General features: G+C 36.3%; 1 protein-coding gene across 2 annotated transcripts; it reads right to left on the reverse strand.

Moving 5' to 3' along the window:
• Positions 1 to 22,471: 22,471 nt before the first annotated feature.
• Positions 22,472 to 120,132, reverse strand: LOC149786050 (organic cation transporter protein-like). 2 transcript variants are annotated; one of them, XM_089976338.1, is made up of 11 exons: positions 119,573 to 120,132; positions 102,030 to 102,224; positions 49,257 to 49,497; positions 33,380 to 33,483; positions 32,558 to 32,712; positions 32,019 to 32,187; positions 30,609 to 30,824; positions 29,178 to 29,404; positions 25,465 to 25,646; positions 24,514 to 24,665; positions 22,472 to 23,427 (listed from the first exon to the last, which is right to left on the reverse strand). In XM_089976338.1, the coding sequence occupies exons 2-11, from the start codon at positions 102,170 to 102,172 to the stop codon at positions 23,337 to 23,339; spliced, it is 1,680 nt and encodes a 559-aa protein (XP_089832464.1). In that variant the 5' UTR covers positions 102,173 to 102,224; positions 119,573 to 120,132; the 3' UTR covers positions 22,472 to 23,336. The 2 variants fall into 2 exon arrangements, with proteins under 2 accessions (XP_089832464.1, XP_089832466.1); XM_089976340.1 differs by lacking the exon at positions 119,573 to 120,132 and having other exon boundaries at positions 102,030 to 102,494.
• Positions 120,133 to 131,792: the final 11,660 nt, after the last annotated feature.

Genomic DNA, 131,792 nt, shown 5'->3' on the forward strand with positions numbered 1-131,792 from the left:
GAAAATAACAAACTGAGATCCAGAATGAAAACTCGCTCACATCTGTAACCGGTAACAAGTACATCGTGGGAACCGTTTTTAAAGTACACAGAATTTAAATATGACGTCTTTGAACAGGAACGGTTTGTCTGTTGTTATGTTGACACTTTCTGCTGAAGGTGTGGGTTGGTTACTTCAAAAGAAGTAGCTCTAACTTAAAGGAGACCAGAAACCAATGGAAATATAGAATAATAATAAAAGTACTATAGCAGAAAACCTTATTCTGAAGTATCATCTGCGACTGTAATGCCAATATTTAAATATTGGCCTATCTTCTAGGAGCTGAATTTCCGTGACCTCGTATGCAAAATTTCCGCGCCTATTCGGTTACTTTCGGGATGTGACGTCATAGTAGCGACTCCAGCAACCCAAGTGAGAGTTGCCAGAGTAAAAGACAATACCGTTTTGCGTTGCTTACGGGTGTAATAGAACATTAAGAAAAGCCTGTGAACATATTTTTTTTTTCTTTTCCGAAAGATAAAGGCATCATGAAAGAATGGGTACATTATTACAAACGAGTCGATTTCAAAGCAACACCATACAGCACTATGTGCTCGTTACATTTCTCAAAGGAATGTTACGAGAGGGATCATGAAAAAATAGCAGCTCAAAGATACGCAAATGCTAGGCCTAGACTAAAAGCTGGCGCTGTTCCAGACATACCTTTGAACATTTTAAATCCTGGGAAAAGAGTTAAACGTGTGAGTTACGAAAATGGGCAGAAGGACGAGTAAGTGACCACAAAATGCAACAATCAATCGACATATCTTTTATCTAAAACAGCAGTGCTAAAAACAAATCTGATAGCCCGACACCCTGGGCCCCTTCTGGTTTTAGATCCGGCCCATCCTGTATTCAAAGTGAGGTGCCCGTCAGGCTTGTCGAAACAAAAAGTGTTTGCCTGAGGAAACTTTGATCGCGCTGGTGAAATGAGTAAATGTATTTTCAAGATGTTGACATACATGCCTTAACACGGCACAATCTAAATCAAATCACCACTGTCGTAGGTGAAATTTAGATTTGATTTTAATCAAATCGAAGCTTTGCTAAAAATAAGATTCTGAACCTGTCGTGTTTCAAGAAAACACAATTTTCAGTAATCTTATAAAAATTAAATTTAAAAAAAAATGCATTGTATACATGTAGTATGCATAAACGGTAATCTGTATTAATTGGAACTGATATAAAACTATTCCTTGGGCAGTTTGAAAAGGAGCGATTAAAAAAAAAAGGTCAAAGTTTCACATTAACTGTCTGACAATAGAACGGGGGAGGGACTATTGACCCCCCCCCCCCTTGCCCCAATGTGCGACCGCCCATTTGACGTGCCTTTTCTCGCTGTGATACGCCTTATTATTCCCCCATGACAAGCCCCTTTTGCATATTCTGGTCAGTTCTGGCTAAATTGCAAACTAGCTAAAGTTTTGATTTAAGTACGCAAACAATAAAGCCTGTGTGACTAATGAACAGAATCCTTATCCTTACATTGATCTTGTGAAAAGGACTGCCCTTCGGACATACTTCCAAGAAACCATGTTCGACAGTGTGTGTATGTATAAGCACCAGCAATTGATTACCAAATAAACGATGCCTATTTTGTTTTTACTTACGATGCCATGGACTTCATTTTAACAGTTCAAATCTGCAGTCACAAGTTACCGTACATCTGGCAACTGTTTTTCTCAAGTTTTATGCCCCACCTTATTTTCTTAGGTTTAAGTCTTAATGCATGTAACACTGTTTGCTGATTAAAATATTTATTCAGAATTAGTTCTTTAGGGCCACATATACTGCATGGTATATTTTGTTTTATTCCTTGTAATTTAATCATGGTAATTAAACTTTTCATATACGGTAGAGGAATGTCAGGTGTTAACTGGCCGAGTTTCTTTGGCGGAAATGGAGATGCGATTTTGTTTGCAGAGAAAATTTCAACGTGATCATTCATTTAAGCTAATTGGTGACAATTTTATTCTTTTAATTATTTTTTTTTTACTATAGTACTGTTGTAGTTGTTTAAAAAATCTGAAATTTACTTGAATAATGTTTAATCTTCACGTTCTATTTACTGAAGAAGAAAAAAAGAAGAAAAAAACTGTTGTATGATATTAATTATTTCGTCCAGTGCCGGGTTTAGACGTGTGTGCGTGTGATTTGAATTTTTAACGTAGCTTTAACAATTTTTCAGTCATATCGCTACGATGTCAGCAGTGTGGCAGTTTAAACTGTGGATTGCATACGTTATATTTAAAAATGGTTTGGGATTGGGTTTTTTCTTCTGACAAATGAAAATTGACAGACATAATGTAATAATCGGGACTTTGCTGCGCAAAATTGAGAGATATTACGAGATCGGGATGTAGATGAGGAAATACCCCCAAAATCGGGAGGTTTTTCTCCCGGCTTGAGAGTTGACAGGTATGAACTGTCCGGGCTTGTGGAATTTCATTCAGGACTTTAGTTTATTTAAGTCACCAGCCCGGGGCCTGTGCCTAACAAATTTCTTTTAATACTTACCAGTACAGTACATAAACTATTATATCAGACTGCAGATTCAACTTTTGAATGTGCAACCCAAATGTGGTCTCCTGTCTGCCTCGCTCGCCAATGTTTATGTTTGTATTCGAGGACTCGCTAGTATAGCGTCACGGTACCACGTGATCTGTCGTCTCATTAAAACTCGGAAAAACTCGGCAATTTACGGAATCGTGGTATCTTCCACGCAATATAATCACTACCCGCTTACGATATTTCATTTATAAACATTGCAGTCGAATTAAAATCTGTAGAGAATTACATACGTAAAAGGAAAATTTTGATTTCTAGTCTCCTTTAAATACAAAAGCAGTGTATAATCTACCATATATTTTAGTAGAATACACTACATGAAAAAATTGAACAGTCAGGTCGAGTGGGCAGGGTCGAGTCTATCGTAGCACTTTTAACACGTAATTGAGCTAAGTGGCTTTCCTACGAACACACGGAGGCAGCCGTCTGTGGCTGAACTGGACGGGTATCGGACCCGAGATCTTTGGATTCCGAGACCGACACTCTACAAACTGATCTAGATTAAGAGTCAGATTTGTATTGCTGACTCGTGCGTTAATTTTGAATCCATTTTTTAAAAATTATTTCTGTTTTTAACTTAAATAGATCCAAGATCATTTGCATACAAATGCTGTGTAATTTCAAGTTCTGACCACTACTGCACATCTGCGCTCAAAGGATAGAGACACTTGCACCCACCACCACCACCTCGGATTTCGCCTCTACAATTATGTTGGCCTAGATCAGTACATCTGAATAGCTGACCACTACATGCTGGAACCCAACCCCCCAAAATATAATTATGCAGGCTCCCCTGCTACAGGCATACAGTTTATGATGGTACAATAAAGTTATTAGTCTGTGTAGAGTTGACCTTTCACTTGGGTATTTGAATCGTAACTATCTTTGATTATATATGTCTAACATCTTTGTCACTGATGGTGATGGAAAGAAAGAAAATGATTAAGACAGACAAACACAGACATAGATAATATATGAGTTAATTGATATATACAATATACACAAGACATCAACTTACCAAATGGACCCTAACATTACATGGTTATATCTTCAATGCGATTCAAATCGGATATCAACACAAACGAAATCTGGTACAATTCTTTTATTCCAATGCCTCGAGATTATTGCATAGTAACACAAATTTCAGCCTTCAAAAACCTAACTATATAAATAAATAAAGTTGTGTACGAAACACAAATAGTGGTATTCACTAAACTTATATCTACTATTCATCTACCAGGCCTGAGCAAACATATTTAAGATCCAAGAGACCTGATCGTAAGTCCTGCAGTTTATCTCTTGTCCATTGCTGTTCACTTTAAGATTCACATGTTTTAAATTTAAAGACCAATCTGAGGGAATTTAAGGAAATATATTTTATCCCTTTTCTCTATCTCTATTCCTTAAATACAAATAATAAATACAAAGCAGTATATAAATATATCAATCGATATTAGGAATAGAGATATTTAAGTTTTTACAAAAAGTAGTTATGCTAAGCAATAATTCCAACAAAATATCAATCTGTAGATCCAATATCCAAACACGTTCTTTATTTTGTAAAAACAGAAGCCCTAATGATATGATATCAAATATTAAAACAAACCAATTATTACGATGCTTAGATCAATTGCTGTAACTCATTGCAGCAAAAGTCAAACTGAACAGACTTTCTTCTCACTGTCAAAACTGTCAATTCTAATATCCACATGGTGTCTGAAGCATCTGGAAGTCAATGTTAATTTATCCATTCTACCTCAAACATTTCACCACGGTGTCCCAAATCATAATTGATCGTCCTGGAAAAATACAGTAATGATGTTATAATCCATCAATAATACAAATCAGATGGTGAATTACCAAAGGCCTTTTTTTTTAACAATCAAGCCCAAGAGTGACACACTACTAAGATGAGACTGGCGGTCCAGTCGTCCACGGGGAATCGCTGAAAATGTCGGTCTTTCGGGGTCTGATAAATCTCCCTGTATCCCTGTGGGCCAGTTCGACTCTCCCCAGTCCTTAGTAATGTAAGCTACAGTGTAACTAAAACTAACCAATATACATTTTATTTCTTAGCTTTTCTTTTCAGACACCATAAAAGGATTACGAAGAAAGCAAGTTATCAACAACATGTCTACAAAGATTAATACGAAAATGCTGACAATAAATGCAATTATGGGATATTATAACATTTAAAAGCCTCAAGAAATGTTATAAAAAAAAATAATTATACATTTAATTCACAAATCTAAGTTTGACCTAAACCAGGTTTGAAGATGCCATAACAATATTAATTTAACATGTTTTCACGCTCTTGCATACACAGAAATGTCATATCGCTCAAAGCACATACAAATTTGTGACGCTCACTCAGTTTGCAAATCTTAGATAAGTTGACTAAAGCTCGGTCGTCTTCAGGTTCAGTTAAGTTAAAGTAATCACACACAAGCTACATAAAATGTAACAAAATGATACGCATGCGCAGGATTCATCTTTTAACCAGAATAAAGTAAACTTAACTGCATAACATATTAGCTTGACCAATCAAATGGTAAAGTTTATGGTTCTGGAGGAAGAAATTAGCACATAATGGAGTGAATAAAGACACCTTTAATAAATTTAGCTTTCGTTTTTGTATACGAGGCCAATATCCACCATGTAAGTAAAAAATTTTTATTAAGGCATGTGCAAAAATACGCATATCCACCTCTTATATTAAACCTCCTTTGCACTCATTAACTTCCTTCGATCTTGCATCAACAAAATCTGACATGTTCAATTGTTTGCTGCGACAGAAAGGTGTGTGCACAATATGTAATATTCTGTTGATTCTTTCAAATTATAAAATTCTTATTCAGATTAAATTTGTACCCATTATCTGATAGCGTTTGGAATCAGGTGAAATTTAAATATCAATTACAGGTTCTTCAGAAACGGTTGGAAAAAAATGCTGTACATTTTTCATTGGAAATGCCATTACTAGGTAACGGTTGACTTGCTTATGTTTTGCAAAATTGAAGGTTTTACCGGTAGATTTGTTTTCTGCCATGTCATTTTGTTGGTACATGGGTAATGCCAAGTAAGAGAGGGCTATGTTAACTGGAAGCGTTTGTTTTTCTTTTACATATTTTACTATTCATGGAAGAGTTTATCCCCAAGATTCGAGCATACCCAGATTTTTCTAAGTAGTCAAACAAAGTTTGGATTACTCATTAGCAATACAGTATGACATTCGGCCAGCTGACGGAAATCCTATGGTTAAAAAGGTCTGCGGGTTACAGGGTCAATCTGGAAACAAACATTAGGCCGCCATCTTTGGGAAATTTAACATTGTAACATAACGAGTCCTTTTGCAGGGAAATTTAAAATTGTAGCCTTATGGGTCTGTTTCGCCTCTAATTGAAATCGTATGAGGGTCTGCGGATTATAGGGCTACGGGAACTTAAATTTGGCCGCCACTACAGAAATGACACTTGGGTGACGAAAAGGAATTAACAATATTCCGTAGGTTTAACATACGTGGACCTGTTTAGGATCTAACAGGAAATGTAGCCAAAAATATTGATAGCTTTAAAGTACACATTGTCTAAGCAAAACACAGTTACCTACTATCCATAACCCCCTCCCATCGCTACTATCTAATAATCGTGCAACTACAGCACACATCAGTATTTGACTGAACAGTACTCGTTTTTACTTATCAAAATAAGACAGGATTAGGATGTATGAAAATGGGATATAGAAATAGAATTCAAAATCTTTATGAACAAAAAAAAATTAATCTCTCCAACCCTTGCTTACCTACCATACCCTTATAATGAAAGTTAAATCCCTATAAAACTTCCCAATAATCCCATATTTACATAAAACTACTATTCACATACAATAATCATACTCCTATCAATGTATGTGTGTGTGTGTGTGTGTGGGGGGGGGTTAACATGTGTTTGGCCTGTCTGGGGCACAAGGGAAATTCAGGCCAATCTTTATTTGGGGATTTGGGACAACGAGAAATCCTATGTTAAAAAGTGTATAGGTTTAACGTATACCACGACTGACATGACCATGTGACCCAGTGACCCACTATTCAATACACACCAGACCTACCAAGTGTGGGCCTGTAAGGAGTCTAAGGACATTAAGCAATATGCCACGTATCATTCATACGTGGGACATTACGGGGATTTAAGATGGCAGGGCTGTATACTATGTCTTGTTTTGACTTTCTTGGCAGCTCTTCCATCTTCACAGCATGAGTCTAGACGGGGTCTATGAGAGGACATACGCAGTAGCATGGACAGTCTTATAACGTGTTTGCATAAGAGTCTTGTCACAACATATGAAATAAATACTTTCTGTATTCAGGGTTATTCAGTATCTGTATTTTGGAGCATTAGGAAATGGTTCAGAGAGAGAGAGAGAGAGAGAGACTGACTTAGGGTAGTTTTGAACGACTGCTTGGAGACGTCTGAGCAGTAGTGTCATCTCTTATGCCTCTACCTATAATGTCTTACTGAATTTTTTGTTTCTGTCGCACTGATGTTAGGCAGCGGCTAACATAAATCAATTCTTTTCTCGCTGTGCTGCAAGCATGTGGATCATTTTACACTAGAATATGACAAGAATATATTATCAAGTCTTCACCTGAAAACAATAATCAAGAAATGTTCAACAAAAGCATGATATATGGGTCACAGAGACCTCTTTTGTAAGAATGGTATAGCACAGAGACCTGTTTTGTAATAAAGGTATAGTGTTTATCCAACTAAAGACCCTCTGCATGTTTCATGGTTCTATGTAAGATAAAATGCATATTTACCCCCCCCCCCCTTCCGAATAAAACAAAGAACGGAAAAGACCATTCAGCAAGGACCATCATGTTCCTGTTTAGCTATGACTTCCACCTGAGATTTGTCTCTCGGATTTAAAAACAGGGACATACAATGTGACTGATGGTACGATACGCTTTGCTTTGTTTAAATACACGTTCAAAAATATAAATAACGCTGGTATTACGATCAGTTTCTTTTCGTGTAAACCAGTTTTGAAATGCTTCTTCGACATTTCCTGCTTTGAGCTTATTGTATTTTTTCTGCTGGTGGTGATTTTCATTTGTAATCTGAAAATAATATATTGTAGGAAATATTACAATAGTTTCCCTGCTCGTCTCTTGGATTTTAGAGAATTTCTTATAGAAAAGATTTCAAACGAGATAAACTAGAAAAATTATAAAATAAACTATGTATTCAACTTATTACTTTTATTGGGTTTACGAAATTTTCGGTGTTATAATTTCAGAGATTTACAAATAGAGCTTTCTTATTTCTAATTTGAAATATGCTGAAACACCTTAAAGGATTTTTAAAATAATGATGTGCTAAATATTTTTCATTAAAATTGATCTGATGAACATTTTACAAGTATCTGTAATTGTTTTTCCTATGGACATATTGATAAAGCTACATATAATATATCACTTATTGTAAAACTTATTTTTGTTAATCAAACCCAGCCAGAGAAAGGGGTCCTTTTGACTGCAGTTTTCCTGTAACCAGAAAATATGAAAAATAGTATGCAAACAGTAGTCAGACTTGTAAACTATTACTGCAGGGTTAATAAAGTAAATTACGAAAAAGATACAAATTTTATTTGATATATGTACTTAGGGTATATTCCACCTTATTTGCTAAAATGAACATTGTAACTGGTGTACCCAGGTCTAGGTGTATCCAGGTCTTGGTGTACCCAGGTCTAGGTGTACCCAGGTCTTGGTGTACCCAGGTCTAGGTGTACCCAGGTCTTGGTGCAAAAGAGAACAAAAAGATATATTACTTGGAATGAATTGTCGTTTCACACTTGCTGGAATTCAATTTGATTTTGAGCATGGGCAATATCACTGTAGAAAATTATAGTGAGAAAATTTAATCAATTAAAAAATACTCGCTAATTGGTTCTTTAGAAACCTGTCCACGTTTGGAAAAATCATAGTAATTAAACCTTTATCTTAGCATAGGCTTGTTCGCTATTTTATAGTACTTCAGGACTCATCAAAAGGAAATCGTGCAAAATTCTCCAGAACAGTCTCTTTTAACTAACCCGTTGAGTGGAAAAGGCAACACAATCAAAAAGAACATTCAAATCAATAACTATTAAGTTGGTCGGATGAGGGTGCCACACATTCATACATTTAGTCACGCACTTAAGATCACGTATACAAAAAAATAAAATAAAAATGAATTGAACCACTCAGTCATCCATCGTGGAAATATCGTCTTACAGATATACTTGAATAGCTTGGAGTGGACAAAACTCTTAAAGAAAGAAGGCCTCCAAACGGTTTCTTAGAAGTTCAAATATTATTATTTTTATACATAGAAAAACGTGTTTTTTGCATTGTCAGAACCCCGCCTCAATCCCCGAAGAAATTTATCTGTGCCACTCTGGTATATATATATATATATATATATATATATATATATATATATATATATATATATATATATATATATATATATATATATATATTTATTTATATATTGATAGATCATCAATACAGAAATGTCTGTTATACGTTTTTCCTTGAAAATCTAAAATCATAAGTTAGTTTCTTTGCTATTTTTTTTTCAAGGAGTGAGGATGGGGGCAGGGTTATAAATGACATCTGAATTTCCGATCTGAACTTTCTATAAATGTGGAAGACGACAAGTTCGTCTTATTCTACCTCAGGCTACTTTAGATGCAAAAACAAAGTGGCTTACTGTATACGGATGTGAGATAACGCCCTTTAAAAAGAATTTACTTCAAACGTTCGTTTCTGTTTTCCAATGTTTCTGCTTGTATCTTAACTTCTTAAAATATAAACTTTTGCACCGTATTGATCTTAGTTTTTATGATCTCAGGTATAACTACCACAGAAGGCCTATGGAGGTGTATCATCATGAGTATGGTATAAGTTTCAGATTATTATCCAGATAGACTGGGTAAAGACGCATACTTATAATCACAACAAAATATTTGGCTAATCATCGTTACTTCGTGAGACCCATTCTATTAAAATTTAAGATAGCTTTAAACAATATTAGTATTTTAGCCATGCCCTACTTCCTGAAAATATCAGCTTTCAGAATATTCCTCTAGCAGAATAGGAGTTGTGGAAACTAGTTCCTATGTAGTTGAAGACAAACAAACCTTTTTTAAAATGCATTTTATATTTTTCATTGTGAATTAATTATTTTATAATCCGTTGCTGTGGGGACTAATATACAAAAATGCACTGAACATAACTATTGTAAGAAGACAAAATTCTGAAATTAATGAATTAAAAAAATATGAAATAGATAAATCCAGTAAGTTATCTGCACCATGTCTTTAAAATAATAATATGAATGGAACGTTGGCATTAAAACTATATAGTTGTGAAAACTGTTAGGTTAAAAATATTTTGTTTAGGGTTGAAATGCAGAATCGATGAACATAGGAAATTTACGTAAGACGATATTGCATTTGGACTGAATCACTGTACAGGATTGAAATTAATGTACATTTCTAAACAAAAACTTAAAGGGTAGAACTAAAGATGTCATCTTTTATTTTGTTTTGTTTTGTATGGGCGTAGATAGTAGAGCATCTGTTAAAAAATGTGAGTTCAACTTATGCATTTCTTTAAATATTTATCTGACAGAAGATAAAATCCGGTTGCTTTTGTTGTTATATTGTGTTCTATGCTATTTCTTATGTTTGGATTTGAGTAAATACCTTGAGGATTATAAAGTTGCAAAGTATTACATTTTGATGTATACCTTCTTGTTCCGACAAATTACGCGTCTTAAAAATAAGCTTTACTAAATGTATAGCTTCAGTGAGACGATACGTTCACTTCACAAGAAACACACGAATTTGGTCAAAAACTCTATTTAGACTGTAATATTTGCCAGTAATTTAAATAGTGCATTCTTTATCACTTGCAAATGTATTTATCCAAAGATGAATATAATTTATATGTATTTTCTTGATTAAAAAGAGAAATGATCTAAAGTACTGTAAAAGAAAATTTAAATCATTTAAATTTAGTATTCATAATCTGTGATGTCGTTACGAACAGGAAAATGTAATAAGTTTGTGATGAGTTGTCTCCCCGTAACACTCTTTAAATTCTCGTAACTTCACATCTAATTGGCAGATTTTGATCACAGTTTCACACTTGTTCATGAATAGATGTACTCTGTAGTTTTAAAAGGGTTAAATCTAGTCACACTCGTCAATACGCTAAATGATTTGTATTGTAGTCGCGCCAGGGGGAGACAAAACTTAAGCAGTAGTACAAAATGGCCTACAGTGACCTTTGAGATGCTGCCCAAGCAGAACAAATAAAACAAAATAAAACAATATTTATTTCTTGCAACAGAATTATGAAATGTAAAGATCTTGGCTGTCTGACTAGATCATTGTTGACGATCAAACATCAAAGTCGACTGATGAAACAATATTTAAATACGCTGATATTTTTTCTATATAGTCAACGAATTGTAGTTGGAGGTGGTCCGTGAACCCGAATGGGACAAATGGAAGGGGGGGGGGGGAACGAGTGGGTTTTAGTTACACATAACAATTATCTGATATAAAAACAAACGTTAATATTTTAAAAACTGTTTTAGCAACCACTAAGGCCATAAAAATCGATTTTCGAGAGTTTTTAAAGTTTAACTGAGTTGTGTAAAAATCGATTCGCTTAAAATCGTCGGAGAAAATGAGAAAATACAATTATGGTAGTTTAGCCAGAGGTCGTTCCCGTTACAGGGCATTGATGTCGCTGCACGGTAATTGTGGAGCGGATATTAAGTAATATAATTATTACGTTTCCTTGAGTTAACCCGTTACAGAATACAAGTACTGAGAACGAGTTAATTAGTTTATCGTGGTATATGATACACGCAATATGCACATGATTAATATCCGCGCTCTGTTCCTTTAATGCTAAATACGTCATTCCAATTTGGGGTTTCAAGGTAGAGAGTGAACGTTCTTGAGTTCATTGGTATCTACCTAAAATGAACCGGATGACAAAACTTGATTTTGGGAAAGGCGATTTTTATTTTGGTTGTGAATCTATACTGAACAACGTAATATTTTGTTTTCTATAACTGAAACGTGCTTGGATGTGAGGGACACACACACACACACACACAAACACACACACACACAAAACGGTGGTTGAGACGATGATGTGAATGATGTGATATTGAATAAGCAAGGATGAAGTAGTGCAAGCCACACTGATAAAGCAACAACATTTCGTCCGCAGATCGCCGAATAGGATACTTCCGATTTAAGGATTTCAATACCTCTTCTTTATTTGTCTCTATATTGATCTTAAAAGATCTTCGAATTAGACCTAGACCCTGTCAACCACTCCGACCACCAACAGTCGGCAACTCAAACCACGACCCAGTCGAGGACTCAGACCATGGTCAGTCAACTACTCTTAATACAATCCATGTTAGCGACTCAGAATATGTCCCAGTCTGTGACTCACAGAACGATGTATTTATTCGGCGACTGGAGCGAACCGGTTGGCGACATTAAGAACGACCTGTTTGCCTCCCAAGCGGTGAGTTGAGGCTGGGAATACGACAAATCCCGCAGGCGCAGAGATAAGTCAAATTCTTGAGCGCCAGAGCTTAGACGGATTCAGTGGGGTTTCAACCCATACCTATCAAAATAGCATATGAAGGTAAGACTTGCAGTAGCATTGCCGAGTCATCTCCTAGAAAAGTGGTGGCAGCGATGGGGCAAGTCGTGATTTAACATATAGAATCAAGATAGCTTTACCCTATCCGTCGCACATGACCTTTTGGGCGCACACGACGTAAATCCAAGTAATCAATAAAAAGAAATCGGCAGGGCCATCATTTGACGACAATTTAAGGGGAGTAGGTGATGACTCTCGAAGCGGAAACAAGCGACTCTATTTGACAAAAATATTCGTCGCTTAACAAAGGAATCCTGGGACTTGCAGGAAAGACTAACTGCAAGGAAGGGAACTACGGAAAGGAGCACAGGGACAACCATAAAACCAAGGTGTTGTTGACAAAGGATTTATCTTCCCGATGTAAGATTTACTTCTGTGGATAAGTTAAGTCGACAAATTCAGAATCGCCAAAGGAATGAGCATAGCTAAAATCACGTATATAATGGATGATAAAATGACAACTCTTTTCACAGCACTGCAGGCAGCGTTCACAGACAGATTGCGGTTTGGCAGCGAAGAAGACGTTTTAGGAAGAAGTGGTGCGGCGATTGATCTTCCTTGGAGAATCTTGAAGAGACCGGTTGCTACCCCAGTGCCGTACGATAGGACCTCAGCATTTATGGATTTTATCGTTCCCTTTAAATGTGTTCAAAGCTTAATTCCTATACATAAGAAGCAAAGAAACTGTATTTAGGTGTTGCATTAAGGGGTCAAGCACAGCAGCTGCTGTCAGAACCTGAATTGGTTGAGGCCATGAAACAGATGTGCGCATACCCAAACAGAGCCAGTTATACCGAATTCGGCCGAGAAGTAGGAATGGAGAACCTTTACAAGAGCTTACGCAATTAACACGGCTGTTTGGGACTCTAGCTTACCCATGGCGAGATAGTTTGAGCTACACGCTCGCGAAGGAACAGTTCATCGATTCAAAGGATGATTCTGAGATACGCCTGAAGGTGCAACAGGCGAGACACTCTACGCTGATTTATACCAAAAAAGGAACCTTTTACATGTATGATATTTTTTAATGAAAAAATGTTGTCTATAGGTGAAACTTTTTTTAAAAAATTCTGCCTTTAGAGAAAATCCCAGTGCCCACCCCAACCTCTCTTTCGACAAAATTAAATTGTTGGTCACCAAATGGTTACTTGCGCCAAATAATGTTTGGACCTTACATGAACTCACAAGGCACAAACTCACGCTAACTTAGTATGCAAACAAGACAGTTCTTCCAAAGTATGCTCATCGTTGTGATTACCACACTCAAGCAATCATATGACGATGCGAATTCCCTACTTCTATATAACTGCATGAGATTGTTGACTAATTCGTCGCCTAAAGCTGGAGAGCTTAAGGCAATACAATGTACCCTACCGTTTTCAAATGGCGGTACAATCAGGATTTAAAAACATTTCTTCCGAAAAATGTCACTTAACCCAAGATAAATATTGTTCCACAGTTATGGTACATTGGTTTAGTTCTTTCTTGCCCTACAAATTAGGGCAAGAATATTTTTTTAGCCGTAAGAAAGGATAAAAACGTATAAACGCATTATCGGACTATTACGTTCTTTCACAACGGAGATACATTATCCATTTCTAAAAGACTTCCCTACACTGGAAGGAGTAAGAATTTCTGTATGAAAGTACACTTCTTCAACGTTTATGAGAAATGTCTGTGTGCTATTCACATACTGTATATTCACTGCTAACGAGGGGCCCCGAGTGGCCGAGTGGTCTAAAGAGCTCACCGTTACTGATCACTGCCATCTCACCTCTGCGTAGATCCGGGTCTCGGGCTCGGCCGTTTCGGGTACGTGAGAAAGCTTGCTAGTAACTTCTCGTGGGTCAGTGGTTCTTTCCGGGGTTTTCCAGGGTTCTTCCTCCACCATTTATGCTGGTCCCCCAATGTTTATCCTATCTGGTGCTGAAAATGGCGTTAAATCCTACCTATAACAACTACAACAAAAACTGCCAACGGAGTCTCAACAATTTGAAGAGTCGACGTAACGGGGTCACAACTGCTGAGGCTTCGATTTTACCTTTACATTGAGTTGCTCCCCTTGTAGCACGAATTCACCTATATCCAAATGTTTTACATCCAATGATCTGAATCCAAAACGTTATCTTGTCTGCAATATCAATGAATCAAATGCAGACTGGTATATTCGAATAATCTTGTAAAAAAGGAAATTGCCATACGGAAGGGATATTATAGCAACATTCCATTGGGCAAACCCAGATCCAGGTTCTCTCTCTTTCTCTCTCTCTCTCTCTCTCTCACACACACACACACCGCTACTTAGGGATTATTGTCAGCTCATTGAAAGAGATTCTGGATCATATTAGGAGGATAGTCCAGGAACTGATTTTTTTTTTTAAAAAAAATGTCGGGGATATTAAAAATTTCCCTTTAAAATTTACTTTCTTGACTTTGTATCGGAAATTTTCTTTGGCCCATATAAAGATTTTAATTTACACTTTTGATAAATATAGTATAAACCCAGAAAGCTATCAAAGTGTCATCTAAGTTTGTTTTAAATCCAGGAAGGGTTAGAGACAATGAAAAAGGACGAGTTGTTGAGCTTGCCACACGTTATGGTCTTTCTGAAGTGAAAGAATCTCTAGCAAAGAGAAAAAGAATACATTGATTCAGTATCTGGCGGGAAATGAAATTCTCAAGTAAAATGTTTTGGGTTTGATTATGAAATTTGTCTTTGGCTTTGATGAGAAATTCAAGGAATCACAGTTAAAACGTCAGGAGAATTGAAATTAACAAAGCTTGATTTTCAGTAAGCAATGATTGAAATGGAAATGCACAAAGAAGAAAAGGAAAGGCAAATGCAACACAGAGAAAGAGGAAGAAGAGAGAGGGTTAGAAATATATTTGCAGAAAAAAGGAGAGACATGCAAATACAGTGTGTGTGTGTGTGAGTGTGTGTGTGTGTGTGTGAGAGAGAGAGAGAGAGAGAGAGAGAGATACAATACAGATTAAAAGAATTAGAACTTGTAGCCCTCCTCCGTTACACTCAAGTTCAAATTTTGATGTAACCAGAAATATTATGTTAGTACCCCCTTTAATAGAAAAAGAAGTAGATGAATTGTTACGACTCTCTGGTCTTGAACTACGTGACGTGTGTGGGTTTGTGATTTGGACTTTTAACGTAGCTTTAACAATTTTTCAGTCATATTGCTACGGTGTCTGCAGTGTGTCAGTTTATAAATATGTCAAGCACTGGGTCATCATGCCGCAGACATGTAGCATGACATCCCACCCAGTCACATTATCCTGAAACCAGGCCGACCAGTCCTAACACTAACCTCTTAATGCTGAGCGCCAAGCGAAGCAGCTGTAAGTACCATTTTTATAAGTCTTTGGTATGACTCGGCAGGGGAGCGAACCCACGATCTCACGCATCCAAGGCGGACGCTCTAACCACTAACCACTAACCACCGGAGTGGTTTGAACTAAGCGACATAAAGAAGCCAAACCAATACATATATTAAAACCAGCAAATGAACTTTTTTAAGTTACAAAGTGAACATTTACGAGGAACCTACATTATTGTGAATTAAAGCCCAAATAATCCAAAAATCTATCACAAGTCCAAAAGTATAGTGTTCCGAATAAATTCCTGTATTGCATGTGCTGATGTACCAATAGTCTTGAATAAGCTGATGTGCAAACAGTATTGATATAAAACAATGATATAGTCCAGGCTGTTTTTGAATAAATTTCCAATAATCCCAAAATAGAGTTTGCCCAAAATGCAATTGGTAATTCTTAAATAAATGATTTCTTCCAAATTATATTTGAACACAACAGCAAATAATTCCACATACTGAACTTAAAGGAGGAAAGAAATAATTTTGTTTTCTTCAACTCTATACAAAAACATAAGACATAATATGAGTCAAAGTTCTCTTCCAGTCTGTAAATAGGGCTAGACCTTGAAGTCAAACATACGTAAACAACCTTTAAAAATATGATAAACCGCAGGTAGACCATTGCTACTTTACTTCATACACGGACTAAAGTCAAGAACACAAAAAATATATATAACACTTCTCGTGTAAATTTTAATCTTTCGAACTGTTATTAGCATCAACATGAATAGAGAGTTTGAATCTTGTCAATGCTCGTGAAATCTTGTTGAAATCGCATTATCCATCTATCTGATTCAATCTCATGGTCCTTATTTCCTTCCGACACTTGTAAAGACAATAGAATTGGTAAATTCTGAGAAACATTGCCGACGATATTTTGTTAGGATGCAAAAAAAAAACAAATAGAATCGGAAAAGTGGGCTTTATACAGTTATTGAGCTGCGTTACACGAAAATAGGCGTTTAGAGGACTTAAGACCTCAAGATAACCTGTTTGTATATGAAAGATCCTTGTCTGATCTCTGCGTTCTCGCGTCTGTATACCTCAAATGGCATTTCGTATAATTATAAGTGTAGCTTCTAAGTGACAATGCAAAATTGACAAGCACTTGCGGTCTCGGTGAACTAGCTTTCTTTGCAGCAACTGCATGCTTTGCTTTAAAGAGAAAATGTCGACAAATTGTGCCGTCTCTTGGAAACTGCTCTGCACTGAGTCTGAGATCAATATGAGAAATAAACTCATAGATTTTTCGGCAGATCAAATGTTGTCAAACGTACTTCTGTGGCTAGCGATTAACTCAATGAAGTCATCTTAATTATGAGTTTGGTTAGGACAACATTGCCGTACACACTTCCCAAGAATAACCTTACGAGATCTGAATATGTGTTTGAGTGGAATTTTACAGGAAAATCTCCGCGAACTTTAATCTGCAAAACCAGATATGAAGTCAGGATTGTCTCCAAATTTGTCAGCGGCGGAAATTTGTTATCGACATGATGAGGATAGGATGCCCGCTTGTGATCGTGATAAACATAATACATGAGCCAACAGACCTTACGTAATCACCATAATAGGCAAGTTCCCAAAATCTTTGTGGCTAAGTCTATACTTTCCAAAGGCGATTCGATTTCCTTTCCATCGATGAGATAACGTTCTCTGTTAACCACGCCATAATGCCGTTGTTGTCAAATGAAACCTTATCATAGGCGCAGTATGCTGTATTGTTGTGGGCACGTAAAAGTTTTCCTTGGACATCCTAGAATGCTTCGAGCGGAAGAAAATATAGCTCGTCTGGCATCCTAGCCTCGCACGAGTAGTATTGGTAATCTCGACTCTTCGATCTCGCAAAACAGTCGTGTTCATTTTTTTTTTAAAGCGGGAACGGATACATCTTTGAATCAAGCCATTTGTTTTTTTACAATATCGGCGTTGCAACCATTGAATTGGTATTGGCAAATACCGGTTCGGTTAGACGTTCATCAACAGCTTCAGTGATAACGTGACTAACCGGCACTGACATTGTTGCTGTGTAAGGTAGTGACTCTCCGCTTGCCACGCTAATCTTCGTAGTCGACCTTGAATTTATTGAATCGCTCGTACGCTAGATTGTTTACCAACCCACGACAGCGATTTTGTTGCTATCAGCGACTCGTACTGCAACTTGTTTATTGATCGGTACAGCTCGCGAATCCGCACCCATTGGCTCCCATAGCGCTTCTGTGTAGAAACCCCTGACAACATCGCCAAGACCATTTCCGTAATATGTCAGGTAAACGTTTTTTCTCTCTCGCCTTGATGACATTAATTGATGTTACATGTGCGCGTACGACAGTCACTGTATACATTAAAAGTCGATATCTAATGCACAGTTGTAACGTCAGAGGGTCCTCGCGGTAGTACAATAAGTTTCCATCCTGGTCAACTAGAAATAAACGAACGTATGTCATGGAAGATACACAGGCGACAACAAAGTAATTTAGAGCAGATCACCCGAGTCAGATTAGAGGAGAACCAAAACAGTTTGTAACCCTGTGACACAATACTTTATGAACCTGAACGGTAACTGCCGGTGAAAGAGTTACATGATAGATTAACATGAATCGTAGAGGTGATCCTGACAATGTCTGGCACGATATGGTATAGTGCACACAGAATTCTTTCGCGTTCGGGAATATCATTAATATCTTCTGACCATACCGAGAACCGTTCTCGGCGACAACTGTGCAAAGTCAACCGCGTACTGTGGAGGTCCGATTGTGATGACAGAGTTGAGTATGTGCTGGTCGACGCGTATAGAAAGTTTAGCGTCTCTGTCAGATCTCATCTTTGCTCGATTCAATCTCGTACGTGGAAAGTCCAACAACAATTCTGGGTTGCGCCACCGTCCGATGAGGGTACAAGCGAGTTATTCACGTCGCGACCTACAAGCGGTGATGATCGAATATTAGGTCGATTGTGAAAAGTGTCTACGATGCTAGTGGGATCTCAAGTACGCGACCTTTTGACGCGGTAATTTATGTCGAAAACCCAGAATGATGGCTTGTATGCATCACACCATTGATTTAGAGTAAAATGCGAAGGGTCTCACCAGGAACGCTCGAAACTCCTCATGTTATGAATACCATCTACGTATTCAATGAGTTCATGCATCAATAGGCAAGATGTTTTTGGGTCCATGATGTTGTCGATGACAACCTCTGACAAATAGACGTGATCTGATTGATGATTTTCTGAGCATTATTACGAACGCGAATCGACCCCAAGAGCGTTTCAAATCGGTCCACAAGTTTGTGGACATGTTTTCTGGCCTACGGACACTCGTTTGTATCCCTTTTTCCGTAAGTTCCTTTTCCTATGGAAACTTAATTTCTCGTTGTGTGCTTCGAAGTAAGTTCAAATTCATTTCCTTTCTTAGAGCAAACGTAGCGAAGAATATAACTTTTCTGAATATATTCGTTTGAGCAATGTATCAGTAAACTCTTTCAACATTTGAATGCCACGATCAGTGTTTCCGGTTTAAAATTCTTTAACGGCAGCTTAAAATTCTTTCCCGTTGTTCCCGACTGTTCTTTTCTTTTCAGTGAACTCACTGAATACCCATTTGGCTTTTCCCGTGCTGTCTGTCCTAAAACATATCTTTGAGAAGCTCGCGGCCACTTATGTAATCGCAGAGAAGTTCCAGTTTCTCTTGGGCAGCTTTGCGGCTACGTTTGTCCCCCTGTACTATAACGTCGCTGACAGATTTGATGATCACAGGTTGATCTGGTTTCATTATTCTATGTATTTATCGTGGTCTTAAAATTGCATCACATGTTAGAGTCTACGCCCGCACAAGACTTAAGTTATCCGTATGAAATTATATGTATCTTGCGTAACTTTTATAAGCATACTCCCAAAACTCACCCCACAAGTAATCGATAGTACACAAAGGCCATGCGCGTAAACCCCACGAGCCTCATGAAATATCATCCATATTTTGCAGCTGTCCCATATCACCTTAGGCACGTGTGTGTATCGTTGGATGAAACAGATCAGGTTTATGTTGTTGTGCCTACCCCGAGGAAACAAACACACGGGTCTTCTTGGTGGTCGAGCATCACATCATCGTACAATATTATGATTTTCCATGTCAAGGTCGTCAATGATAGGAGTTTCATCCATCATGGAAAAGAACGTATGAACTTTCTGCTCGCGAAAGACGAAAATATCTTCCACAACGCGAGATTTTTGTGCTCAATATAACATGGTTAAATGTCTGCGGTAAATGCAATCAACTACAAGTGATCCCACTCTAAACATCGCATAACCAGTTTCAGCAATAGTAGAGTTTTTCCCGATCCGGCTTGACCAATGATCAGCCCTTGAACCAAGTTCGGAAACAATTAGCTGTGCTTCAATGTCTGGGGCTTCACCCACGCAGAAAAGCTTTTTCTCGTTCGCGTCGATTACATCTGATGTTAATTGTCGTAAAACATTTTAATTTGCCGAAAATCCAACTCTAGCTGTGACCCGTAATGGCAGACCTGGAATCACTGAAACTTGTTACAGGTATGAAGTAATTAAGATTTGTGGGATCAAAATCGTTGCCACGCATCAAATAGATCTAATAAAAGCTTTGAGGCGACATCGCTATTGCGTTAACAGAACTATCTGCGATACCGTGGAGTAAATATCCTAGGGAAAACATATAATTGGATACAATTACTGCGGGTCTGGAACATGACGGTATTCCAGTAACCGGCCAAAGTCCCGAGAGGAATCAATAAAACGCGACTATGCTGCATGTTACTAATATGATCTTTTTGATAAAGCCTCAAAAGAAATTCGTAACAGTCAAAATTCCAAATATGGAACTCAGAGAAAGAATTGCCAGTTGGACTCTCAAGAAGGCATGAAAAAAAACCTCCATGTCCCAAACTCTCCATAGTAGTCTCAGCTGGTAACGGAAGGGCAAAAAGGCCGTTAGAAAGTTAGCAATATCATCGTCAGAGCTTAGCTTGTCACACCAGATTGTTTTTCTTTGACGTGGAAAATTTCATGTAAATTCTTTGATGATGCGACACCAAACGAAGTTCACCAGGCTGATATTTTATTTCAACCACATCATAAGATGCGAGCTGACGATGCTGTAGACGTTGGCGACAAGGTCGTGCTTGTAAGTACAAATATATTGTAACCGTAGAAGATATTGCCAGCCATACCTCTGACGTCTAAATATTCAACAAGCGTCGCAAACGATTTTAAATGCATCGACGTAGGTGGGCTAACATGGATTCTGCAGGTGGAGCTGGGCAAAGGATTTCTAGGAGCTGTTGCTGCGTTGTTGGCGGATACGTGTTCAACGTGTCCATGCCAGCGTTCATCGCGATCAAGATATCATATGACGATTAACCGTATATATTCATAATGATCGTTTGGACTTCATTATGCTCAGGAATTGTTGATTCACGATTGATATCATGTGTTGGTGACTCACCTTTGCCGTTAGATATTATCAAAAACAAGCTCGTTTGTCGTTAAATCTGTGCACGCGGAAGTTGGAAGGCGGACAGTGTCGTGCTACTGACTTGGTTTTTTGGTACGCTGGTGCATTTATTATATCGCTATTGAATTTCTTTTCCCAGACAGCCAATGCGTTAACATCTGGAGCCAGCGGTAATGAGCGGAATTCGTCCACCAAGTAGGGCATTTGTGCGAGAGGAATTTGAAGACATCACTGCGAATACAGAATTACGCCAAGGTCTATTTGGCGACAAAGTTGCGGACGCCCTGTACGTCAGTCCCGTGATGTCCTTACGTATTAGTGGTTATTACACCAGGGATAACTTACCGCTTGGTGTCCAGCCGGGACAAACTTACACTGATGTAAGGATATTGCCAAGGCGATGTTTCTTGGACCGAATACGATTTTTCTCAGTCACTCCAGGTACAAGTTGTCATTGAAACCTTTCCCGACCCCAACTAAATAAATTCATTTTGCATTCTTGGTGTTCTTAAAGTTTTCAGATCTTACAGCAAGACTGTCACCAGGGAGACATGAACCAACCACGATCGAGTGTATTGTAGTGATCAGTCACTCGAAACCCTTAATAGGCTTTCATGCGCACCCGTCTATTAATTATTCCACGACTTTCTTATTGGTGTTGCTAAGCAGCGGATGCTCATTTAGGGCTCTCCGGAGTGAAATTCGTCTACTAATAGACTCATGTGCCCTTAGACATCTTTGCTCACGATGTGTATTGCTAACGATTCTGTATCCGTTTTAGGCATCTGAATGTTTTCACGGCGCCGTGGCTTCATCTTGTCACAGTATAACTTGTACACGATCTTTGACAGACCCAACACTGACGCACCAACATAAGTGCGTTTTCCCAATTTCAGCTCGGATCTCTTATCTTGTACTGTCCCAAGTCCGCCATAAGATCACTCACATTAGTTGTGTGAGATAATATTCTCACAGAAAAGAAACAGTCTCCGCCCATGTTGTTCTTGTCGATAGTATTGCTTTGGGAATTAAATGTACGCTGGTATATTAAGCTGCTGCACATACGTTCGTAGTCAACAGATCAATTTTGGTCAGTTATAGTTATGGCGTTTTAAATTTGCAACTAGAAATGGGTTCCTAGGATGTCAAACGACATCTTAGAAAGAATAAAGGTTGTTTCAAACCAGACTACCACTCGAAGATATATGTGTATCCCATAGTGTAAATAACACTGAAAATTCACTGTCAGATTTAAATTTCGTACTTTATTTGTCACTGAACAAAGAAAGATAATACAAATATAAAAAATGACGAACTTTCAACGACGTTATTGCAACTAGAAAAATGTCTCGGTTGAGTATGATGCTCCAAACGATTAGGCCACTCCTTATCTCTTGTACATGGAGGCAATTAACTAGTTTATAGATATTTAACAGAGTTGGTGAAAAATAAGTAATGCATCTCATCACTTATGACAATGTTAAAATGAATCCGTAACAATTCATTAACACGTCCACCGACAATAATTCGATTTATTTTTACATCTGAGATGACTGTTGTGGGCATCTCTATTCCTCTTTGGGAGTTTCACGGCACGCACAATTTCCATTTCCTAGATTAAATTGCTCTATACACTATATATTAAGATTGTGGGCCAGCAGTATTATTATATGAATTATCAATATTGCAGTCAGTTCAGTGATCAATATAGCAGCGAAACCCTCCAGGGAGGATGGCTTTTGGTTACTGATCGACAATTGGTGTAGCCACGTTTTCCGCGGAGGTAAAGTTATGCGGTATAAAAGGGGTGAACCCTGATCAGTAACAAAAAAATCTCAAAACCTTATAATTTTACCGCTGTATCATGTGAATTATGCAGGAATAATTTGTTAGATTAATGAACCGGGTACATCAGTTAACCTTGTGACATTATATCTAAATTTCTATGTTCTCTATTGAGCACATAATATTTTGCCTCAACCTATAACGTCGGAAATATCATCAGGAATCACAAATTTTACGTTTATGGTTATGGCACACTCGTCTTTTCCTCCGCATTCACGGGCGTTTCTTCTAACATTGCGTGAAGTAAGAGTTTGATTCTAAAAGTTCAGAGCCTCGTTTCGCTGTGAGATGGATATTCTGCGCCATAGTAACCAGCGTTGTTATACACGTCTTTGTCATTATCTCTTCGGTTCGATCTAAAATAAAAAGGTGAAATTTCTTCCACTTCTGGAAATGTTTGAAAATCAAATCCCAAACTCCTAATTCACATCTCAAAGCAAATGTATGAATTTAAGTCTTATTACATGATAGTTATATGTTATAAAGTTTCTTTTTATATTCAGCAATCATTTCTTGAGTTAGGGATACATTATCAGCACAATATAATTAGGTTGAAGAAATATATATTTAGTCCCTTATATCAGAAGTGCTCTCGTTTTGTGCAAACGTTAAATTCCTTTCGGATATACACTGCTTCAGTACTATCATAGAAAAACGAAACAAAATAAAGCTTTTGAGAATAACGGATAACTTTGTGTAAAATATTAGATGTAATATGTCAAGGACTCATCATATTTCTTTTGTTGAATTGAAAACAAAACAGACAAAGCTCTCTATTCTCCCACTACTCCATTCCAAAAAACAAGTCAGCGATGTACGATGTGTTTATTTCGTGTTAGAAATTCGTAATTACTATTATGAAATTTAAAACAATTAAATATAAAATTAAAACTTAAAAAAGAAAGTAAGCGAAAATAGTATTATTGAAAATATACTAAATTTAAATTCTTACATTGAGTTTTCATCTGAATGTTAGTCTAAAGTTGTGTTTCATGCTCTGATTGTAAAATTAAGTGGTGATACATTTTTTATTTCTTAAATCAAGATATTTTACCACAGAAATAGAAAATATCTTGAAATATATTTAATAGGAATCTATGATTCAGAAATAAAAACGGACATTATGAACTATCATGCCGATTAGAAAAATTCTGTTTTACTTCAGCTTCCCAGCAAGATATGCTGAAATTGTTACGCAGCCTTGACAGAGACTTTTCTTACATCGTTGTATTTTACTTGAGCTTCCAGCAAGATAAGGTATAATTTGTATACAGCATTAAGAGAGACATTTCATTTATTGTTCCAATTTTATGATGTAAATTATCCCAACAATTGCTTGGCATTTTAAAGTATGTGAAAAGATATAGTATTTCTAAAACGAAACAACACACTCTGTAAAACTACAAAATTAAAGAACTTAATTTTTAGGTCTTGAGTCTTACTTTCCAAACTGTTTCCAGTCCTCGAGTGTTTCTGGAAGATGCCTGTTTAATGTTTCTGGGAGGAATAAAGAAAGCAGACCCGCGGCTACACAAGCAATTCCAGAAATCATCAAGGGGAGTCCTCGACCAAAACCACCTCCAACAAGTTTTCCCTGCAAGAAAGAGTTAATGATTTAAAACCAAAATGCATGTTGTTGTTCCTGTGGTCGTCTACATGACTTTTCCTCAGCTTCAATAGTGTTTTATCATTCACTATTGAAGTATTAAGCTCCATTGTACAGGACGAAATATTTACATGGCATATGAGATCAATCCATGTCGAATTAGACAAATAATAATCATACCTAATGCAATATGTTTACATGATTACTCTGATAGGATGATAAATTGGTATAGCCTTGTTGTCTTACTGACATATTGACGCACTTAATCATACCTGCGACAGCAATCTCTCATCTTGTTGATAGCATGTTGAATACTTTGATAATTTACAGTGCATATATGATACACAAAAGTTTTATGGTCAACACATAGCGTATGAAGCGTTAACATTGTTCTGGTATGAAGCGTTAACATTGTTCTGGTATGAAGCGTTAACTTTGTTCTGGTATGAAGCGTTAACATTGTTCTGGTATGAAGCGTTAACATTGTTCTGGTATGAAGCGTTAACATTGTTCTGGTACTATAGCTTTCTGTATTGACGTCGTGAGCGAGATCTTATTACCAGGCAACGTTTAAATATACTTTTTGGTTACTGCTCTTTTAGACCCTTGAGTGTCTGATGTCATTGCTTATTAGGAGACTAAATAAATACTTCTGACAAAATCACTACATGTCTCTTCAGGAGAATTAGTTGTTGAATGAAATTTCTTTAAAAAAAAGCGAAATGTAAAGAAACATAGAGATTGAGGTGAATGTCTGTTTGTTGGTTAGTGTTTAGTTTGGTCTTACGAGGTCAGTTGCATATGGAGCTACCATTCCACCGATACGGGAAAAGGAGGAGCTAGCTCCCAGGAGTGAGTTTCGCAAAGATGTTGGGTAAAGTTCAGCCGAAAATATGTGAATGACCGCAAAAGCTGCAGCCACTCCTGTCTTTCCTATCATCGCTAAAGTCACTGTACAAGGTTGTAATTCTGAAATAAAAAGAGTTGCATAATTGACGCATATAATTGTAAAATACTTCATGCATTGCACTCTATAATTTTAACAGAGGACAGATCATTGGAAAATATTGTGCTGTCGAAGGTAATTTTAAAACGATACCACAAAATCTTTTTAAAATATTCTTATATGAAGCATGATACCTTATTTCAAGTACTATTAACTTGCAGTTCAGATTTTATTTTTCAGACTTATGTTTTGTTTTCTTTTTCTGCAGTCTTGTTGTATATTCCTAGTTAGAGGCATCTAAATCAATCAATACATATTGTATTAGGATGAAACTTGGTCATTCGAAAGGTTAAGCTAAATTTTGCTTTCAAGTGTGTGTGTGTGTGTGTGTGTGTGTGTGTGCTGTACTGACTAAAGAACTTGTGTGTTCCAAGCCGGTGCAAAGTAATTCTAACAACGTTTCGTAGAATATTGTCGATGAAATTTTTCAAAAAGGGCTCAAATCCTGTGAATGGTTATAAACGATGAATACATTCTATGACACCGTAAAAAGGTTTATGATGGACATAACGAACTGTTCGTTGTTTTCTTTTCGTTCTATACAGGACACCGAAAGATAACGGCGGCAATACAAGACACTAACGGCACAACCATTTTGAATAGTTAGGTATACCGTTTTCATATACTTTGCTCTACTTAAAAAACAAATCCATAAAGAACAAGGTAAGTGAAATGAGCCTCGCTCGCCATAGACTATTTTCAAAGATTTCCACCTATATAAAATATTCATTTGGTCAGTTCGTAACTTTCATGTCTGGAAAAGCATATAATTTTAAATAACTTAATCGACAACAGACGCAGTTATCATGATGAGAGAAACTAGTCGCTAAAAATAAACATTTTTTTACATAATGTAGAACAAAGGGATTCCAGCGAACACGCACATGCCGTATTGCGACAAAATATCCATGACGTCATTCAGTACACATGTAAAAATTCACACAATTAAGTCAGCTATTCTCCTTCTTCATTGTCTCTTTCAGATTATAATTTTCCTTGTATTCGTATTTTATTAATCAAATTTGAGTCTGACGAATGTTTGCATTTAGTATTTCCAAAGATATTTGTAAACAAATAGGCATCCGATAACCATCAAAACTGCAAACATTTTGAACTGAATGTTAATATGAAAAATGCAAACTTTTTCACACAGTTTTGCTGTGGCGTTCTATGTACTGATTGAAACGTGCTTATCCAGTTGCTTTATTAATGGTAGCAGCGTATTTTTGGTTGAAATTCAGGGTAATAGAATAAATGATAATTTTTTTATATCCAGAATGACTTTCAGTTAAATATGAAAATTCATAATTTGTATTTACATAATGAATACTTTGACTATAAGAAGGTTGATCCTTGTGACATTGATTGAACAGTAATACGAATGACTATGAAGCTAACGACTGTGAATTAATTGATAGTAAAGACTGCGATTGCAATAGGATTGCATCTTTGATGATGACCGCGATTGCGATATTAGTGATGCTTGGATGATGACAGCGATTGCGATAGGATTGGTGGTTGGTACTTGACCGCGATTGCGATAGGATTGGTGGTTGGTACTTGACCGCGATTGCGATATGATTGGTGCATGGATGATGACAGCGATTGCGAAATGATTCGCGCTTGGATGATGACAGCGATTGCGAAAGGATTAGTGCTTGCACGATGACCGCAATTGTGATAAGATTAGTGCTTGGATGATGACCGCAATGCGATATAATTTGTGCTTGGATGATGCCATATGATTGGCGCGTGGATGATGGCCTTGACTGCGATACGGTTGGTGCATGGATTCATCATCTGTGATGTCCATAAAAAACATGTATAGTCAGGTTGTGGCCTTCATGACTTCAAAGTTTGAAAGGTTCAACTTTACAAGATCAGCGTGAATTAGCTTTATGTATGCTGCAATAGCGATAACGACTTGAATATTTTAAATGCATATTCTGCATATTATGCATCCATCCATCCATTCATCCATCTTATGTGAAGATTGAAATGATAGATAACAATGAGTGTCCTGTTCAACAACCCAGATATTTTAGTAAGGAAAAATCATTCCCGTGAATTTTATACGCCTTGTGGTGAAACATGTGTATACTTTGGTCGGTCTTAATGGAATTCAGTCACTATCAAAAGACATTTTTTCTCAAAGAAAAGAATTATCCAGAGCGTTCTCTTTTAAATTATCACCGCTTTACATCTACATTTTACCATAGATCAGTATTGTGGCCAGGCGTTCAGGCAAGTGTAAAAAATTGCTCCATATCATTTTCAAGACACGTCATGCAGGAAATGTAGCATTATCAACCAGCAGGGTGGCACAGACGCAGCTGTCAAGGCAAGGATTGGAAAGGCGAGAGCAGCTTTCATACACCTCAAGAACATCTGGAGCTCCAAAGAAATTTCCTTACCAACCAAAATCAGACTGTTCAACTCCAACGTGAAGTCAGTCCTCTGGAGCAGAGACCTGGAGAACCAGCAAGTCGACCGTAAAGAGAGTTCAGACCTTCATCAACAGCTGATTAAGAAGAATTCTCCAGATCCGCTGGCCAGACATCATCAGCAACACCAACCTGTGGCAGAGAACCTCCCAGATTCCAGTAGAGGACGAGATCAAGAAGAGAAAGTGGGGTTGGATAGGACACACCCTACGTAAGTCGCCAACCAACATTACCAGACAGGCATTGAAATGGAATCCTGAAGGCAAGCGGAGAAGGGGACGACCAAGACACACCTGGCGACGCAACCTAGAGGCGGACATCACTAAGATGGGTCACATCTGGAGTCAGCTTGAAGGGATGGCATAGGACAGAAACCTCTGGTGATCTTTTGTGGGCGACCTATACTCCGGCAGGGCTGACGGGCAAAACTAACTAACATGCAGGAAATGTGGAAATATGTACCCATATATCTGATTCGGTTTTAGCCAATGCATTCGCAGAACAGTTTTAACGGGTACGAGCTATATGTTCTTCTATTCAGAACGGGGTAGCTTTTATGCCTTTAATCCCTTTTTTAATATCATATCGCGTGTCACTCATCTGAGGTGACTTTATTGACAATGTAATCATTTTCACTGAATGTAACTCATGCGACAGTGTGCATATTTTTTGTTCATTGCCTTATTACAAATTATATCCCGACTTGCTCAAATTAAAACTATTGCCGGTTTAGTTAATGACTGACCCTTGTAAAAACATTACAGTATGGTTTATTTGAATAACCAAGGAGCAAACAAAATGGCTACGAATGCAATAATGATCAGTGTTGGTTGGAATTTGTTTGTTGTATCTTGTTTCCATGCATGATTGTACTAGTTGTGGTATGGGTCTCATTCGTAATTTAATATCAGTAATCAGATATCTTGTTGATGTTCATTCTGCTCATTCTGTAGTGAGACTACTGACCAGTATAGTAAGGAAAATGCGTTTCGTTCGTAAAACAACTTTGATAATCACGATTACTTTAAGAGTTCATATTAGAACACGTACCATCGCCTCCATATAGGACTGTGAAAATCGTGCTGAGACAAGCAATTCCTCCAAGTAACATCGAACCACAATACAATTTCTTCCTTCCCAGTCTGTTCAGAAGCAAAATACAGAGTGTGTAAGCCGGAAACTCTACCAGACCGGAAATGACGAAATTTAGGTAGAAATCACCGTCTAAGTTCCCGGTATTCATGGACAGTCCATAATACGCCATGCTAACAACCATCCTGTAGATTTAAGAGAAATAAATTCATTCGGTGTCCATCTTTTAATATTGCTATTCTTTCTGCACAAATTTATGATCCAATAACCAAGGGACGTTCTTTTAGCAGAGTTATCTTTTGCTGTAAGTTATTTGCTGTATTAACCTATTGCTTTCTTGCTTTTAATACCTTTTCGTCTTTCGGATATAGATAAATGACAAAACGATGTTCCGAATTTATGACACATTGTTTATGATCAGAAAATAAAATATTATCCATACAAATCCTATTTTCGCACATCAGCAGTATATGAGTGAGGAGTTCTAGCTGAGTCCTTATTGTTTTATAATGATTATAATATTTTTAAGCTCTCTAGAAACACAGGCTAAATACGAAAAGATTTGTGGAAGATTTGCTCAATTTCTACTCAAATGAAACAAAAAGAAAATCAATTTAAAACAATAGCGAACAACCAAGAACACGCCAGTCTATAACACTATGTTTACCTTTAAAATCACACTCAGAACATAGAATAAGAATGCTAAAGGCATTGCTGGCATACAAATTTATCTTTTGAACGAATTCACAATAATCACAAGATAGTGTTGTAGTCCAATAGTCAATGAGCACTGTGTAATTCCAATGAATAATTTAAATACTTGATTCCTCTCAAATTTTATATTAATACAACAGTAAACGATTCCACACTTATATTAAATAACGATACATAATTTTGTTTACTATGACAATATATAAAAATCCAAGGCACAATACAATGTCAATTGAGTGAATTACAAGTTCGCTTCCAGAACATTATAATTTTTGCATATAAGGCTAGACCTAATTTATAACTTACAAGCACGACAAAAATGAAGTAGAAGGAAACTCTACCATTCATCACGGGTGAGATAAGGCATAAAATATAAATTAGGTATGCATAACAATAGTGTTTTATTTATTTTGCTTTCTTTGCTTTCCTCAACTTATTCTTTAAAATCCACAGAGCGAAACAACCAGATTCATATTATGATAATAATAAATAAAGTCTTTCTGTAAAACTTTTACATTTAAGGGAATGGCTAACCTTTGTTTTCCATTAGTTTATAGCATTTTCATTCCTGTAAGACGCAAGCGTCGTAACGGTGAATATTAAAAACGGACGAAGTCGAAATATCGCTGTCTAGCATGTATATAAGCAGCAAAGAAAACCAGGAATCAAAATGCATACCAATTAAATAATATGACGAGGGTTCTCAGCAATGAAACTCTCGAAGAAAATAAATCCCACAGTTTTCCTTCCGCTACTTCGGTGTTCAGAGTATCTTTATCGAATAGATTTTCGGGTAGCGTGACTTTGTTCACCATGGCTGCCTTGTGAAGAATCGCCTCTGCCTCTTCTATACGGCCTTTGCTTAAAAGCCACCGTGGAGACTCTGGAATAAACCTGGTTTGAGAAAAAAATAACCTATCAACAAATGTCAATTGCTGATCGAAGCTTCCAGGGAACCGCTGACCAATTTAAATGCTATCATTGTTTAGTCAATATATAATCGCTATGTTTCGTTTTTTTTTCTTTTCTTCTTCTACTGTTTGTTTTGTTCTCTATGCGTTCGGTTTTATACATGCACGGGTCATTACAAAGAAGACTTGAACACCTAGGTATATATAAACATATAGCATTTGCATATGTTTATTGGTACAACTTGCTAATTGTAAAAAAATAAAATAAGAGGTGGTAATTATATCTTTGAATTCAGCAGACAATCTGTAATTTTTAAAAGAGTTTCTACGATTAGGAGAAACTCGTCGTTTATGACATTTAAGAATTGCCTATGTTTTCGTTGCTCAGGTATGGGCATTACTTCTTTGATATGCGCACAAAAGAGAAAAAAACAAACTTCGCTAAGATAATTGTAAAGCATACACTGGAGAAGGATTGTAGAACGTCTGAGATCATATAGATGGTCCTTGAAAGATCTGCTATCTTATACTCATCCCGCTCTTCTTGCATATATATATATATATATATATATATATATATATATATATATATATATATATATATATATATATATATATATATATATATATATAATTTATGTAGGTATGTATGTATGTATGTGTGTGTTTGTGTAATAGAGTGGATTTTGATTACGAATACACCTCAGGAAAAACATTAATACAGAAGTAGCATGCACAATCCCACTTTTTTTTGGAGGAAACATCCGCCTTGGATAATTTTGTTTTCTTTATTACTGTTGCATCAAATGTTAAGCGAACTTGAAAATATAATCTCACAAATCTAACCTTACAAAGAAATTACCCCTGCAATTAAACAATTGTCATAATAGACCTCGTGCAGATATTATAACGAGCGACGAAATAGGTTCGTTTCTCTGACTGCACGCTTCTTCTAAAAGTCTCTCATGGGTAACTATTTGAAATGGAGTATCTAAATTGTTTAAATATATTAACCAAGTTAGTCTCCCTTTTTGAAGGCGAATTTAACCCGTCAGTTCCACTTGTTTGTAATAAGTCGGACATAGTTCCGTCTTTCCTCTTGGTACCAGAGCCAATTAAAGTTGTTTTCTAATAGATGCTAACTAATTGCAAGAAAATGTATTGATACACAGCTCACCACCAGTAGAGAAGATATATTGCACAGGAGGCGCCTGTTATAAGCTCAACGTATTTCCAGTCTCGCACAGTGCAGGCAATGCCACCGAGAACAAGCTGACCAAGAGCAGAAAAATACTCGTTAACAATACCGGCCCACAGACGTTTTGATGGTCCTACGAATTCCATACCTGAAGAGAAAATCATTTAACTCGGGCTAAGACAACACGTCAGTCTACTTTACAATCCTTTGATTGTATTCCCTGATGTAAAAGGCTATAACTATTATAGGCTGTTCGAGAACAAAAAAAAAAGTGTTGATATGACTTTATGCTAGTGGCAGATTATATATATATATATTCATATATTCTTCCTGAAAAATATCAGCATGAATTTGTAAAATATTATGCAATGGTAAATTATAACATTTCCAATGCAATAAAAATTACTACACCTTTCTTGAAGTCATCAAACAAATTCAAAATATAATCTGCCAAGTTTTTCTTACATTGATTATAATCCGAATATTACCGCACATTACACCTAAACAGAGCAGTTTACCGATTACATAGGCCGTCATAAAAGTCCCAGCACTTGATGCACCAAGCAGGCATCTCAAACAGACGTATGTTGCGTAATTTTGGGCCCAGATTAGGGCCACCGCGGAAACCAACATCAGGATGAAAGAAAAGTATAGAGTCTTTTTTCGACCTAATCTGAAAATAAAAGTCCCCAAAGAATTTCAATTTTCAACATAAATAAAGTAAAACTAAAATTTTCCTGACTAATTCCAAAGAACAGTAAATTAAAGAATCACATTGGTATTATCCCATCAATTATTTCTCTATTTTTCTCGTATACAATATGTATATATATATATATATATATATATATATATATATATATATATATATATATATATATATATATATATATATATATATATATATTATTTAATTTTGTGTTGATTCATTTTATATTCAAACTTCTCTACATATGATATTATATGTTGTCCTCGTCATTTTAATGAATTATCTTTAATACAACAGTGAAGGTCGATGATTGTTTGATTCATTTTATCTTAGGTCCTCTGTTAACGTTGTTATGAAAATGTTCCTAATGTTTTTAAATAATAGGAGTTTAATTAAAGACCAAGCCCCCCATTTATGACATTCTCATTTGCACTGATCTGAATGATTTTATTAATTATTTTCTTATTTGTCTAGCCGGTCATCTGTCAATAATTCCAACAGACCGAAAAAATGTATCTTGGTGCAGTTTAATAAAAGGTCTACCATATTTTAATTAAGGATTATTTTTAATGAAACTTGAAGTAATCACGATATCTGATTGGATTGTCAAAATCAATGTCCACTGTCTTACGCATCAGAGAGGACACCAAACACGATGGCTCCAACAAATACGCCAGCGAAGAACACCATGTGGGCAACAGGTTGCAGAAAAGTATCATCGCAGACCAAATTAATCTGTAAATCAGAAGCAAATGAGAAAAGAACCATTAAAATGTCAAACCTCTTTTGTCTATCGTACGTTTAAATGACAGTTATCATTCTATTTTCGAAATAAATGAGGTCAATCATTTCAGATTCCCATCAGCTAATGTCCACATCATTCGCACCGAAGTTTCAAATTTCCAAAACAAATAGTTTTACTGAAAAAAATTTGGTTTGATGTTGGGAATGAATATTATTTTTTCTGAACATTTTTGTTTGCAAATAACGTTCTTAAAACATGTTGCCAAAATTTGTTATAAAAACTGCATTCCCTTAAATGTCCATGATATCAGTAATTTTTTTCTGCAGTTGATTATCAAAATACTTCTTTCTTACAAAGTGGAAGGGGACAAACTCGACATGACTGTGTTTCATAGTATGCACTCTGGATAAGTTTCATGCTTAAGGAGGTATACATTGCCCTGTATGCAGATATGACTAGGCAGACAACAGTATTTTTTCCAGATTGCATGAACACATCTATGTCTGTATTATATGATATACTGACTGGTTGTCAGATTGCAAATGAATCCGAAAAGATGATGAAATTTGTTTTTAAGAGGTTTCCGTGCAGCTTAAAACTATAACTATCCTATCCAACGCGCAAAGTACTGTTTCTGTTACTAATATACCGAAGCGCATACGTTCTGACATTCAGGCCTCCTGCATTTTGAATCCCTACCAACATCAACAGAAGGCGGTTTTACATTCCCCGGCCAAAGACACGTGTTCATTAATAACGATAATAACATATTAAACTGAAGAATCCACGGTAATTTCCATAGTCATCAAAACTGAATGTAGACTAAAATTTGAGTGGAAATGTCACATCGGACATATGATGCGTTAATTTTGGTTTGGCTGCGTATGCTAGATTTGGTCAAAACATGTTCGAAAGTATAATTGTAAATTAAATGTGTGTACAATTTGTATTTGATCATTCCCAGGGAGCCCAGGTGCAGAACATGTTAATAACCGTCCTTTTGCAGAGAGTCACAACTGGGGCAACATGATACCCCTTTCATCGGTTATCATGGCAAATCAAAAAGCTTTTAATTAATGTTTGGCACCCCGCCAACACCATTGACTCAGTACTTTGAAATCAAGGTTGTAACCCCAAACGCATTAAATATATGGGTTATTCTCCTCCTAAGACGTGCAAATTTGCTCAGCAAATATTTTTAAAAATGTTATTGCAATTACTAATTTTGCACGTCTAACATTTTACCCCTTCCTATTGACCCTGTGTGAGAAACTCAAACTCATTTTTTCAACGGGGTTCCAAATTCAATCTTACGCCGGCACTAAAATACAAGTATAAATGACTTACGAGACTATTTAGATGTGACATTAGACCGAAACCATCGGATCACAAGAACTCTTTTTCCCCCTTCCAGTCACACCCACACCCACCGACCTCACTACCACCAAACTAGAACAGCACACCACTCTGTAGTGAGTTCCGGGAGTGACTTCATCTTGATAGCTCGCTATAAAACTTTTTATGATATCAGACAGTTAATTTGTATAAAGCAGTCATCCTTTGTTATTATATGAAAACACGACTTGACAAGGTTGCAGATTTGAAATTTACCACTGTCATTATGCATGCTACAACGGCTTTCTTCATGCAACGCTTAATATTGTACGTAACAAACTTATTCATCTATAATACTGGTTATTTTATAAAAGTACTCTTTTTTTTTTGGCCGGCTGACTCATTTTGTTTCTTCATTATAATAGGAAAGTCAATTAAGATATAACGTATAAGTCATACAGGCTATGTAGGCGTACAGAATAAAATATTTCATTAACGAGTGCACTTGTTCTAGAATTTTGATTATAGATTCCTTTAATGATAATTATTCACTTTATTTGGATCCTAATACATCCATATTCGTTTAGAAGGTCATTATTTACAAGACCTGATAAGTACCCACAGCAATATCAATGCTAAGTCACGCGGACACTTGGACGAGATCCAGTACAAACCAGACTGAATTTCGCGCTAGTATGTCTCAATGAAATCAGCATGTATTGAAAACAAATTTGTTCTACCCTGTAATTTGTTATGATAGGTCCAACGTCCTGTTGACCCAGTGTATTATATGGCTAACATTGTAAACTTCAATGGCGATCAATAATTTTCGTGTAGAAATTTTTGATGACATTTAAAGCGCAGAGCATTCAACAACTAGGATCGAATAGACTTATGTTAATCCACCATAGTATTAAGTGTTTGATTAATAATTACTAATAAACTGATTTGCATACATAACAACATTAACATAGACTATAACACATAATCATCATAGGGATGAACATTATCGGATTTCAAATTTTCGTGTTTCCCACGAGGAGCAGCAGCAGAGAGAGAGAGAGAGAGAGAGAGAGAGAACATACCATTTGCTTGAAAGTCCAGTTACGAAAAATAAATCTTCCTACGAAAATGAAAATACAAGATCAATAAAGCCAAACCGAAGCCTCTAACTAAAAACAGAGTTTTTCTAATCGGATTAGCTCGTTTTGTTACTTTGTTTTTGTCGTTTGTTTTTAAATTTGTATGTGTGTTTGTCTACCCGCTGCACACTCATTTGTGGTCGCACCCCCGCAGCTGTTGTAGTGTGTGAGTAATTAAATCATTATTATATCAATAATGTAATCTCGCACAGCTAGATTATATCGAGAGCGACTAGAGTCATTTAAGAAATACATTGGGGTTATCCCGATACAGCGATGACTATTCACGATCTGCTGGTCCGTCAATGATGTTTGCAAAAGATACTGTTGATCACACAGATGGCAGACCTTAACCTTTCGGAGACCAAAAAATCACGCTGCAGTTGAACACGTCGACGTTGAAGATTTATTCTTTGCAAATGCAAAATTTAATCTGGGATTCGCAGCATGTAAAAATCAAAATTAATAATCAGGAAAGATTTAGTTGTGCAATACCACTGTCACTTATCTTTGATTTTTGCAGAAATGTTAGAAAATTTATCTTCGGGGCAAAACATACAGTTGTTCTCGTTCGAAAATCCACAGCTGACGATGCTATCTGGCACGCTGTAGGCAAAATGCGGGTGAAGCCGTGGCACTTCATGGAAATGTGACACTGACAAAACTTTCGTTGTGGATGCCAGTAATGTCAAAATCACTCGCTGAAGAACAACGGCTGCTATATTTTATGGACACAGGCGGAAAATCAACTTTATCGTGGCTGACGATGACTACAGACTCGATCACGAGCACAACTTTTGGCGCATTTGCATGGCAGAACGCATCACAACAAGGAGTTTAAGCACCATGACATGTATTTATAGCTTTTCAAGATATCCGACGACAGAATTCTCAAATACGAAATAATATTGTATTTGATAAGCTTGGTGTTATTGAGGTTTCTTTTAGAATAAATGATCATCAAGGACCGTCTGAAGAAGTGTTGCTGAATTTTGAAAATATCATCGTTTGATGACATCTGTGGGTCTTGATTAGAATGTTGATTCTGGTTTGCAAATATCTCAGCCGGATTTCTCAACGTTGTATCCGATCTATTACTTTTCGCTGTAACATCTACATTTGTCCAGACAGTCAGTCGTTCACGTACATTTATGAGCTCTAACAGGTGATCTACCAGCTGGTGTTACTGATTATAGAGCAATCGCGGTTATTCTTTCAGATAAAGCAATGTTATTTGATGGTATTGGTGGACGAATGAAAGTCATTGATGCTCCAGTAGAAAATATGCCATCAGATCACTCATGATATTATAATGTCATATCATTATGTTAGTGTTACTCTGACTCCTGGTCAAATTAAAAAGCTACAATCTGTATCAAAAAGGAATTGTGGAATAAAAGTATCACTAAGAAAAGAACAAATCGCAGGTGGTCAGAATAAACTATCATTGTCAGAACAGCAACTCAGGTACTTCAATAAGGCTAAACAATCAAAGACCGGTGTACGACTTACTCTTTCTGCTGGAGCTATCACAGACATCGCTAAGAAGGGTGGTATATTCCCACTTCTTGCAGCCATACCAGCGTTAATAGCCACTGAAGCCCTAGTTGTTGCAAAAGCAGCTGTACTCGGCGCTGTTGGAACCGATGCTTGGATGGGATTAAAGAAAGAAACAGGAAAAGGAATAAAAACTTCCTAAAAATAGGCGAGGTCTAGCACTAACAGGAACCCCTCTTTAGCACGGAAAGGGTTTAAGATTCCCTAGGACACTATAAAGATTCTGCTCCCAATGTCAAATTTTGATTTAATTGATGATACTAAAATATAACAAATTTCAGATGTGCTTCTATGCGTGACCAATTACCAAAACAACCAAACAATGTTGAAACAGGTATCATTATTCTCGATAACGTTCTCGTCCAGGTACTCATTGGGCTGCATACGAGATTGGTCAATGTGGGATTGTTTATTGTGATTCGTATGGATTGACGTCACCAAAAGTATGAAAAAAATATACCAGCAGAATACGAAGTATTCCTGCAGTCTGGTATTCAACATTACCAACATAGACAATAACCGATCCACCAATATGTGACCGTGAACTAATTGCTGTACTCGACGCTGTGCCATCATCAACAATGCCACCTCATAAAGTCGTGTACGAGTATACAAGTGGACGGTCCGTTGTTTTAAACAGATCTTAAAGTATAGTGGTAGATATTTATGGAAGATGTTCTGCACAAAAACAAAAAACTAACGGAATAACCCATGAAAATGTGAGTAAACAGATTAGCGATGATATATTTGAATTTTTAGATCTTACAAGTGTTGATTCAGACAAAGTGGTTGTATTTAAAGATAAGCAAGGAAAATTAAAAACAAGTAACATTTCCTTGCAAGATATTATTGTTAGAATTAATGGAGTAACTGAAAATAGCATAGCGGTGTTTGATAGTACTGGAAAAATTAAGCCTGGTGTTATTATGTTAACGATATCAGATAATATTCGTGGTCGAGTACAACAATCTAGTGATACAATGACTAGTTTTCTCAATATGTCTAATAATAAAATTACTGATCTTGGAGAACCATAATCTGACAATGACGCTGGAAGGAACAAGTTCACCCTTCCAAGGATGAACTCGTTAGTTTCAGTTAATGATGCAATGACCACATTTAGATCTGAGTATGATACTCATGTACGATAGTTTTTAAATCTTCGTAGTAACATAAATAGGTCCATTAATGAAGTTTTTGGAAGTCCACCAGTCATCGACATTAAACTCTCCAACATAAAGAAGACCGACAGTGTAGTATATACAGTAGCATCTGGACAAGTATTATGGTCACCACTCATAAATCCATTAAACATCGCGCTGAGATTATCGGTATTTACAGGCTCTCAGTACTTGACGAATTTACTACTTTCACTATCATTCTGTCACTGACAGCGCTTTCATTTTCACCATGGATCGTTTAACGATTTGCCATAATATTTCTCAATTGTCTTACACGCGTATTAATATTTTTTTTTGTCTTTCGTATTCGTGAGCTAATTCTGATCTGATCTATTTTTTCAATTGCGCGTGAGAGAGATACGAATTGTTCAACTTGTGTATCTTTGACTGTGGCCAAGGATTGTGACATAGATTGTTGACTTAGCTTAATAAATCTGTATTCTGCTTGTAGTGTATCTCTATCTTCCAATTTTCTTTGTTGTAATGATTCAAAATCACAAATAATTTTTTCAGGATTCGTTTCATTAGATACTTTTCTATACTATCATGTTTTAATTTTTTAATTGCAGAAATACTAGTATTAATAATTTCGTAATTCATTATATAATAAATATATATTTAAAATATAAAAATATCTACACAACACAACACCTATGTGAATTCTTAGATTACCAAATGATGTTTTAGCCAAGCTCAGAGGGTACAAAATATTTACAATATTAGATCTAAGGACGGCACAACACCCGTGTGAACTTCTAGATTACCAAATGATATTCTAGTAAGTTCAGAGGTGTACAAAATATAGACAGTAAATCTTAGATTTAAGTACGGCACAACTCCCATGTGAAATCCTAGATTACCAAACGATATTCTAGCAGGTTTAGAGGGAACGAAATACACTAACTTAATTAACTTAGTTCTATGGACTGCACATAACACAATCTTATAATCTTATCCAACTTAATTCTATGGACTGCACAATATACAATCGTATCTAACTTAATTCGATGGACAGCGCAAGATACAAACTTATCTAATTTAGTTATATGGACACTAACTTAATTCTGTAGAACTTAATTCTTTGGATTGCACAACACTAACTTAATTTTAAGGACGGAACAATGTATATACGTTCAATATTTCTGCACACCCTCCCCAAAACCCCAAATCAACCCCTGATGAGAGCAAAGAGAGTATCTACCACGTGGTGACATGGTGGGAGGGTGTGCTTGGCTGTTGAAGATCAAACATTTAAGAGAACTCCTGTTATACGATGGGTCCTATGCTATATAAGCTAACCAATATTTAGCTATCCAAAAGTATCTCACGCAATGGGCGTGGCTTCTTTACTATTTGGTTTTCTTAATTATTATCGATTACAAAATCTAGATGAAGCAAGAAACCTGACAGATTTAGAAACGTAAAAATAAAGTTTCTTATAAAAACAACCAAAAACATTATTCACCAGCAAATATAAATTATTTAAATGATTAAAGAGTCTACCTTTATCTGACAGAGTTATTCCCCTTGACTCTGTTAAGGATTATATCAGGGACTTAGTCATGGATCATGTCCTCGACGAAAAAGTTATAAAACGTTAAATAACTCTGTCTTATGATAGGAATGTTTCCTATTTTACTTCAGGAGTGATATACTGAAAATATTAGTTGTTCGAAACGCCGATTTGGTTTGTTGTACCGAAGGAGGAAAAGAACCAACCAGGAAAATATAATTGATTTATAAGAGAATATTGTAAAAATGCAAGGGTGGTTACTATTTAACCGTTCTGCGAATCCTTGACAGAGTTATTTCCCTTCACAATTCTTTGCTATATGCAATACTGAGATGTTATTTTTTGGTAATATTTCTTTGAAAACGCCAATCTGGTAATATTATCTGCGACATATTGTACATAATTTGGGTGAATATCAAAATATTTTCAAGTGCAGTCATTGATTGAAATATTATTTCTTCACCAGTCTCTGTATTTACCAATTTAATAACACTTCTGGAATTTTTAAAAAATCTCCCAGTATCTCTGAATTTGATATTCTGACTTTGTGTAACAGCTCGCATATTACCGAAGTAATTATCTAACTTCCTGTCGTTGATATGATCAATTACAAAACATTTTTCAATTACTCGTGGTCAAACTTGTGATAAAAATATATTTTTCTTCCAACATTAAATCTGAAAGAACCAGTATTATTAGCATTACCGACTGTTTTTTTAGTCGGCAGTTGCTGATAATACCATCACGAGATGCTTCATAATTATTGATGATAGGATGTTTTACAAACTCATTTTGCTCCATTTTGCATAATACTATTTTTGTCTAAATAATCATTTTGAAAATCAGGCGAGATAGTCTTCAGCTTTTTTTTATGACCTTGCCATTATTGTCGGTATTATTTTGTTATCATAATATCGTTTCAACCCTCTGTATCTTTTACCACCACACTGCACACCCTACTGCAGGGGTGGGCAATCTACAGCCCACGGGCAGCATGCGACCCGCCAAGGGCTTTTGTGCGGCCCGCCAAGGGTTTTCATGCGGCCTAGAAACAAGTCATCATTCGCACTGACTCTGTTTATGTTACTCTGTTTATCAAAAAAATGTGCTTCTTTTGAAGTTTAAGTTTAAGTTTTCATATATTAACAACATATTAACAATGAAAATGAATTAGATGTTATTTAGAATAACCTTTTGTTTTTGCTATTTCAAATATTAATTATTTTACTTAATGAACTATGCGGCCCGCGAGAAGGTGTAAATTTGTGTATGCGGCACTTGCACTGGAAAGTTTGCCCACCTCTGCCCTACTGCGTTTCTCCTCTAGCCCCAAAACAACACTTCAAACACGGTTTTGGTTTTAAACTCCGTCTTCGTACACTTTGCTGGTAAAGTCCACATAATTCATTTACGCAGGCTTTGTTACAGGGAGCTGTAGAACCTATCATTAGCCAGCTTTATTTATTCTTTGTTTGAATCATTATATATATAATTATATTTCAATTAAAAATATATTTGCCTTAATTATAATATGGAAGAGTTTCAGAGATTATCTACAATCGAACCTTCTAAAGCTAGATTCGATCTTGACAGAAAAAACCCTGACTTGCCGAGGAGAGCTATTGTTGATCTGACAAAAACTCTGATTAAAAGTATTCCTGACGCAAGGAAAGAATTTCGCGACGATGGTGCATATCATATGTGGTCAACATTCAGAATTATGCGTAACACGGAAGGTGCCGCTGAACGTGTAATCGATGCTACAATGAATGATCAACGTGCAGAAAAAATATCAATTATCTCGACGATATAACTAATGTTTTCAGAGTAAAAATGATTGCGGAACTAGACAATACTTTGATTATCCGTGAAAAAAAACATGACTCTGTCTGTGTTCGTACTGGAAATATTGTTACATTAAATAAAAATTCCACGGCAGGAATGTTGACTGGTATTGACAATCCATGTTATGAACGAGCGTATCCGTGAATGCTGTTATTTATGCAATATATCCGCTGAATGATAAACCCAGCGTTAATAATCTAAAAGCAATGAAAGTGTCGAAAATAAATCGAGTAGCCGAACGAGTAATATAGCATTCTACAAACGCGATAAATGAAAATAAACTAACGGATCTACGACGTGAAAAAATAAACAAATGGGCTGAGTCAGTCAAGGATAACGGAGCTACAATAAATGATGTTGCTGAACACAAACAAATCCCAATAATAGTGAAAATAATAATAGGAGAAGTATTTTACGAGCCAAAATACTTATTGAAAGGACCTCCGTTAAATATTATTGATCATAACGCGCATGCGTAGACATCTGCGGTGACAACATTTCCACGAAATCGAGCTGTTATGCTCTATAACAGTGATATGTTTGATTTTATCAGGAATATCAGTAAAAGCGATCCTGTATCCGTGTGGTTGTTTGAAAGTTCCGATGATGGTAATTATGATCAATTTGTACGACCTAATTGAGATATTTATTGTATAGAATCTCTATAAGAAGAAGTGAAAAATATTGCGCAGCGATATTCGACAAAATATACGTATGACGATACTAAACAATTAATGAGTAATTGTTTTACCATTTCATCGGTTACTGGTCATTTTGCTTAAAAGGAAAATTCATGGAAACCAACACTATTGGAATTTCTTGAAGAAATGCAAAGCATTTGTGTGGAATACGGACACGGTGGATTGTGGAATACCAGATACGATTATAAGGATGTTATCTCGGTTGATATGATTGCATGCTATCCTGGACGTTATCTGGGAATGGGAAAGTGTTTGAAATATTTTGAGCGATGTGGATATCCAAAACACGATATGACCAAAGTATAGATAAACGGACCATTACCAGATTTGGACTTGATTGGATTTGCACGAATGAAATCAGTTAAATTTGCAGAAGATCTCCATATGATTTGTTATGTCTGGTTTGGCAAGCACTTTTCAGAAGAAATGTGGGCACGAATAGTTTTATTAAGGTTTAAGTTAAATATAAAATTATTGATATCGTTGGTTGTAAGTGAAGCAAGTATTCATATCGTCCGCAGAAACAAGTTTGGTTACCACAACAAAAAAATATTCTGTTGATGAAAATCCTGATACGACTGCTTTTGAAAATAAAATCGCAAAAGATAATGTTAGAAACATAATTGGTAAATTTACTCAAGGAGGATCATATGATCATAAACGACATTGTGTAAGATTAATTATACATGATGCTGAATTAGATTTTATAATTGCTAATAAAACGAAGAAATATACGTTTATAAATCAAAGAAATGTTAATTTTTTGGACGAAACTAAATTAGGTACGATTGTGTTACACTGATGGTGAATCACTGCAATTTACTCATTTAAGATCTTCAGTGCTCGGGTACGTTTTGATAAATTTACTGTTGATGATAAACACATTTTTTTTATATGCTGCAATTAGATTATATATAAATACAAAACATACAGGATTGCTGCAACAACTACATATTGGCCCTGCGTCATCATCAGGTGAATGGAGAATAAAACAAGAAAAGATACTTAGTTATGCTGAATCAGCCGACGTTGAAATTAAGGATATTTATTACAAAAATGATCAAATATCAGGATCGTCTCTGCACAATCGGTACATGATCATGTGACCAGCCATAAGAAAGTTGATCTAAATGGATCAGGAGGATCAGAAAAGACAACACGTGTTCGAAGATCTCTGCTGATATGATCGTTTTAACACCTACACATAGACTCTTCAAAGAAATGACCGAACGAGGAGTAAAATCTCATACTTATCACAGCTTCTTTCGGTGGAAGGGAGATACATGGACTTCTGAACGAATGGGCCAGAAATATATTCCAAAGATTATTATCTGGGATGATATACGTACAGTTTCGCTAGAGACATTAATCATATTTCTTGATTGGTTGTTGACAAAACATACTGCTGTAATATTGTGCGGCAATCATGGGCAACCACCACCTTTTGTTGGATTATCTCCGCATGAATGGTTAAAAACATTTGTTGATTATTACGAAGAAATAAATGATGATCATACAGCGCTTGATGTATAATTAGGAGAACTAAAGAAATTAATCAAGCTACAACCAAAATAAAATTCAGTGTGAAATAATGCGTGAAATAATTTCAGAAACTCCTATTAGCAATGTTTGGAATTTATGGAGACCAGATGATTTGATAGTGATTGCAAGTAGAAAGATAGTTCGTGGTACACTTCAACAACAATTATTTATGTTACATAAAGAAGAAAATTCAAATCTACCTGTACCATTTTGTTATCAACCAGCAGATACGCGACAACAAAATATTGCAGTTTATATACCATTATCGTCAGAAAAACTAAAATCTTGTGTTAAATGATATTATTTTATTTCCTGTCAGTGTTGCTGACAGCGCGTTAACGATGGACAAAACTCCGTGGACTCTAGGATATGCTATAGCGATTCATTCATCTCAGGGATTAACTATTTCTGATATTAATAGTTGGAATTTTGATGATCTATCGAATGGTCAAATTTAGTTTATCTCGCAGTGTCTCGAGTTAGAAGAATATCTCAGCTGCGGAGATTTATTGATAATGAAGAGTAAAGAAAAAATTAATCTCGATGTTGAATTTATCATGACGCTAAAACAACAACAGAATAGTCATTGTGCAAGCTGTAACACAGTAATGTTGTGGCAAGATTGAAATAATAATCCAAGACAATTTACCGTAGAGAGAATTCATAGTAATTTTGGTCACACGCGCGAAAATGTGATGCTGACATGTTTTGAGTGTAATAGACGTCGATGTGCTAGTTTACAAAAATGAACGCGTTGGTAATTGAGTATCTTTAGAAATTACTTGTAATTGTTCACGTACAAATCCCCGTTGAAGAGCAGTTGAATCTAATCTGTAGATTGCAGGTCTACTCGTGGATCTTACCACGCTGAAAATTGTATGTGTCATCACACTAAAATAGGATGAGTCGCTCTTTATTTTACCACCTTCAAGTTCAACAAGTTTATACGAATATCTAACAGTCACATCACTTCGTACTGGTTGTTTTGAAAAGGAGTCATGTAGTTGTGTTGGTATATGTTTTTGCGATTGCATTGGTACGTTTAATAGAAATTGCACGAGTAATTTCATTATTTAACGCAGCTATCACACTTGGTAGTCTTGCAGGCCATTCAAGAGATCTCTTGTCTTTCTGAATTATTTCCTTCGCACAGTGGTATCCAAATATTCTCTCAGCAAGTGTTCGATTAAATCGTTCAACAATTGGCTGATCACAATGAGTGCAGCATGGCCTAGTCTGATTTTGACCGTATCATTTTTCATCAGAGATGATACTGCACCAAGAAATTCCTTGCCAGAATCAACCTGTAGTAAGTGTGGCCATCGTATACTACCACGTTGATAATTTCCATCAAATGCCGATGCAACTTCAGCTGCTGTTTTATTTGACACTGGTTCTGCTTCTCTATATATAATTGCAACGTCAACGACAGTCAACGCGTATTTGTATGTGCGCGATTGACGTCTACAAGTTTTAATGGTATCGTGTGGAAAAAACAAAATATCTGCTTGATGAACTTCACTGGGAGTGCTGACATCAAAATGTGCGTACTGAATTTGTTGAGGTGGTGGTAGGTAAATTTGCCATTTTGCCTGTCGTGCTAAAAATTTGCAGCAACAGAACGTGTGACATTTGCAGCATCAGCAAGTTTACTAATCGCTGCTCTACCTTTCCAGTATCCTCTTGGGCTATAATAAACCGAATCAATAATAATAATAATAATAATAATAATAATAATAATAATAATAATAATAATAATAATAATAATCGGTTGATTAATTACCGGCCCCTTACACTAGTTTACCTTTCATCGCAGATCTTACTAGGAAGCTAGCAAATTTTTCTCTTAGAGATTTATTCTTTATGGAATTTAACGAGTGAAGCAACTTCACATCTGGAATATGTCATTGTTGTAAATTCTTGTTTTTATATCTACATCATGAACGTGGTAAGCATGATCAACTGAGTTTATTGGATAATCTCCAGGTCTTGGTTAGTCTTGTTCGTTAAGTCGAATACCAAATCGAGTTCCAGAACCACTATAATTATATCCAGGAAGATGTTTTCTCCTGGATACTTAGCCCATCTAGCTCCTGGTAGTTGTCCTAATGAAGCAGCGATATCACCACATGTCTTCATATGAGACAAAATACATTTGTATTTTCTTGTACCACATTTCACATACTTACCTGTAAGTGCATACTTTTTATTTTTTGTTATTACTGTTGTTAATCCACTTGTGGGGGTGGATGCTCGACATCGAATACAATATAAATTCATATTATTTATTATGTTTGTACAAGATGGACGTCAGTGATTTTCCAGCGACACGAAATCAAGAGCCAGTCAAAAATATTTCAGCATTACCGAATTTCATCAGAGTAATACTAATAGGTCCATCAGGGTCGGGTAAAACACAATTACTGCTTAATTTGATAATGAGATGGCTCAAGTAAGATAAGTTGTACTTTGTAGCTCCATCCGTAAATGATTAAAGATGCTACGATGTGCTTAAAGATTTTAATGAAAATGTTGATTTTATCACCGATATTGATGAAGCCCCATCTGTTGACGACCTCGTTGGATTTATTAATAATCTAGTAGTATACGATGATGTGATCCTGGACAAACAATCAAATCAATCTAGAATATTTTCTCGAGACAGACATAAAAACACTTATGTGATTTATGTTACTATACATAAATATACACGAATACCAAACGTGATCAGAGATAACTGTAATATTTAAGTTGTATTTAATAGAGTTGATACATGGACATTGCGATACATTCATCAAATTTAGTGTAGTGGGGGCATGGATATGTTAAAATTTAGAACTTTATTTTCAAAAGAGCAAACTACTCCATACGGAATAATAACAACAAATGTATATGATCCTCGATCAAGTTATCGTAGAAGTCTTGATAACATATTTGGATAAAAGACAGCAACAAATGAGTGTCCAGCGGTTAAACAAATATATACAAATTTAAGAACAAACGACAAAGATAAAGCATCAAAATGAGCTAATTCGATTAGAGAAACTCTCGATGTTTAGTTGGAGGCTTCGGTTTGGCTTCATTGACCTTGTATTTTCGTTTTCGTAGAAAGCTTTATTGTTCGTAACTGGACTTCCCGCAAATGGCCTTTTCACACTCTCTGCTGCTCGAGGTCTGCGTCCAACAACAACAGTGATATTCTGCTATTTAATTGTACTTGAATGCCTCTGTAATTTGTGAAAATATTAAATTATTTGATGCACGTGGACAACTTTAAATTTGAAACAATAACACCAGATTCAGTACAGAAGGACTAATGAATGCATACATATGTCGTCATATTGAACGGTTTGTAAACATATATTATAAGTTTAAATATTTCCATAAACCTTTTGGTAGAGGTATTCTAGGTTCAAAGATAGTTTTGAAATTTGCCAGATTTTTTCAAAAATGACCGTTTCAGAATATCCTCCTCTTTAACAAGTATTTATATTGATTAATATCGCATCGTGCCAGGCAGAAAAAAAAGAAGTTATTATAGTACAAGTCACACGGGTCATATAGGCATTCAACTCCGACTATATCAGTAATGGTTGTTATTGTTTAGAATTTGATTATACATACCTTTAAGTGGCAAGTATTCACTTCATTTGGATTCGTATACATTCATATTCCTTTGGAAGGTCATTATTTAAACGTCCCGATAAGTGCATACAGAAAAAAATAAGTGTTAAAGTACGTAGACGAAATGAACCTAAAGGTGTGATCCAGTACAATCCGGAATGAAAGTCGCGCGTTGTGATATCACAATGAAAATTACGCATGTTGGTAAACAAATTTCCTACAAACACTCGATTGTTAAGATTCCACTCGACGTGCTCTTATTTTGACCCATGTTTAATACATGGCCACTATTGTAAAAGTCTATAGCGATAGATAATTTTTGTCTGGAAGTTTGTTCGTGACAGTTAAGGTGCAGAACATTCAATAAGCAGGACTGAATAGACTTAGGTTAAAGAAAATCGGGGTCAAAGTTTAAGAGAACAAGTTATATTTAATTTAAAATGAGTAAATGTGCATACATGACCCATCTGACTTGTTTTTTTTAGTTCGTAACACAAGGAAGGAACTAGTATATAACCCATATTTTGACTTGAACTATAGCTCTTGTTCATATTCCTTGAGATTCGTTATTATATTTACAACCATTATTAATTTTAAGAACTGGAGTTCATATTTTAGAGGATTAAGAATATCACGAAGTTTGATGATTGATGACAATTTATAAATAAAGAGCCTTGCTACAGCCGTTCATGCAGTGCGTAATCGATGTTTATCAATTCAAGAGTGCTGTAAAATATGAAGTTAAAGTCTTAACAACAACAGCATCAGGGATAAGGGCAGTTCAAAGTGATTACTATTTACATCTGAGGTTGTTTCAAGCATGCGATGCAAAAGGCTGAGTTCGTTTCGAGTGCAACCTGCATCACGGGCATCTGGATAGCTGGTGCAAAAAATAGGTCACAGAGTTTGAAAACATCAGCGCCATTTGGACATGAAAACCAGCAAAAAAAGTAGCCATTACTTTAGAATCTTTCGGTCTACATAGGTTTCTGACAAATTACTTACAGTAAAATTAGAGGCAAAGAGGCACCTCGAATATATAGATTTTTAAAAGATGGCTTTGTGCAGATAGAAGCATTTGTTCCTTAAGCCTTATTTTTCGAAAATAATGTTGCGTACCAAAGACACAAGAGTAGCTGCTATCTAGTTTACTTAGTTGTTTTCCTTGAGTAGCTTCCATTTCTACAAACACTTCGACAAACACTTGCCGACTACGTTCATATCAAACCACTATCCAAACGTCAGAAGTATTCCTCATATTTGTTACCTAAGATATTAAGATTGTAACCCACCGACTTGGCCTTGAAACATGCAATATCATACCTGAGTAACAAATGTTGCTTTAAAAATGGCGTCGTCGTATACCCACCGTTTGCAGTTCAAGGTTGGTGTGTCGTTGAGGGGATGACTGAACTCGTCATAGGTGGTGTTAGCAGCGAATAAATGACATTGGTCATACTTAAGTTTATTATCAGAAGATCTAGGTATCGTTTTATTCACCAACATTTGGTGGTATTCGCTCTGTATCCTGTAGGTATCATTGTCATAACCGGGGAGAGCACACCTAGTAGAAGAAAAAAAAGCATGTTAAGCAGTGAGATTCCATCATTGTCATGAAAAGGTTGTCTATTCGCCATTTAAATGTACTATGATTCAAGAATAATATTGTTACTTATCTCTTGCTTTTTATGTCATGAGGTTATTCCATATTTGTGGCTGGATTTAATTAAGGAAAGCATCATCTGAAACAGATAATAGTTATAAAATGCGGATAATCCCTTTTCTTTTTTTAAAAAGATATTTTATTATTGTAATTGCAGCACATGGGGTCGGCTACAAGTTATCAAAACTTGGCAACAGCCTTGCCCCCACAAGTAGGTACATGAAAAGTGGGAAGGACTAACATCACTTATGGATACTTATGCATAGATGAAAAAAATAGTGCATGAATACAATTGAATATAACAAATTTCATTATACTAACTAGAAACGGTAAATACAAAATTAGTGTATAACAACTCATTTAAAAAAGATAAAGTGTGGGAATGTGGGAGGGAAATAATAAAAGAGTTCCGTGGCGCGTTGAGGATGGAGATCATGCCAGTAGGCAATTTGTCTAAGACAATTATTATAATTTTTCAGTAATATAAGTCTTGAAGATTTCAAAGATAGAAGCGTTTTGGTCATGTAATAGCTCTTCTGATCCAAACAGCAAAACATTTGTACTAACAGGGATGAATACTTGGCCTTACGCAATGCATTAGTCTCAGTCCTCGTACTGTATCTTTCTTACAAGTAAAACAATAATGGAGTGCAGTCTCATCGTCCTCTCTATATGTACTATCAGCAAGACAATTTAACAAAAAATCATTATTTAATTCACTGAAGTTTTTAAAAAATCCTAATATGAATAACTGATGAGTTCCTTTTACCAGCATAATAATGTAGTGGGATATGATTTGTGTAGGTAAAATATTATATTTAAATATTAAAGAACCTCATGTTGTACTGGATCCCGCAGAATGTTCCAAATGTTTAATGTAGAAGATATATAAGAATTTCCAGAGATTTATAGTCGAGTATGCACTTGTTGAAAATTATTATTTAGTTCTCAAATTATATTGAGTTGCGTGTCCAACTAACTGTGGTACAAGATTTTCGAGGTTAGATGGAAAAGAACCATACACACTTTTGTGAAAGGTACAACGTTTATGAAATTTTCTTTTCGCCGTTAACGGCTGCCAATCGATTTCTCTGTAGATATTGTTAATAGAAGTGCTACAATTCGTCTAGCTTCAGTTAGCAGTCTGTAGAGTCTTAATAAGTCAACGGCTGTGTAATTATCCTATATTATAGCAGCATACTCTAGGAGAGGGCGTATTTGAGAGAGATAAATATTATCCTATGTTGTCTGACCTAAATTCGATTTAATTGACCTCAAAAAGTTAGCATTTTAGATGCATGCAAACAAATATTGTCGATGTGTTTCGAAAAGCTACCCGAGTAAGTCAATGTGAAACCGAATTCTTTATAATCCTCGACAAAATGTAGAATCTAATTTTCAAACTCACGCTCTGAAAAACTGGGTCTAATTTGCTTTGGAGATAAACACAAGCAGCAGGGAGGGCGAACAGCCTCTAATTGGGATACCCTGGAATTGTAAAAAAAAGAGATCGCGATGATTAGATGTCTATTTGGAGGCGCTTTTTTATGCTGCCGTTAAAAGAAGGAATTGACCTTTCCTGGAATTGTAAAAACAATTCTCCTAAAAATCGATCAGTGACTAATATCAAGTTGGAGACGCGCCCTCCCTGCTGCTATTAATTTATCCTAAAATTTTATCAAGCCCGATTCGATATCGTGCTCGAGGATCATGTAAATTTATTGTTATAAATGCATGTGAAGATAACTGAGCCTGACTGAATACATTTCTGAATTATTATATCCATGTCACCGCTACACCAGGTCTGATGAATATTTCTCAGCGTGTGTGTATCAACTCCGTTAAACACAGCGAGAATATTGCAATTATCCCTGATCACTTTCGAAATTTGTACATATCGTTGAGTAACATATATCACGTCAGTGTTTTGATGTCTTCCGCGTGGAAATATTCTAGCAGGATTTGATTGTTTGTTCAGCATCACTTCATCGTACACGACTAAATTATTAATAAATCCATCAATAGAATCAACAGACGGTGCTTCATTGATATCGGTGATAAATTCGATAACATCATCTCCGTTTAACAATTTTGCATTTTCGTTAAAATCCTTTAGTTCATCATAGCACCGCTGATCGTCAAGAGACGGAGCTACCAAATACAACTTATCCCATTTCAACCATCTCATTGTTAAATTAAGTAATAGTTGTGTCTTACCACTCCCAGATGGACCTAATATTATTATTCTAATGGAATTCGGTAACGCGGTATGATGTTTGACTGGTTCTCGTTTTCTTGTCGCGGAAAAAAATCAATTACATTCATGGTATATTTATATTCATGGATTTATATTGTGTGAAATGCAGGACACGTACTTCAACAATTGATCTAACCACGGTTACTACAAAAAATAACAGAACAGCTGTTTCGGGAAAATGTGAACGATGCGTTACAAAGAAATTTAAATTAATTCCCACTGACAAATCAGTACAATCAAAATTAAAAAAAAAACGAGGAGGTGATATTACAGCAAAATTAACAATATTACCAGGGATTTCTTTTGTTAATTACCCAGGAGAAAACATCGTCCAGGATATAATTAGTGTGGTCCTGGAACCCGACTTGATATCAGACTTGACAATCAAGACCAACCAAAACCACGCTAGGAACCAATAAACAATATTGACAGAGCATGTCTTGCTCATGATATCGCATATCGAAGTAATAATATACAAGACAGACATCTTGCTGATATAAAATTAATTCACGTGCTAAATTCCATTAAAAATCATTAAAGGAATCATTGGCTTATTGGTTAATAAGATCCACGATGAAAGGTAAATTAGCGCTAGGTGCTGGTAATATATAAAATGGAATCTATTAATTTTCCCCAATTGGATACTGGAGGGGTAAAACAGCGATTAATAAACTCGCTAAAGCAGCAGGTGTCGAACGTTCTACAGCCGCAAAATGGTTATCCAAACAGGCAATATGGCAAATTTATCTACCACCACCTAAGCAAATTCATTTTGCACATTTCGATGTTAGTGTTCCTAATGAAGTTCATCAGACTGATATATTATTTTTACCACATGATACCGTTAAAATTGGTCGACGTCAAATAACATACAAGTACGCGCTATCTGTAGTTGATGTTACAAGTAGATACAAAGAAGCAGAATCATTATCAGCAAAGACAGCAACTGAAGTAGCCAATGCGTTTGAAAGAATTTATCAACGAGGACTTGGACCACAAGGTGGTCTGCGATGGCCACAACTATTACAGGTTAATCCTGGCGATGAATTTCTGGGTGCATTAACATCGTTTATGAAGCGAGATAATGTCAATATACGACGAGGACATACTGCAATTCATCGTGATCAGGCAATTGTTGAACGATTTAACCGAACACTTGCTGAGCGGTTATTTGGATATCAATACGCTAAAGAGGTTATTCAGGATACGAGATCTTACGAATGGGTTAAAAGATTATCAAGTGTGATAGCTGCATTAAGTAATGAAATTACTCGAACAACCAACATGAAACCAATTAACGTAGTCACACAAATATATATACCAATACAACGACGTGAATTTTCAACACAGCCAGTATTAGGTAATACCACTGTGAGATATTTATATGAACCACGTGAACCTGAAGGCGGTAAAAAAAGAGCGACTGATCCTATTTGGAGCATCACGACGCACAAAATATCTAGCGTAACAAGATCCACTGGTAGACCTGCAATCTACAGACTGGATTGAACTGCTCCTCAACGTGGATTTACACGTGAACAATTACAAATAATTCCCAAGGACATACAATTACCACCCAAATCACTTAACTAGCACCCCTACTACGATTACACTCAAGACAGGTCAACATAGTATTTTCTCGTGTATGACCAAGACTGTTATTTTTTTTCTATCTACGGTAAATTGTCTTGGATCATTACTCGAGTACTTCCACAGCATTATACAATTACAACTTGCGCAATGATTATTCTGCTGTTGTTTCAGCGCATTAATAAATTCAACATCGAGATTAAAGTCGCGTTTATTTTTTCTGTCACTTTGTTTATAATTAGCCAATTGTTTTCTTATTATATCGTTATCAATATCATCACTGATGACTGACGAATCCATGACGATTCGCCGCAGTTGAGATATTCTTCTGACTCTCGACACTGCAAGATAAACTAAGTTCGACCATTCGATACGATCATCAACGATCCAAACAAGTGTATCAGTAACAGTTAATCCCTGAGACGAGTGAATCGTCATCGCGTATCCAAGCGTCCACGGGGATTTATCAGCGCGTAGAGCATCTTCAGCAACATTGACATCGACTGCGACAATATCATTCAACACAAGATTCTGTTTCCCCTGTCCTGGTATATCAATGTCAATATTTTGCCGTCGCGTACCTGCTGGTCGATAACATAACGGAACTGGCAACGTTGGAAACTTCTCTCGTTGTAACTGAAACAACTCCCGTTGAAGTGTAACATTTCTTTTTTTATTCTCCACGAACCCAGTGATTCTTCAGTGCTTGTGAAACGAGCCAGTAATTGTGAGTATTTTTTATCGATATAAAATGAATCCGTTGCAACTCTAACTGCGGTGTCAGGAAATCTATTTATCATCGATAATAGGTTTATAGAAACATAAGCCAGCATTGAGGATCTTAAATATGGATACTGAGGGGATACTCCATTAATGTAACTAACAATTGTGCCTAACTTTTTCCCGTCGGATAAGTAAATACTTTCCCGATTACAGAATATATTTATCGCAGCGGTATCAGCAATTATAAAATCCAATTCAACATCGTCCATAATCAATCGTGAGTGATGCCGTTTATAATCATATGCTCCACCTTGAGTAAATTTACCGATTATTTTTCTCTCGAGATCTTTTGCTGTTTTTTCATTGTTGCTGAGTTTAATCCTAAGAATATTAGGAGCATCATTAACGATTACATCAATAGGAGTATTTGGACATTCTCGGGCATATTCTTCAATAACCTCATCTATGTTGACACGCTCCGGTGTTGGTAACCAAAACCGAAGTTTGCGCATGATATGATATAATTGTTTCACTCAACGATATTAACATCGCATAATCAATCATATACCGCAATAACACTATTGGTGCCCAGCGTCGCTTCCAGAAATGTGTACCAAACCAAACATAACAACACGGATGAAGATTCCTAGCAAATTCAAACGACACTACACGAGCGAATCCTGTCAGGAGGAATCGGTTAATGGACCATTAATCGCTACTCGTGTCATTTCGTTTGTAGGATGTCCGAATTTTTAAAAGTATTCAGCACATTCACCCATTCCTAGAAAACTTCCTGGATAACACGCGACGATATCTATGGAAAGGACATCCTTGTGGTTATATTTGGTATTCCACAAACCACCGTGTCCGTATTCGATACAACTCGCTTGAATATCTTCGAGGAATTCAACACGTATTGGTTTCCATGAATTTTTCTCTCTCGCGGCGTGAGCAGCAACTGACGAAACTGTAAAACAATTGACCAATAATTGCTTAGTATTTTCTGAATATCTCTGCGCGAGTTTTTTCATTTCTTCATGTAGGGATTCTCTACGGTATAGATCAACGTTAGGTCTTACAAATTGATCATATTCCTCATCAGAGCTCTTAAACAACCATACTGATACAGGATCGTTTTTACTTATCTCGTAAATAAAATCAAACATATAATCAGAATAAAATCTCACAACACGATCTCGTGGAAATATTGTTACCGCAGAGGTCCACGCGTGAGCGTTATGATCAATAATTTCAATTGGTGTCATTTTTGATCTATTTACTGATTCGTATAAAATCTCTCCCGATAGTTTTTACTACCATTGGGAATTTTAATTTACTTGATAACCCAGCAAAATCTTTTATTGTCGCTCCGGTATCTTTGACCGATTCAGCCCACGTGGCTATTTTTTCACGTCGTAGATCTGTTAAGCCATTTCCACGCTTCGCATTTGTAAAATATTCCATTACTCGCTCGGCTACACAATTCAACGATAAAAATTTCATCGAGGCAAGATCAGTAATATTGGGTTTATCATTTAGTTGATAAATTCCATAAACAAACGGAGTCAGAGGATATGATCGTAATATCGTCTGTCAATGCCAGTCAACATTCCTGCTTTGGAATCTTTACTTAGAACGGTGTTTTTTCCCCAGCAATTACAGGATCACGTTTGTCACGAATAATCCACGTATCAGAATCTTTAGCTTGCATAATGAATTTTTCTCTAAAAATATATTTCTGTTTATCAAGATGATCGATAATCACTTTCGCTCGTGTATCTTTCATTGTAGCATCAATGATAGAGTCCTTGAGAGAGCTATCGTGTTTAATTTTGAATGTAGACCACACGTGAGATGCTTCATCATCACGAAATTCTTTTTTGGCATCCCTGGTGATATCAATCAGATGAGTCAGTGCTCGCCTCCGCGAGTCAGGTGTTAGTCTGTCAAGATCGAATCTAGAAGTTTTGCAAGGCCTGATTGCAGATAATCTCTCAAACTCATCCATATTATATTTTAGACAAATATCTAAATATATAATGAATCATTGTAAATGGTTGATGATCGGTTTATTAAATCCATGTGGCAAACCCTGTAAAAGGGAATTCTGCGGGCAACACTTGCAGTGTGTTCGTGGAGGTTGTTTAGGACCAATACCATGTCTGCGATGTGGTGTCATAGTCCGAGGAGAAACACAATTATGCGCAAAATGTGGTGGTAAACGATACAGAGAATTCAAAAGATACTATGACAAAAAATAATGACAATGACAGAATTATAAAATCCGAAAAGGATTATTTAGATAGGTTCTCAGACAAATTATAATTTAAACAAATAATATTGTTATAATGAACCAAGAGTTTGTGAAGCATCCTATAATAACGAACTACGAAACAAATCGTGATGGTGTAGTTAGACATTGCAAATCGAAAAAACCAGTTGGTGTTGTTAATAATACTGGATATCTAAGATTTGGTGTTTGGGGCAAGAAAAGATATTACCGTCATCGATTCACATACGAGTGTTTCTTTGGGGTGATCAAAGAGGGTTTTGTGATCGATCATATTGACGGAATTAAATTAAATGATAAGTTATCCAATCTAAGAGCTATCACACAAAGTAATAATTGTAGATTTGGAAACACTGGTTATAATGATAAAAGTGCCAAAGTAGTTGTATCCATAAATACAGAAACCAGCGAAGAAACAATATTTCAATCAATGAATTCGGCCAGTAAATATTTTGATACCTGCATGCCATCAGTACGAAAAGTTGCAGAAAAAAATATATAAATCCGCGTAATCAAAGTAATATAAACAGAAAATTATTTTCTATTATTGTTAGGGAGATAAACTATCATCTTTAGCAAGCAATTACCTCGAATTATATTTATTAACTATTTATTAATTTTGTTTAGGTCTGTATTGTACTCAGATACTACTTATTTTTTCGACTTGAGCGAAGGGAGATAATTCTGTAAACATATTTCTCCGTAGATTGTGATTTATATGGTCGTAATTAGTTAATTTACCATCTACGTCGTAATTAATATCAATAATGTAACAAGTAGAGGGATATTTATGGTTTCTAACTTACAAAATAGAAAAATAAACTTGGTTTCATCGTACATTATTGCAAGTCATTTTTAGATCTGTTCAGAACACGCTGTTTTAGTGCAGATATTTTACGATCTATTCAGAAACCGCTGTTTTAATACAGAAATATTTGCAATCTATTCAGAAACCGTTGTTTTAATGCAGAAATATTTACGATTTATTCAGAAACCGCTGTTTTGATGCAGAAATATGTATAATCTATTCAGAAACCGTAACTATAGGTAACTATATAATAATTTCTGAAACGTATATATATCAGATGCTTCAGTTGCTCATTGCTAGAGCGTCGAACGAGTTCCATGACTGACAACTGTCGGTGGTTACGCAAATTTACGATTTTTATAATTAATTGCGGGCTCCGCTAAAGCCTCGAAACTCAACAGAAAAAACACCCTCCCACCACGTCACCAATTGGTGGATGCATGTTTTGTATCACCCACAGGCCGATTACTAGGGGTGTGTGTGTCAAAATCTGTAATGTGTAGAGAAGGCCCCCTTATATGTTGTGCTGTCCTTACATGTAAATATTATAAATACTACATGCTTGTGCCGTCCTACTGTAAATATGTAAATACAATGCTGTAAATACTACGTGTTGTGCCGTCCTTAACTAAGATTTATTTGTTTGTACTGTGCTTAGAAATAAGTCGTATATTAATTAAGTTTGCATTTATTTCATGTGCCCTATAAACTTGCTAGAATTCGGTGGCAGGCTAGAAGTTTATATGAGGATTATATGTTGTATTGTCCTTATGTGTGTCCTCTAAACTTGCTAGAATGCGGTGGCGATCTAGGAGTTTACATGGGGATTATATATTGTGCTGTCTGTGTCGTCATGGGGATTGTGTCGTCACTCACCAAACGCACCCTCTTGAGCCTGCTAGACCGTTGTTTGACGGGTTAGAGGCTCTCATAGGGGGTTGTGTTTCGTGTACCCTCTAAACTTGCTAGAATGCTGTGGTAGGCTAGGAGTTTATATGAGGGTTGTATTGTCCTTATTTGTATCCTCTGAACTTGCTAGAATGCGGTGGAGTTTATATGGGATTTTTTTGTGCTGAAGAAACCATATATCGAACACTTCAGATTGTTAAAACCTTATTATATATATATATATATATATATATATATATATATATATATATATATATATATATATATATATATATATATATATATATATATATATATATATATATATAAGCCAAAATGCGACCTTAGGTCGACATACACGCAACCTTTAGGCGACCGCGGTCGCCTAAAGGATATATCTAGTGTCGCCCAAAAGTCAGACAGTATTTTCTACTGTTTCTGTTAAAATAAAACTGTATTGGTCACTTGATATATATAAATGAAATAGTAATAAGGTTAAAACTTATTTTTAAGTCAACTTTATTTAAAAGGATGCTTAGATATTTTAATTTTAAATTTTGTATATATATTCTACGTGCAACCTTTCGGCGACATCATGTATATTACGTATATCTTTGTTGGTAGCGTGTATGTTTATATTACTAAGATAGATTTTAAGTTTATTTTTGATCATCATCGTTTTACATATCGCACCGTTAGGATATATAATGAAATACCATAGACCCGCATATTATCTAAATATTTTGCCCACTTCTAGGTTTAACTTCGAAGTGATAACTTCGAGCGTAATGCGCATGCTTATATATTGGCCTTGTCAGCTTCCGGAAAAGCTGTCTCTAAATTTTCAAAAATAATCGCGGGTTCGGAGTTGCCTTACACAAAGCGCATTGTAATTACTGCAAATGTAATGCAGGGATTTGTAGATGTAACAGGGATCTAGCAGTGTAGCCAGTAGGAAGAATATTCCAAAGTATCGAAGAGGTTGGTTGATCATGTAATTTGACTGTATGTGACTGTTGCTTGTTTATTCCGTCAATAACTCCAGTTGCAAACTGGGCCAAAATACATCGCAGTGACTTGCATCATTCTTAGATATAGTGCATACTGTAGGTTAAGGATTGGCTTTTGATTTAATCTACATGCAGTTTAGGTGCTGGAAATACTACACAATGCCACACCATTATAGGGGTGGGGTGTGTGTCTCGTATCGTTGCTTAAGGTAGTTTACCTATAAATGACTGACTATTTGGAGTAACGTCGTTTTCGCCCGTCAGGACATGCACGACGATTACCTATAAAGAATATCGGGTACAGATAAAATAACCCCAGAACAAACACCCACCTCTCACCTCTTAAAAATAAGAGACAAGACATAATTCCCTCCCCCAGTACAAGTTATCCCCTTTTAAACTTTTTTTTTAAACCAACACAGTATATATACACTGCTATCGGGCATTTCTGTGCACCCTAGGTTTTTGTTTCCAATACTGAAGCAAAACGCATACCGAAATCGAACAACTGTCAAAAATAAAATGGGTTGTTTTCACGGTGCCTGGTCGTTCCGTACCCAAGTCGTTTCGTACCCAGTGGAAATTGGTCGTTTCGTACCCAAGGTGCTGGTCGTTTCGTACCCAAGCTCCTGGTCGCTTCGTACCCAAGCTCCTGGTCGTTTCGTACCCAAGGTGCTTGTCGTTTCGCACCAATTAATTTACAAGTGTACAAGTATTTTCATATTTACAGCTCCCTTTTCCTAACTTAAACAAAGCATATCCGGGCAAAAAATTTACCAAACACAGATAATTACAGTAATTGTATTGTTTTCACTGTATAATAGCATCTATGTATAAAACGGAATTAAAAAAGTATTCACATTGCCAGCAAGATAAAAAAAAACATTGGCCAGGTTTAAATAACTGAATAAGTCCATTATTTTTGTATAGTTCCAATTAACAATTACTTGTCATATTTCTTGGTATTATTTAGTAATGACTAACGTGTCCGATAAATTACAAATGGTTATCCCCTCAAAGCAACTATACATTTTGCGATCTTTTGATAATGGGGCTGAATGCAGATATAGTAGTTTCGTTTGTGTAAGTTTCTCTTCTCCAAGACCCAATACTGGTGTTAATTTCAATTTGTGTCGCCTGCTTTTAAAGGTGTTGAACGTGTTATATTATACGGGCAACCAGGCTGCTTTGGGGGGGGGGGGGGAGGGGGAGACAGCCGATCGCATTGGCATACTTGTGCACATTTTTGCTCACTTTTGTTATCCTCCACATAAATAAGAGAGAGAGAGAGAGAGAGAGATTTAATATGGCACTGCATTTTACATATATTTACTTTGTTGTTTAAAAACAGATTTAATTATTTAAATAATCGAAGATATGTATGCATGATTTGATTGAGCCAGTATTGAAACGTATTCAGTACAGCACCCTATGTAATATGGCATATATTTTTCCCAGATTAGAACAGTAAAAATTACCATCCAAAGAATGACTGAAGGAGATGTCTCAGTAAGACGAAAGAATAGCTCGGAAAGGTTTCTTAAATAACAAAAGACTAACAACATTATTCCGAAATGTACATTCTAGAGTTTTATTACATGCATACATGAAGAAAATACAATTACAATATGCATGGTATAATAATGCAATTAAATTGCCTTGTCATTCAGTTGTCGGGCCGTATATACTGCTGCAGCGTTTCAGTAATTTTGAGGAGGAGATGACGCCGTTCTGATACTCTTCCCACACCGAGAATATTCTCGCCTGCATTTGTTGATATTTGATAATTGATTCTTTTTGGCTTAATGATAAATTGAATTCATTGCATATAACTCCAAGTTTGCCATATGCTGTTTATACTAAAATATAAGTGCCTGAGTAAACCAATTTTAAATTCCGAAGATAAAGTTAATCCCCAGTAAACAAGGTAGGTAAATATAGTATTATTGTTAAAGAATTATTGACAGGGAATTTAGTAAAAATTCTCTGAATCTAAATACTGCTGAAAATTATAGACCTATTGAAATTATTTCAAAATAAAACAAAAACAAAAAATAATCAAACACGTGTGAAATTGAATTAAGCTTGAAAGTTTAAACTTACTAGATATCCGTGGATTTTAGCATTTGATAACATTTCAATTACACTGGACAACAAATTTTTACAAAAGTCATGTTACTGAAATAAAATTAGTCAATTCTTATCAATTTTTATGTGCTGAACACGAATATGACAGTCAAATTGCAAAATTGGCTCTAGTTTTTTTGTAATCTGCAAGAAATTAATGTTTACATAACGAAATGCATTCCAATAGTAAAAGGTCAACTGTAATAGCCTACCTATAAAAAATCAAGTCATTGACTACATCTTAGATTTCTTCGCCTGTCTCTTGTACAGCTGTTCGGGAGCATCTCTGAGGAGTGTCCAGCAGTAGTCAGCCAGCATTGTAGTGGACCATTTTCCCTGGTATCTTTGTTCCATTGTTGCGATATCTTGATGAAAACGTTCGCCGTGTTCATCACTAACAATACCACAGTTGCTAGGAAAGAAATCCAAATGGGAATGAAGGAAGTGAATCTTTAGAGACATATTGCAGCCAAGTTTCTTATACTTCATCAACATGTCTTCTACTAGTTCCTTATAGTTTTCTGCCCTAACATTTCCGAGGAAGTTTGTAGAAACTAGGCGAAAAGCATTCCATGCTTGTTTCGCGTCACCTTCCAGCAAGTTGTTGAACCGGTCATCTTTGAAAAGCTCTCGAATCTGAGGACCCACAAAAACTCCCTCTTTAATCTTTGCTTCGCTGAGTCGAGGGAATTTTTCATGCAGGTATCGGAATGCTGGCAAAGTCCGGTCAATGGCTTTCACGAAGTTCTTCATCAAACCTAGTTTGATGTGAAGGGGTGGTAGCAAGATTTTCTGAGCCTCAACCAGAGCTGGGTGTTGGATATTCTTCTCTCCAATGGCTACATTCTGCCTGTGAGTCCATTCCTTCCTCATGTAGTGCATTTCCCTTGCTCGGCTATCCCACTCGCATAAGAAACACATGTATTTTGTATATCCTTGCTGCAGTCCCATTAAAAGGGCAACTACCTTCAAATCACCACAGAGGTGCCAGCTGTACTTGTTATACTCAATGGAATTCAGTAGCTGCCTTAAGTTATCGTATGTCTCTTTCATGTGGACAGCATACGCTACTGGAATAGATGGAAGAATGTTTCCATTGTGCAAAAGCACAGCCTTGAGACTCAGTTTCGAAGAGTCCACAAATAGTCTCCATTCTTGTGGGTCATGAGTGATTTTTAAAGCATTCATGAGGCCCTCAATATCGGAACAGAATATCAGATTACTTTCCTTTCTGAAGAAAGGCTCCAATTGCTGGTGGCGCTTTCGATATGCAGTAATTGTGACATCTTCTTCTAGAAGATTCCATTGTTGGAGTCTTGATCCTAGCAATTCTGCCTTGTTCTTTGATAAGTCCAAATCACGAATCAGGTCATTTAGTTCTTCCTGTGTTATTCTGTGTGGGGTTGATGATGCACCACAGTGAAAATCTGGATCACTGCATGCTGATGGACCAGGAGAAGAACAGGTCGACTCACCTTTGTCTTCGTCAGATGAATCAAGAGAATATTCTGCTGGAGGTTCTGGAATAGGAAGTCCCTCACCATGTGGAACTGGTCTCAATGCAGACGGAATGTTTGGGTAGACTATTCTCGACTTCTTTCGCTTCGTTATTCCGCCGGAAAGAGGAGGAACCAAGCAGAAGTAACAGTCATTTAGGTGGTTGCTTGGCTCTCTCCACACCATTGGGACTGCAAACGGCATTGATGACCTTTTGCAATTCAACCACTGTGAAAGCTGTGTTGTACATGTAGCACAGCATATATGCGGAGCCCAAGGCTTGTCTTGGTCACCAACCTTGCATCCGAAGTAAAGATGATATGCCTTCTTCACTTGAGAATTGATACTTTTCTTCTGGTTGGCAAATGTCACTTCCCCACAAATATAGCAAAAATTGTCCGCGGTATTAACACACTTTCGAGGCATTACTGTTCTTTATTGTACGTAAATGGATAAAATAATAAGTTTTATGTAACAGTAGCTTGAACTGTCTCGCACAACGTCTAAAATATTTTAAATGCTGAACCTATCTGATTGGGCTTTATATAGTACACTGCTTACGTCAGCTTCAGCAGCCGCCTGGCATTAGTATAATAGGCCTACACATGTATAGTACACTGCTGACGTCAACTTACTTCAGCAGCCGCATGGCATTAGTATTGCATTGCATCAGAAAATGATGCAATCAACTGTGGATGATGTGAGCATGATGGTATTATGCAATGTTACATCATTATTCCGGATGTTGCTGCAGTCCTACTGGAGAAATTTACACAGTGAAACATAGAAAATGAGGTATATGAATATCTTCAAAACGAGAGCCAATACAAATTTTTCACGGTTATATTCGTGTTCGGCACACCAAAATACTACAGATTAGGGCCTTTTCAAGTCAGTAATGATTTCACTGTTGACCAGTGTTATGATTCCCGTTAAAGTATACAAAGTCATATTATTATTATTATTATTTATATGTATATCTATCACAAAGGAAAAAAAAGCAACATAGAAAATACGTATGAAATATCTTTTTATGATATTTGTGGTTACATTTGAAACGACTATATCACTGGGTACGAAACGACCAGCACCTTGGGTACGAAACGACTCATTTGGGTACGAAACGACCAGCACCATAGGTACGAAACGACCATTGTTTTGGGTACGAAACAACTCATTTGGGTACGAATTGACTTGGGTACGAAACGACTTGGGTACGGAACGACCATGAGCCGTTTTCACAGACATCACGATTGAGTACACACAAACCCACAATGCAACGTGTGTGCACCTTGCGCAGCCATTTTGAGTCCCTAACAAACCTTTGTCAACATTAGTCATCATGTATATTCAAGAGAATAATCTGATTTAACTGTCGATAAGGACATTTACTTCATCGAACTGATACAAAGATTATACTTGAAATTAAGTGCCCAATAGCACGAAAATAATAAAGATGGAAGTTCCCTTGCTTACATCGAAAGACAGAATAGTGAAGTTGAACCGTAATTGTGCATATTGCTATCAAATAGAAATGCAGTTATTTTTTATTTTTTTTACAAACAGACAATATTGACATTTTTAAAAAGTGTTTCGCATCATATCCCTAGGCTTGTCATCTTACAATAATGGTTGCGGACAATGATTTTCGGGAAACAATATCAGTTACGAATTAACATTTCGTAACATGTTTTATGTCAGAACTTTTATGCACAAATACTTTTCGCGACAACAGTGTTTGTGCCAAAGACATTTGACAAATCAATTTAATTAGTATAGTCAAATATTGTATTTGTGACGGAGATGTTGGACGTAGGATGATATTGAATGAAAGCAATAACCGTTCAAAGAAGTTTGATCTTCAGTGTATTCAAACGAAACACGTGCCAAACGGAACATGACTTGTGTCGAATGTCAAAAAGAAGCATTCCTGAAATGCTTTTAGAAACATGAAATTATATATTAACAATTAGCCTTTTAACTTGAACGATAACCAAATGATTGATTTCAGCCCATGACAATTAACAATCATTACATGTTTCTACTTGTTTGTGTCTCCATTTGTTTATGCGTTGGTTTATTGATCGATCTACTTTGTTTGCGAAAGAATAACAAGGATGGTTGAAATTTAAATGTTTTACTTGAAGAAAACAAGTAGAAAAGTCACGCATTCAGTCTCATGTGGTTGACATGCACAACAGAATGTGATGATGTATTGTTATAATCTTACGCACAAAATGAGACGTGTCTTCATATTCATGCAGGAAAAACAATGCTATTAGGTGCTGGTTTGCAGGGCTAGGGACTCAAAATGGCGGATATGGACGTACACAAGTTTTGTTACGTCACATGAAAACAACGGATACAGCAATGCTTACCATTTGAAAAGATGCAATTGTCACCAGAATATTCTGTTCAAAATAATATTAATTTTGGAGGCAGGGGATACCAACCCCCTGTTTTCCTGACTCGCGATATGTTGGCCTATTCTGCGCATAGCTTTGAAAAGATATAATGTTTATCCATATTGCTATAGAAATGAAATGTATTACTTTGGACTGTTTCTGTCAGCAATTTCAGTCGAGTAATTAGGTCAGGTTTATAGTGTGTTTTACAAAATTCAACGTAAAAATGCCAATAAATGACAAGAGATATTAAGCAGACTAAACTGATCTTGTAAAAAAGTTAGTAAAGTTCAACATTTTATGTTGTTGTCATAGGGTTTAACGCCATTTTTCAGCACACGATAGGCTACACATGGCGGCCAGTACTAATGGTGGAGGAAGAACCCTTGAAAACCCTGGAAAAACCACCGACCCACTGGAAGCTACTGACAAGCTTTCTCACATATCCACATTAGCCGAATCCGAGACTCGAACCAACGCAGACAGAGGTGAGATGGCAGTGATCCATAACAAAGAGCGCTTTAAACTACTCGGCCACTCAAGGCCCCCAACATTTTATGAAAAAAAAGCAATTAAGTGTAAGAGAAACAACAATAAATAGGATGTAATGTGTTTATGTCTTATTGATGGGGAAAAAATAATACATAATTTAGAAACAGACTATACGCCGGGGAATTTGTTGAGAATTTATGTTTTAACGGCAAGTAGACACGTTGGGTAGCAGATGATTTTGTACATCTGGGACAACTTCTTGCAAAATTGTAAACTTGGATAAAAATACAGTTTTGTTTTAAGGTACACATTTCCATCTTTTATATAATGTATTTTTTTATATGATTCTAAAAGATTCACAGTAAATCATTTTTTGGGGGTTACAGGTTCAAGAAGGTCATGAAGTGGGCCTTCACATTGCCATTTAGAAATCACATTTTGATGTGCATTTAGAGTCAAAATGTGGGATATTTTGTACACTTTATGAATATCACTTTTCTTAATTAATGTACAATTCTTCTTTCTGAATGCAAAATGGATTTTTGACCCAAAATAGCACATGATCAAATGTTTACTGAAATGACGGGTCGTTGCGCAGAATTACCCGACATGCAGAATAGGCCGGTATGGCGGTATACATCTTTTTGTGTCTCCATGGACCATTTGATTCTCAAGCTTAGTGTGGGCCTCCTTTGAGTAGATAAATTAAATTTTTTGTGCCCATTAGATGTTAGATAATAACTGTAATAGATAAGGAGATTAAGATGTCTAATGATATAATGACTTATTGCACACACTTTTGTTTATCACCTCACTTTTATGAGCATCATTACACACACTTTTAGTCCATTGCATTAAATCCTTTAGCTGTTCTTTAACACGTGCATTTTTAAAGTATACCATATCCATTGGAAATAGAGCATTCCTAGCATAGAGATAGACTAAGAATTGAGTGTACTGTATTTGACTATTATTTTGTGAATTACATAAAATCTGAGCCATAATAGTATTGTATTATCATGAAATTCCTTAATTAAATTAAATATTAATATTTCTGATTTCTTTTTTTCCCCCATCCCATTTTAAAATAGGCTAGTATTTCTGACGGTTTAAAAAGTTAAAACTTGTTCTGGTGGAGGGGATTATGTCCTATCCTTCATTTCTTTGTGTGGATTTTATCCTACACTCAATAACATGGGTTATTCAATATAATTTGTCGGTATATCGTAAGAAACAAATATGTGTCTATGGTGCCAGGAACGATAAGGTTTTTCACGCCTTGTGTTTACTTGTTGTTTTTTGATGGTGCGTTGAAGTGCTGTGTATATTTTGTATACATGAAACTATTCTTTTATGTAACTATGAAACTTTTTTTGTCATGTACCTAACTCGATACCTGATGCAAAATCTCTTAATGGAGGAAATACAGATCAATGAGCGAAAAAATAGTCTATACAAAAGTATTGTTAATGTCACCCGTGTTAGAAAGAAACATGTCGATACGACTATTATCTTCGGATGGTAGAGACAATATAATTTCCAAAATATCTTCCCTAGTGACCATATCCAATGGATATTATTTCTGTATAGAAGTACCTAGACATCCAGACAAACATTGCATATAATTTCATTACGTTTTGCCCAGATATATTTGACACTGGTGAAATGGCCATGTTTGTCTACTCCGGTTTGGTTGGGGTGTAGTGAAATGTGATTTGGTACGAGTAGGGATTGAGTTTAGGTATAATCGATTTTTATAATCACGCCCCTCCCCCCCCAACACAAAACCTTCCAACCCCATCACCTTCTATCCGAGTTTGAGTTGAATCTCTTTTGACGGAAGTCCATCCAGTTTACCCACTGGATTGTTTGTTGTAAAGTTTACATAGAACATATAATTCACCCACCCACCCCGACCTCCCCATTATATTTTGGTCATAGATTTAACATTGGTGTAGTGTATAACATGAGAAACACGTTGGCCAAGTGTGTAAATCAACAACATTCCTAACTTCAGAATGGTTGATAATTAGGAATTTACACACAATGAGGTTACCTCCATTGATGTCTATACTAGCTGAAGACCCTTCATAACAATTCTATATTTCTTCAAAGTTACAAATCGGAGATCACGTCTGAGTGTTATGGTATTCTGACGTAACAAAAGTTTCTCTCATACATAATGCAAGAGTCAATTAGGAAAGGAACCCCGATCATTAACGTATGTTAAAGTACTTTGTTTATTTGCTTGTTTTGTTGTTGTTGTTGTTATTGTTTATCTGATTCGACGCGTTGGCGGACTTAACGATGGATATGTTTTCTTAAATTCTAGCCCGAAATTAGAGTCACCCGAAGCGAGCGAGATGAGAATATTTTATGATTTTAAAGGCGAGCATCTTAGACCACTCGGGTACCTGAGCCATTGATTTTCCTTTTCTATTTGTTAAATTGTTTTTCAATATGTTTCTTTCCTCCCATTCCTGGCGGGGAAGCCGTGCAGTTCATATCTTAGAGCTCCTCTCTTCTACTGCAAGAGGTATGTGTGACTGCCCTTTCTGGAAATGCACCAACCCCTACCATCATTTCCCCCCCCCCCCCCGCCCTTCTGTGTTTCGGCGAATTTCTAATTTATTAGGTCAATTGCCCGTCCTTGGACGGGAATAAAAAAACGTAATTTATTTTGGGATCAGCGACTTTAAACAAAAAAAGTTTAAACATACAAATACAAATAAAGTTTTGAAAGAATTGTGATGCCGCCACTCGTTTCGAACTCGCGACCTCTTGTTTGGCAGCCTGGATTTCACAGCAAGACAAATGTGGGTGTTTTTATATGATATTTTGATTGCCCGTCCTAGGACGGGAATTAAAAAATAAAATAAATAAATAAATAAACTGGGGGAGAGAGTTTAAAAGAAGTTTGTTGATAAATATAAAAAGGTAATTAAAAAATATATTGCGAATGCCGCTACGAGTTTCAAACTCGTGACCTCTTGTTTGGCAGCCGGAACATATAGAAAGACAAATATGTTTTTTGTATGTATAAGATATACCAAGTTTTCTACAATGCCGTGTTGTTGTTTTTTTTTTCTTCTTTCTTTCAAATCGGAAAAGATGTTCTACCACATCTGATCAAGACATCTGTAATGCAATTTATTATTTCTTTGTATAGCTCTTTGCTATTTTTATCCGTTGTGTATACAGTAGTACGCTTTCTGTCTGAATGGTACGATGCTTAGTTTTTATTTTTGCAGTTAATTTCGTTCTCTCTTTATTTGTTTTTCAGTTCAATATCGAATGACTTTTTGGCGTATAAACTTTGTTTTACAAAAAGTGATATACGGGTAATTTTTTAAATATCTTCTAAATGATACATCTCCAGTTAGCCAAACAAATTTTTCTTCAGTCAATATTTTCTTGATCTGACTATATTTTTAAGAACTATAGTTTTTATATATCTCATTTTTGTTGGTGGTTCTTTTAATTTGGTTATATTATTGTTTCTGTATATCCCATGCATTTGTTTCAACGTATACACAAAGAAATATATATCTTTTACACAGACTCCCCTTTATCTAGTTTATTTTTTAATGCTTTTCAAATATTTTCCAATTTATAATGTCTAAGATGTTTAATTATTTAGTCATCCCTACTTTATGAGTTTCGCTGCGGAGGTAATGTAACCCCCCTCCCTATATGAACAGGATTCTTTCTTTGTCAAAGTTATCTATCATACTGTCCTTTAAATCTACCTAGTTAAACATATACCATATATTAATATACATATGTCTGAGCGACCTGCATTCGATCCATTATATTCAAATTTGCATGTGCCTACATTTGTAAGTTAGTTCGTAGTTTTTTCTCAATTGTGTTGAATTTGTATACTCTTATACCCCCCCCCCCGCACATACACACAAGTCACTCCTAAACCTATTACACGTGTCGTTACAAGTTCTGGTTCGAGTCCAGGGTTGTTCTCCCGCCAGTTACTTATTAACAATTTCATTTGTTTTGCATGATTAATTTTAGATTCTAATGCTTTCTCGAAGTCCATAAATTCCTTTTCTAAATGTTTGAAGGTGTAGGCATCGGATGTAAAATTTGTATTAGTCACGAACATGCTGTACCATTAATAGTTCCTTTTTGAAGTTTGGGAGTTAAATTTCCTTGATATTTGTATTGTTATGTATTTTTATTCGGAGGGCTTCTATTGCTATTACAAATAATATCGATAAGGAACAACCCCGTCTCGCGGAACGTTCTATATTAAATTTCATCGTGCATATATAAGAAACTATATCTATGTAACTATACTATATTCTGTCAAAAGCCTTTTCTTGATATATAAGATCAAGGCCCCTCCTCTCTTTAGTTTCCAAAAAATCAATCGCTGTTTTTAAGGTTACAATTTTGTTATGAATATAAGGTTAATTATGTTTCCGACACATGTTAGAAAGGATCTTACTATGTATTTTATAGTCTGTATTTAAAAACGATATCGATATCCAACTCGTTATGTCTTTTACATCTCCTTTCCCCTTATACATAAGTGTTTCTACCCCTTCTTTCATCGTGGACGTCATTTCATTATTTAATAGAATATTAACATATCATATCTTTAATATTGGAATTAAGAGATATTTTAAGGTAATATATAAATCTGTCGTTAAGCCACCAGAACCAATTGATTTTCCTTTATGGAGTTGCTTGAATGCTGCAATTATTTCATTTGATATTATACGTTTTTCGCATAGAGACCTAGAGTCCTGTGGGATTTGCGACAATTCTATATTCCCAGCGTATTCTTCTATCACCCCCCCCCCCCCGTGATATATTTGTGTAGCGTTTAGTTCATTTTAAAAGCTGTATATTTCTTCCATTATGTGTGTTGGTTTAGTTATGGTAACGTTATCTTTTTTTAGTTTTTCCATATGCCTGCTATTTCATTTTCTTATTTCTTCCATGATTTGCATCCTTTTTGCTTTTATATGTAAATTGGAGAATTCTCCTGCCATCATTTTGTGCCAGTTAATTTGTAATCTTATAAAGCTTCGTACTTTCATCACTTTTATTTTATCCTCTTCTTTTTGTATTTAAATATTTATTATTGTATTGCACTCTCTTTGTCTTCCCCGTCTTATGTTTTGTTTGACTTGACAATATGTTTTGGTTATTGATTTAATTTTCTTCTTAATTCCCCTCCCCAACTCTTCCATTAGGTTGTAATATTCCCTATTTAAAAAGGTTTCTAACAGTACTTTAAGTATGGCTTTGTATTCTTCGTCATTTACAACTGAGTAGTTTAATTGCTATAGGTTCTGACCCAATCCTGCCCAGCTTCACTTGGTAACAGGTAAATCGTAGATAAATTAACGGTCGAAGAATTCAGTTTTCTTGTATTTCTTTGCAGTTTTGACTGCATTATACGAATCTGTATTTCAGGATGCCTGAAACGGCTGCGATCAGTACACGTACTGATGAAAATAAAATTCAAACTTTCGCTTGCTATTATGGTGTATTTTTGTAACAGCTAGCAAAACTATATGAATTGGACGGTGACGACTACATTTGAAACTATCGAAGTCAGCCAAGTCTAAAACTTTCATCAAACGTTTTACAAACTCATTTTTTTATATCAGTAAATTGTTTAAAGATAGTATATATCCTTTGGGTTGTGCCCTTGCCACACAGCTTTGGAAATAGTTCAGAGAGCTTCTCCATTTACCATCATGGATATAAAATAAAGGTATGCTGTTTATCGATAGAGGTTATTTGCTTCTATCGAGTGAATAATGGATATATTTCAATTATTTAATTTTTTGGGAATGGAATATATCCGTTATTCACTCAATACTAGCCGGTTTTACTATATGTTCCGCTCGAACGTATTGGCTAGCAAAATGTATAATAAATTGAAGTAGAAGCTCTCTTACTGGATAATGTCAGCTGATCACCATTTATTTTCTGCTGTGTTTTTCATGATATTTGTATAGAAAATAGTAGTAGTAACAGAGCCTGCTTTCTTTTCGGCCAATTGGACCGATGAAGCCCAATTAGGCCCCGCATTCAAGGTGCCCCGCGCATTAGTAAATGTTAAAAATATATCTACAATATATCTACAGAGAGAAAGTAACTTCAGATCGATGGAAGAAATGTTAAGTTCGATATTGTATAAAATTTGTTTAAAAGATTATTTCCAAATGCAGTGCTTACAGGAGGCCCCTCGCGTAAATCCAGAGGTTCCGCCAAAGAATCCAAATCCAGCCACGCGTTTGCTGAGGCCGATGCTTAGTAATAACGTAGTTCTCTTTCATAACTCAACGTTGAATACACACAGTCAAAAAGAAAAACGAAAAGTAGGTTGCTGGATTCCAACCTGGTACACCTGCGTGATATGTGGATATGTTTACCATTAAACTAAGAATATTACGAAAATACTCTTCGATGTTCTTATTCATAACGTTATCAACGTCTATCGATTACATTAGGACAAAAACCAGTTTAATTTGATTGGTTGGTTGGTTGGTTGGTATGTGCACGTGTACGTGTATAACACCAATTTATGTGGCTCTACATGGCGGCCAGTATTTTTGGTGGAAAAAGAACCAGAGAGGAACCACTGACCCACATGAAGCTACTGGCAAGCTTTCTCGCATGCCCACGTAGGTAGAGTCAAGACTCGAACTCATGCGGACGGAGGGCAGTGACAGTGATATAATAAAGGTGAGCGCATTAGACCAATCGGCCACCCGTGACCCCATTCATAAATGACTCCAATGAATTATGAAAAAAATATTTTAAATGGAAAATCGGCTGATTCACAGACTAGCATATAACAAAAAAATACGTATAATCATCTGAAATTCATGTACATAATGATTGCTATATACAGTATAAAAAATATAAAGATTAAACAACAATCTCTCCCATAAAATATTTGCAAAATCGATCTATATCTAAATAACCACACCTATCTTTAAGATTAAAACTTTATACAGTCCGAATTAAAACGATTACGCTGTTCCGGATTACGGCCAGTTATTCCAGTCCCGTTTAATAAGTATACTAAAACAGTCTCCTGATTACGAGAAGTGATCACATAAGCCAATATTTTATGGATGCCGACAGCAGAACCCCGATATTCAGACCGTCCAACCCTTGCGATCACTTTATTGCCGTCTTGCTGGTAATCGTAATGGCTAAATACACTGTATATAATACTGTTAGGTGACACATATAAATTTTACATCAGCGAGATATATACTAAACCTTTTGGCGACACATGAACCATTCGGCGACCGGTCGCCCAAAGGTTGGTTTTAGGCATGAGCGTACATAGTTTTACCTTTCGGCGACAGTAAATGGGCGACAAAAAATGTATGTTTGTCATTTATTTTATTTTACCACTTTTTCGTGTGTTTTCATATTCCATTCAGTATTCTGTACAGTATTCACTATATAGGCACAATCATGACCCAAACATATTCAGTATATAACGATGTCGCCGAAAGGTTGCAATTTAGACGCTGTCGTCGAAAGGTCGGATTTGTGTGTGTATATATATATATATATATATATATATATATATATATATATATATATATATATATATATATATATATATACACACATATATATATATACTTAAAAATGAATCGCAAAAATATCAATGATGTAATTGTTGCTATTAAAAAATTAGAAAAAGACGGCATTAATATATCTGATGAACTTAATCTTGAGAAAATGATTTCTGATTTTGAAATTTTAGAAGAACGTAAAAATAATGGTGGTTATACACTGTTCCAGTCACTAGCTGCAGTAAAAGATGATCAGGTCAAGGAATTCGTCCCTCTCTCTGTCGCAGTAAAAAAATTAGATTGCAGTTATCTCGTGAATACGAGGCAAAGAAAACATATAATGCTCGTGTAAGACAATTAAGAAAAATTATGTCAGTAAGTAACTTCGTTACTGATGAAATGACCGAGCATGAGTATGTGTAATATTTTATTCATTCTGAATGTTTTATTTATTCTAAAATATTTTATTTATACTGAAATATTTTTTTATCATAAAATCTGATCGATTCGAATAATTTTGAGTACCTAAATACCCATCAGAATTAACAATCTGATCGATTTGTATAATTTTGAGTACCTAAATACCCATCAGAATTGACAAACCGATCGATTTGTATAATTTTGAGTACCTAAATACCCATCAATTTCAGAATAAATTAAATATTTCAGAATAATAAGATGTTTTTGTAGTATTTTTTGCAAAATTGATCGATTTATATGATTTAGGCTACCTAAATACCCTTTGAGAAATTCGATAGATTTTTCGGTAAAAAATTATTCTGAGTGTAAAAAAATATCCACCTTGACTGTCAGGAAAATTATTTTTCTTGAATCGTAGATTAACAGCTTCACGATGAAAATCTTAAGATTTTACAAGTAGATTAATATTTATCGTTTCGTTTCTCAAATCCAATAAGTGGCCTAATTGGTCTGTTAGTTTTGAAATTTATTCTTGATAATAGACGGTTATGATATCGTAGAGAGACCGGATTGATCGGTTCTTGTACAATCAAAAATGCAGGTGGATTTTGGTGTGAAAGAATAAAGAATAAATCCTTGCTGGGCTTGATTTGATATTGTTGTGTCAGTGTTGTAACTGCCGTCGATTACAGGACTCACAAGATTGACAGCGACCACATAAGTTATATTTACTATTTCCGGAGATACATGTCGTCCTTGTCCAGATTGATCATTATTGTGTCTGAGAACAGTTGCCGGTGGTAGTGTTCTTCTCCACGCTGCGAGTACTTCAGGGAATTTTTCGTTGATTAGATCATTGACAAATTTCATTAATTCGGGTGCGTTATACCCAGGGAATTTATAATTTACCAGTGTAGCTTCTGTTAACGAAAACGCGGTTAAAAATCGTTGTTTATGATTATTCTTATCGTTAGTGTAGGCAATTATTCCCTGAATTAATCGTTGGTTAATATATTCCATATCGGATACGAGCTGATTTAGTATTTGTTTGATGATTTCACTACGTGGTGATGATAAATCAAAAATATGTTCTTGGAAACTTTGCCGTAGCAGCTGTAGTTGTGTTTTATGTTCTTGAATAATTTCTTTAAAAGATCCAATAATTTGATTTAGGTAAATAGATATACAAATTTTCTTTCCCGGAAAAAGCTCCAAAAAAAATCCACTGAATAATGTTCTTGTTGACAAAGGCAAAATGATCGATAAACGTTGCAATTTTATATCAAGTAGGAGTTGTCTATATGATGGGGTAATTTCGTGGTATGATTGTTTGTCCGTGATATAGTCGGATATTTTGGTTCTGGTAACGGTGGTGGAGTCGGTGGTTGAATTTCAGGCCATCCTCACACCGTTCTGATCGAACTCTGATATATATCCACGGCGTAGTCGGGAGAATTATTCTTCATGACCCCAGACAGCGTTGGTTCATGAGCTGTTATTGCTATCTTGGATTCTTTCCCGCTGATATTTTTTATTCGACGTTGAAATTCCTCACTGATTTCATCGATTTGATAACTCCCGGTTGGTATTCCAACAGCGTTCCAGTCGGGTGTACCATCTTGTTTATTTTTGTACGCGAATACCAACGAATTATTTGCTGGTAATCCACAAAATGATTTTGATCTGATATTGGGCCAACTGTGATATACTCGCAACTGTGCTAGCGCGATCTCGCTTGCCGGAATCGCAGTTGGAAAATTAATATTGAATTCAAGATTAGTCGAGCTCATAGTTATCATCGTAGTCTTTGGAGGAGTTGTGTTTGTTACGATCTGTTAAAGTAGCTCTCCAGACGTTGTCAGTGATGTCATTATTTAATATATTTGTACCTTTAATACCAGCTTAGTTATATATTTTAATCATCTCTGAAAAGTCGAAATCAGATATAATTCCATCACTCAGACTTGCTGATAACAACGAGGATAATTTGGAGTATGCGGGCGTCGTTGTATGTAATTTTATCATGTAATCGGATAATTTTTCATTCGTGCAAGTACATATTTTTTTGCGACGATATTAAGAACACCTGCAATCGTTGTTGTAGCTGAAATACAGATTGTCACAGCTACTGGTGCCATCATTGTCATTGTTGATAATATCGCACCGGTTCCAGCAACAACAGCGGATGCTGAATAAACAATTACGTCATTGATAACTAGTGTCGTCGATATTTCTTTACTTTTATCGTGTATTTTTCGATGACATTTTCAGCGATGTTTGCCATTCACGTGCTTGATTGTTCCTGTATTGAGATACATCGTCGATTTGGGTACTTAATATTATTTTAAGCAGTAAATAATTGAGGTGTTTCAGCTACAAATTCCAAACACCACCAGTAAGATGTTGCGTTTAATGTCTTAGCAGCTGCTTCCAGAGTAAATATTTCTTCGGTTCCTTTATTTAATACAACAGTGACAAGCCCAGAAAACCTATGGGTGGAATGTCGCCAGGGATATGTTGTGAATATTTCAAATTTTGCAGCACTGAACACAGACAGCCTGTACACACCAGTAACTGTTGCGGTATATTTGATAGTTTTCTTTTGATGTGACCATGTTGCGAATCCAGATGATACCGTATATATTATGTTGGTAATATACGAGTTACTCCGGGCGGAATTTTAATCAGATTAATTTTATTAACGATTTCAGGAATTCCACCTACGACATTTTTGAGTGTTTCACTGATCGGGTCGATGTTAGTTTTGATATCAGAGAGTTTTGCGCCAACGGTGAGCGGAGTGCCGAAGAATTCCTTTGCGGTTTCACTAATGTTTCTAAAGTTTCTACGGAGATTTGTAAACACATTTACGTGAACGTCATACTCGGTCCGCAACGTGGATAATTTACCGTCAACGGTACTGTAGTTAACGTCTACATATTTTTTTGTTGCTGCGTCTTCGTCGGATGTTGGATCTCTTAACACTACTATTTTATTTCCGTTCATGTTGAGTTCACCTGTCATTGTGTCACTGGTATTTTTTAAGCGATTAGCAACACTTTTTGCAATTTCATCTCTGAGATTTGCAATCGATATACTTGAGTCTTTGATTTTTCGCTGTCAGTGAATACAGGAATGTTACCCGGAGTATCTCCAATAACCTTACGAATTATTTCATACCATCTGATATCGCTGGTTTTTAGTTTTCCGTATCGGTCTTGAAAAAACACAACTTCATCTGGGTCTATTCCGGAGAGGGTTAAAAGATTGTCGACGTCATCTTTGGTCGCATATTTTGATAAATCCACATCGTCGAGTTTTTTACCTTTTATTCGTGCTGAGAGAGATCTTCCGTAAATATCAACCATTATTCATTAGGAAGTATTTAATTTATCCGCGGTATATTCGTTAACGACTTTGTGAGGTGGTTTGGTTGATTTTGATAACGCGTCAAATTCATTAATTACTTCACGGCCACATATCGGAGGATCGGCTAATGTTTGTGTTGGTAGCGTTAAATACCAGACTGAAATTTGAGGAGTACTTCGTATTCTGTGTACGTATTTTAGGATTTCAACTGGCGGTGCTAACCCATACGAATCGAAATAAACAATTCCACCTGGATCAATCGCGTAAGCAACCCAATGAGTTCATATACCATCGCTGTTATCAAGATTAATAATTCCAGTTTCGCTGGTATTCGGTTGGCTCGGTAACTGATCTCGCATAAAAACACCTCTTAAATTTTTTATATTTAATTGTTTAGCAGCATCGAGCAAATCAAAATTTGACATCGGTACGAGACGCGCTGCGTCTGTTGTTAAAAACGTGTTGGATACCATGAAGGCGGAGTTCCTGGAACTCTTAGACCCGCTCCGTATTGTTCCACTGGTAATCTTAGACGACCCGACTGAGGCATATTTTATTTTTTTTGAAGCCTTGTTGGTTTTTGTGTCCGTGATGATATTTTTTTAAAGCTTTCCTTGTATAAAATTCCATTTCCAGTTGCTTTCTTTAATGTCATTCGAGCAGCGGTTCCAACAGCACCTAACGCGGCTGCTTTTGCGACAGTTAGTGCAGGAGCAGCTATCAGCGCTGGTATTGCTGCGAGAAGTGGAAATATACCACCGGTTTTAATCATGTCGCTGACAGCTCTTGGAGCGAGATCGAGTTGAACTGTTTTTGCTTGCTTCGCTTTATTGAAATGTTTTAGTTGAGTTTTAGTCAACGATAACTTGTTTGGACCACCATTAGCAATTTGATCTTGCTTTAGTGTTATCGTTGCCTCGGTTGCGCTAGCGTTTTCTGATTGTGATTTTTTCGCCTGAGCGGGAGTCAGAGTGACCTTAACGTGACTATATTACATTTTTATGATAAATGCGGTTGATCTAATTATCTACGTGTTTTCCACTGGGGCATGAATGCCTCTCATTCGTCCACCAACACCTTCAAGTAACATTGTTTTATCGCTGAGTATAACAGCAATTGCTCTGTAATTAACACCACCTGCGTTTAAGTTAGCTCGAAAATGTATATGAACGACAGATTGCTTAAATAAATCAAGATGTTTCAGCGAAAAATAATAAATCGGATACAGTGTTGAAAAATCCAACTGCGATATTTGTAAACCAGTATCAATAATTTGCTACATAGTTTTGATCTAAATTCAATAATATATCCTCGGATGGTTCTTGATGTCCGTTTATTTTTAAAGATACTTCAGTAACACCAATTTTGTCAAATGCCATTGAATTTCCTTCTTGATTATTTAATCGTGCAGCATATTGAAGAGCAACAAAGATATGTCTTGGTGCAGAAACACCATACTGTGATGCAATATGCCATGTAAATGTAATATTAACGGCACTTTAAACACTATCGGTAGTTGTTGTTAACCAAGATAATATTGATTTACCACCTTGATCCATAAAAGAAAGTAACCACTGTTCTTCAGCGATCGATGGAGTCATTACCGGCATCCACAATGAGAGTTTAAATAAAATTACTTTACTATCATCAGCACCGTTTTCCTTCCAGATATTATCATTATCATCACCTTTTCTCACGAGTACAACTGTATGTTTAGCTCCAAAAATGACCTTTCTGACATTTCTGCAAAATCCAAAGATGTGGGACAGTGGGATTGCACATGAAAATCTTCTACGATTAGTTTTCAACATTAGTTTACCTGTAGCAAAACCTAAATTATAATTAGGATTCTGACTCTGTAGCATCAAAAATGCATCAGCTGGTCTATCTATCGCTCCAGCAGGTTGTGGGTCAGTTGAAGTATTACGCGTCACTTGTACAAGACGAAATTGATTGGAATCAGGATGGTCAGAATTATCCTTGACAAACATCATAGTCGGACCAGCTTATCTAGTATAATCATCTGAATATCTCGCTAGACCTATGATCGTTGTAGCAACGTAAACATTATTTTGGATTGTTTCAATTTCTTTTCCATCAATCATGTATATAGCACTTTTGAATAACGCCATAATACCATTATTAACAAAACCAACTCTGACATTATCTCCGTATGCTGTATTAGCGACCACGTTTGTTACAAGTTCACCTTCGACTTCAATAAATGCTTCAGCAGGTAAGAAATACCTACTTGTATCTTGAACTAGTAATTCAATTCGTCCACGTTGATTTGGTAATACTGCTTCATAGGAATAATATTGATAATCACGCACGGAGTCATCCTTAAGTATTGATGCATCCATGTCAAACGCTGGGTCGGATATCCGTTTAAACATTTTTTTATAATTTGTTATCTTCTAAAACTAAGACCACTGATATCAGACTTTTATTTATTTGTTCATCTCCTTGGTTTATTAGCTCTGTTAGTTTTTTATCTGCGGCTTGATTTATTACTTTAATAATACCCGCGGGCATCACGTCAGTGCTTGGTAATTTTACTGGTTGTTGTCGTCTACGTATTAATCGTTCTAATCTGTCATTGACTGCTAAAAACGCTTTACTAGCAACGTTACCAATAACAGCAGGGGTTTTATCACGAACAAAGTATCCTCGTAAATAAACCCTTAATATCATCACCGAGTCCACTTCCGTAAGTCATCCTGTATACTGGTAATCGTGAGTTTATTACCCTAACCGCGGTCGATCCACGGTGAGAACTGTGTACGATCATTTTTATTTAATTATTTATTCATCTAACAACTAGTCACTGTAATTTTCATCAATGAGATTTCGATAAACATTAATATCCATGATACCGCCTTGAAATAATCGTCGACAGATATCAGCTGCTTCATTAATTATTTCCGGTAAGTTATTTCCAGCTCGTTTTCCTCCTATGAGAACTTCTAACCGTTCCACATCTCGTATTATGTTTTCAGGGCATGGTGTTGCTATTCCTGATCCAGTATTTGTAATAGTCGGTTGTGTTGTTTTTAACGGTGTTGACAGATATGCGGTTACAACAGGACTTGCAACAATCCTTGCTTTAACATCTTTCTCAAATTGTGTAAACTCATTTTTGTATTTTTATGTGTAACAAACACCAACCGTTGCCACTGGTCATAAGTCAACTGTGGTGAACCGGGTTCCAGGTAACGGTCATAATTATTAAATTCACCTACAAGATCAACCGCATTATCGTAATTTTTCATCCTGATATTTTTTGTTATATACTCGCTGATTTTTGCCGTACCACGTTGGTATTCCGGCGGAGCTTCGGTTTCAAGTGGCGTTTCTGGTGCATCTACGAAAACTTCTCCGGGCATTTTTGTTGTAACTTCTCTGATAGCAGTGGCCGCCCTAGCGGCTGGTTCAGCGGATCTTTCAGCTGCGGCTGCTAATCACCTTGTTGCAAAATTTTGTTGTTGAGCAGTACGCGCTAACGATGTAGTAACAAGTTTAAATAATATTTCAGATGATTCTGTGAAACCTTCTTGTGCTTCCTGCCGCGCTTGTAATTTTTGTCTGACACTATCTCGTACGGGAAGAAATTTCTTTATTGCTTCTAGTCGCTCTCGAGCTAATCTAGCGGAATGTGCTTCTCCGATGTTTGCCATTATTGATATAATGATGATTTAATTTATAGCAGCAGGGAGGGCGCGACTCCAACTTGGTACTAGTCACTGATCGATTTTTAGGCTATTTTTTAAAAACAATTCCATGAAAGGTCAATTCCTTCTTTTAACGGCAGCATAAAAAAGCGCCTCCAAATAGACATCTAATCATCGCGATCTCTTTTTTTACAATTCCAGGGTATCCCAATTAGAGGCTGTTCGCCCTCCATGCTGCTACACAACTTCAGTCTTTGATGGGTTAAAATTTACTAGCCATTGTCTGGAATATTGGTCTATAGTTTTAAGATCAGAGTTTTGCATATATTCGATACTATTGGTATTAGACAAGAAGTGCGCCTGTGAACTATCATCAGGAAAGAACATATCCTTGGGGGATTCCAGCAAACACATGTTTCTTCGTTGATTCAGAGGTATTAATGAATGCTTTATGAAGTCGATAGGAAAGATAGTTGCTTAGCCTACTAATTAAATGAGAATCTATTCAATATAGTTTCAGTTTAAGTAGAAATCCATTATTCCACACGCTATCAAAAGCCTTTCAAGAATAAAAATACCATATACCTAAAGCAATGAATAACTGTGGTAGATATCTTTTAACTGAAATATGGTAGAATTTAGGGAGGAAACCAGAGTGACATTTACAAAAAGAAGAGTATCTAAATTCAAACGGTTGTAAGTGAATTTGAATATAACCATTCCATTATTTTCCCGACACAGCTTATCAAAAAATAGGTCGGCTTTTAAAAACCGGCAGCACAATAGCTTCTTTCTAAGTATTTGGTATCAGTTGTCCTCTTAATGATTTATTGAAAACGATGCACAGAGGTTTGGCAGTGGTTGGGGAGGCAATTGTTTTACATTCGATGGCCTGTCTTATCAACTCCACAAGCCTTTGACAGCGTATAGTTTTTATTATAAATAAAATTTCTTGCTCAATAATAGTTATTGATGATACCCTTTCATTCGCCGTATCATAGACTTAAGCTAGTTTAATGCTAGTATCGTTTGAATATTGCAGTGAAAAAAGGTGTTTAATTATTTTGCGTTTTCCAATCTCTTAAGACAACACCCGTGGCTTTTGCTCTGTGAGAAAGAAAGACCCTACCCTTTCAATCGATCTTTGACAGATTTTCTTTTTACAACAACATTTTTTAGTAAACCAACCACTACAGTAGCATATGTTGCGAGGAATACTGCCTCTGTAGCGTGCATTTCAACAGGCATAACTTTATTTTTAGGTCTGTGCAGACAAAGATTACGTGACATGAGATTGTAAAGCCTCGACTTTTAAATGGGGCAGAGCACGGTTGAGTTGGTAAAACATATATTATATCTCGTTGTACTTACCACAACCTCGAACGAAAAGAGCCATAAGATTTTCGAATACCGAAAGTTACCCTACATACCCACCTCCCCTGTTATCAAAGGCTACATTCTGCTAGGATCTCTATAAACACTTTTTTAAATCTTATAGGAATTTTGTGATACTTGTATGAAAACAGTATATATATATATTGTTCTATAAGTTCTATGCAAGCAGTCCATCTTGGATTGGTGATAATAGTTAAAAGACAAACGGAGTTTTAAGAACCTAGCTCCGCCTTCTAGGGCATTCTCCACCCATGAGATAGACTAATACATAATAAACGCATATGAACAACGAATAAAAAATATATTTAAGAAAATGAAATAGGAACCACAGACAGACAAAGAGCAAAGGCGTATTCCGGATTTAGTCAACTGAACTTAAAGTGCGTGAGAAGGGGGTAGCACTTGTCGCTTAAAATGGGCACGTTTCGTTATTTAGCACTCAAAAGTGAACCATTTACGCAGAAACGGTATATTCATTAAAGAAAAGAGAGCGAGATAAAGATTATATTATGATGAAAGGATGGCACAATTTCATGACGTACAATCTACATATCGACTGTAAAATAGTGTTGCTTTCAGCGCAAAATAATATATGATAGTGAGTCGATATTCCTGTTCCACTATGTCACTAAGGCACTGATGACCCCTGCTAGCATAAAGATAAGTCAGCGACTCATCTAAGTTTTCCCGTTACGGACATATAACCTTTGTTAGCCCAAATCTGTCAGACAGTCGACATGATATTTAACGTAAAAAAATGCATGTACTTTATCTCGTAATAAGGTATCGTTTTCTTTCATTGACTATGAGCAGCAGAGGGGCTGTACAGACCGAAACTTTTTGCACAATAAACCCCTCCAGGAAACTATTCCTCGATAGAGGGCTTATTTCGACGAAATAAACCCTTCTATTCAGAATACAGGACAAAAAAAAATGTCCCCCGAAAACTCGAAGAGTTTCCAGGGACAAACTCGTTGAGTTTGCACTGACAACTTGGGTTACTTCAATAAATCTGAAACAGTTTCCGTGGCGGGGTCGTTATTGAAAAATCCATGGGTCGGGTCCATCCCCTCTGCTGCTCTGGGAAATGAGTTTCCAAGGAAAAACATTTTTATGTTGCAAATAGTGTATCAAGTCCAATACGGTATCTTGTTCTGGGATCGTGTAAATTTATTGTCACAAATCCGTGAGGTTTTCTTTGAGCATGACTGAAGAAATTTTTAAATTTATTTAAATCCATATCGCCACCACACCAGGTTTGATGAATATTTCTCAGTGTATGTGTATCAACTCCATTGAATATCGCAAGAAGATTACAATTATCCCTGATTACTTTAGGAATTTGTGTATAACGCTGAGTAACATAAATCACATCAGTGTTTTTGTGACGTCCCCGGGAAAATATTCTTGCGGGATTTTTTTGCTTGTCCAACATAACATCATCATACACTACTAGGTTGTTAATTGATTCATCAAGATCCTCGACGCTGGGGGCTTCTTCGATATCAGTGATAAATTCAACAACATCCTCACCGTCTTTACTCAGCGCGCTTGCACTCTCATTAAAATCTTTTATAACGTTATAGCATCGTTGATCATCTACAGATGGAGCTATCAAATACAGTTTATCCCATTTCATCCACTTCATTATCAAGTTCAGCAACAGCTGTGTTTTACCTGAACCGGATGGCCCAATTATAATCGCGCGGATAGAGTTTGGTAGCACTGAATTATGCTTAACTGGCTCTTTCTTTTTTGTCGCAGAAAAATCTGTAATTTCCATTTGTATATAAAGAATAATAATTATGGATCTATATTGTGTGAAGTGTAAGGCACGAACCCCTACGAATGATCTAACAACCATTACAACAAAAAATAACAGACAAGCACTTTCTGGTAAGTGTACGCGATGTGGCACAAAAAAATTTAGATTTCAAAAAAAAGCGAGAATTTAGCGGAGGTGACATTGCAGCCAAACTTGGAAAGCTCCCCGGAACTCCCTGGGCAAAGTATCCCGGAGAAAAACATCTCCCAGGATACAATTACTGCGGTCCAGGGACCCGACTAGATATCAGACTTGATGAACAATCTAAACCAAAACCGGGAGAGTATCCGATAAACGCTATCGACGCAGCGTGTCACATACATGATGTTGCTTATCGAAGTAAAGATCTACAAGACAGGCATATCGCGGATGTGAAATTAATTCATGCACTAAGCGCCATAAAAATAAATCATTTAAGGAGTCACTCGCTAATTGGTTAGTAAGATCAGCGATGAAATCTAAATTAGTATTAGGCGCTGGATAATTAAATAAAAATGCAAGCGATTTATTATTCCCCAATCGGATACTGGAGAGGTAACTCAGCAATTAATAAACTCGCCAACGCGGCATCAGTAACACGCGAGGTTGCCAAAAATTGGCTATCAAAACAAGCAATATGGCAAATCTACTTACCACCACCTCGACAAATCAACTTTGCACATTTTGATGTTAGTGTGCCCAATGAAGTTCATCAGGCTGACATACTATTCCTGCCTCATGATACTGTCCGTAGAAAAATATACAAATACGCGCTAACAGTAGTTGATGTTGCCAGTAGATACAAAGAAGCAGAACCGTTAGCGACTAAAACAGCGTCCGAAGTCGCCTCTGCGTTTAAACGAATTTATCAACGAGGACCTCTAAACTGGCCACGATTATTACAAGTTGATCCTGGCAAGGAATTTCAGGGCGCGGTGTCATCACTGACAAAGCAGCATAACGTTACCATACGACGAGGACATACTGAAATTCATCGGGATCAGGCAATTGTTGAGCGATTTAATAGAACACTCGCTGAGAGATTATTCGGATACCAGTACGCGAGGGAATTCATTTACGATACGAGATCTCGTGAATGGGTTGCAAGACTGCCAAACGTGATAGCCGCACTGAATAATGAAATTACCAGAACAACAAACATGAGACCTGTAAATGCAATCACAAAAAATATATACCCCGCGTCAGTGAACGCGGACAACAGCAACAAAATGTTTCAACGCAGCCAGGGACGCTAGCGTCCCCACTGCTGGGTAATGTCACCGTTAGGTATTTATACGAACCAGGCGAACTAGAAGGAGGAAAAAAAAGAGCAACCGATCCCACATGGAGTGTTACTACACATAAGATATCCAGCATAACCAGATCAACTGGGAGAAACGCAATCTACAGATTAGATTCGACTGCTCCTCAACGCGGATTTAAACGCGAGCAACTTCAGGTGATTCCCGAGGATACACAATTACCACCCCGATCACTAAAGTGATCCGCACTGAAGTGATTCAATCATTTAAATAACTGCAGCAACACCTCTGCGTCGGTTACACTCAAGACAGGTCAACATCACATTTTCACGTGTATGACCGCGACTGCTATCTATTCTATCTACGGTGAATTGCCTTGGGTCGTTTTTCGAATACTGCCACAGCAATAAACAATTACAACTCGCACAGTGATTATTCTGCTGTTGTTGTAATTGTATTACAAATTCAACATCCAAACTTTGTTTGGGATCAAACTCTCTACCATTTTTTTTGTCGCTCTGTTTGTAACCGGCTAATTTCTTTCTTATTGTGTCATCAGCGATTGAGCTGTCGTTGACAACATCATCTAATACAATTCTTCGTAACTGACCTATCCTTCTTACTCTTGACACGGCTAAATAAACTAAATTTGACCACTCGATGCGATCATCAACAATCCAAACTGTTGTATCTGAAATAGTTAGTCCCTGCGAACTGTGGATGGTCATAGCGTATCCTAGCGTCCACGGGGATTTGCTCATTTTCAGTGCCTGTTCAACAGCATCAACATCAACTGTGACAATATCATTTAATACTAAATTCTGTTTCTCCGGACCCGACGCAGTCAGGCGCCCTGGAATATCAACATCAATATTCTGCAATCGCGTATCAGCTGGTCTATAACACAACGGCACTGGCAACATGGGAAATTTCTTCTGATGTAACTGAAATAACCGCTGCTGAAGTGTGTCCCTGACTATCTTTCTACTTGCCACAATTAAATCACCTGGTTTCCACGTTTCCCAAAAGTCGCTCAGCGAAGTCTCTGGAATTATTTCACGCATTATCTCACACTGGACTTTATTGGTTTGTAGCCTGATCAGTGCCTTAAACTCTTTCAGCGTTTCATCGAGTGCTCTAACATCGTTAGTTATTTCCTCATAATAATCTACAAAAGTTTTCAGCCACTCGTGTGGAGATTCACCTGTAAATGGGGGTGGTTGACCATGATCGCCGCACATCACCACTGCGGTATTTTTCTTTAGCAGCCAATCCAGAAACTGTTTTAATGTATCCAACGGCACAGTGTCTATCTCATCCCAGATGATTTTCTCGGGAATATATTTCGTTCCCATTCGTTCAGGTGTCCACGTGCCGCCGCTGTATTTGAAAAAACTGTGATACGTGCACGCGTTAACATCCCGTTGTCTCATCTCCCTGGCAAGTCTGTGTGTGGGTGTTAGCACAATCATGTCAGAGTTTCTAAATAATTCAATCGCTCGAGTTGTTTTACCAGAACCACCAGGACCGTTCAGATAAACTGTTTTGTGTCTTGTAACAGGATCGTGCACCGGCGGCAACAACGAAGTTGCCCCCGACGAAACCATCGAAGATATTTCTGCGCTGCGATACTCATCCTCGATTTCAACATCAGCCGATTTACAATATCCGTGTAACATTTCATTCTTTATTCTCCACGAGCCCCACGATGGATCATCCGATATAACATTATCCAACAGCGCTGAGTGTTTTTTATCAATATAAAATGAATCCGTTGCAACTCTCACTGCGGCAACAGGGAATCTATTGATCATCGACAACAAATTTATGGATACATAAGCCAGCATCGAAGATCTCAAATGTATGTACTGAGATGATTCTCCGTCAATATAACTAAAAACAGTCCCTAGTTTTTCCCCGTTTGACAGAAACACATCTTTGCGGTTACAGAACATGTTGTTCGTGGCTGCATCAGCGACAATAAGATCCAATTCAGTCTTGTCCATGATTAATCGACTGTGATGTTGTTTATGATCATACGCTCCACCTTGAGTGAATTTCCCTATTATTCTTCGTCCTAGATCTTTTGCTGTGCTTTCATCATTTCTGAGTTTGCTTTTAAGTACTTCAGGAGCTTTCTTGATGATAGCGTCGATAGAAGTTTCTGGATATTCTCGTGACCAATCTTCGATGACTTCTTCTAACGTAACCGGCGTTGGAGTTGGCAACCAAACTTCGGTTTGACGACAATAACATATAATCGCTTCGCTGACCGTCAGCGACAACAGTATTCGACTGTCAAGCATGTATCGCAATAACACTATCGGTGCCCATCGCTTCTCAACGAAATGTCTGCCAAACCAAACATAACACACAGGATGTAAATCCTTAGCGAATTTAAACGACGACACACGAGCAAATCCGGTCAAGTCAAAATCGGGTAAAACACCGTTGACAGCTACTCTTGTCATGGTATTGCCAGCTTGGCCAAACCGTTTAAAATATTCGCTGCATTCTCCACGCCCAAGGAAACTTCCTGGATAACACGCCGTCATGTCCACGGATATCATACCGCGGTGATCATACTGAGTATTCCACAAACCGCCGTGTCCGTATTCGACACAGCTCTGCTGGATATCAGCAAGAAAACTTTTCGGAGTTGGTCTCCATGAATTTCGTTCCCGGGCTACATGCGCGACAACACCCGGGACAGTAAAACAGTGTGTCAGTAACGTATCAGTGTTGCCAGCATGATATTTTTCTGCGAGTTTTTTCATTTCCTGCTGTAACGCCATTGTTCTGTATATTTCCCCGTTGGGTCTCACAAACTGATCATATTCTCCATCTTCGCTACTTCTGAATAACCACACAGACACTGGATCGGTTTTACTTATCTGATAAATAAAATCAAACATGCTCCCAGAATTGCTTTGCAATTCCGGATAATACTTCACAACACGGTCTTGCGGAAATATCCTAACCGAGTCAGTCCAGGCGTGACTGTTATGATCGATAATAGTTATTGGTGTTCCACGGGAATTGTATTTACACTCATACAATACCTCACCGGTTAACGATGAAACCGTTATAGGAAATTTTAGTAATCGCTCTAGCTCAGCAACATCATTTATTGACGCTCCTTTATCCGCTACTCGTGTCGCCCACGCTGTTATTTTAGTTTGTCTTAGCGGTGTTAGGCCGTTTCCTCGCATTGCATTTTTAAAATGTTCCATTACTCGCTCAGCTACACAATTCAACACCGACACCTTCATCGGTTTGAGTTTATCAACGCGTGGTTTCTTCATCGGATAAATTCCATAAACAACTGCGGTCACAGGATACGCTCTGGCATAATATGGTATATCAATCCCAACAAGTACTCCCGGTTTTGAGTCTTTACTTAACAGAACGGTTTTTCCACGAACGCCTCTGGCATCAAGAACAGGGTCTAGTTTGTCTCTGATAATCCACGTTCCCTCGCCGACTCCAACAATAAATTTTATCTGTACGAAATATCTTCTATCGTCGAGATACCCAATTATGTTACGCGCGATTGTATCGTTCATGGTAGCATCAATGATACGGTCACGAGAAATGCTTTGCATTTCCCGAGAAACGCTCGCGTTTCCGAGGATAATTTTATACGAAGACCACGTGTGTGCGGCACCATCACGACGAAACTCTTCTTTGGCATTCTTGATAACACCAATTACCTCTGCTAACTCTCTTCGTCGTGGATCAGCGGTTAACCGGTCAAGATCGAATCTAGAACCTGATATGGGTTTTATTCTGGATAGTCTTTCAAAACCCATTATTATAATTAAGACAAATATTTAAATAGACAAATATATTATATGATGAACCAATGCAAGTGGATCAAACTAAATTCATCAGCGCCGTGTAGCAAACCCTGCAGAGGCGAATACTGTGGACAACATGCTCAACAGGTCCGCGGTGGGAGTCTAGGACCGATACCGTGTATCAGATGCGGCATTGGAGTACGAGGAAAAACGCAATTATGTTCAGCGTGTGGTGGAAAACGCTATCGAGAACTAAAACGGTATTATGATAAAAAAAAATCCAGACTGTGATAACGCTCTCAAATGCGAGCGTGATTACATAAATAAGTTTTCAGACAAATTATGAATTAGACAATGATTTGCTTATAGTATAATGAATCAAGAATTCGTCCGACATCCAACTATTCCAAATTATGAGGCAAACCGAGATGGCATAGTGAGAAACTACAGGCTGAGGAAACAAGTTGGTACAGTTGATAATGCTGGTTATTTAAGATTTACTGTTAGGAAAGGGAGGTATTTATGTCATCGTTTCGTCTATGAGGTTTTTAACGGAGAGATCCCTAAAGGCCTTGTCATTGATCATATTAACGGGAACAGACTTGATAACAGTATTGAAAACCTTCAAGCGATCACTCAGAGCAAGAATACCATACGAGGAAGAGTTAAATGTAAAACAGCTATAAGAAGAGCAGTGAAATCTGTGAATGTTGAGACTCGTGAAGAAATAATATTTCAATCAATGAGCGCAGCCGGTAGGTATTTCGGTATTTGTCCACCTTCTGTACAGCATGTCGCAGATGGGATCTACAAAACAGCATTTTCAAAGAAGCTCAAACAGAAGATTTCATTCTGTTATATAACTCTTATCGTTGACACAAACGACGATAACTCCTCCGAGAGTGTGTAACGCTTTGCAGAGTTGTCGTTGCTGGTCAGAGGATTTGCTCCCCCTAAGAAAGCCACCTTGATAAAATATTTTATCGAGTTCATAACATGTAATCATTTATTTACCGTAGAATATATATTTTTTTACAAACAATATCCTCGTTTTACTGAATATATCCGACTGTTTTGCTCTTCTGTGCTTGTTATATGACCGCGCTTAAGAAAACATACAATTAAAATATTTTAAACAAGTCCCGCCCACTGCTAGAGCGAATTTCCAACTCGCAAGTAACAGTTGGGTTATATACGAAATCGCTCCCTAAGACCTTTGGGTCGATCGAAAGTCAGCACGCGCAAGCAAAACCATAAATTTAATCCGCCAATGGCGGGTGTCTTTTGTGCACCATCCAATGGTCGATTCAATGGATGGTTTTGCTCTGCTGCTGACCGTAGAAAATGACCCACCTGTGTATGTTTGTGTCGTCATAGGATAAGGTCTTAGGATAAGTTAGGATAAGATTACATGTTCATTGTGCCTTTACTTGCTGTCATACTCGAATCAGAGGTTAAAGGTTGTCTGTTCTGTACCGTCTCTTAGGATAAGATTACATGTTCATTGTACCTTTGCTTGCTGTGATACTCGAATCAGAGGTAAAGGTTGTTTGTGTTGTCAAATAAATGTTTGCCGGGCCTGCTAGAGAACTCGATCCTAGAAGCCAGGGCTGTCTCGTCTTGTAAATAAATGTGCCTCTGAGTCACTTGGCAGTCAGAGGGGTCCGTCCTTAGGATAAGTTACGTGTTATATGTTTGTCCTTGTCAATTCACTAAACACGTCCTCTTGAGCCTATAGAACGTTATTTGACGATCTAGAGGCTCTTGCAGGGGATAAAGTGTTTCGTGTTACATGTTGTATTGTCATGTCGGAAGCAGTCCTCGTGGGGTTCTAGAACGTTATTTGACGATCTAGGCCCTTGCAGGGGATAAATGTTTCCGACTGTCTCGTTTTGTTTTGGAAAGCTAGCGTTTCTCATGCAAAGTGTTTCTATTAAAAATATAAAAATATATAATAATATGAATCACGAAAATATAAATACCATACTTGTTGAAATTAAAGAATTACAACAGCGAGGTTTTAATATTTTACTAGACACTGAAACAATTATGTCAGATTTTGAATCCTTGAATGAGCTATCACGCTTGGGGAAGAACAATCTCCCTGCTCGTTATAGGTTCATTAAGGGTTTGCAAGATCGTGTTTACAGATCACTTGCCGGGATAACTGAAAATCAGGTATCTGAATTTATTCCACTGTGCCGTGCAGTTGAGAAGATTCGTCTTGGATTGTCACAAGAGTATGAGACTCGAAAATTAATTAGCACCAGGGTGAGACGGTTAAAAGGTTATATAAAGAATCTAGACACGGAAATGCCTTGCATTTCTGACAAAAATACTAGTGTTTCTGACTACGAGGCCGACAAGGAAGTATAAACCGCATAGCGTGTGACTCACAGCACAAAGTGAAAGTAGAACCTGAGAACGCTAGCGCCCCCCCCCCCCCCGCTTGGAGTGTAAAGCACATTTCCACGGGTAAAAAAAAAAGTGTATTATTTTTTTTGCCCTTGGAAACTCAAAGAGTTTCTCAAGTGAAGGGCGCTTTCAGATTTTCAGGATTTGCTTAAGCGTTTCAACATCAATACAGGAATGAGAATAGTTCATAATCTGTTCTCGTTGACACCAAACTATGATCATATGATTTTGCTGTAGCTCTGTTAATTGTGACGGAGTTAACAAGAAGTCTTCGTCACCATACACGTCAATAACTATTTTAACGGGGAAATACTGTTCTGGGAATGTCTGTATTTGAAATGCGGTTTTTATTGCCTCGTAAAGAATTTGCTTATCATGAATATGAACTCGTGCATGAATGTACTCGGGTTGATACATTATACACAACCGTTCTTTTTTAAATGCGTGCTAGCACTTTCAACGATAACTTATGCTGGTTTTGATAGGGTATTTGCACGATAAAATGACGAAAATGGATCAGTGCAGAAAAAAAAACTATTATAAATATTATGGATCCCTTGACTTAGGACTTCACCAGTAAGTTTATACTAACAGTCTCGTCACGCAGGTCCAACAAATTCCCCCTCTGGTCGGTGAGTTTGAAATTTATCGTTGACAACCACGGGTTATGACACCGTAGATAGACCGGATTGATTGGTTCTTGCACAATCAGAAAACCAGGGGGGTCTCTTGGTGTGAACGTATACAGGATAAACCCCTGTTGTGCCGTCGTAGTATCTGATGCGCTGTAACTGCCATCGATGACGTCACATACAAGATTGACCGCAATAACATCTGTGATATTTACGATCCCGGGTGAGATGTGTCTGCCATCGGATGCTGTACTGTTGTCGTGCTTGAGAATAACAGGTTGTGGTTTTATTCGTTCGTACGCGGCAAGAATATCTTCGAAAGATTGATCGATGAGATCAGAGACTGATTTTCTCAGCTCGGGCACGTTATATCCAGGAAATTTAAAATCTGAAATATCATTCACTTGAATACCATATTTAATTGCAAAATCTGCTCTGGCTATCTGTCTATAATTATCATCGATATAGTCTTTAAGATCCAGTAAAGCCTGAATTATTCTTAGATTTATAGTTTCCATGGCCGATGCGAGTTTGTTCAGTTTTTCTATGGTTGTGATAATATTATCACGCGGACTTGTTAAATCAGAAATATAATCTTGGAAATATACTCGCAGGAGTTGTAGCTGTTGTTTATGTACTAGATTGATCGGAATAAATAATTCAGATTCTATATCATCTAGACGGTAAACACGGAGCTCCTGCCCCCCCTTAACACGTGGAGCTTCTATACTCCAAGTATCGGGCATTAAAGTACTTTTTCTTGCTAGTAATTGATCTGCAAGGAGTAAATAATAATTGTACTCGAGGTCGTGTAGTGCTTCTTTATAGGTCATAAAATCCGATTTTTCAGGTTTTGGTGGACGAGGTTTAACCTCGGGGGCCTTTGGCCATCCTAATAATGTTCGGATTGAGCTGTTATAAATATCCACGGCGTATCCTGGCGTTGAGATTTCAATGACCGCAGACAGCGTTGGTTCATGAGCTGTTATAGATATTTTGGCTTCCTTGCCGGTGATTCGTTTTATTTGGCGTTGTATCTCATTATTGATTTCTTCGATCTGATAACTCCCAGTGGGAAGTGTAATTGTATTCCAGTCAAGTTCACCCTGTTCGCCGGAGTCGGCTTTGCTTTTCCCGAACACGAATGAATTATTTGGCTGCAGACCACCAAATGATGCCGACCTAACATTGGGCCAGCTGTGATACACACTGAGCTTTGCTAACGCGATTTCACTCACTGGAATTGGAGTTCGAAAATTAATACCGAATTCTGGTGTCGTCGAGGACACTGAGATCATTGTGGTCCTTACCGGTGTTGTGTTTGTGACTATTTGTTGAAGCAGTTCTATTGACATTATTTATTTGTTTAGTTTTCAAATAGTCATTGTACGCATCTGACATTAGTTTGAATTCAGAATCTGATATCGTAGCGTCGCTACTTTGCACGTCTAACGATGATGATATCAGCGATGATAATTTCTGATATGCGGTCGTGGCTGTATTTAATTTTGTCGTGTAATCGTGTAATTTTGTGTTAGCACATGATGATATTTTTTTTGCTATGATGCCGAAAACTCCAGCTGTTGTTGTGGCCGCGGAAACACAGATCGTGGCGGCGACTGCTGCAGTTACCGGAGTGACCGCTGATAGTATTGCTCCGGCAGATGCAACAACGGCAGATACTGAATAAACCATAATATCCAGCACTGTTATGCGGCGCTTGTATTTTTTTACTTTTTGACTAGTTACTTCGATGACAGTTTTTAACTCAGATTGCCACTCACGGACTTGATTGTATCGATATTGTTGAGCATCTGGCGTCGTTGACATTATTCAATTACGCGGTAACCAATTGAGGCGTTGCAGCGACGAATTCCAAACAAAACCAGTAAGATGTTGCTGTTAAACTATCGTCCTCGGCTTCAAGCATAAATGTTTCCTCGGTTCCGCTGTTTAGTATTACAGTGCAAACCCCGGAATACTTATCGGTGGAATGTCTCCAAGGATATGTTGTGAAGATTTCAAATTTAGCGGCTGAAAACACAGACAACCTGTAAACACCGGTGGCTGTTGCTGTATATTTGATAGTGTTATTTTGTCGTGACCATGTTGCGAATCCCGATGATACCGTGAATACGATGTTGGTGATATGCCCCGGAGTAACTCCAGTGGGAACTTTAATCAAACTGGTTTTGTTAACGATATCAGGAATACCCGATACGATATCCTGCTGTGTTTGTTTGATCGTGTTAATGTCGGTCTTTACATCAGCGAGTTTTACATCGACGACTGGAGGAGTCCCAAAGAACTTATCCACGACCTCATCAGTTTTTACGAAGTTTCTTCGAAATCTTGTAAACGCGCCCACGTGAACATCATGCTCTGCACGCAGCGTATTTAGTTTACCGTTGACGATGTCCACGTATTGTTTGTTTGACGCATCCTGGTCGGATTCGGGATTCGCTAACGCGGTTATTTTGTTGCCGCTCATGCTGAGTTCGCCTGTCATCGTGTCACCGGCTTTTTTCACACATTTATCAACACCTTTATCAATACTGTCTTTGATGCTTGCGATTGATATATTCGAGTCCTTGATCCGGCCGCCATCACTAAATGCAACGAAGTTATCCTTGGTAGCTCCAAGAACTCTGCGAATTATATCATTCCACTTAATGTTGCTCGTTCTTAGTTTTCCTTGCCTGTCTTGGAAAATAGCAACTTCATCTGGGTCAACTCCAGCTATATTCAAAAGATTATCGACTTCATCTTTGGTCGCATATTTTGAGAGATCAGCATCTGTGCTTGGTTTACCTCCTCGTGTGAAAGGTCTTCCGTAAATATCCACCATTATTCTTATTGCTGTTTTTCAAATGCTAGCATTTCTCGATGCGGTATATTCATACACTACTTTATGAGGAGGAGTTGCTGGATTTCTTGAGATTGCATCAAGAACATTTAAAACCTCCCTCCCACAAATGGGCGGATCAATTAATGTTTGTGTTGGTAACGTCGACTGCCACACTGGAACATTAGAAAATCTGCTGACATACTTGAGAAACTCAACTGGCGGTGCTAAACCGTACGAATCAAAATAGATAATTCCACGTGGATCGATCGCGTAAGCAACCCAGTGAGTTCCCGGACCATCTTTGTTGTCGAGATTGATAATGCCAGTTTCTGGATTATTCGGTCGTTGCGGTAATTGATCTCGCATAAATACGCCTCTGAAATGTTTTACACGCAATTTTTTAACAGCATCGAGTAAATCAAAATTGCTCAACGGCGTTAGAATTTTTTTGGATACCATGATGGTGGAGTTCCTGGTAGTCTTAGACCGCGTCCTTTTTTTTTCTTGTATCCTTTTCCCGTTGCCTTTTTTAGTGCCATTCCAGCTGCAGTTCCAACTGCACCGAGTGCTGCGGCTTTTGCTACGGCTGGTGCTGCCGCGGCAATCAACGCCGGTATTGCTGCGAGAAGAGGAAATATTCCACCGGTTTTAGTCATGTCCTTGATAGCTGCAGCAGAGAAATCAAGTCGGACACCGGTTTTTGCTGTTAGTGCCTTATTAAAATGTTTAAGCTGAGTATTAGTCAACGACAATTTGTTTGGACCACCAGTAATCTGATCTCGTTTTAGTGTTATTGATGTCCCGCACGTGCTTGCGTTCTTTGATTGCAATTTCTTCGTTTGACCGGAAGTCAAGGTGACATTAACATGACTGTATGACATTATATCCTAAGTTTGATTTTAATTGCGTTACATATTCTCGATTGGAGCGTCGATGACCCTCATTCGTCCGCCAACACCTTCAAGCAGCATTGCTTTATCGGAGAGTATGACAGCAATCGCTCTGTAACCACCAGCAGGAACACCTACACGAGCTCGGAAATGTAGGTCGACAACAGATTGTTTAACCAGATCAAGATGTTCCAGCGAAAAGTAATAAATCGGATATAAACTCATAAAGTCTCGCTGTGATATTTGCAGGCCAGTGTCTACATTAAGGTCGCGCCCCATAAATGACATCAGACGATGATACGCGCGTGCGACACGATGATGTTCGAAATCTATTAATATATCCTCAGATGGCTCCTGATGCCCATTTATTCTCAACGAAACTTCAGAAACTCCAAGTGTATCAAATACCATTGGATTTCTTTCCTGGCTATCTGTTCTAGCACGGTATTGAAATGCAATGAAAATATGTCGTGGTGCTGATACTCCTTGTTGCGATGATATATGCCATGTAAACAACCCACCATTATCACCCTGAATAACGTCTGTGGTTGTTGTTTTCCAGGATAGCAGTGATTTACCGCCCGTGTCCATGAAAGACAACAGTCGTTGTTCTTCGGTGATTGACGGAGACAACACTGGCATCCACAACCACAGTTTAGTTAGTATTACCTGACCAGGGGCAACAGCAGCATCTCGCCAGATAGCGTCATTATCATCAGGTTTTCGCACAAGTACAACTGTGTGTTTGGCACCGAATATGACCTTGTGGACATCTCTGCAGAATCCAAAGATGTGAGACAATGGAATCACACCTGAGAACTCTTCATCTCCACTTAACATCGATCTACGTGTTGCAAAACCCAAATTAAAATTTTCGTTCATCGATGCAACTGCGTCACCGGCATTATTCATTGTTACATTCCTGTTCTCGGGGCTGTCGGTTATATCCTTTGCAAACATCATTGATGGTCCGGCTGATCTGGTGTAATCATCCGAGTATCTCGCCAACCCGAGAATTGTTGTGGCAACGTCGACGTTATCATGAATTGTTTCAATTTCTTTTCCATCTATCATGTAAATAGCGGATTTAAATAACGCCATGATGCCGTTGTTAACAAATCCAACTCGGTCGCCGATTCCGTAGTTAGTGTTATCATTCTTTAAAAGCCTACCTTCAACTTCGATGAAGGCCTCAGCGGGCAAGAAGTATCTACTTGTATCCTGGACCTGTAGTTCAATTCTTCCGCGTTGGTTAGGATCACGTGCTTCATAAGAATAATATTGAAAATCACGTACAGAATCATCTTTAAGTACTGGTTTGGACATATCAAACGCGTCATTGGATTTTCGTGCAAACATTATTATTATTTGTGATGATCTAATTAAAATGTTATCGTCACCGGAAACCACTACCAGCTATCAAATTAGCAGTTACACTATCTTGCAACGCTTTGGAGGTAATTCCTGCTGTTGCGATCTCAGCTAATTTCTGATTTACGGCCTTATTTACTACGCTACTAACATTTGCCGGCATAGCTTCAGTGGATGGTAGTTTTACTGGCACCAACCTCTCGACTGGGTTTTTTTTTCGTATCAGCTGTGCTAGTCGATCCTTGATTGATTGAAATGCTTTCCCGGCAAGACTACCAACAGTGCCAATGGCTTTATCCTTGACAACATCAGCGGCTTTCATCGCGAATTGTTTTGCTAACGGTCCAGCTTTCGGAGCGATTCTTGTGACTAAATCCCTAACAACATCACCGACTCCATCTCCGTAAACAACCTCGTATACTGGTAATCGTGAGTTTACTACTCTGACACTTCTTGGTCTGCGAAAAGAATCGTGTAGTATCATTTTATTTAATTATTGTTTATCTAACTGAATTTGCTAGCAAATTTAATTATTAGTCGCTGTGGTAACCGTCTGCGAGTTCATCAATGAGCCCCCGGTAGATGCTGATATCCATGATGCCACGCTGAAATAGTCTCTGACAGATATCTGCGGCTTCATTTATAATTTCCGGAGAATTGTTTCCGGCACGTCTTCCTCCGATGAGAACTTCCAACCGTGATACATCATCGATGATATTATTAGGGCAGGCAATAAAACCGGATCCTAAACCCTCCCCTGTTGATGGTACAATTCTTGGGGATAAAATGTCTTGAGGCAAACTTTCAGAAGATGTTGTTAAGCTAATTATCGGCGACCTAGTTTGTTTGAATTTTTGGCCCCGCGGACTTCCTTCAGATGCAGCCTCGTATTCACTTAACGGAGTTAGGTCAGGATCTATTGCTCTTCGCCGTGAAGGATATTGTTGTCGTTCTGTGTGTTGCAACGGTGATTTTTCTTCTTGAGGTTGCGATGGTGGAATTTCAAGTTTACGTATAGCATCTACAAGTCTATCGTATTTTGTATCGTCCCTGCTGATTTGTTTTTTTATTTTCACGTATACGATACGAATATTTGATAAAATTATCATCTGTCATAGAACCGTGTTCTGGGTTTAAAGACACATCTCTTCTAATCAATCCTAACAGTATTGTCTCAGGTAATTTCTCTTCTGGTACATTTTTAAGAAGTTCAATATAATACTGCGTAAATCTTTTGGCGGGGTCAGTAATTCTCCCTGTTACTCGCTTACCAGCAGGTACTGACACAACAACTTCATCGGGTGGAGGCGGGGGTTTAAGTCCAGCTGAAATATCCTGTAAAATTTTCCTTTGCTCTATTAAAGCCTCTTTGGTAACAGCTGCGGATTTTTCAGTAGCTTTGGTCACGGGTTTAAATAATTCCTCCGTAGTCTCTGCAAAGCCTTCCCGTGCTTGCTGTCTTAGTTGTAATTTTTGTCTGACACTATCACGGACAGGAAGAAATTTCTGAATTGCTTCGAGACGTTCTCGAGCTAATCTAGTCGTATGTGCTTCTCCAATATTTGCCATTATTTATTTGTCAATGATTTAATTCCGCTAACATAAAAATGTTTTTCCTTGGAAACTCATTTCCCAGAGCAGCAGAGGGGATGGACCCGACCCATGGATTTTTCAATAACGACCCCGCCACGGAAACTGTTTCAGATTTATTGAAGTAACCCAAGTTGTCAGTGCAAACTCAACGAGTTTGTCCCTGGAAACTCTTCGAGTTTTCGGGGGACATTTTTTTTTGTCCTGTATTCTGAATAGAAGGGTTTATTTCGTCGAAATAAGCCCTCTATCGAGGAATAGTTTCCTGGAGGGGTTTATTGTGCAAAAAGTTTCGGTCTGTACAGCCCCTCTGCTGCTCTATGAAATCTGTCCAGTAATGAATCTTGTCAGGTAGCAAGGGTTATGTCCATTTTTGGCAAATTGTTTCATAAAGAAGCAGTTCTTTGGAGGCAGACCATACCATACGTGTACCTTTTGATAGTTTAAATTAGTCTCTTATATGCCATATCTGCATAATAATGCTAATTATCTCATAGCATTCTACACATCGTTCAATGTTACATTTGTAAAATTCTCAGTAATTGTAATTTTCTTTTATTCTTAGTGTGTGTGACACTGTGAAATACAGAGTAGACGGATTGTTCAAATTCGGTTAGAAATTTATATCCAGTTGTTACTAAAACAAGTAGTTAAAGGACTGGTTCTTAGTAAGTTTGTGATTGGAAAATTTTCTGCAGCTAGCTTTACGCTCTAAGACAATTATTTTCTTAAAAAATAATTCGTTGCAATTTTGAAGTTATAAGCCTGGATTTTTCGAGATTTATGGCCTAACGTTTTGAAATTAGATATTTATTTGAATTCATGCGCAGCGATTTGAGCATTATTACAAAATATTGGTTTGCTACTAGATCAAAAAATTGTGATGGCTCTGAATTTTGGCTGTATGGTTATGTAATCATTTGCATGATTTTCTATAGTATTTATTGCTACAGGAATTCTAGCAAACCCACTTAACACAGCAACAAGAACAACAATAACATGACATTTCGTAAAGAAATTAGTTACTTCCACTCTTTGATTATCTTAATAGTTCTTTTATTTAAACAAAGATTTCGTTTCGGAGACAAAAATTAAGATGAATAAATTGACAACCGTTATGCCTTCTAGATTTTTTGCAGAAGAATACTTTCAGTGAGAAGAAACGGAAAGACGACTTCCAATAACATTTTAAAAAAAATATACAATAAACACGCATTTCAGTGGGAGACTAAAACTATATGAGGCGAAAAATAAATGTTTCACATGTGAGGCTTTTGCGTTTATAGCCATTTATTTCTGACACAAACAATGATATTAATATATTTTTTGCTAAGGGACCGATCATTTAATTTATTTTGTGGCTGTGAGGTGTAGGAGATGAATGGGATTTTATTGTTTATGACTGTTCATCATAATGAGTTCCTGGAGTGACGTCATCTTGATAGCTCGCTTTAAATAAATAAATGCATACAAAACAGTAAGCCTTTTATTGTAATAAAACACGACCTGACCAGTTTTCAGACAGCTGATTTAAAATGTATCGCTGTCATTATGCATGGTACAACGGGTTTCTGCATGTAACGCTTAATATTGTATGTAACAAACTTATGCATCTATATTTCTGGTTATTTTAAATGAACAATTCTTTTCTTTTTAGGCCGGCAAACTCATTTTTTGTCTTCATATTAATAGGAAAGTCAATTAAGATATATTTAAAGTGTAAGTCATACAGGCCATGTAGACATTCAGAACCAAATATTTCATTGACGAGTGCCATTTTCTTTAGAATTTGATTATAAATTCGTTTAAATGGCAATAATTCCGTTTATTTGGATCCTCATTCATCCGTATTCCTTTAGAAGGTCATTTTGTAACTGCACGAGAAGTACCTACAGCAAAATCAACGTTAAATCAGGTGGACATTTTTGGAAGCGGTCAACCTAAAGGGTGTGATCCAATACAAACCGGACTGACTTTCGCGCTATGATGTCATACAGAAATCAGCACCTGTAATTGGTTAATTGGGAAAGTTGATGAAAAGAAGACGAAAATACATAAAGTAATTTAAACTATCAATAGAGTTCGAGTTTTATGTCGTTTTGAATTGAAACGGATCGCGGATAAAATAATACCTTACTCAAGGGCTGGGCCCGCCAGTTGAGTTATGCAGATTGTTTGGACAGACAACTAATTCAATTCCCATAAACAGTGACGGTGATAATTGTTCAAATTAAGATACTTTTTTGGTAAGGTCGCCAAATCACGCTTTTATCTTGTGAAAGATCCATCCAAGTGGAAACTTTTAAAACGAAGAAAATAATTCTGCGGCTAGAAAGATAAAAAACAAGGTTTAAGGTTGGAGCGTAATAATACATTCATTCACCCATATGAAAGCTCTTTTCTGAAAAATGGCGTAAATATATACCAGTAAATAATTATAACCAATCACCAAACGTAATTCTTTTAAATGCGGCATTTACTATACCACGAAGCATAGGCTGGTTCCTTAAGGTCACTAAGTAATTAATTGCCTGGGACATAAGATCAGATATTGTTTTTATAATAATTATTCATAGAAAAAATCACTTGCCCTTGCAATCTCCTGAAAAATATTTGTATGAATTTGGGAGCCAACTGAAATGATTAGTTGAGAATATTTTCCACAAAAGAATCAGTGTCCCTCTTAACTTCTTAATATAAAATAAAATATATAATTTAAGTAGTATGGTTCATATGTATACAAGACAACTAATTTAATTCCCATAAACCGTGACGATGATAATTGTTCTTATTACTATACTTTTGTGGTAAGGTCGTGATATCATGCTTTCATCTTGTAAAATATCTATCCAAGTGGAAACTTTTAGAACGAGTGGTCTGGATTTATATTTATAAATTTTCATTATTTAACAAAATAGCTGCAAATGCAATTGTTTTATACACACTTTAGCTAGCATAATAATTAGTTCTTTGTGACCATTGGGGGTGAGTAATATATAGTTATAATAGTTTTATTCTGTTTTAAATATCATTGTATACGTAATACAGTGAAACTTGAATAGATGACCTCTTGTTCAAAACCCCAATACTACTGTCACCCCACCATAATTAATACAAAAAGAACATAATGATTACACCTTGCTGGCGATTTGATCGGTCAGTTGTCCATAGGAATCTATCTTTTACGATATTTGATGGATATATGGCGCATAACCGAAAGACGAATTATCAGCAATCGATAGTCGTAATCTAACGTAAATTATTTGTTTGACCTATTTTAAGGAAAAATACTCAACACTTACCTGTGATCTGGAACACCGAGAAGAAATACAGATATCGTCGTGAAAATTCCACAGTTTATGACAGGAAGACACAGAAGAAAATACAGACGTTTTTGGTAACATCCAAACTCCCCGATCTTGATCAAAACTTCATCAAACTGCATTTTTGTATGTAACTTGATCTGCCAATTTTAGGATATGCAAACTTTGTTTTGGCTGAAATAAAATGAAGTGCACATTTAAGAAAAGTCAAACTTATTAGCCAACGTCTTCAAACTCTTGCATATGTCGCCGAAAAGTGAGAAAATCGAGAAATAAAAATACATATAGTGGTAAGGGATCAAAGAAAGTTTTCAAGCGCCAATTTAAGGGAATGAGAGACGTTATCGAGTAAAAGAATAAATAGTAAACTGGTTTAGAGCGAAATGGAAGTAAATAAAGACAGTAAATCCCATGCAGTGACTGAGGTCAGGCGAGCATGAAAACACTTAGTTTAGGACATCATGAATCAGTTATTAGCACTTTCATAAATAAAACAGCCGAATCATAATTCCGGAAACACTACATAATATTCAATCTGTACTATGCATTTTAATCCATCACTGTCTGGAAATTGTCAGCTTGTGCAAACCAGCTAGGTTGATAATTCAATTTTAACTTTTTTAATAGTGTCATTGGTTTCTTATTGAGAGTGGGTGAACTTCAATTGTGTTTCCGGAGGGATAAAGAGACACTCTTCGTTTCTACCTTTGATAGCGAGCACTCTTAGTTATATTAAGAATGTATATAACACTGCTAACAAGCGTGCAACAGGCAGTTGATTAACGACTGGGTTTGAAAGTTCAATATAGATTGATATTTTAGTAAACGTCACTGTGAAAGAGTTTTGCTTATTTAGGTAATTAATCACATACATACATACATACATACATACATACATACATACATACATACGCATGCATGAGTACACACAGAAGAGTCGTACCGACATGATTATTTTTGGCTCAGCATAAAACAAATTCATTGTTATTTTAAACAAATCAAGCCCAACACCAAACACCCATGAAATAAAAATAATTGTCAGCAAACACCCATGAAACAAAAATAATTGTCAGCAAACACCCATGAAATAAAATAATTGTCAGCAAACACCCATGAAACAAAAATAATTGTCAGCAAACACCCATGAAATAAAATAATTGTCAGCAAACACCATGAAATAAAAATAATTGTCAGCAAACACCATGAAATAAAAATAATTGTCAGCAAACACCCATGATGTCAGCAAACACCCATGAAATAAAATAATTGTCAGCAAACACCATGAAATAAAATAATTGTCAGCAAACACCATGAAATAAAAATATTTGTCAGCAAACACCCATGAAATAAAATAATTGTCAGCAAACACCCATGAAATAAAATAATTGTCAGCACACCATGAAATAAAAATAATTGTCAGCAAACACCCATGAAATAAAAATAATTGTCAGCAAACACCCCAGCAAACACCCATGACATAAAATTAATTGTCAGCAAACACCCATGAAATAAAAATAATTGTCAGCAAACACCATTTTTGCCCAGGATAAATTCTTTTTTTATATAGTATAATCCCTGTCTCAGGCACAAAATATCTTAGTTTCGTTTTCCAAAAATAATTAATTAACACACCAAATAAATTAGTAACAAGACTGATCAGCTTCCAACACTTTATCTCCCAGCTCAGAAATCTTTGTGACAGGACTTGAGACCCAAGCTTTTCAATTATTTTCTAATACATTTGTAAATTCAGAATTTAAGTCCATTAAATTGACATCAAATATTTTATACTCGTTTTGTTCTGTCATAAAAGGAAATGATGGCTCTAAATCATAAATATCGAGAACTAAACGTGGAAGATTGTCTCTCAATACTGAACTCTAAAGACATAAAATCTGAAAGATGAAGACTTTTGACATTAAAACCATTCCTTAGTTCAAATAATAAAGTTTAGTACTACACGCTGAAACAATAGATTAATGTCTGTCAGCGACTATTTCATTTGAGATAAATGCTTACAATGTCAAACATTCGATATATAAATAATGTGCTTCTGATTTACACACATTAACATGTGGTGCACCTCACCATTATCGAGAACCGAGCTTAATGACAAGTTTTATTTTATGTAAGTATCTAAGGGAATGTAATGGCACCTCAACACTAATTAGCTATACTGTGCCAACTAGAGGTAAAATTAAAAATTTAAAAATGTTGGCAGTAGGAATACAATGTTCAGATAGAAAGCAAAGTATTACATCATCTTCTAACAAAATCAGCCAAACTGGGCAGTATGAATGGCATCACCAGAATGTCGAATAGCTTATTGACATCTACCTGACATACACATCACATATTAGGGAATAGCTTACTGACATCGACCTAACACTAGCATAACAGATTGGGGAATAGCTTACTGCCATCTACCTAACACTAGCATAAAATATTGGGGAATAGCTTACTGACATCTACCTAACACTAGCATAACAGATTGGGGAATAGCTTACTGCCATCTACCCAACACTAGCATAACAGATTGGGGAATAGCTTACAGCCATCTACCTAACACTAGCATGACATATTGGGGAATAGCTTACTGCCATCTACCTAACACTAGCATAACAGACTGGGGAATAGCTTACTGCCATCTACCTAACACTAGCATAACATATTGGGGAATAGCTTACTGCCGTCTACCTAACACTAGCATAACATATTGGGGAATAGCTTACTGCCATCTACCTAACACTAGCATAACATATTGGGGAATAGCTTAGTGACATCTACCTAACACCAGCACAACAGATTGGGAATAACTTACTGACCTATACTTAACACTAGCATAACATATTGGGGAAAAGGTTTCCGACATCTATCTAATATTAGCACATCACAATGTTGAATAGATTACCGACTTGTACATGACACTAGCATACAAGAATGTGGAAAATCTTTCAGGCATCTACTTGACACTAGCATAACAAAATGGGGAATAGTTTACTGACATCTACCTAACACCAGCACAACAGATTTGGGAATAACTTACCGACATCTACCTAACACTAGCATAACATATTGGGGAAAAGGTTTCCGACATCTACCTAATATTAGCACCGCACAATGTTGAATAGATTACCGACTTGTACATGACGCTAGCATACAAGAATGCGGAACATCTTTCAGGCATCTACCTGACACTAGCATAACAAAATGGGGAATAATTTACCGACACCTACATCATACCAGTATAATACAATGTGGAATAGCTTACCGGAATCTATCTGACATCTGGATATCAGAATGTTTAATAGCTTACCGGCATCTGCCTGATACTTGTATACCAGAATGTGGAATAACTTACCGGCATCTGCCTGATACTTGTATACCAGAATGTGGAATAGCTGACCGGCATCTGCCTGATACTTGTATACCAGAATGTGGAATAGCTGACCGGCATTAACCTGATACTTGTATACCAGAGTGTGGAATAGCTGACCGGCATCTGCCTGATACTTGTATACCAGAATGTGGAATAGCTGACCGGCATTAACCTGATACTTGTATACCAGAATGTGGAATAGCTGACCGGCATCTGCCTGATACTTGTATACCAGAATGTGGAATAACTGACCGGCATTAACCTGATACTTGTATACCAGAATGTGGAATAGCTGACCGGCATTAACCTGACATTAGACAATTAGAATTAGTAAAATTAAGATGTAGTTTTAGTGTTGGATACAAAAACATTTTTGTTTGGATGAAAAATATTATGTTAGATTTCAAAGAAATATTATTTAAAAAGTAATAAATCATCTTCATTTTGATTGGATAAACTTTAATGGAATTACAACGGTACTGTACATAAGAGATGTGGAGAACCTACAACAGTTCCTTTAAACGGTTCTTACAAGCTGGAACAAATTGAATACTGGAGCAAAATACCTGCTGAAGAAATAAATTGAATATTTACAAGTGACATATCCAGGCTAAATGAATGCATCATGCGAGATATAGTTTAGGTGACAAAGTACAAAATAAAACATTTATTACGCGTTATTTTTCAGTATAGAAAACACTTTATACAAAGTTTTATTTTTGACGAATACTGGTGTAACCCAGATGCAAATATCTGAATACCATTTCAGCAATATATTTCAAAGTCAACAGTTTGGCTGAACATGCTATTCATGGTGATGATACATTTTTGTTAGCAAGCGATTTGATAATGAACATGAACATCACAGAGAGTTGGCTACGATTACAAGTGAAATGGTAATGAACATAGTGGGTTACAATAACAAGTTGAAAGGTAATCAACATAGACGACATAGTGGGTTACAATAACAAGTCAAATGGTAATCAACATAGACGACATAGTGGGTTATAATAACAAGTCAAATGGTAATGAACAACTTAAATAAACGGACAGAAAGTAACAGATTGTTTCCGATTTTGTGCAATCTTAAATGCTGCGAAAAAAAAAGACAAATGAAAAGAAAATAAGCATATTTAAGTGGTAAGACATTACGGAAAAAACTGTATCGTGCAAAATTATAAATCTGTCATAAAAACCTATTGTATAACTGTCTGATTTCGATTATATTTTACTCCTAAGATAAAAAAGTCTGTATTAAATATTTTCGCTGAAGTACAAATGACGATACTGCTGAAAAGTTTAGTGAAAAATATCTTGAATCTCCAGTCCCATATAAAATATCTGCTTAGTAGAGTTATTCTGTAGTAGAATTCTTCGTATTAAATGCTGTGTGTATGTATCAAAATATTTGATGGTATTTTATAGTCTTTTGATCGGTTTTCTTTTAAATCAATACGACTCAGTCATCTCCTGTTGAAACACTTACACTGTGCATAATGAATGTAACAATGAACACTTTTACAAGGAATTGAATGAATAAAATGATCGATGTGTAGATTTTCTATAAATATAACGTTCAAAATAATTCAGTCAGAAACTGAAAATACGTGAAACCAAACAGGTCAAGTTGTTTGCTGATTATTAGTAATGTTAATTAAATATAGCATGATGCTTTTATATTATCGATTTTTTGACTCACTCTTCATTATCTTTATAGCATGCTTTATAATATTCTCTAGATCAAGTACTATTCGATTTTTTGTTATTATCATATTAATTTTGTGATTTTTGTCTCAAGCGTTCAATGATGTTTTCATTTGTTCGTTTAGACTAGTTTATTCCGATCTCAGTTTTTCAGATGGTATTATTCACGATAAGGCAATCACTATCTTTACATTGCTTCTGGTGTTAATAAACTTTATCTATCGAGTTATGTTCATTACATTTCTGACATAAGGATGTATGTTTGTGTTATCCACTAAATAACATTATCATCATAAGATGCAAAGGCATCCGTACTAAACGTAATATCTTAGGATGGTAGCATCTCATTAGGATTTTATTAGATTCATCTCTTGGTGATTTATACTTTGCTAAAATAAACATTTCTTGTACAAATCGGATATATTTCATCGTGTGGAACAAACAATTCATACATTATTTTATCACATAGTCGGTATACTTTGACTAAACTATGAACAGTTTCATATTCTTGATATCATGCATGTGAACATATCACTTTATGTAATTCTGATTGGCTCACATTCCAAATAAGCCCATGAAATAAGTGTGCAGTATTCTCTTTACTGATTTGCTGCGATTGTGGGAAAACTTCTTAAACCCCGCCTTCTGGAATTTTTGTATTCATTGAACATTTTCTTCCGCCATTTTTTTCGACTCGCGAAAGGGAATTGGGAACAAAACGGTCTCGTCTGTTTCAGTATTGCCAATTTACCCCCACAGGGGTTTGTTATGTCATGTATAACATGAAAAATGGCAAAATCCCCAAGATAAGAACAGTAACAACAAGTAAAACTACCGGCATCGCTTAGATAATAGCAAGGGCGGAGGTGGGAATAGATGAGCGGTATATCTGTAGCATGGAATCCACCCTATATGCAAGCTTGGTATAAATGTGAACTTACTGAAGTAAATAATCTCACCTTTGTTCAGAGAAGAATATAGACATAAACTGGTCTCCCCAAGTGACAGAACTTTATCCAACCACAGCATATTTACGCGGTAAAAAGAGATTTGTTTACGTCATCTGTACAATCTAATGTTCCAAATCAAATACTGCAGCTATCCGGTCAAAAATACATTACAGCATATATGTGTATTTCTGCATCGAATAATCTTCTTGTCACAAAAATATCGCAACAATTTAATGCTTAGTTGTGATTGGAATTTCAATGCGTCACACGCATTCGACATTTTGTGTTTACAAATGTTTTGTCATTTGTAAAATGTTCTGTTTATTTGGAAGGACGCGTCTTCTTTGATTTATAATTATCAAAATGTATAATATACTTTTACTATTTCAACTTTGTTTGGGACTACACGCACAACAAGTGAAAGGTACATCGTCTGTCAGGATGAACGAAATTCTTCGTTCTTCTTTCTATCTAAATAATTTCAACTGAAAATAAAAACAATGTGATAAAAAGAATCTCAAATGGGTAATGATTTAATATTAAATTTATGAAACTCATTAAATAATGTCCAGCTTTTGCTCGCCAAGGCTCTCAAAATCTGGACATTATTCAACTCGTTTCATAAATTCAATATTAAATTGTTACCCATTTGAGATCCTCTGTCTGCAGAAGCTACGGGTTAAAAAACGTATCAATCTTTTCTACAAGATGAAATATATCAAGCTTGAATTTTCTGTTTATTACATGCCAGCATTGCTTCTGAATCAAAGCTTACGAAATTCTGCTCACACCATAGTATACCACCCTGACCCCCATTTTTGTAACCTCACTTCACTATCAACCGTAGATAATAAAAAACCAACATATCAGCTGTTTATCCGAGCGTAGACTTTCCATGGCCTACGGTGCTGCAATAAATTAATTTCTTGACATTTTGTAAATTATCATATACTTGTCTGCCTGCAACGCACGTCTGACTTAGAAGATGTATTACACAGGGATTTAAACATTGTTGCCAATTTTTTAAACTGTTTTTACTACAACAGAAACAGCTTTCTGCAAACGTGAGTTAAATTGCTTGAGAAAAAATAAGTTCCAAGCTTGACAGGCAATGCAGTTTCCATTTACTTCCTATAGACCAAACTAATTTATGTTTGGAAACTAAAGGAACGAAAAATATGACAAAAGTTTGTCTAATTTTATATTTTTCACACTTTAGTATATATATATATATATATATATATATATATATATATATATATATATATATATATATATATATATATGTGTGTGTGTGTGTGTGTGTGTGTGTGTGTGTGTGTGCAATAAACTGACAACGAACAGTGCAGAACTATTATCTAGCTTGCCTGAGCGCTTTCTAATCTTTAAGGAGTCTTTTTCAAAGGCAAATACAAACCATACACAAATCAAACAAATAAAACAGAAAAACCGTTGTGTTTGCGAAACTTTACATGGCTGTTTCCACAGAAATTAGACCTTTTAACTTTATTATGTTTCAACTAGTGTATTTCAGCTTGTTGCTGTTACTGGAAAATATGTGCTTGTCTTGGCTATGTTTTGTATTTGCCTTTGAAAAAATCTCATTAAATAGGCGAAAGCGCTCAGTTTCACACTGTTCGTTGTCAGTTTATTGCATTTGTCTTTATCAATCCCTGAAATACGTGATCCCTTGCTGGATTGAGTGCACTTGAAAGGATTGTTATTCACCATATGATTTGTATTCTTACCTCATATGTATGATACGCAATATAAAATAGACAATAATTAAAGGCGTGAAAGCTACCCCGTTCTGAATAGAAGAACCTATAGCTCGTACCCTTTAAAATTACTCTGCGAATACATTGGCTAAAACCGAATCAGATATATGGGTACATATTTCCACATTTCCTGAATGACGGGTCTTGAAAATGAAATGGAGCGATTTTTTTTATACTTGCCTGAACGCCTGGCCCCAATTCTGTTCTATTGTGAAATGCAGATGTAAAGCGGTGCTATTTGGAAAGAGAACTCTCTGGCTAATTCATATTTTTAAAAGTCTTTTGGTAGTGGCTGAAATTCCATTAAAAACAGATTTGGTCTACGAATTTTTCGCCTCCAGGCGTAGAAAATGTACGTGAATGATTTCTGCTTACTAAAATATATGTAGTGTTCAAAAGGGCACTCATTGTTATGTATCATTTGAACCTTCACATCTTCATTTAAACCTTCACATAAGATGCATGTATGTATGTATGTATGTATGTATGTATGTATGTATGTATGTATGTATGTATGTATGCATGCATGCATGTATGCATGTATGTATGTATGTATGTATGTATGTATGTATGTATGCATGTATGTATGTATGTATGTATGTATGCGTGTCTGTGTATGTACGTATATATGTATGTACGTGCGTATGTATGTATGTATATATGTATGTACGTGCGTATGTATGTATGTATGTATGTATGTATGTATGCATGTGTATGTATGTATGTATGTATGTGTGTGTATGTATGTATGTACGTGCGTATGTATGTATGTATGTATGTATGTGTGTATGTATGTACGTGCGTATGTATGTATGTGTGTGTATGTATGTACGTGCGTATGTATGTATGCATGTCTGTGTATGTATGTATGTATGTGCGTATGTATGTATGTATGTATGTACGTGCGTATGTATGTATGTGTGTGTGTATGTATGTATGTACGTGCGTATGTATGTATGTATGTATGCATGCATGCATGCATGCATGCATGTATGTATGTATGTATGTATGTATGACATGCAGAATATGCTTTTAGTACAGTCGTCATTATTGCTACTGCAATATACATAATTCCAGTTCACGCTAGGGTGATTGATCTTGTTAAGTTGAATCTTTCAAAATTTGCGGCAATGAAGATAAGACAAGATTATACACATTTTTATAGATATCACAGATGATGAATCTGAACATCAATCGTATGGCAATCGCGGTTATCATCCAAGCACCCGTCCTATCGTAATCGCGGCCATCGTCCAATATTCTACGCAACGTTTATAGAATTACTTTGCACCGGCTTGGAACACGCACGCTCTTTAGTCAGTACATGCACACACGCACACAGTTGAAAGAACAATTTGGCATGCACTTTAGACTGGCCACGTTTCATCTTATTCCAATATGCATGTATTGATTAAGATGCATCTAACAATGAATATATAAGCCTGTCGAAGACAAAAATAAAACATAAGTCTGAAATATATCAACATGTTAACTGCAAGTCAATAATACTTGAAATAAGGTAACACGGTTCAGATAGCAATGTTTTAATTCAATGAACCAAACTTATGCACGTAAAGAGTTTGCGGTATCGTTTAAACATTACTTTCGACAGAACAATATTTGTCAATGCATCTATTCCCTATTAATAATCTAGAAAGCAATGCATGAAGTATTTTACAATTATATGCGTCAATTATGCAAATCTTTTTATTTCAGAATTACAAACCTTGTACAGTGACCTTAGCGATGATAGGAAAGGTAGGAGTGGCTGCAGCTTTTGCGGTCATTCAGATATTTTCGGCTGAATTTTACCCTGCATCTTTGCGAAATTCATTCCAGGGAGCTAGCTCCTCCTTTGCATGTATAGGTGGAATGGTGGCTCCATGTGCAACTGATCTCGTAAGATCAAATCAATCACTAGCCAAAAATAGTAATTCCCCTCCATCTCTAAGTTTCTTTACATTTCGCTATTTTTAAAAGAAATGTTATTCAGCAGCGTATTTTCCCGTAGGGGATTGCAAACTGTTGAGAGAAACTACTTTTTTCGCTCCATGTGTTTTCATTTTGTTTCTAAAATATGATTTTATTGTTTTGCTAAACATTAATTATCTTTCTGTGTACGATAGTTTAAACTTGGTATGTTAGTTACACTTCTCCATGTTGATTTCTTCGAATATTACGTGTAATGCGGATGACGCTTGACAAGAAAACCAGAGTAAAAAGACCTAGTGGTACCAGGTTCATTTCAACGCTCCCTGCACTAGGTGTTTACCATAAAAATTAGCGTATCATAGTTGTACTGTAAAAGCATTGAGCTGACATCGACAACAATATTACTTGTGGAGCGGTTGACTATTGCCAAGGCGTTACACTTTTGGTTCAATTTCTTTGTTCGTTGGTAGAATCTGATGAAATAAAATTGATTAAATAAAATATGCCATGTTGGAATCATTTCGTGTATTTGCGGAAAACTCCGCTGCTTCTATTTGGTCCTACTTAGCAAGCACCTAAAACACTAACTCCACTCTCTCTTCATGAACAAGGTTTAAGTTGTTACCTTTGCATCATTTTGCTCGCTACAGTGATTTTGTTAGAAGTATCTAGTTAGTCGCCTAATGACATCAAAAACACTCAGGGGTCTTAAAATAGCAGTAACCAAAAAAGTGCATTTAAACGTTGACTGGTACACATGATAATAAAACAGAGTTGTAAGACCTCGCTCGTGACCACAATGCAGAAAGCTATGGTACCAGGCTAATTTGAACCTTCGATATGCTAGGTGTTTTGACCAAAGACTTTGTGTATTATATATGCACTGTAAAATAGTAAGCATCCTATCGACAAGATGAGAGATTTCTGTTGTGTTTATGATCGTGTGTGGTAACATGTCAGTAACACAACAAGGATATTCCATTTTGTCATCATGTCTTCCTAATCATGTCAACACATTGTAATAGGTACGACGTTTTTTTCTTCGTAAAATACATGGCCTTGATCTCGTATGCCATATAAATATTTCTTCCTGTCCATGGCAGCTTAATACTTCAACAGTGAATAACAAATCACTGTTGAATTTGATGAAACGTCCTGTAGACAACCACAGGAAAATCAGCTTTCTTTAAAGCAACAAATCTTTTCTGCAGGGAAAACTTGTTGTTGGTGGTTTTAGTTTAGGGCTGCCCTTGATGACTTCTGGAATTACTTGTTTAGCGGAGCTTGTTTTTTGTTTGTTTTGTTTTTTAGTTTCTCAACAATAGAGATATGATGAGTTCTTTGTCATCTTACATCTAATATTTAACAAAAAGATATATGTTATTATCGTAATTGTTCTCAAAGACTTCGTTTTCCTTTTTCTATGAAAGTACAGAAGCGGATGTTCGATACAATGTATATACGAAAGGAATTTAATGTTTGGAGAAAACGAGTACTTCTGATAAAGGGACTAACTATATATTTCTTTACTCTAAGAATAGTCTGGATATATTATACTGATAAATTATCACTAACTCAAGAAATGATTGTTATATATCAAATAAACTTTATAGAATATAACTACAATATACTAAGACTTACATTCATACATTTAGTTTGAGATGAGAATTTGGAGTTTGGAATTTGATTTTCAAGAATGTCTAGAAGAGGAAGAAATTTCACCTTTTTATTTTTTAGATCGAATCGAAGAGATAATGACAAAGAGGTGTATAAGAACACTTGTAACCATGAGGAAGAATATCCTTCTGACAAGGAAACTAGGCTCCGAACTTTTAGAATCAAGCTCTTTCTTCATGCAATGCTACAAGAAACGCCCGTTTAATGAACATTGTGAAGGCGGAGAAAAAGACGTGTGCGCCAAAACGATTGCTGATGATGTTTTTGACGTTATAAATTGAGGCAAAATAGTATCTCTCAATAGGGAAACAAAACGGTCGATATCGTGCCACAAGCTTAACAGGCGTTTCCGATTCATTAATCTAACAAATTACTCCTGCATAATGCACATGATGCAGCAGTAGCATTGTAAGGTTTTGAGACTTATATTACTGATTAGGGTTCATCCCTTCTTAACTTTAATCCCTACAACAAACGCGGATACACCAATTGTCGATTAGTAACCGAAAGACAGCCTCCTGCGAGGGCCTCGCTGATATATTGATAAAACATATCAAGTCGTTTGAATGACAGAAACATAACTTTTATTGGATGGAAAGGTTATCAAGATAATGGGGAAAAAAGATTTATCAAAATAAATATCATCTCAACTAAGCAAAAGGCACAATAAAACTACTTTTCCAAAGATGTGTCTGAAAATTACATTGATTCAGAAATGTCATTACGACAACACAAGAGTATGCACTGAAACAAATAAGACAGTAGTAAATGGGCATTCAGTTAAATCTAAAAGTTTCGGTCATCAACTAAAAAGGTCCTTTTATTACATATTGTTGCTGTGAACACATTATGGAGCTTATAATCGACTGAAAAGAGAACAATATAAACAGAAAAATAAAAACCATCATGTCTTTCTCCCGACATTAAATCAATTTATAAAAACTATAAGACTAAGTTTAAAGGAGCAGACTGCATTAGTAAAGTTTACTTGTATTTACAGTTAACCGCAGTAATTATTTATGAAGACTTTCGACCGAGAAGCGCTTCAAAATGATATTCCGAAATGAGAACAAAAAGCATTATAATTCACCAACAAATGTCATACAAATTATTAATGATGAGCGGAACTACGAAGCAATTTTGACCACCAATCGCAAACTAGGAGATGATGGTCCAGTTACTGGAAGAGACTGAAATTCTTCATATATAGAGTGTAAATTCAATTCTAAATATCCTGGTAGTTATTCCTAATTTATCTGGTCACGATTTTCAGGTAAATATTAAGACCTTAGCAAAAACGGTATATATCTGGAAGTACCAATATTGCAAGGAATGATGAAACCTGCATTTCATTTATTAAGGAATTTCCTGTAGAGAGATTTTCAAAAGAAAGATAAGAGGTTTTATAAGGAGAACATATTCATAGATAATTGAATATTATAAATCAGTCACTAGAACAAATTTGCATGAAATCAAAACTGTGATACATTCACAGAAAGAATAAAACATTTTCAAAATATGGAACCAAAATAATTAAGGAAGGATATTTATCCGTACGAATGAATGGATTTATCTGAAAGGTTCAATGAACTACGTTATTACCAATATAAATATTTTTATAAAAACCTAAGTGGATCCGGAATTAGAGAAGCATATTATCACTATGTTATTGATATTATTCATCATTTCAGCTGAATGCAATTAGTGTCTTACGTAATTACTCTGTAAAAAATGACGTTACTTGACATTTTTAAGAATTTGAAATAAATGAATGAATAAGTAAAAGCTAGATCCAACACCTTATTCTGTTCACATGCACTGCACAAATTTGAAAATAATAAGGTAGAATTAGAATTGCTGGGTTCGAAGCCTGCCGAGACCAGTCTATGTCGTCCCCCAAAGGCCATCTACAGGCAAAATACTTTGCAAAATATAGTCAATTATGTATTGATGTACCGCTCAGGTGGCCTAGAGGTTAGATGCGGGAGCTCGCGGTTTCGGTCCCGAGCCAAGTCATACCAAAGACTTATAAAAAATGGTACTAACAACTGCCTCGCTTGGCGCTCATCATAAGGAGGTTAGTGTTAGGACTGGTCGGCCTGGTGTCACGATAATATGACTGGGCTGGATATCATGCTACATGTCTGCGGCATGATGCCCCAGTGCTAGACATCATTATAAACTGCCACACTGCAGACATCGTAGCTATATGACTAAAATCATTTTTAAAGCTACGTTAAAACTTGAAACCTCTCCCTCACACACACAAACAAACAAACACACACACACACACACACTGGAAACACCAAAGAAACATAGCCCAATTCAGTGATCTAGCCAGATCAACTTCCGCCCCAAGAGAGTGACTGATAAACGTTTTCAGACCATTATTCATGTTTACGTTATAATTGAATTGGGTACACTTTTTCTTAAATTACAATCTATATATCGATTGTAAAGTGCTATTGCCTTCAGTCGAATATTATACAAGATAGTGAGTCGATGTCCCTATTTATTTGTGTTACTTAGGTAGATATGATTCCTGATAGAATAGCGGTAAGTCATCAGACCCTAGCTCCTTCTACTTCACTCTTTTTGTCCGTTATGGACAAATAACACTTTGTAGCATAAAGAAGTCAACCTCTAGATATTATATTTAACATAAAGAGAAGTACAATCTTTCCCTAGGAGTAAGGTGACATTATGTTATGCACGTTCAAAATGTGTGTTAATTTGTGTGATTTCAAATTGTAAGGGTCATTTTGCATATACACAGCTAAAGTAGTCGTTTGTGGATTTGTACTACAAGGTAAAGTGACTTAGTTTGGTTAACATGTTTATGTTTCATTATGGAATGGGTAGAAGGGATATTGCTGACGAATTTAATGAGATCAATTTAAGTATTTCGGAATTAATGTGAATTCATTTCAAGACGTTTTGGATTATATCACTGTGATACAACAAACTATTCCAGGCTATTGGCACATTAGTATAATAGTTTGCACTTCAGCTGGAATATCACTGGAACTCATTTGGAATATCGATACTTTTATACATGTAATAGAACGTTTAGGACTCTTAGGATTTTATTCACCATACAATAAGTTATTTTTAATTTTTCCACTTTGCATTCTATGGAATTAAATTATTGATTAAATTTTACAAAACTCGTTGATTTTCTCCTTTACTGTTAAATGGTTTAGGACCATAGAGTCGTAACTTTTCAATAGAGTCGTAACACATCCAAAACGAAAGATTCTGCTCACTAATGACATCTTTTCTGGTAACAAGCGTCACGTTAGTCAGCCCTTCGCTATGTCCATTCTAGGCAAAGTTTGAGATATTCCGGAGATTGAAATCTATGTAAATGGCTCTCGGTGGTAGTTGATAACATTATTGTGCCCTAAGATAGTGTATATTAATTTTTATATGCTATGTAAGCCTAATACTGACAATTGTCTAAAAGTAGTATAGACATCGTTCAAAGTTATATTTGTATACATCAAAATAATTGAAATTCTCTTTTATTCCTGTTGTGTGAAATTGAACAGTACAGAAAACACGCATTGTTCGAACATGGTTAGAAACTTATATCAATTAGGGAAATTGGGTAATAAAAGGAACTGATTCCCATCAGGTCTGTAACTGGACAAGTTTTCCGCGGCCAGCTTTAAGCTCGGATGTAATTAATGTTTGATAGAAATTAATTCTTTACACTTTTAAAGTTATAAGGCCTGATTTTATCGGAATTATGGTCTGACCTTTCGACATCAGATACTTATCTGAATTCCTGCAGTGCATAACAATTATTCACCAATAATATTTTCCTACAAAATTTCAGACATATCAATCACTATATTTTCGGCTAATTGATCATTTAGGTATCTACATAATTTTATATGATATGTGAAATAAAAGAATTGTAGAAAGATATAACTTTGGTAAAATCTCATTTCAAATTCTCCCTATGGAAATCATTGTGATGAAGAAAAGATGCATACGCTCTCACATTCAGGTGTGATGCATTTGAAAGAAAAGCTGTCTTTAAATTTGTCGCGAGAATATGTTATGCGATATTCAGCACACAAGTACGGGCTGTATCCCATAATTCCTCACTTTTCAACAATGACATTTTAGATCAGAACAACGTAGACAGTTGGAAATACTATGCCTCGCTTTTGCGTACTATTTTCGCAAATTAACATTTTATTTTCCAAAACAAAGTCTATGTAGTTGCAGGAGGACTTTTAGGAATTGGTTAATTGGGAAACGTTTATGAAAAAATAGACGAAAATACACAAAGTACAAACACTATCAATGGAGTTCAAATTTTATTTCGTTCTGGACTGAAACGAGTCGCAGACAAAATAATAATTTAAACAGAGACTGGGCAGCCAGTCGAGTTTCCAGCCAGTCGAGTTATGAAGACTTTATACAGTGACGAGTCCAACTAGTTGAGTTACGTAGTGTTTACATAGGGACTGGAACAGCCAGTCGAGTTAGGCATACTTTACATAGGAACTGGGCCAAGCAGTCGAGTCATGCAGATTTTGCACAGTGACTGTGTCGGCCAGTCGAGTTATGCAGAGTATTTTGATAAAGACAAACAAATCAAGTCCCGTTGACTGTGAGGTTGATATTTGGCAAAATTACTACACTCGTGTGGTTAGGTCGGCAGTCACGCATTCATCGTTTGAATGATCTACCCTAGTGGTAACTTTTAAATGCACAAAAATGATATGCCGCGAGTATCATATTTGACAAAAGTTCCCTTGTAGGTGCCAAGAATAAAAAATAGCACAAGTTTACATGCAGTAATATCTGTGCGGCGACAGCACGTTTACATGCATTGGTACCTGTGCGGCGACAGTACGTTTACATACAGTCGTACCTGTGCGGCGACATCACGCATACATACCTTTGCGGAGACAGCAGGTTTACCTACAGCAGTACCTGTGCGGCGACAGCAATAAAGTAAACCTGTTATCTAGTGTAAGGCTAATAATGCGTACAATTTAACCATAGGCAGGCTTCTTCTAAAATGTTACGTAAACGTTTACCAGTCATTATTTGCAGCCATTAATTCTTTTAAGTACGGCATTTACAATACTACCACACACAGGCTGGTTCTGGAGCTCATAAAATAATTAGTTACCATTGATCTAAAGTGAAATGTTGCTTTCGGAATAATTATTCACAGTCAGCAGCACTTTTCCTTGCAACATCCTGCAATAGCATAGTTGTCTTGTAATTATCGATTTGACGATATCCAGGAATTTAGTTTTAGTTGGGATCTTACTGACATAATAAATTTGTAACATTTTCCACACAAAAAACTGTTTCCCTCTGAAATTTCTTGATATATCCAAAAATTAAGTATTTTGATTTTCAGATACGAAGTACACATCTGAATCTAAAGAAATCACTGCAACAGGAATCTGGCAAAGGTATGTAATTCTGGATTGATGCATAGGCTCCACGTCAAAAAAAACCCTGTTTTTAAAAATCCAGTGTGCCTAAAATTGGTACTGTAACTAAAATTATCTTAAACTTAGACAAATATAACTTATTACAAAAATTACAAACTAATTCAGCCAAAGTTGTTGACTAAACGGGTTACGAAAGGGCTGATGAATATTTTATCCAGGTCTTTATCAACTGGTTATATCCGCTGCAATATGGCACAGAATACTAATTCAATTCATTAGACCATAAGATTTGTCCAAATTACTTTACTTTTGTGGTAAGATCGTCAAATCACGGTTACGTCTCAACAAACTCCTTTGTAGGTGCCAACTATACAAATCCAGCCATTTATGTGTGACCATTTATATGATTGATATTAGATTTTATGTATTTTAGACAATATGTTATACAGTATACATTGCTTAGGTGACCTTATCTCCAAACAAATGTCAGCGACCTTTATTAACATAATGAATCCATCTAACTGGCGATTGGATTTGTAGGCGGTCGATTACATAAGATATTTGATGGATATATGCCGCACAACGGAAAAACGAATAATTAGTTATTGACAGTCGCAATCTAACATAAAATATCTTTCGTCTAAAGCAAAGAAGAAGAAACCTCAACACTTACCTATAATCTGTAACACCAAGCAGAAACACAGAAATGGGCATGAAAATTCCACAGTTTATGACAGGAAGACAGAGAAGAAATTACAAACGTTTCTGGTAACGTCCAAACTCCCCGATCTTAATCAAAACCTCGTCAAATTGTACTTTGACATGCAACTTGATTTGCCTATTTTGATATGTGCAAAATGTTATTTCGGCTCCAATATAGTCCAGCACAATGTAAGAAAAGGAAGACGGCGATTAATGATGTCCACTATGCGTATCTATCTGACGTGGTCAACTCGTCAGGCTCGAAAAGTGTTAGCGAAGGTCTTCAGACCCTCACATATGTCGACGCTAAAGCATTTAAGAAAACTGAGAGAGCGGAAACACAAAGTGATTAAAGATCAAAGAACCTTGTCAAACGTCAATTTAAGGGAAAAAAGACACTTTCGATCACAATAATAAATAGTAAATGGATTTAGAGGGTTGCAAATTAAAGTAGAAAATTCGACGCAGTTTTTGAAGTCAGGCGAGCAAGAAAGCACTTATCTTACGACATTTCGAATCAGCCATTGGTACGTTCATAATAAACCAAACAGTAGAATTAATATTCCTGACTACAATCATGTTCAGTCATGCAGATAAATACTACTCCATCATTCCCTAGATGTTCGGCCCGCTTGTAGAAACTACATGGGTTGGTAATGCTACTTGAAACCACTAGACTGTGTTTATTTGAACTGATTTTCATACTGATAATACGCAAGATACCTATTGGATGCACATTTAATTTTATGCCCATTCGGGACAAAAGCTTTCATTGTTCCTGCCTTTGATAGCATGCATTCTTGTATTATTTTAAGAATGTCAGTAACACTGCTCTCAATCGTTCAAACAAGCAATTGGTTAACGACGGTGGAAGGGGTGAAGAGTGAATTCCAAAGGAGCTCCATGATTTCCATTGTTATCTTTCGTAAACGCCTGTGTGAATGAGCTTTTCGATACATGCATACATACATACATGCACGCACGCATGCATGCATACATACATACATACATACATACATACATACATACACACATACATACATACATACATACATACATACATACATACATACATACATACAAAATGAAAAAGAAATTAAAAATAACGTACAAGATGGTGTTTGAAATCTTAGTAAGTCCTAAAAGTCTTGTTACATGTCCAAAAGTATCGAGTATTACAACTTCGTTCCATTGGTATTCCGACTGAAGTACACTATATTGTTCTGATGTTCCAACAGTATTGAATAGTTTGATGAGCTAACAATCTTGATGTATCACAGTGATATTATCAGAAATGTCTTTAAATGGATTCACAGTAATTCCAAAATAGTTACAGAGTCCTAACATTTATGAGCACCTTGTAACTGCAATGAATAACTGAAATAAACAAATCCTCTCAAATAATAACTGAACTCACCCAAAGCTGACTCTAATAAGACCTGGTGTTTAAGACAAGACAAATTAATTCTCAGGTAAACATCCATCATATAAGCAAAAACTAAGATACAATTTCAGAACCAGTATGAGGTTGAAATATTCATTTCCTGATGATTCCACCTTGTCATTAAAATCAGGTCTTTTGATCACTTTTCTGTAACATCGATAAAAGTGAATTTTCCACAATCGAAGCACGTTTTGTTTTCGTCATGAATGGAAAGTTTAAGCATGAAATTAAACGATCGATGTGTAGGTTTCGGAATCAATGTCAATGACACGAGTCTGTAACATAAAAACCCACGCATTCCTTTATTTTGTACATTAAGGCGTTTGTAAACCATTCTGGCAAAGATGTGTATGAATCCCCTCTTATTGGTCAATATTTTTCTACATGTAGACAGAGATACAATTTTGAGCACAAAAAAGAAAATAAACAAAGTGAATAATTAGTAGTAGTTTATTTTCAAATTTACTACGTTAATGTTGTGTGCTGTCAGTCTACAAACTGTGGTACTCCATCTTTTATATCTCAGAGTTTAATCGATAAATCTAGTCGAAATTTTACTAGACATAAATTTAACATTTTAGTAGGAAATATTTATCTTTGTATGATCTAATACCGAACTTGTTTTTGCAGTTAATTTTCCACATTTCTAATTATTTTCTGGCGGTATTGTCTGATTTGATCATTTCTTACATTATAATATCAGTCTGATTTTGTAATATTTCCACACGTTTTACACCTCATATAAAGTGTTCTATTTTGTTTAAAGTCTTATTTTGTCCAAACTTGTAGCATAATATTCTCATTGATTTTTATTACATGAATTGTTTACATATGAATCTGATGTCACTTTTGTCTAATATCTTTGTTCCTAATATACCATTTAAAACTTGTAGATTATTCATTATTTTCTTTATTTGTGTCTGTTCAGACTAATTGAAATATTAAATTGGTATAGTACTAATTCTACCTTCCTCTGAAATGTGTACTATGTTCTTTCCCAAATTTATCATTATCTCTATGGAACATTTTGACAGATATGCTCAATTATATGAGTGGAGATAATGAAAGTTTTATCATTTTTAATTTTTTTTTTTACAGTAGCAGCAGACATATTTAAGGGGTATTATTTCATCATGAAAAGATGTCACATTAATGGCCTTTCACAATGATTTGTTTGATTGTGTTCTGTGTTTTTCCATTTATTTTAGCGACTTAATATTTTCATTGGGCACCCAACTGATAAGCGCATTATCATACCCTTTCCATTCTACTAGCACACGTTTCTGTCCATAACTTGTTTTCTTTTTCATTATTGTTTCACTATTAGACAAATCACAATGTTTGTCTTGTTTTCCTTTTCGTAAAATATTTTCTTAAGTCTTTATATATCTTAAAGTCATCTAGCCTGTTTGTGAATATGTCTTCCGCAAAATTAGGAAAAGTTTGAAAACACAGATTCATCTTTTGAGATCCTTACGTTCTGGGTTGTTTTATATCTAGGCATTCCAGGGGTATGAAGTATAATATAACCAAATATGTATTCCTTATGTTGGACTGGTATTAGGGTCAATGGCATTAGTAGATAGAATATCTATCGATATGTGGTACGTATTATTATATACATCAATCCATTTTCTGGTTTCATTTTCACTGAAATATTTCGATATACTCTTCTTAAGAGTTTATTATCATCCTTTAAGAATACGCATTGTTATCTGAATAAGTTGAAACGTATCATGTAACTCTTTCTTTAAATAATTTCTTAATTTTTCATTTCCAAAATTATTTCTCTTCATCGAACTATATTTTTATGGTCATCTGAAAGCATTGTGCATTCCATTTCCTTTTTTTGTTGTCGCAATGTTGAGAAAATGCCTCTTCATCGTCAAAATGTATTTGCATCCGTTGTTATATAATTGCTGGCTGGCATGCCTATTTGCTTCTATTCATCCACATAACTAACATAAACTCTAATATATGCATCACTTTCTTCTTGCCTTGCTTGTTTAATGTATATACAGAATGTACAGTCATTCAGATCTTTAATTCCAATTATTTTATCTTAATGATCTCGTTTAATTTGGTTCCATAATTGTCTGATATCTATGTAAGAAACTGTCGTTCCGGGATCGTAACACGGATGCCTTAAATACAGTTCTGTAGAGTTAAACAGTGTTTGGAAAATAGGATGGATATTTTCCCACTTTTATAGTACAGCAAAAATGTATATATTTGAAGGCAATGTTTTCTTTTTCTAGTTTAGACGATATAAAATAATCGAGCTGTGTTTGTATTGTCTTCTAAGAGCTCAGTGTATAACAGTTCCCTTTTATTCGTTTTATTATGCCTAGCACATGAGAATAGTTAGACGATAGCTTGATGGTCAAAATGTATTGGCGTGCATTGTTAAACGATTGCTGGAATGTCGGTTTGCTTCTGGTTAACTTACGTGGCTAAGATAGACCCTTCTATATGCAAATCATTTTTCGTGCTTTTTTATGCAATGTATATATTGACTTTTCCGATATCTAGACCGTCCATTCAGAGTATTGTATTTTGTTCTTATCAGGTTTAACTTGTTTCATAATTTACTGATACCTGTGTCCTTTGAAGGTCGTAGTATGGATGCTTTAAATTCAGTTCTCCTGTATTTTAAAAAATAAAGTTATTATTTCATTTTAAAAGATATCAATTGTACGAGGGTCTTTGATTCTTGAAGAACAAGGATTTATATGGATGACCTGAAAGAAATGTTTTCTTATTTTGGTTTAGATGGTATAAAAATATTGTCAAAACATTTGTCCCATAAACTAAACTAAGTAAGAGCATCTGCAAACGTTCTTATATCGCCCAAATTAATCTTAAAGTTGTTTATGTATATCAATCTATGCATTTTACTTTGGTGCATTCCTGTAGATTACATAGGACCTATTGCTAGGTATTTACGATCCTTAATATCAATAGTTATAATACATCTCTTTATGAGTTTTGGGGTAATTTCCACTGGATGGGTCAGTCAATGGGATCTTTTGCGACGTGGGGTATCATGACATATATCACATAGGGAGTAGGAAAACAATTGGGTGCATAAAAGGACGTTGGACAATTAAGTCATTCATATTTCATATGTTCTTGTATTAATATCGGTCTGCCGATGTGTTTAATGCTGTGTTTAGATATGAAATTTGAGAAAGAAAACATTTGTTTGAATTATTCATTTGAATTATAAAGTGTTCATTGGACCAAATTATTATTCTGGGATGATTGTCAATTTATTCAAAGGAGTTTTGGACAATACCATTGTAACACATCAAGACTGTTGGTACATTAGCACACACTGAATTCATTCTGAACAGTCGATTCGTTTCAACTTGTGTAAAACGTTTTAGGATAATTTTGGATTAGATTCATACCATTGTAAAATCTTAAATTTTCATTTTACAAAACATGTTATTGTTTCTTTCTGTTACGTAGTTTATGACCATACAGTCGTAAAGAATTTATGCATCAAGAACGCTTTGTGTTTAAAATGCAGGAGACTTTCCAATTAAATTTCAATCAGAATAATGTTTATATTTATATGTATATTAGTAACAACAAAATATTAAACATTTTGAAACTTGGGAATTTATTTGATACGGATTTGGTAGTCATCAGATTCATTCTCAGCTGTCCTCGTATTACAGCCTCGAGACAATTTATCTGTTTTATCAAATCGATCTATAATGAATATTCAAAACAGAAATAGAATTTTCGAAAAGAGTTAAAATAGCAGATCAATCTATAATGACTCAACAAAAATTCAAACATAATTTAAACAAAAGAGAGATAAACCTTTCAATGAAAATTCAATATTTCAGAATTCTCTTAAAACAGTAATACCCCGCAAAGTTTTCAGCATACGTAGACACTTTAGATGCCTACGTGCTTTAAATGGGCACTTTTAATTATAAATATATCAGTAAAAATAAAATCTTTGTGTGCTCTGATAATATCACCTGAAGATAATTCGCCTGATATTACGTATTTAACTTTACAAAATATAATATTTGAGTAATCAAAACACCTAATACAAAGAATTACTTCTTACTCTAATTGCTAAACTTTTATTCATTATAATGTCTCTACATATTTCTTGGATGGACTCCATTTTACGAAACTAATCCACATTACCTTAAAGTGTCGTGAATACTGTAAAGCACGACGTATGCTTCTAGATATTGGCTAATTACTGTTTCGGAATTATCTTCCCAACACCGAATCCCGTAATGAAAAGAAAGAGCTATAATCTAAAAATGCTATAAATAGAGATGTAAATACAAATAACATATATCCAAGATTTAATACAGCGTGTATCTACGATCTTTGTATTGCACGTACAATGCCATGGTTGTATATAAAATTGGGGTTGTTTGTCATGCATACATTCATGGTTGTGTGTATGAAAATATCCACGCTTCGTCAGTACCAAGTTTTGTATCTTCCATTAGCAAGGGTGGGTTTATAAAAATGCTCCCGTTTCGTGTGTACCGCGTCAAGGATGTATATACAAACTGGTATAACAAGCTGTTGGCATTGAAATGACCACGTGTTAAATTTATTACATTAAGACTGTAATGATCCCGTTCGGTGTGACAAATTTTAGATGTTAGGTATGAAATGAAAGTTAATGGCTTTGTGCATAAAATAACCATGCGCTTTTTGAATCACCTCGAGTTGATGTGTATCAAACTGTGTCTCCATTTGTCATGTATTGTGCATGCATGTAAACATCCCCATTTTGTAAACATCACCATTTATGCATGATCTTATCCTGTGTGCGTTCATCACGTCAACGCTTTCTGTATACAATTCATTGATGAAAATATATATCTGGCTGAAAAGAAATCTATTGATTGCGTGTATGAAAATGTTGTCAAAAGATCAGAAACAAATAAATCCTGTAACAGACAATTTCTCCGTTTCGTAATAAAGACAGAAATATAGGCAAGTTGACGTAACTCTTCAGTATGCGAAAACCCAATGCTTCTAGCATTCAAGTATCCTCAAATAGTATAAATCATTGAAGTCATTGAAATAAATCAAATCCACACCCCTACCCTACACTTCAGTATGGATCGTTTTGTACAACAATGTCAGCTCTCTGAATAAATAGTTCCATAAAACATGATTTAAAGTAACAAACGTTAGTATTAAAAGTCACACTAAAGTCATTCTATATAAGACTACTCCAGCTGAATCTGATAAAGGCAAAATATGTCCGAAAATATTTTCGTGAGTTCGAAGTACTTCAATAGTACTTTTAGATTACTAAGCGAAACATAATTCATAATAATAAATTAAACAGATACTTTCTTTAGCTTTCTTAATATGGCAGAATAATGATCATTGCCCACTTGATAGTCACTGCTCGTTATATATTTACTCACACTAATTTCAACATATAAAAACATTAATGCGCTATATATTAATGGCAAAATGGTTGAATAGCGTATTTGCGATACACTCTGTAGATGGAGGTATGCATTATTATGTTTTTCACGGAATCTAATTTCTTACTGATGCAGATGTTTCAGTGTTTAGTTTTACTTTCTTTTTTCAATGGTATTAAAATAAAACTAACATAACGCTGTATCTTTTTCCCAATGTTAGATTAATAAAAGTCTTAAGCGGATGACAATCAACGGACAGTAAGGTAAGTAAAAATTTAGAATTAGAAAGCATGGTATCTTTTGTTTTGTATATTCTCCTCGCAGTGTAAAAGTAATTAAAAGATAGAGATACTTTTATTCACGCAAGCATGTGGTATAGAAAAGGACGAATGAAAAAAAAATGCGCTCATTTAACTTGTAGAAAATAACAGAGGAAGATTAAGGACATTTAGCTTGTAAATTTTATTACTTGCTGGATAATTTTATATAAAAAGTACAAGATACGCTCCACTGGCAATTTATTAGACACACCTTGCATACCAACTGGCTTAAAGTGCCAACGACGTAGGGTAAATCTTACAATGAAGTTCATACATATGGATCTAGATAGCAGTTGATAGCGCGGACTGCAGCAATCGTTGATTCACCCTGCAGTAAAATATAATGTTTATTTAAATAGGATTTTCAATGGTCCAAAGAGCCTGACTGCCATATTCATTGCTATATACATATAACTAAAGTCATAAAATCAATTAAACAGTGAATAATTTTATTTGGGGTATGAAACAAACTAAGGAAAAACAAAACAGTAGTTCCTAGGCAAGTATAGATCTTGTCAAATCAATATAACCTTCGAAATTCTCTTTGAGAAGAGACTGAATTTCATGGCATTCACGTTTACAATCTTTTTGTTCATATCGATGGCATGAGATGTGAAAAAATGGATGTGTGTAAGATTCAATAGTATGTAAAAACTGAAAACATTCCTATTGGGAAGAGTTATGGAACCAATAATATAACTTAAAGTTGTGTTTCATGAGAAAATCCTGTCACCCAATGAATACGTATGTGTAGAATATTTTCTGTATGGTGGCTGTTTTAATATTGCTGAACTGGTCTGATTTAACAATAGAAAACATCATGCTTAGTTGAATCTTACATCGATTGGAACGTGTCATTCCACTGAGATTCAACAAGGAGTCCTAATGTGACCATTTAACAAACTTTTTTCATTTTGTTGCTGAAATGGTTTCCATCTAGAATACTATTCCAAGTGAACGAGCTATATAAAATCAACATACATATCACTCACCTAGCAAAGTAGGATATAATTAAGCTACAACATCGTTGTATCGTCATGAAAATGTATGAATTATACCAAAGGGCAAAGGACTAGATTTTATATTAGATCTTCTGGTTCAGTAAGCAATGTAATCACTTCCTTGCAGTTTTACTTTAAGTAAAAAGAAATTGTTTTATTCATGCACATGTGCTTTATATTTTCCAACTTCTGTCACTAATGTCTGGGTCTTGTTTAAATTTTCACACTTTGCTAGGAACTTTCTTAATTTGAAAGAATATTTTGAAATGGTTTAGTACAGTGCTTTGGCCATCCTCCCATCATGATCATTTTATATACTTTGGAGAGGCTACTGGCCTGCAAACTCCTTTCTGTGTTTCTCCTGCTAATACCAACGTCTTTTTTAACCTGCCATTTCAAAATACGTTCTAATCATCCTTATGTCAAAAATCTGCCGATCAGCATATTATCATCACACCTTATTTGTTAAACTCCAAGTCAAATAATGTAACAAAAATAACTTTATAATATTAAGTCAAAATATATATGCACTGTCTGCTATACACTAAATTAATGTTGTAAAACAGGTATCGTCAGTATCATTATCATTAAAACACAATATACATGGTCAATTGATTGACGCAAAAATATAATTAATGGTATCATGGTAAATGTCTTTCTCTTGTAACCCAGAAGAGTCACAATACGTCTTATAGACAATGAGAAAACCACGGACAAAGAAAATAAACATGCAAACAAGGAACTTATATATTTTTATTTTCAGCCGTTGCAACAAATAAAATAAGTCCCTGAGAATAGCTTATTAATGCTAATCAAAGTCTGCATATACGTATTGATTGTATTCAAAGCATTATCACTAGAAATTACAAAATCTTTAATAAATAATAATAGTAATAGTATTTATTTGTAATATGGGCCACTGGCCCATGATAAATATCCTTACATCAGGCGGTACAAAAAGCTGTTATAGTGCGTAACAAAAGAACATCGTATTATAAGAAGCAATAAAGTAATAATTATTGCTTTTTCGGGTATAGGTGAGATAAAAGTATATATTGCACAGTAATCAAACAAACGGATGTTAGGGTAACCATAAAACTTGTGAGAAGCAGGATTTATCATATTGATCTAAAGTCTTATGTAGCAGGAGTCGTTGATAAAACGGTTTATCTAATCTTTAATTCTTTTAGATTAAATATGCTAAATTAGTCATCAGAATTTTACTAGTATCATTGTGTATAAAGAACCTAAATTTGTCTAAAGTTGAATTTTATATACAAAGATGGGTATTTTCTTCGTATTTCTCCTTATAACGGACACGCAATAATAAAATGGAATTAATTTCGATGTTAACATTACAAATTTGACACACTCTTTCCTTATAGCAGATACTTTCATATCTTCCGGTATTACTTCTGATTGGCAAGTTACCCGTTCTAAGCATAGCGATTATATAACAAAGATCGTTATCTTCCAACAATTCTAGATATTTTTGACAAGTAAATTCATCTCTCAACGGCCTATAGAAGCGCAGTCCTTCCATCGACTTAATCTCATCCTGCAGTATTTACCTACAAATATCTTCACATTTCTGGCTGAACAATATAAGAAATATATTTTCATTAATTACATCTTGAGTACACCACACATTGCCAAATCCAAATGCAAATAGAAGCTTTTTAACATAGTTAGCCCAGTAATCACAATTTTCTCCCCATCTTAACTGTAAATCATAGCATTGTTTAGGATATCTGTCTTCTGGCATTTTTATAATTCATAGCCAATATTTCAAAATACGTTTATATCTTATACACTGCATCATAACAACCCCAAACATCAGCTCCATAATTAAGTATGGGAGCCATCTTTGCGTCGAACAGACGAAGCAATCTAGTTACGGGTAATCTGCCAAATTTTGAAAGACTTTGTTCGAAAGTCTGAACAGCTTTCGGCTCCTACTAGGATAGAGTTTTCTGGCACATATACCACGAAGTTTTGAAGAAAATATGCATCCTAAATACTTATAATATGATTCAATCTTTACCTCTGTATGATCATGGTACCACTTTTCGTGTCTTCTGAGATAGCCACCTCTGTAAAATGCAGGCAATATGTATACAACATATTGAGCCTTGTCACACAAATCACACAGTTCTGCTGATCCAACCATATTCCACTAAAAGCACTGTAACCCGATACATCCATATTTGTAGTTGTTGCAGTCGCTTCTGTCGCCCTTGTTCTTGTACAGGGTTATAATGTTAGCATCTCTCATGTCCTGAGGCACTGCACCCTCGTCCCAGCACTGGCAGAGGAGGTCGTGCAGGTGTGTGAGAAGCACGCTACATCCACACTTGATGAGTTCTGCTGTGATGCCATCCTTCCCTGGGGCTTTAACTAGGGACAGTTTCTCTAAGGCCTTCTTTAGTTCGTCTACAGTAGGTTTCTCATCCAGTTCGGCCATGAGAGGGAGGTTTTCAATGGCGTTGAGGGCATCATTGTTCACGTGGTTCTCTTTGGGGTACAGTTCGGAGTAGTATTCCACCCAACGCTCCATCTGCTTGCCCTTGTTGTGGATGGTATCGCCTGTGGCAGACTTCAGTTTTTTCGTGGGACCCATTGCTTTCTTTATGCCATCGTACATGCCTCTGATGTTTCCAATATCTGCTGCTGACTGGATACTCTGACAGAGCTGAAGCCAGTATTCATTGGCACACTGCCGTGCTAATCTCTGCACTTTGCTTCTGGTAGACCTGTATGCCTGTAGTGTCTTCTGACAGGGGGATCGCTTGTGTTGCAGGTGAGCACTGCGACGTTCTTCTATGGCTGGCATGAGTGTGGCAGAGTTAGCCTCAAACCAGTCATTGTTCTTTGATTGCTTCTTACCAAATATCCGTGTGGCTGTGCTGTATACAGTCTCTTTGATGTGATCCCATCTTTCTTTGGCACTGCCGTTGGGGGGTTCTGAGTCAAACGTCTTGGAAAGAGCATAGGTGAATTCCTCAGCCTTGTCTGGATATGATGTCTTGCTCACATCAATGCGTGGTTGACCCTCTTGCCTAGAGCGGTGGATCTTCTTTGGCTGAAGCTTCATTTTGCAGCACACCAGCGAGTGGTCGGTGTCGCAGTCAGCACTGTGGAAGGTACGGATAAGAAACACACCCTTCATGGCTGACCGTCTTGTAATGATCAAGTCCAGTTGGTGCCAGTGTTTAGACCGGGGATGCCTCCAAGACACTTTGTGCTATGGCTTTGTCTGAAAGAATGAATTGGTGATGCTGAGTTCGTGGTACAAGCACATCTCTAGAAGGCGCTGCCCATTCTCATTCATCTTCCCAACGCCAAACTTGCCAAGACAGGAGGGCCAAGAGTCATGATCGGCACTCACCCTAGCATTGAAGTCGCCCATGAAAATCAAGTTCTCCTCCTTGGGAATTTTGTTGATGAGCGAATTTAACTCATCCTTGGTATCTGTGGAGGATCTTAGTGTGGGAGCGTAAACGCTGATCAGGTTGACAGGCCCGTTTGACGTGTGGAGGCGGAGGGATAGCAGTCTTCCATTTCCTTGTTGGCAGAGTTCTATCATCCCCAGCAGAGTGTTCCTGACAGCGAATCCAACACCAGATTCTCTGGCTTCATCTGCAATCTTTCCTTGCCAGAAGAATGTGTAGTTCTTTTCTCTGAGGGTCCCATAATCTGGTAGTCGTGTCTCCTGTAGTGAGGCGATGTCGACCTGGAGCCTTGCAAGTTCGTCATTGATGACTGAAGTCATACGAACATCACTGATTGTCTGGAGATCATCTGAAAGCCCAGTCAGCATGGTCCGAACATTCCAGGTACCTAACTTGAGGATTGAAGTCTTCCTTTTTATTTTTATTTTGTTATTTCTTGGTGCAGTAGTTGCAGTCCGCTTGTCAGGTACTCGCGTACCTTAAGCCTTACGCACCCAGCAAGGCAGGCGAACTGTGGAGGGACGGCACCTTATTGGCTGGGG

This window comes from Sinohyriopsis cumingii, chromosome 12 (assembly GCF_028554795.1).
Source record: "Sinohyriopsis cumingii isolate HCF-2022 chromosome 12, ASM2855479v2, whole genome shotgun sequence".
Lineage (NCBI taxonomy): Eukaryota > Metazoa > Mollusca > Bivalvia > Unionida > Unionidae > Sinohyriopsis > Sinohyriopsis cumingii.

What these genes read in the sequence shown, in the direction of transcription:
- LOC149786050 (XM_089976338.1), bottom strand. Translation starts at nt 102,172, where the DNA reads ATGCAGTTTGATGAAGTTTTGATCAAGATCGGGGAGTTTGGATGTTAC. An exon ending in TATGACGGCCTATGTAATCG is followed by an intron (nt 32,188 to 32,557) that starts GTAAACTGCTCT and finishes TTTTCTCTTCAG; the next exon opens with GTATGGAATTCGTAGGACCA. An exon ending in CTCCATATGCAACTGACCTC is followed by an intron (nt 24,666 to 25,464) that starts GTAAGACCAAAC and finishes TCTTTCTTGCAG; the next exon opens with GGAAAACTTGTTGGAGGTGG.